The sequence below is a fragment of the Miniopterus natalensis genome, chromosome X (genome assembly GCF_054644295.1).
Source record: "Miniopterus natalensis isolate mMinNat1 chromosome X, mMinNat1.hap1, whole genome shotgun sequence".
Taxonomy (NCBI): Eukaryota; Metazoa; Chordata; class Mammalia; order Chiroptera; family Miniopteridae; genus Miniopterus; species Miniopterus natalensis.
The window spans coordinates 69,869,644-70,013,822 of record NC_142103.1 but is presented as its reverse complement, the minus strand read 5'-3'; the positions used below and the strand labels follow the sequence as shown (position 1 = coordinate 70,013,822).

General features: G+C 37.9%; 3 protein-coding genes and 1 pseudogene across 4 annotated transcripts; all 4 read left to right on the top strand.

Moving 5' to 3' along the window:
- Window positions 1-24,547: 24,547 nt before the first annotated feature.
- FAAH2 (fatty acid amide hydrolase 2) lies at window positions 24,548-109,218 on the top strand. Of its 2 annotated transcripts, none has more exons than XM_016213265.2 (11): window positions 24,548-24,845; window positions 37,642-37,724; window positions 62,214-62,350; window positions 63,067-63,276; window positions 66,118-66,237; window positions 80,940-81,075; window positions 82,669-82,786; window positions 93,528-93,647; window positions 95,705-95,816; window positions 99,188-99,382; window positions 99,621-100,457. In XM_016213265.2, the coding sequence occupies exons 1-11, from the start codon at window positions 24,654-24,656 to the stop codon at window positions 99,644-99,646; spliced, it is 1,449 nt and encodes a 482-aa protein (XP_016068751.1). In that variant the 5' UTR covers window positions 24,548-24,653; the 3' UTR covers window positions 99,647-100,457. The 2 variants fall into 2 exon arrangements, with proteins under 2 accessions (XP_016068751.1, XP_016068749.1); XM_016213263.2 differs by lacking the exon at window positions 99,621-100,457 and adding an exon at window positions 108,816-109,218 and having other exon boundaries at window positions 24,550-24,845.
- Window positions 109,219-119,444: 10,226 nt separating this feature from the next.
- Window positions 119,445-120,944, top strand: LOC107537270 (germ cell-less protein-like 2). Its single transcript, XM_016213248.2, has one exon. It carries the CDS (start codon window positions 119,445-119,447, stop codon window positions 120,942-120,944), a length of 1,500 nt encoding a protein of 499 aa, XP_016068734.2.
- Window positions 120,945-126,669: 5,725 nt separating this feature from the next.
- Window positions 126,670-131,402, top strand: LOC107537283 (zinc finger X-linked protein ZXDB). Its single transcript, XM_016213267.2, has one exon. It carries the CDS (start codon window positions 126,702-126,704, stop codon window positions 129,183-129,185), a length of 2,484 nt encoding a protein of 827 aa, XP_016068753.2. The 5' UTR covers window positions 126,670-126,701; the 3' UTR covers window positions 129,186-131,402.
- An 11,008-nt stretch (window positions 131,403-142,410) lies between these two features.
- On the top strand, window positions 142,411-142,719 carry LOC107537263 (small ribosomal subunit protein uS2 pseudogene; annotated as a pseudogene).
- The last annotated feature ends 1,460 nt before the right edge of the window (window positions 142,720-144,179 follow it).

The following is a 144,179-nucleotide window of genomic DNA, read 5'->3' as shown; positions in this document are numbered from 1 at the left end:
TGGCCTAACAAGTGATTTATCCTGGAGATTGTTCCAGGTATACTTGAGAAGAATGTGTATTCTGTTGTTTTTGGATTGAATGTTTTGTATATATCTGTTAATTCATATGGTCTAATATGTCCTTCAAGTCCAATATTTCCTTATTGATCTTGTCTGGATAATCTATATTCATGTAAGTTGGATATTAATGTTCCCTACTATTGTATTGTTGTCTATTTCTCCCTGTCTCAATAATTGCTTTATATACTTAGGTGCTCCTATATTAGGTGGATAAATATTTAGAAATGGTATATCCTCTTGTTGGATTGACCCTTTTATCATTATATAATGATCTTTTTGTCTCATACTACAGACATCTATTTTGCTTTATGTAAAGTTTAGCTACCTCAGCTTTCTTTTTGCTTTCCATTTGTAATGAATATTTTCCCATCCCTTTATTTTCAGTCTTTCTGTGTCCTTACATCTGAAGGAAGTCTCTTTTAGGCAGCATGTATTTGGGTCTTATTTGTTTTTTATCCATTCAGCCACTTTGTCTTTTGATTGGAGAATTTAGTCCACCTCGTTAAAGTAATTATGGGTAGTAATGTACTTATTGCCATTGTGTTAATTGTTTTTAGCTTTTTTTTTCTTTTTCTTTTTTTTAGCTTCTCTATTCCTTTTGCCTCTCTCTTCCTAAGTAATTTGATGATTTTTGTAGTGATATACTTAGATTACTTTCCCTTTATCTTTTGTATCTACTAAAGTTTTTGTTTTGTGGTTACAATGAGGCTTACAGAAACAATATTATAACCATCTTTTATGTTGATAAAACTTGTTTGAACACATTTTAAAGCTCAAGTTTTTACTCTCTTCATGTTTTATGTTTTTTATGTTACAATTTAAATTCTTATCTTGTTTCTCCATTAACAACATGTTGTATTTACAGTCATTTTTACTATATTTGTCTTACTTTAATACTAGCTTTATAAGTGTTTTGCTCACCACCTTTACACCAGTAGATTATTTTGAATTTTACTATTTTCTTTTACTCTTCACTGAGGATATATTTTACTGATTTTAGAGAAAGGGAAGGGAGGGAGAGTAAGAGAGAGAAACATCGATGTGAGAGAGAAATGTTGATCAGTTGCCTCCCATATGCACCCTGACCAGGGGTCCAACACGCAACCTAAGTATTGCCCTGGCCAGGAATTGAACCCACAAACTTTTTGGTGTATGGGACAATGGATGCTCCATTCAACTTAGCCACCTGGCCAGGATTGGATTTTACTATATTTTTACGTTTACTAGTTTTATTTATACTTCCAAATGTTTTCCTTTTTATTTCAGCTGAAAAAAGATACTTTATTATTTTTGTAAGTTCACATTAGTGGTGATGAACTCCTTTGGTTAGCTTGTTTGGAAAACAAGCTTGTTTGGACAACAAGTTTTCTGGGTAGATTATTCTTGGTTGGAATTTTCCCCACCATTTTCAATATATTGTGCCACTCCTTTCTGGCCTGTAAAATTTCTGATGAAAAAAATCTTCTGATAGTCTTATGAAGGTTCCTTTGTACGTAGCAAGTTGTTTTTTCTCTTTTTTTTTAATTTTAAGAGTCTCTTCTTGTCTTTAACTTACACACTTTAATTATAATGTATCTTGGTGTAAGTCCCATTGATTCATTGCATTTGATACTGTCTGGCCTTTTGTGATCTGGATGTCTCTTTTCTTCCTCAGGTTAAAAACTTTGCAGCCATTATTTTTTCAAATACGTTTTTGTCCCTTTCTCTCAATTTTCTCTCTCTGGGATCCCGATGATGTGGATGTTGGTTTACTTTTTATTGTTCCATGAGTCCCTTAAGCTACCTTTCACTCTACCTCATTTTTTATTCTGCTCTTGATTGAGTTCCACTGTATTTGAGTTCACTGATTCTTTCTTCTCCTTCATCTAGTATGCTACTGAACTCCTCCATTATATTTTTCAGTTCAGTTACTGAATTCTTTATCTTTGTGACTTCCAGTTGGTACTTTCTTATATTTTCTCTGTTGAAATTTTCACTTTGTTCTTCTATTCTGTTTCTGAGCTCAGTGTGTATCCTTTGGGACATTATTTTGAACTCTTTGTCAGGTAAATCACTTATCTTCTTTCCAAAAAGTCCTTTCATGAGGATTTAATTTGTTATTTTGTTTGGAATATATTCCTTTGTTTCTTCATTTAACTTGTATCTCCATTTGGTTTCTATGCATGAATAAAATAGCCCCCTCTCCCAGTCTTGAAGAAGTGGCCACGTGTAGGAGATAAACCTAATTGTTCAACTTTGCTCTAACTCTTAGTTGTATCTCAAATGTTTTTGACTGTTCCAGCCACCTACTTTATTGTTAGTGGTTCCCAGTAGTTCATAGTGTGCTAAGACTTATCAGTGTTTCAAAAGAAAGGATCTCAGTCAGCACTCAGATTCAGGCTGATTGGGAGCAAGATGCCCAGGCAAGACATTTTATACTATTTAAATATACTACTTTGAGAGGAAGACTGATAGTTGTTTTTTTTTTCCCCTGTCTGCTTCTCCTGTCCCTAGTCTTATGATAATAGACAGTGAAATTGTTTCTTTCTTTGCTACTGTCCCATTGAGCGTATAAAAACAATCTGTTTTCCATTAGAGACAAGCTGTGAAGAATGGCAAACACAACAGCTAAAGCACCAGATATGCACACAAACTCCTTTATGGGAGACCCTAGTGACCTTGACTGAGGCACAAATGAGAACACAAAGATGGTGACACCAGATGTTCTCCCTATGGGGTTCTTTGTCTCAAGGAGTGGAAGACAAATTCATAGACAATGGAAGAGTACAGGAAAGAATACAAAGGTTTATTGTGTAAAGAAAGCAAAGCTCTCTGCATATGAGAGGGGTCTCAAAAAGGGTTGCCACTGAAACTCACTAGTATAGGGATTTATATTTCCTATATTTGTTCTTCATTGGCTCATTCCAAGAATTTTTACTTAGTAACAGCCAATCCCTCTTTGTTTTTAGTTTCCTACTTCAGTGGTCTGGTGTAGGGCAAACTTGTTTTTCTCTGTAGGGAAAACTTATTTTTCTCTTACCCTGTTTTCCCAGAACATTTCACCTTTGCATGGTTCCCTTTTCTTCAGGGTCTCCAACCCTAAACTGCCTGGCCATTTCTAACTCATCAGTGGCACCCACCAGACTTCTTGGTCTCTTCAGAAAATTAGTTAGTTAAACCCTAGATATGTGTTTAATTAGAATCCTGCATTTCTGGTTACAGCTATGAAGATAAAGTTTTAGACTTCATTTACAAATACCAGTAACCCAGAGCAAGAGAGAAAAAGAGCACTAAGATGTTTTCCACTGGCTTCCATCCAGAGAGCACCTCAGTGGACTGCTAATATGTGCCAATCCAGAAACCTTCCCAGCCCAAACCTCCAAGGTAAGCCTCTTTCACAGAGAAACCAGGGGTGTTTTAAATCTCTTCCTTGGAGATGATAGCTGGTCATAAACTTTCTGTTTGTTACAGTCCATCGGGACCCATGAACACACAAGCCCCCTTAGCCAAATTAGTCAGTGAGTCTCAAGGGGCACATTTTGGTCGACAAGCATGAAAACCAGGGCACCAAATGCTTGTATAAAATGGGGTACCAGGTGCATGTAGAGGCTCTCCTCTGGGAGATGCCAACACTCTGGAGCACCTCAGATGAAGAGTATGAATGTAACACCTGCTCTCCAAAGTCTCTGCAGAAGGTTGCAGTCAATCCTTAAGTGTGTATTTAATTAGAAGGATACCTCCCAGGCTGCAGCTATGAAGATAAGCTAAAAAATATCTTTTACAAACTAAGTACCTTAGTCTGTTGCCTCTAGCTGTGCCCTGGGATTGTTAGCCAGTGAAAAATTATTTCTCTGTTAGAGTTCTGTGGTAACTGTAAGCATAAGCCCCTCTCGCCATTTAGTCAAGCAGTCTAGTAGTTTAGAAGTATCCTCAGCAGCAGATGCAAAATTTGGGCCACCAGATGAGTGTACAAGTTCCTTTACGGGATTAATATCAGTGACTTAGAGTGAGGTAAAGGGAGAGTGCAAAGATGGAATCTGCTGACTTCCATCTTTGGAGGGTATTTTAGTAGATAACTGGATGTGTGTTGAATTAGATGCTTGCCCTTTAGACCAATGTTTTAAGTTAAGCAAATAAATCTCTTTGACAGAAAGTCTGGGTGTTTTTCAGTTGGCAGCCTCTGTGCTGAGCTTTGGGCCCCAGACTGTGTTAGTTTTCATGTGAGCCTCTCAAGAACTGTTTCTAAATTTGCCATAAGCTTTTGAGTCTTGTGGACATAAACCCTTTGGCTTTCAAAACTAGCTGTTTTAGGGATGTCTCTCCTAGGTGAAAGTCTTAAAAGTTGGGATGCCAGATGTGGGATTCAAAGCTTTGGCTCCCCAGGGAGAGTTTGGGGTTGTGAGTTTCCTCCTGATTGTGAGTTGCTGTACTGGGGGTGGGGGTTTAGAGTGATACTTTGTTTCAGCATCTCTTACATACTTTGACTTGGGTTTTTCCTGTTTGTCCAATGTGTAACAGTAGTTCAGCTAGTTTTTTGTTTTGTTTTGCTTTTCAGAAGAAATTGTTCCTTATGTAGCCGTAGATTTGGTATGTCCATGGAAAGAGATGAGGTCAGGATCCTCCTACATTGCTCTCTTGAATTGGAATTCACAATAAGGTTTTATACTTAACTTGTACCATTAGACTTGATAAGTTATATACCTATAATGTAATACTTAAAGCAAACACTAAAAATAAAAACTATACAAAGATGTATACTCAAAATTTATAGAACACTTCACCCCCAAAACAATAGAATGTCCACTTTTCAAGTCCATATAGAACAACCTGGGCCACAAAACCTCAACATATTAAAAAAGTTGGAATCATGTGGAGTGTATCTTCTGACTGCAATGAAACCAAAATAGAAACCAATAACAGAGAGATAATCAGAAGTTCTCCAAACACTTAGAATATAAACAGCACATTTCTACATAATCCATGCATCAAAGAGGAAGTCACAAGGGAAATAAATCCATTGAAATGAATGAAAATCACATTACAACATATCAAGATTTGTGGGACACAGGTAAAATCAGTGCTGAGAGGGACTTTCATAGCACTAAATGTTTACATTAGAAAGGAGGAAAAGTCTCACATCTATAATCTAATCTTTCTCCTCAAGAACTTAGAAAAAGGAAAGAAAAATAAAGCAAAGCAAGTGTAAAAAACACATGAAAGAAAATAAAGATTAGTGCAAAAATCCATGAAATAAAAAACAGAAAGATAATAGAGAAAATCAATGAAACAAAGAGCTTGTTCTTTGAAAATAAGTCTTATAAAGAAGAGAGAGAGCCCGGCCGGGAGTTGGCTCAGCGGTTGAACATCAACCTGGAATGCAGGCGATCCGGGTTAGATTCCAGGTCAGGGCACATGCCCGGGTTGCAGGCTCGATCAATGACTCTCTCATCATTGATGTTTCTATCTCTCTCTCTCCCTCTCCTTTCCTCTCTCTGAAATCAATAAAAATATATTAAAAAAAAAAAAGAAGAGAGAGAAAACAAATTGCTAATATTAGAAGTGATATCACTACAGAAACTGCAGCCCTCAAAAGGATAATAAGGGAGTATTATGAACAAGCGTAAATACCTATTTTTGACAAATAGGTGAAATGGAACACTTACTCAAAAAAACACAATTTACCACAGCTTACCCAAATAGGTAATTTAAATAACCTATAGTTTAATAGTTTGTTGAATTCATAATTCAAAAATCCCCTCAAAAGAAATATCCAGACCCACTTGGTTTAAATGGAGAATTACAGCAAGTGTTTAAAGAGCAATTAACACCAGTTCCATAGAGTCTTTTCTAGAAAATAGGAAGCAAGACTTCCTAATTAATTTTATAAAGGTATTATTACTCTGATACTAAATCCAAATAAAGACAGACTAATGAAAAAAACTACAGACCAATATCTCTCTGGATATAGATGCAAATGTCCTTAATAAAATATTAGTAAATAGAATTCAGTAATATCTAAAAATAATTGTATACCATGTTTGTAAGGTTTATTCTGGAGATACAAAGCTAGTTAAATATTTGACATCAACAAATCCACTGTGTTGATAGCCTAAGGAATAAAATTCATATGACCATCTCAATCAATGTAGAAAAAAACACTTGACAAAATTCGACACCCATTCATGATAAAAATGTTCAGAAAAATCAGAATACAGGGGAACTTCTACATCATGACAAAGACCATCTAAAAAACCTTCAGGTAACATTATACACAATGGTGAAAGTCTGAGTGCTTTTCCCCTAAGGTCAGAAAGAAGATTAGAATTTTTATTCTCACCATTCATATTCAGTATAGTGCCAGAAGTTCTAGCTGATGAATAAGGGAAGGTTGGAAGCTCTAGCCGATGAATAAGGCATGGTTAAAGAAAATTCACACAGATCAGAAAGGAAGTTGCAGTTGATATGATTGTTTATATAGAAAGTCTATATAGAATCTATAAAAAACAACTTTTAATAAAAGTGATTCATCAAGGTTGCTTGTATTTGTATATGCTAGCAATGGACACAAGGCCACCAAAATTAAATATACAATACCATTTATGATCACTCAAAAAATAAAACATTTAGTTGTAAATATAAAGAAATGTACTGGACTTGTTTCTGAAAACTGCACAATGCTGATGAAAGAACTTAAGGATGATCTAAATAAATGGAGTGATAAACTGCATTCACTGATTGGAAGAGTCAACATAATAAAGATGTGGATTCCCTCCAAATGAATGTACAGATTTCACAAAATTATTATCAAAATTCCAGCAAGAATGTGTATAGATATAGATAATAATAATCTAAAATTTACATGGAAAGTCAAAAAAGTAAGAATAGTTTACAAGTTTCTGAAAAGTAAAAGTAAAACATGAGGAATGTTAATCCAACATCAAGACATTATGTAGCTCTTATAATTAAGGCTGTGCATGGTATTAGTGGAAAGGCATACAATTAGAAAAATGGAACTGAACAGAAGATCCAGAAATAGACACACTCAAATATGCCAAGTTGATTTTTTTTTTAAAGATGTACAAACAATTCAAAGGAGAAGATATGCTTTTCTTCAAATGGTGCCGGAGCAGTTGGATTTATAGGCAGCAAAATGAATCTATACCTGAATCTAACTCTTAAAAATTAACTCAAACTGGGTCATAAAGTTAAATATAAAATTATGAAATTTTAGAAAAAAATAGAAGAAAATGTTAAAGCCCTAAAGTTTGGTAAATAATTCTGGAATTGACACCAAAAACATGCTCCTTAAAGAGAAAAATTGATGAATTGGATCAAACCAACATTAAAGCCTTTTGTTCTGTGAAAAAATTGGTAAAGAGGATGAAAAGACAAGCTACAGATATCACACGTCTGACAAAGGACTAGTGTCTGGGTTATATATAGAAATCTTAAAACTCAACAGTTAAGAAAATCCAATTAGAAAATAGACAAAAGAAATGAAGAGAATTTTCACTGAAAAGAATATACAGATGGCATATAAGCACATGAAACATCATTAGCCATTAGGGAAAAGCAAATTTAAACCACAGTGAAGTATCACTACACATCAATCAGAATGGCTAAAGTAAAAAAGAAAAAAATAGTGGCAATAACAATTGCTGGTGAGGATATTAAGAAACTGGATCACTTACACATCACTGATAGGAAATATCAAATTGTACAGACACTCTGAAAAACAGTTTGTAAGTTTCATTAAAAGTTACAAAAGAAACCCACGATATCTACCACATGACTTAGCAGTTGCACTCATGGACATTTATCACAGAAAAATTAAGACTTACGTTCCTACAAAAACCTTTACATGAATGTTTATAGCACCTTTATTCATAATAACCCCAAATTGTATACAACCCAGATCCAGATATCCTTCAATAAGAAACTGATTAAACAAACTGTGGCACATCAGTACCATGGAATGCCACTCAATAATAAAAAGGAATAAATTATTTATATACTCAAACTGTATGAATGTACAGTGAATTATGCTAAATGAAAGTAGTCAATCTCAATTAGTTACAATACTACATGAGTTATTTTATATAATATTTATGAAATAACAATTATAAAACTGAAAAACAGATTAATGGTTGCCATGTAGATCAATGGAACAGAACAGAGACCCCAGAAATAGACCCAGGCCATTATGGTCAGTTAATATTTGACAAAGGAGGCAAGAGTATCCAATGGAGTAAAGACAGTCTCTTCAATAAGTGGTGCTGGGAAAATTGGACAGATACATGCAAAAAAATGAAACTAGGCCACCAACTTTCACCATACACAAAAATAAACTCAAAATAGATAAAAGACTTAAATGTAAGTCACAAAACCATAAAAATCCTGGAAGAAATCATAGGCAGTAAAGTCACAGACATCCCATGTAGTGGAATTTTCACTGATACATCTCCTAGGGCAAGAGAAACAAAAGAAAAAATAAACATATGGGACTACATCCAACTAAAAAGCTTTTGCACAGCAAAAGAAAACAGCCTCAAAATACAAAGGAACCCCACAGTCTGGGAAAACATATTTGCCAAGGATGCATCTGATAAGGAGCTAATTTCCAAAGTGTACAAAGAACTCATATTACTCAACAAGAGGAAGACAAACAACCCAATTAAGAAATGGGCAAAGGACCTGAATAGACACTTCTCCAAAGAGGACATACAGATGGCCAAGAGACACATGAGAAAATGCTCAACCTTGCTAATCATCAGAGAGATGCAAATTAAAACCACAATGAGGTATCACTTCACACCTGTCAGAATGGCTACCATCAACAAATCAACAAACAACTCCTGCTGGCAAGGGTGTGGAGAAAGGGGAACCCTGGTACACTGCTGGTGGGAATGCAGACTGGGGCAGCCACTATGGAAAACAGTATGGAGGTTCCTCTAAACTTTAAAAGTGGAGCTGCCTTTTGACCCAGTGATTCCACTCCTAGGAATGTATCGTAAGAATCCTGAAACATTAATCAGAAAGAATATATGCACCCCTATGTTCATAGCAACAGTTTACAATAGCTAAGATCTGGAAACAATCAGTAAATGAGTAGATAAAAAAACTGTGGGACATTTACACCATGGAATACTATGCCGCTGTAAAGAAGAAGGACCTCGTACCCTTTGGGACAGTATGGATGGACCTGGAGAACATTATGCTAAGTGAAATAAGCCAGGCAGAGAAAGACAAACATCACATGATCTCGCTTATACGTGGAATCTAAAGAACTTAATAAACTGATGAACAGAATAGATTCATTGACGTGGAAGCATAGATGAGACTGACGAATGTCAGAGGGATGGAGGAGGGCGGGTGGGTGGAGGGGGAGAGAGTAACCAAAGAATTTATATGCAGACATGCACAACCCAAGGACACAATGGTGGGGAGAGGGACTGGGGAGGGGGATGGGATGGGGTGGAATGGGTTATTGGGGAGAAAAAGGGACATCTGTAATATTTTAAACAAAAATAAAATAAAATAAAAAGGGAACTGGGCAACATGAAAATGGGTGAGGACAACATGAGAGATCCTTGTGGTGGTAGAAATGTTCTGTATCAATGCCAATGTTCTCATTATGACTTCTTACTATAGTTTGGAAGATGTTATTATTGGGGAAAACTGGGAAAATGATATTTGGAATTTCTCTATGTTACCTCTTACAACTGCATGTGAATCTGAAATTATCTCAAAATAAGCAGAGCACCTCCACACCTTAGGTCTGTAACTGAGTTGACAGAGTCAGAGTTGGCACCTAACCTCTTTCCTTAGCCTGCATGGGTCTGATCTGGGTTGCCATCTTGGTTGCAGGCATCCACAGGCTCTGAGCCTGTACAACTATTTCGAAAATCAAGAATGTGGATTTCCAAGACAAAAAAGTGATTGAACTGGGCACCGGTCCAGGCATCACACGAATCTTGGCAATGATATAGGGCAGAGAGCTGGCTGCATGAACAAGCCCAGAAGGAGGGCTGGAGCAAAGCTGCCAGGCTGCATAGGAGGTAGACTAAAGAAAGCCTGACTGGGCTGCTGAAGGAAAGAAACATGACTGTGTTAGTTCAGGTAAACTGTGAGACAGATTTTGTTTCAAGAAATATAAAATATCAACAGTTGGTCCAGTAAGTAGCCCTTGGAACCATGTTGCATTGTCAGAGACTAAAGGATCAACTCTCCACATGCAATAAAGGCTTCTTGAATTCTTCCAAGCTCTCTGAACTTCCTGCTGGGCCAGAGAGAGAAGGCTCTCTCAAGGATCAGCTGGCCTTAGCAATTGTCAAGGAAATGACTTGAATCTCAAGGAATAGCCAGTGAGGAAGGAAGAAAGAAAAGGCACCTGAGTGAGCCAAGCCCCATGACCAGGCTTGAAGTAGAGGAGAGAGTGGCAGGACTGAAAAGAGCCTTACCTTCAGGTGCTCCCCACTGTTGCTTTTTGGACCATTCCATTGGATGGTGACCTTCCCAACGTACAAAAAGAAGTAATCATCTCAGTTAAAACTGTTCCAACGCATTTCTACCTGCAGATGAGAGGTAGATATTATTCAGGAAGAATTGTTAAGTATCAGGTAGAGAGGCCCCGGGCCCAGGGCGGTGGCCCTGATGTTTCTCTTACCCTTCACATGTAACAACCGCTTTAGGTCATAGGTGTTGGTTTCCATGTGCTTCACCCGAGAGACCACACTACCCTTCTTGTAGTTGAGGGAACATTCATTAAGTTATTTATTGAGCACCTACTATATGCTGGGTAGGAAGGAAACAGTGGTGAATTACACAGATGCACTCTCTGCCCATGTGGGTGACGACAGTAAATAGCAAGGTAAATCTAGATGGTGGTAACCACAGACATAGTAATTGACTTTTTGACAGAGTGGTCAGGGCATTCTTCTCAGAAGGAGTGACATTCCAGCTGAGCTATTAAGAGCAGTAGGAACCAACAGCCAGGTAACTAGTGGAGAGAATATCAGTGATAAAGACCCCTCAACATGGAAGAGCTTGTTTTGTTCTAGGAACTGTGTGAATATCAGTGTGGGGTGGGGAGAGGGGCACAAGCTGGGCAGCAGCAGAAACATTAATGACACCATGACCTTAAGACCAACCCACTCCAGGAATCAGTTCTCCCACCCCTGGCATTCACCCCAAACCAGCGTCCATCTCAGGTGTCCCCCACTGTGAAGGGTATGCAGAAAGCCGCCCTGGAGGAGAGAAGCTTTGTCTTTGGTTTCCCTGGTGACTCAGTTTGGTGCCTTGTGCCCAGCAAGTCCTCAAATAAGTGAAGACTGCAGATCTGCAAGAAAGGCCTTAGACCAGCCTCAGAATTCTTGAGCTCACTGGAATTTCTCTTTTTATTTTCAATCTTGAGTGCAAAGTTTTGAGTTAATTAAACTCCTAAGTTCATGGAACAGCATCATCACTGGGTTTACCAAACCAATCTCTTCTTTTGAGTATTTATGTATTCTCTTTTATCTGCATACTCTGCTCCCAGTCCTCTCTGTGCCATAGGCAACCATTCTAACAGTTTTAAGGTCTTTTTATTTTCATCTGGTAAAACATGGTCTTTTGTTTTGTGTGCTTGTGTTTTTTTAAAACTGAAGTTGACATCCTGTTACATAAAAAAATCTCAAAGTCAAGTTTTATTTAAAAATATAAACATGTAAAATGTATTTAAATAAATTAAAGCTATATAAATTTTATTTACTGATTTTTAAAACTTTTATTAAATTATTGGGGTGACACTGGTTAATAAAATTAGTATAGGTTTCAGCTTTACAGTTCTATAATACATCACCTGTATATTGTATTGTGTGTTCACCATCCAAAGTCAAGGCTCTTTCAGTGGCCATTTATCCCCCCTTTACCCTCTTCTACCTCCCCCACGCCCCCCTCTCTCTCTGGTAGTCACCATACTGTTGCCTGTGTCTTTGAGGTTGTTTTTTTAATAAACATTCCATTAACAAAAAATATCTCGAGGGAAGATGGTGGCACTCGGACAAGAAGCAGAGCATCATTGCTCCTGGCGATGGACTGAAGTTACCGCTAAAATACTGCGTAATCAGCTTGGAGAAATGGAAAATATACCTGAGTGGACATATTTTCAGTAAGGAACACTGAAGAAACATCATAGGGTCTGGCCACTGAAACTGCCCATACAGAAAAGGCAACAGACTGAATGCAATCTGAAACTACAGCAGCCCATTGGGGAGCAATACCCTCAGCTCATGTATGGGGAACTAGAACTGGAGGATATGGTAGAGACTGAGGAGTTGGCTTTGAAGTAGAGATTAACTTCCTCACAGTAAGTGCCTGACAGCGAAACCTCTAAGGAAGGGGGGCAATATCCCCAGGTACACTAGCCGACCTGCACCCTAAAGACTCTTCAGAAGACTCTGAAGTAAACCAGGTAACCACAAGGGGGGAGGCAAAATAGCTGACAAGTGGAAGTGGTCCACAGAGAGCCTCAGACGAGCCAACTGCCTAATGACACCAGAGCCAAACTTAGACAGCTCCTGACATTGGCTGGCACACAAGTACCTTCCAGGAGACCCAAAATCAGCATAAAAAACGGTGAGCCTCAGACAACAAAAGCTGCCCAGATAATATTCACCTAATTGACTTTTTTTTTTTAGGAAAAACAAAAATTTTCAAAATTTTTAATTGTTTTTAATTTTTTTAATAGCTTTTTTTAAAAAAATATATCTTTATTGATTTCAGAGAGAGGAAAGGAGAGGGAGAAAGAGAGGTAAAAACATCAATGATGAGAGTCATTGATTGGCTGCCTCCTGCATGCCTCCGACTGGGGATGGAGCCCACAACCTGGGCATGTGCCCTGAACAGGAATCGAACCCCTATCCGACGCTCAACCACTGAGGTATGCCCAGCCAGGCTGTTTTTAATTTTTTAATTAATTTTTATAAAATTTGTTTTGTCTTGCTTTGCTTGTTTTTTTTTGTTTGTTTTTTTTGCTTTGTTTTGTTTTTTGTTATATTATCAAGATTTTCTTGATATCCTCTGTTTTATTGCTGGGATACAGAGGATATCATCACTATAACCAATAAGTTTATTGCTTTTCTCTAATGTTTCTCCCATATCTCTTATTGGCCTCATTCTCTGCCCTTGCTTTCCCTCACTCTTCTTGTTCCACTGGCATAACTTTCTTCTTTTTAAAAATCTTTTCTTTTTCTCCCCTTTTATTCTGTCTCTTTGTTTGCTTGTGTTTCTCTAATTTTATTTATTTTTTTTCTTTTTCAAACATTTTCCTATTTCTACTCTCTACCCTTAATTTTTTTCTCGCCTTTCTTTCCTTTTAGAATCTTTTCTTTGCCTCTTTTATCTCCCAGTAGCTTCTCTATTTTTTATTTTTTATTTCATTATTTTTATTTATTTATTTTTTACTATTAGCAATAATATCCTTCTCTCTCTTTTTTGCTTTACTATTTGTGTTCTCACCTCACTCTCTCAATTCTGTTTTGTCTTAGGATGTTTTCTTGTGATTGTCAGGATATTTTGTAAGTTACTGTTCATTCCCAGAAGTTTGGTTGTATTTTGTTTTACCCCATTATCACCTGTACAACAGCTCACAAGACATGGTTGTGGCTGAGCCTCACAGTTAGCCAACCTGAGAGGAAGGTTCACCCATGAATGGTTGAACAACAGTCTAGACCCAATCACAACAGGAGAGCCTAAAGAACCCTTAGAGCATCGGATAAGGGTTCAATTCCTGGTCAGGGCACATGCCCAGGTTGTGGGCTCCATCCCCAGTCGGAGGCATGCAGGAGGCAGCCAATCAATGACTCTCTCATCCACAAAAGGGGCATGCTTAGAGCAAATAGCTCAAAGTATAAGGGAAATACACTGGGTCTCATTGGACATAAACTACAAAATCCCACCCCACAAGAGTAGGGGAGAACAAATATATCTAATATACAGATACAAACACTAAGAGTCACTTAAATGGGGAGAAAAAGAAACAACCCCCAAATTAAAGAAAAGGAAACATTGCCAGAAAAAGACTGATGAGATGGAGTTAAGCAAGTTATCAGAAAAAGAGTTCAGAGTATTGATTATAAAGATGTTCAAGGAAATTAATGAGAATAACAAGGCACTAGATGGTAAGACAGAAATTTAGTGAAAACATGAAAAAAGAGATACATAACATAAACAAAAATCAGACAAAAATAAAGAATGCTGTATCTGATATCAAGAATACACTGGAAGGAATTAAAAGCAGGCTCAATGAAGCAGAGGATAGAATAAGTGACTTAGAAGACAAAGTAGAAAAAATCACTCAATCAGAGCAGCAAAAAGAAAAAACACTTAAAAAGCATGAGTACAGTTTAAGGGAGCTTTGGGACAACATGATGTGAAACAACATTTGCATTATAGGAGTCCCCAGAGGGAGAGGAAAGAGAGCAAGGGATAGAGAACTTAGTGGAGGAAATAATAACAGAAAACTTCCCTATGATGGCGAAGGAGAAAGCTACACAAGTTCAGGAAGCACAAAGGATTCTAAGCAAGAAGAACCCAGAGAGACCCACTCCAAGAGACATGATTAAAATGGCAAATATCAAGGACAAAGAGAATATTAAGGGCTGCAAGAGAGAGATAAGCAGTGACCTACAAGGGAACCCCCATTAGGCTGACATTGGATCTCTCAACAGAAATTCTACAGGCATGAAGTTCTAAATGTAATGAAAAGCAAGAACATGCAACCAAGATTGCTTTATCCAGAATGGATAACATTTAAAATTGAAGGTGAAATAAAGAGCTTCCCAGACAAAAAAAAAGCTAAAGGAGATCAGTACCACTAAACCAGCATTGCAGGAACTGCTAAAAGGACTGCTCTAAGAAAAAGAAAGAATATTGAGAGAAAGGTACATCAGCATAAAGGGGAAAAATGGTATTAAACAAGTATATATTGATAATAACTTTAAATGTAAATGGAATAAAGGGTCCAATCAATAGACATAGATTAGCTAAATGGATAAGAAAACCGGACCCAAATATATGCTGTCTACAAGAGACCCACCTGAGAGCAAAAGATTCACACAGGCTAAAAGTGAAGGGATGGAAAAAAATATTCCATGCAAATGGAAACAAAAAAAATCTGGAGTAGCAATACTTATTTATGACAAAATAGACTTCAAAATAAAGATCATAAGAAAAGACAAAGATGGTAACTACATAATCCAACAGGAGGAAATAACTCATAAACATTTATTCACCCAATATAGGAGCACCGAAATATATAAAAAATTTCTTGGGGGACTTTAGGGAGGTGATTGACAGCAACACAATCATAGTGAGGGATTTTAACACCCCACTGTCAGCATTGCACAGATTATCAAGACAAAAAATCAACAGGGAAAGAAAGACCTTAAATAACTCACTAGACCTAATGGATTTAATTGATGTTTACAGAACATTTCACCCCAAAGCAGCAGAATATACATTCTTCTCAAGTGCACATGGACCATTCTCAAAAATAGACAACATGTTAGGGCACAGAGCAAGTCTCTACAAATTCAAGAAGATTGAAATCATATCAAGCATTTTCTTGGATCACAATGCCATAAAACTAGAAATCAACCACTGTAAAAAAACTCAAAGATATTCAAACACATGGAGGCTTTAGCATGCTATTAAACAATGAATGGGCTACCAATGGGATCAAGGGAGAAATCAAACACTTCATGGAAAAAAACACAAAAATGAACAGACAACAACCCAAAATCTATGGGACACAGCAAAAGCAGCCCTGAGAGGAAAATTCATAGCGTTACAGGCCTATTTCAAGAAATGAGAAAAAGCTCTAATGAACCATCTAATAAACAACTAAAAGAACTAGAATGAGAACAGCAAGAAAAGCCCCGAGGAAGTAGAAGGAAGGAAATAATAAAGATCAGAGCAGGGGCCCGGCCGGGCGTGGCTCAGCGGTTGAGGGTCGAGCTAGAATCCAGGCGATGGTTCGATTCCCGATCAGGGCACATGCCCAGTTGCGGGCTTTACCAATGACTCTCTCATCATTGATGTTTCTATCTCTCTCTCTCCTTCTCTTTTCCTCTCTCTGAAATCAATAAAGATATATATTTAAAAAAAAAAAAAAAAGATCAGAGCAGAAATTAATTACGTAGAGACTAAAAAAACAATACAAAAAAATCAATGAAACAAAGAACTGATTCTTTGAAAAGATAAATAAGATTGATTCACCTTTAGCCAGACTCACCAAGAAAGAAAGAGAGAGGACCCAAATAAATAAAATTAGAAATGAAAGAGGCGATATAACAACCGACCCAACAGAAATACAAAGGATTGTAAGAAAGTACTATGAGCAACTATATGCCAACAATTTGGACAACATGGGGGAAATGGACAAATTCCTAGAAGCATACAACTTTCCAAAGCTGAATCAAGAAGAGGTAGAAAATCTGAATAGGCCAGTAACAACTAATGAAATTGAAGTAATAATCAAAATTCTCCCAGCAAACAAAAGTCCTGCACCAGATGGATTTACAGGCAAGTATTACCAAACATTCAAAGAAGAATTAACACCTATTCTACTAAAACTATTCAAGAAAACTCAAGAGGAGAGAAAACTCCCAAACTCTTTTTATGAGGCCAGCATCATCCTAATCCCAAAACCAGATAAAGACACTACAAAGAAAGAAAATTTTAAGCCAATATCCCTGATGAACATAGATGCTAAAATCCTCACTAAAATACTAGCAAACCGGATCCAGCAATACATTAAAAAGATCATACACCACGACCAAGTGGGATTTATTCTGGGAATGGAAGGCTGGTATAACATCCACAAATCAATAAATGTGATACATCGCATAAACAAAATGAAGGACAAAAATCATATGATCATGTCAATAGATGCAGAAAAAGCATTAGACAAAATTCAGCACCCATTTTTGATAAAAACTCTCAGCAAAGTGTGAATAGAGGGATCATACTTCAACATAATAAAGGCCATATACAACAAACCTACAGCCAACATCATACTCAATGGTCAAAAACTAAAACCATTTCCCCTAAAAACAGGGACAAGTCAGGGTTGTTCGCTTTCATCACTCTTATTCAACAAAGTACTGGAAGTCCTTGCCATAGACATCAGAAAGGAAGAAAACATATAAGGTATCCAAATTGGAAAAGAGGAAGTAAAATTGTCATTGTTTGCAGATGACATGATATTGTACATAGAAAACCTTAAAGATTCCACCAAAGTACTACTATATTTTTAAAAAAATATATCTTTATTGATTTCAGAGAGGGGGAGAGAGAGATAAAAACATCGATAAGAGAGTTGTCATTGATCTGCTGCCCCCCACACACCCCTGCCTGGAGATCAAGCCCACAACCCAGGCATGTGTTCTGACTGGCAATCAAACTGCGATCTCCTGGATCCCTAGGTTGATGCTCAAATGCTGAGCTTCACCCAGCTAAGTACTAATAGATTTGATAAATGAATTCTGCAAGGTAGCTGGATACAAAATTAACACCTGAAAATCAACGGTATTTTTATACACCAACAGTGAACTTTCATAAAGGGAAACTAAAAAGAAAATACCATTTACCATTGCAGTAAAAAAAATAAGTTATCTAGGAATAAACTTAACCAAGGATGTAAAAGACCTGTACTTGGAAAACTACAGGACACTGAAAAAAGAAATAGAGGAAGATATAAACAAGTGGAAGTATATACCATGTTCATGGATTGGAAGAATTAATACCATTAAAATGTCCATACTACCCAAAGCAATCTCTAGATTCAGTGCAATTCCTATTAAAATACCAACAGCATATTTCACAGAGCTAGAACAAATATTTCAAAAATTTATATGGAACCAAAAAGATCCCAAATAGCCACAGCAATCTTGAGAAAGAAGAACAGAGTTGGAGGGATCATTTTATCAGACAGCAAACTATACTACAAAGCCGTTGTAATCAAAACAGCCCAGTATTGGTACAACAACAGACATATAAATCAATGGAACAGAACAGAGACCCCAGAAATAGAACCACGCCATTATGGTCTGTTAATATTTGACAAAGGAAGCAAGAGCATACAATGGAGTAAAGATAGTCTCTTCCATAAATGATGTTGGGAAAATTGGACAGATACATGCAAAAAAATTAAACTAGATGACCAACTTATTCCTTACACAAGAATAAATTCAAAATGAATAAAAGACTTAAATGTAAGTCTTGAAACCATAAAAATCCTGGAAGAAAACATAGCCAGTAACATCACAGACATCTCATACAGTGGAATTTTCACTGCTACATCTCCTAGGACAAGAGAAACTAACTAACTAAATAAATAAATGGGACTACATCAAACTAAAATGCTTCTCCACAGTAAAAGAAATCAGCCTCAAAATACAAAGGAACACCATGGTATGGGAAAACATATTTGCCAAGGATGAATCTGATAAGGGGCTAATTTCCAAAGTTTACAAAGAACTCATACAAGTCAACAAGAGAAAGACAAACAATCCAATTAAAAAATGGGCAAAGAACCAGAATAGACACTTCTCCAAAGAGGACATACAGACTGCCAAGAGGCAAGCGAGAAAATGCTCAATCAACATCACTAAGCTTCAGAGAGATGCAAATTAAAACCACAATGAGGTATCACTTCACACCTGTCAGAATGGCTACCATCAACAAATCAACAAGTGACCTGCAGCACAATTTACAATAGCTAAGATTTGAAATAGCTCAAGTGCCCATCAGTAGATCAGTGGATAAAAAATCTGTGGGACATTTACACCATGGAATACTATGCAGCTGTAAAAAAGAAGGTTCTCATACCCTTCGGGACAGCATGGATGGACCTGGAGAATATTATGCTAAGTGAAATGAGCCAGGCAGAGAAAGACAAACATCACATGATCTCACTTATATGTAGAATCTAAAGAACTTAGCATGCCTGAGCGTGGCTCAGTGGTTGAGCATCGACCTAGGATCCAGGCGATCGGGCTTCGATTGCCTGTCAGGGCACATGGCCGGGTTGTGGGCTCAATCCCCAGTCGGGGGAGTGCAGGAGGCAGCCGATCAATGACTCTCTCATCATTGATGTTTCTATCTCTCTCTCTTCCTCTCCTTTCTTCTCTCTGAAATCAATAAAGATATATTTTTATTTTTTTAAAAAAAGAACTTAATAAACTGATGAACAAAATAGATTCAGTGACATGGAAGCATAGATGAGACTGACCAATCTCAGAGGGATGGAGGGGGGAGGTGGGTGGATGGGGGCGATTAAGCAAAGAATTTATATGCATATATACATAACCCATGGACACAGAGAATAGTGCGGTGAAGGCCTAGGGAGGGGAGTGGGTGCTGTGTTGAAGGTGTCAATGGGGAAAAAAGGGGATATGTGTAATATTTTGAACAATAAAAAAAAATCTCAAAGTTTAAATTAAAAATATAAAAATATAAAATGTATTTAAATAAATTAAAATATATAAAACATATTTTAAAAAGAAATTTTTTTGGTGGAAGGTGTGTGTGCATTTAGAATCCTATCATTTTTTATTAATTTACTTATTTTGTTACCATTTATCAAGCCACACGACCTTTGCCTACCCTAACCTGATATTTTTGGCTACTGAGGCATATGTTTGTTTTTATATTAGCACTTGTAAAAGGGTAGCAGGAATGATTTTTTTCATAGCTATGATTGTGTGCATGTGATCCATGTGTCAATGTTTCATATTTTTATTACAAGTATGTGTTTATTGAAATGAGTGTATATTTCCATATGCATCTATGACTGTGTTTATGTTGGTGGTGGTAGTGGGTTGAGTATTTTGTTTGTATGTCAGAGGGCACTCTGTTAGGAGTTCTCAAACAAAATTATGATAGTTCCGTTTACTCATCCAGTTAGTAAATCAACACTCTTTGAGTGCCCATCCTGTTCCAGTCTCTGGTGATAGAGAGATGACTAAGATAGGGTCCTTACCATTGGGAATCTCCACTCTTTGGGGAAGATGGACATTTAATTGCAGCACAGTGTACTGAGTGCTGTGATAGGCAACATATGGTGTGTTGCGGAAACACAAAGGAAGAGTCATATCTAATCAAACTGGGTATGGTAGTGGGAAGAAAAAGCTTTCTGAAAGGTACAGTGTCTTGAGTCTTAAAGTTTAAATAGTTGTATACGATTCAGGGGTTCAAGAAGAAGGCTGCTGAAAGCAGACACCAGCTAAAGGACTGTTATATAGCATATGCAGTTTAGGTCAGAATCTTCATTGGGGGGGCGGGGTGTGAACAATACCTCTAGGAGTTCACAGGTTAATAAATCGGAGTGTGTGGAAATAATAAGACTTTAAAATATCCTATACTTCAATTTATTTATTTACTTATTTGTGTTCTATAATGTGCATTTTATATTTGTCCATAAGATACATTCTTAATATATGTATTAGCACAGTTCAGTATAGTCTATATGTAAATATATACATATATATGTATTAGGGAGCATGCTAATGATTTTAAATAGCAGTTGCAGTTTGTAGACCATTGTTTTAGGGAATTGTAAGTAGTTTGGTATAGTTGGAGCATCGGATGTATGTGTGAGGAATTGGCAAGAAGTAGAATTAAGAAAGCTAGCAATCACCCTACCCTTAATGGTCTCAACTCCATACTAGGATTTATTTGCAGAGTAGAAAAAACTTTTCTATAAAAAGAAATCCAGAAAGAGGGACAACAGGTGAATTGTTAATTGTTAACCGTTGAGAAAGGATACTAAGGATATTATTGGAGAATGTAATCATGATGGGAAAGTTCAGCAGACTTGTTTGCACAGTATTTAAATTACCTTTATGTTTTAAAGTAACTTTTAATAATATTAAATGAAAACTCACTGAGGAAAATATTATAAGCATATAAGATATATACAAGATTAATGCCCTCACCAAATTAAGAACCCTTACAATAAGTTTTTTAAAAGATAACTTAATAGAATCTGGCAGGGGACATGAACCGGCAGGGAATTAACAATAGAAGAGTTGCAGATGACCCATAATCATATAAAAAAAGGTGTTCATCATTATTCTAAATCAAATAAATATAAATTTGAGAAACACTGAAAAACAATTGTTCACCTATAAAACTGTAAAAATTATATTTTCATAAGGATATGAAAAACAGGCCAAATGTATACAGCATAAATACAAACATAAATTACTTCATCAGGAAAAAAAATGAAATTTAAGTGTAATAAATGGTTTTTAAAAAGGACAGATTGAAGGCAGCATAGCACCAGTTAACAAACTGTCACATAATTCAGGTAGTAGCAGTATAAATGAAGAGTAGAGAACACACTGCAGACAAGCTAAGATGTAAGATCTATAGTGGAAACTGAAATTTAGGAGTCAGGGATAACTCCTGAGCCTCCACCACTGATTGCTAAATGGATTGTGGAATTACATATCCTCCCGGACTTTAATAGGGAGATTACAATCCCCTACAAACACACAAATATTATTTCTCATTCTTTTTCATCTTTGGGACAAAACGTAATTTCTCCTATCTCTTTTTCTTAAACTGTGTTTCTTTGCCCAGTACAAACAAATACAAAGAGTTAGGAATGCAGACTTATGCAGCCACTGTGTAAAACAGTATGGAGTTACCTCAAAAAATTAAAAATGGAACTGCCTATCATCCAGTGATTCTACTTCTGGGAATTTATCAGAAGAAACCTGAAACACTGATTTGAAAGTATATATGCAACCCTATGTTCATTGCCATATTATTTACCATAACCAAGATTTGGAAGCAGCCGAAGTATATGAATAGATGAGTGGATGAAACAGCCATGGTACATTTACATGATGGAACACTACTACTGGGCTGTAAAAACAGAAGGGAATCTTACCTTTTTTCACAGCATAGATGGACCTGGAGAGCATTATGCTAAGGGAAATAAGCCAGTCAGAGAAAGACAAGTACAATATGATTTCACTTATATGTGGAAGCTAATGAACAAAATAAACTAACACAAAATAGAAACAGACTCAGGGAACAGACTGACAGCTGTCAGAGGGGAGGGGCTTTGTGGGGATAGGTGAAAAACATGCCCGGATTAAGAAAAAAACAACTTCATAGAGACAGACAACAGTATGGTGATTACCAGAGGGAAAGGGGGTGGGGGGAGGTAGAAGAGGGCATCGGGGGCAAAAATGGTGTTCGAAGAAGACTAAACTTGGGTTGGTGAACACACAATACAATATACAGATGATGTCTTACTGTACACCTGAAACCTGTATAATTTTATTAATGTCACCCCAATAAATTCAATAAAGAAAAAAAGAGCTGTGACACATTGGGAAGGCATTGTAGAATCTTTACATACATAGTTGATTTACCTTTCATAACATCATGAGGTAGCTGTTATTCTTTTTTTACAGATGAACAAACATACTCAAGGACATGTGTATGAGGCAGGTTGAGGATTTAGACTATAGGATTTGAATCCAGATCTATTGTACCCTAGACTCAGATAATGGTCATTTACAATGTAGATAAAGTATCAAAAGTGAGGCAAAGGAAAGACTTTTCCTTTGACAAAGACTCCCTGGTAAAGATGGATTCAGCTACAGATTTTGTTCAAAACTGTAATGGAGCCCAGACTCTGACAGTCTACTCTGTCAGCTGTGGTTGGTGCATCTGTCAGATATTCCTATCATGATTAGCTGCATTCCACTGGGTGCTTCCAGCTAGGCTAGAATTCCTGTGATGACACCTTTCAGAATCCAACTTAGTCATTCAAATGAAAAAACAGTTCAAGGGATGGCCTTTACATTTCACCTACTCAAGGCCTTAAATGTCAAGCTCAAGGCTTATCTTCAGCATTCATTCTTTCATAAATTCATATCTTCAGTTTACAAACTTGTACTGACTGCATGACAATCCCTGTGTTGGGTGCTGACTATTCAAAGATAAATTAGAGTAATCCTGTTCACATCTAGATGAGGAGTAGACAGAAAAACCTAACATGGAAATAGAGGGTTATAAGTGTTATGATGTTGTTGATCTGTGGAGTGTGGTGTTACAAAAGAGTAGTATGAAACCTAGTTTGGTGTTCAGGGAAGATTTCTTAGAGGAGGAGCTACTTGTCCTGAGTCAGGTGGAGGGAAACTGTGGGGAAAGCATATGCAAATATATGGAGAGGAAAGAAACCCTTTGGATTGTTTAGTTTGGCAGGAGCATAGCACATGAGGAACAGAATGGTCTAGTGATGAGGTACGAAGGTTTTCAGACACCGAGCTATTCGAATATCAAAGTAAATGGGGCTTGAACCTGAAGAAAGTGGGTGATCATTGTAGAGTCATTGGCAGGGAAGTAACATGGTCACATTTGTATATTATGAAGAACACACCAAACGAAGGCAGAAGTTCACAGATACATTAGTGAGATCTAGGGCTGAGTCAGGAGGGAAAATTATTGACTGAACTTGGTGACTATTCATGAGGATGAGAGAAAAGGAAGGATCTGAGATGATTCCCAGATTTTTGACATGGCTGACTGGATGGATGAAAATGCCACTTATGAACCTGCAGGAGCAGCAGGTTTTCGGAAGATGATGAATTTTGTACATGTTAAATATCAAGACTCTGTGAGACATTCATGTGGAGATGTCAAACAGGCATTGAATTCAAGTATCTGGAGTTTGGAGAGAGATGTGGGCTAGGTATTTTTATATATTTATTTATTTTTAAATGTGTTTTTATTGATTTTTTAGAGAGAGAGAGAGAGGAAGGGAGAGATAGAGAGAAACATTGATGATAGAGAAACATCAATAGACTGCCTCCTGCACACCCCTTACTGGGGATCCAGCCCACAACCCCGGCATGTCCTTAACTGGAATCGAACTAGTAACTCTTGATGCCTGAGACCACGCTCAATCCACCGAGCCACACCGGCCAGGCATATATTTTTTATTTTAATTTTATCAATACTACCTGTTTGTGATTTCACAAGGATTAAATAATATGCATATAGATAATATGTATATGCTTGTTATTTAGTTGTTGAATATGCTGAATATTTACATGCAAAGGCATACTTACAACATTTTTTTCACAGGTAAAACAAATTATAACAACTGCCATTTGTACTATTTGCCATGAATTGTGCTGTTTAATTATCTAGTGTTTACCATAACTCTTTGATGTAAGAGTAATTATTCCCAGTTTTCATTTGAACTGAGTACCGGAAACATAGTGTAAATTGGCCAAGATCAGTAAGTGGCAGAACTGGCAACTCCAAAGCCAGTGTTCCTTTATCTCACTTTCTGGGTAGGGCTACAACAGCACTAACGACGGATTGCGTTATACACAGGCAATTTGCTGGGAAGACTTTACTCCGCCCCCATCTCTGGTCCAGAACCCAGCAGGTGATGACAAACAAGCTCCTGTGGAATTGTGGGTAGATATCCGGCTTGCAAATGAAAGGATTCCTAAGCACCTTCTTGCTTAGTCTTTTCTCCTCATTTTGCCCAGGGTGCACGCAACCCTGAAGCACTAGGACCGTGCGGAATCCAGGCCACTATGGCGCCTCTGTTCACCGCCAGAATCCAGTTGCTGCTTCTGCAGGCGATGGGCTTTCTCATTGGCCTAATAGGCCAAGCAGCTCGAGCCTTCGGCGGCCCCAAGTTTGGCTCAAGGACCACACCGCCTGTGACTGAACCATTACTGCTGCTTTCGGGGGTGCAGCTGGCCAAGCTGATCCGACAGAGGAAGGTAAGAGTGCCAGGCGGGCTGATTCAAAAGAGGATGGAGAAACAAGGTCTTTTGGGGTAACTAAATTCCAGGACATTTTGTGGCGGTGGTGGTGGTGGTAACGAGGTTGGGTTTGGTGGAAATCAATTTCCTTTCCACCCTCTGCTAGGACGGCAGAGGGAAGGCGGCATTCATTGGGGGTAAGAAGAGACTTCTGGGAGTTGTAGTACGCTTATACCCAGAGCATTTACAGTAGACATCAGTTGGATTATTTGGCACCTCTCATATTTCTTCTTGTCCATTTGTCCTGTTTGTACATAATAATTGTACGGGGATAAATCAGGTGCTGTTAACAAAGTGCTTCTAAGGGAAATTCATTCCCTCTTGAGCTCCCCGCCCCCGCCCTATCTTCTGCTTCTCATTCAACGGATGTTTTTTAAAATCCTCACCGGAGGGGAGATTATGCGCGCGCGCGCGCGCACACACACGTACTTAAAATTAATTTTAGAAAGAGGAAGGGAGAGAGAGATGTGAGAGAAACAGCCATCGGTTGCCTCCTGTATTCGCCTGGACCAGGGCGGGGATGGGGGTGGGGGTGGGGGGGATGGTACTGGCGACGTAGATGTGTGCCCTGACCCGGAATCAAACCGGCAACCTTTTTGATGTACAGACGACGCTCCAACCAAGCCCCCCCCCCCCCCGGCGGGGAAGGGGTGCTCAAGGGATTTTTGTATTTAAAATTGTGTACTTGCCCAGCCGGGCGTGGCTCAGCCGTTGAGTGTCGACCTAGGATCCAGGCGGTCGGGGTTCCATTCCCGGTCAGGGCACATGCCCGGGTTGCGGGCTGCAGCTGATCAATGACTCTCATCATTGATGTTTCTCTGTCTCTTTCTCCCTCTCCGTTCCTCTCTCTGAAGTCAATAAAGATATATTTAAAAAAAAAATTGTGTACTTGGTGTAGGTATACCTGCCATAGGTTAATAATAGCTGTGGCTACCATATATTTAGTGCATAGTACATATCAAATGCCCTGCAGGGTACTTAAGCATATTCTGTCTCACTAATGCAGTTCTTTAGGTAATATTCCTGCTTTACACATGAGGAAACTGAGGTAGAACGATTTGCACAAATACACAAAAATTGGTGGAAATTCTTAATCCAAACATTTAAGCAACTCAAACATTTGTTCTCTCTAGAGTTGTGCAAGCAGGACCATTATTTCTGTACCATATGAATAGTTAGTTTCCTAAAAATCTTGGCTTGTAGTTTAGTATTCTTTATTGCCCTCTTGTCTTTATCCCTGTTGTTTCATTTGTTTTTCTTCATTGCTTTATTGCTATAACCTAGAATGCCTTTTTTTTACACTCCTGATAACCTTTCAGTGACACTTCCTGCCTTTTTCCTGTGTCCTTTCCCAGCCTTTTGTCCCCCATGCATGTTTTTCTAACAATTGGGGAGTGAGGTGTAGTGGAAAGACTGTAGGTTTCAGATTTTGGACTGTCTCTTCATAGCTCTATGACCCTGGGCAAGGGTTGCCATGACAATTGCAAATAATGCATGTCAAGCACCTGGCACATAAGTAGACCATGTAGCATAGTGATTAGAAGGATGAACTCTGGAGCCAGACTGCCTGGGTTGAGAAGTCCTGGCTCTCCTACTATTTAGCTATGCAATCTTGGAAACATCCCATAAGCTTTTTGTGCCTCTGATACCTTGCAAGAAAAATAGACTTGATAATAGAATCTACCTTAAAGACTTGTGAGGGTTAAGTTCATATATGTAAAACTCTTAAAAACACCACCTGGTGATGAACAAAAGAGATCCGGAGACATAGAAGCATGGAACAGACTGAGGGACCTCAGAGGGAAGGTGAGGGTTGGGGAGTGGATGGGGAGAGGTTAATCAAAGAACCTAGATGCTTATATACATAACCTATGGACACAGACATTGGTATGGAGAAGGTCTGGGGGTGGGGTGGAGGGGATCAATGGGGAAAAAAGGAGACATCTGTAGTACTTTCAAGAATAAAGATAAATTAAAAAAACAAAAAAAATCCACCCCAATTCTGATGCTAATAAGAGAAAGAATAATAAAAAAACCCACCTGGCATAATAGTCCTATATGTCTTACTATTATTACTATCATCAGATTTTTAGAAGTGGTAGCCATTATTAATATGTTATGCTTACCTATGAGAAGAGATTGTCTACATATATTTTATATAAAAGTGTTCTGAAGGTAAAAAGTGGAGAGGAAACAGCCTTATTTGTCCTAGTGCTCCCTCAGTCCCACCAAGCCTCTACCTCTGTCAATGTACATATTAACAACTTCTGCCCTTTCTTTCTTTGATATTTCCTTCCTTTCTCTAGAGCAGTGGTTCTCAGCTGGGGGCTGTTTTTTCCTCCAGGGGACATGTAACAATGTCTGTTGACATTTTTGGTTGTCATAACTGGGTGGAGGTGCTTTTGCATTGAGTGAGTAGAGGCCATGAATGCTGCTATATATACTACAATGCACAAGATAGTCCACTGCATAACAAATAATTAACTGTCCCAAAATGTCATTACTACCAAGAGTGAGAAACACTGCCCTGGACCATTTAATGTTTGAGAAAGCTGGCTTACCTTCAGTCCTACTGCTAAGGACTAGGAGGAAACCATTAAAATAAATTAATGATGACTTGACCTATTTTTTATGTGAGATTGGGTCAGTTTTAGGTGCATTTTTGGTCAAGTCTAGAGTTCCAGATGGAATAATAGTAGCTGTCATTTATAGAGTACCTACTGTGTACTAGGAACTTTATGTATGTTATCTCCAATTCTCATATTAAACAGCAATAAGTTACTCTAAGATCAAGATGGAAGTGTATATACTTACTCAGATGTACCCACATGCATTCAGATACTATCTTTTGGTGACAGGTACATGAATGAGTAAATTCTATACACTGGGTGAAGGAAAGTTCTAAAGTTCTGGTATTTTCAGTTTGCCTTGAGACCTTCTCAGAAAATTCAAGTATCTTCCTGTTTTTTTTTTTTTTTACTTACCCTGGCTTTGCTATCAGGATGGCAATTAGTCTTTATACTAATTTAGTCTTTATACTAATACTGCAGATTTGAAAAGGCCATTAAGTCACTAGTCTGTTTTCCTTATGTCTCTGAAAGCCAAAGGTTTGCCTTTTATTTTTCTCCCAACTACCAGGACTTGGGTACCTGACTTAACTAACCTCTTTGAGCTTAAGATTCCTTACATGTAAAATGGTTACAAAATACTGCTTACTTCATAAAGTTTTCTGAATACTTTAATAGAATAATGGTTATGAAACAACACATGCTCAATAAAAGTTAGCTAATATTGTAGGCTTTAGTCTTATCTTTCAATAGGAAATGGAAATACAATCATGGATGCTAGCTTTTATTGGGGGATATTTTTGTTTTGTTTTGTTTTCTTGGCCCTGCCACTTTATTTTGGTTTTATCAAACCCATTCTCATTATCTACATTCATGCTGCTAAGACAAATATTTTGCTTAGACGTTTAAAAATTGTATTCACATAAAAACCTTTTGAGATAGCATAATTATCACCATCTTACAAATGAGGAAAACAAAGGTTAGAGCTCTCTAGTAACTTGCCCAGTGCCATACAGATAGGAAGTGACAGAGCCAGTCAGTTTGATTCCGCTGTTGTGTTACTTCATGAGAGAGTTACACTTCCTGCTAATCAGCTCTCTGAACTGTCAGTTTCCTGTGAGTCAGTGTTAACTCTGTATGTACTTTGCCTTTGGATTCCTAACTAGTCTCTGTTTCATTATTCAGAATTCAGGCTTCCACTATTTCAACTTCCACAACCTCAGGTGGCCTCCAAGATTAGACCAGACAAAAGGACATCAACTTATCATTGTCACCATCATCCATTGTCTTTGTACATTTGGAAGTTTGACTTTGTTGGTGATCCCAAAGATGATGAGGTTTAAAGACATAAGTCTAAGTCAGAAGTCACCCAATGACATGTAATTGAGGATATCCTCATGTTATTTTTAATAGCAAATGCTTGTAAAAGCAAATTAGGGTTCTGATTAAATTTGTTATAGTATATATACATATTTGAAAATTATATAACAAATAAAAAAGAATAAAGTGACTCTTTATGTCCAAGATATGGAATGAATTCCATAATATATTTTTGAATTAAAAAACAAAACAAAACAAAGTATGCAAAGTGTGGAACAATTTATGTAATATGCTGTCATTTGTATAAAAAAAATCTTTTGTGCCTCTTCCTCTCTCTCTCCCTGGAAAAATGCACAAAAACTGATAGAGTAGTTGACTGTAGGGAGAACTATGGGGGAATGTCAGGAGACGAGTGGAAACGGACTTTGTTGTATACTCTTTTTTGCCTTTAGATTTTTGAAACAGGTGCTTATATTATCTATTTACATTAATATAATCAATACTTAAGAGAGAAATTAGACATTTTTTAATTTTTTACCTAAGTATCAGCCATAAGAAAGGATGAAATACTGCCATTTGTGATAATGTGGATGGATCTTGAGAGTATCATGCTAAGTAAGACTGAATAGGTCAGACTGGAAAGGACAAGAACCTTATGATTTCACTCATATGTGGGATGTAAAACAGAAAGTAAAACACAAACAAGACAAACAAAAATTCATAGACAGGCAACAGAAGGATGAAAGGGAAAATGGGTTCAAATGTGACAGAGGAAAGAGTACACTTTGTGTGGTGAGCACACAATGCAACATACAGATGATGTATTATAGAATTGTACACTTGAAACTTTTATAATGTTATTAACCAATGTCACCCTAATAAACGTAATTTTCAAAGAATATGGTGCAGCCATTAACAAGAGTGAAGGAGATCTAAAGGAATTGATATGGAAATAGTTCTAAATTATGTTAAATGGTAAAATATGCATAATAGTGAATACAATATGATTCCTCTGTATAAGAGAGGTTGAGAGAGAAGGAGAGAGGGAAGGAGGGAGAGGAGAGAGAATGGCTTTCAATTTTCATTTGTACCTTTCTGTAGTGATTTAATTTTCTAATCATCTACATATTCCTCATTTTTCTTATGCCAACAGGGTTCATTTAACCTCAGTTAGTCTCAGTGGCCTCATCTGTAAAATGGGGATAATATTACATGTGTTGATAGGAGGATTTCATGACATTAACAGATATAAAATGTATGGCACATAATAATTGCTCAGCAAACGGAAGTTATTGTATTACCTTCTACCTCTAATGCCCATTTGTTGTTGTTTTTTGGCTGGGTCATACTTTCCATGCTACAAGTTCAATTAGAGTTGTAGTTGGAACTTTTGAAGAAAATCTGAGGTGTGGTATATTTTGGTGGAGTGCCCAGGCTTAAAGCCTCAGCTTGACATCTAGGCCCTCAACTCTATAGCTGTTTGCACACTAGACTAGAGTAGCGTCTTTCAACCTTTTTCATCTTATGGCATACATAAACTAATTACTGAAGTTCTGACCCCCCAAAATAGGTATCATTTTGATTCATTCACACCAGACGGCTGTTGTTGTGTTGCCTGTTGTCATTTTTTATTTAACAGTCTAAGGGAAAAGAGGTCAGTGCTCCCGGCTAAATAGTCAGATATTGCATGTTTTAAAAATTCTTGCGGCACACCAGTTGAAAATCGCTGGACTAGAGGATTGATTTATGAAAGATTTCAAAAATATTTAGTAGAAACTACTAGGTATATAATTCTAAAGCACAAGTAGGAATGTAACCAAAAATCCGTGTTCTGCTGCCTGCCTCAAGAAAGCCAAACTCATGAGACAGGTGCTGGTAAAAGGAAGGAAGTTTATTTGAGAACCTGGATCTTGAGAAGATGGGTGACTTTTCCCAGTCCTCAAAAACCCAACCTGCACTAAGATCTCAGTGCAGGCAGAGGTTTTTATAAGGAGGGAGAGGGAAAGTAGAACAAAAAGACCAAGGGGATGGGTGTGGGCAATCCATCTTTTCCAGGGGTAAAGAGAAGGGATGGAGGGCTGAGGCAGTGTCTATTCCCAAGGTTTTCTCTCTGCATTCTCTCTCTTCAAACAGGAATTTGTAGTTTTACTGCAGACACCTGTGGATTCTTCTAGGCTGGCTCCAGGCTCCCATTCCCTTCTCGCCCCAAAACAACCTTCATTTAAATTGTAAAAAAAAAAAGGGGGGGGGGTTAGATAAGAAAGAATAACACAGAGTTTTATTTACATACTCTTAAGATACCAGAAGGTCAGCTGCAACCTTAAAACAGACAGAATGCATAGCCTTTTTAACGCTTAATTGGAATGTTAATTTGTGGTTACAGGAATTAAACCAATAGAAAAGATACTGATAACATTTTTCTTATTTTTTCAATCTCCCCTGTATCTATTGTTACATCTTCCTTGTCATGCTTAATATTTACTCATTTTGCTCTGTCTCTGTCCTCTATCTCAGTTATGCTTATCTGGATCTTTCTGTTTTATAGGTTTTTAAAATTTGGTTTTTACTCATCCTTTTATTTATTTATTTTTTAAAAATTTATCTTTATTGATGAAAATACTACATATGTCCCCTTTTCCTACCCATTGATCCCCTCCACCCCATATCCCTCCCCCTAGGCCTTCGCCCCACTGTTGTCTGTGTCCAAGGGTTATGCATATATGCATATAGATTCTTATGTTAATTTCTCCCCACCCACTCACTCACACCATCCTTCCCTCTGAGATTCCTCAGTCTGTTCCATGCATCTGAGTCTCTGGATCTATTTTGTTCATCAGTTTATTTTGCTTATTAGATTCCACATATGAGTAAGATCATGTGACACTTGTCTTTCTCTGACTGGCTTATTTCACTTAGCATAATACTCTCCAGGTCCTACCATGCTGACTCAAAGGGTAAAGGATCCTTCGTTTTTATAGCTGCATAGTATTCCATTGTATAAGTGTCCGAGATGATGCTTGATATGATTTCAATCTTCTTGAACTTGTAGAGACTTGTTTTGTGTCTTAACATGTGGTCTGTTTTTGAGAATGCCTATTTTGCAGCTTTGGAGTGGAATGTTCTGTAAATGTCAATTAAATCATCTGATCTAGTGTGTCATTTAGAGTCACTATTTTCTTGTTGATTTTTTGTCTAGAAGATCTATCCAGTAAAATCAGTGGGGTGTTCAAGTCCCCTACTATGACTATATTACTGTTGATCTCCCTGAAGTCCTCCAGAAACTTTTGTGGGTTTTTTTTTCCTGGCCTATTTGAGTCTTTTATTCTGAGGTGGGTCTCTTATAGACAGCATATATTTGGGTCTTGTTTTCTTATCCATTCAGCTACCCAATGTCTTTTAATTGGGACATTTACTCCATTTATATTTAAGGTTATTATCAATAGGTACTTGTCTATTGCCATTTTATTTTTTAAGTCTATGTTTCTCATTCTCTCTATTTCAGCTTCTTATTACAGCAGTCCCTTTAACATTTCTTGCAATGCTAGTTTGGCACTGATAAACGCTTTGCCTCCCCCCCCCCCCCTTTTTTTTTTATCTAGGAAGCTCTTTATTTCACCATCTATTTCGAATGAATGCCTTACTACAGATTGCTTTTCTCTTGCTGCCTTTAAGATTCTCTTTTTGTTTTGGATTTTTGGCATTTTAATTATGATGTGTATGGGAGTGGACATCTTTGGGTTCTTCTTGCTTGGGACTCTGCCTCCTGAACTTGTAAGACTTTTTCCTTCACCAGGTTAGGATAGCTTTCTGCCATTATTTCTTCAAACATGTTCTCTAACTCTTGCTTACTTTTTATCTCTTCTGGCACTCCTATGATGCGAATATTGTTACATTTCATGTTGTCCCACAGCTCCCTTAGACTGCTCTCCTGTTTTTTAATTGTTTTTTCTTTTTCTGATTGAGTGATTTTTTTACCTGTCTTCTAATTCACTGATCTGATCCTCAGCTTCCTCTAATCTGTTGTTCCTTCCAATTTTTAAAATTTTTACTGTGTTATTTTTAGTTTCCTTCATAGTTTGTATCTCCTTTTTCATGCTGTTGAGCATCTTTATGATCAATATTCTGAACTCTATATCTGATAGATTGTGTATCTCCATTTGATTAAGCTCTTCTTGTGGAGAATTCTTTTGTTCCTTCATCTGGGGCTTGTTTTTTTGTCTCCCCATTTTGGCTGCCTGTTTGGATTTGTTTCTGTGTATTAGGTCGATCATCTAAGACTACCAGTCTTTTAGATGGTCTCTGGTGCTGGCCAATGTCAGATGCTGTTTATGACCGGCCTTGAGTACTCTTTTTGGAGTTTTCCACATTCCACATATTCTGGTTTCCTCTGCTGCAGCTGTGTGTGTTTGAACAGGACCAAGATGTGCATGAAGGTCTGCTTTCCAAGTCCTAGGTCCAGAAGCAAATCAAGCAAAGACTCACAGCGCCGAGAGGCTGTTATTCAGTCTCTTGATGAGCCTCAGGCTGTAGAAACTCCACGGTGTGAGGCCAGAGGTTTTCCAACAGGGTAGGGTAATTGCTTCCACCCCAAGCAAAAGCTGCTTGGAAGGTAAATGTCTGCCTGAGAAAGACGTCCTCTGCAGTGTGGGGAAATGACTCAGTACCAGGGTTCAGATGGGTGCCCTCTGAGATCTGTTCCCCCAGCCAGTCCTCCTGGATTCTCCTCATACTGCTGTAGTCCACTCTGCCTTCTTTCCACTAGAACCCAACGTGAGTGGCTGCACATGAAACTTTGTGCATTGGGCCTTTAAGGGGGTGCCTACATTTCCCCCCGTCTCTCCTTGGAAGATAGAAACCTTGCTGCTTTTTACAGCCAGATGTTATATGGGCACCTTTCTCAGTTCTGGTGCTCTGGACTGGGAAGCCCACCTTGGGGTTTAGACTGCAGAGTTCTCAGTCGGAACCACCCACAGCTGAGATATCCCTCAGGACCTTTAGCTGCTGCCTTTGGGAGCCCAGCCAGCCTTCTCACACCTCCGTACTTCCTACCACTCTCTTTGGGGTCTCAACTTTTCATCCTCAGTTATGAAGATGTCCCCCAGCTAGTCTTCAGTTGCAGTTGATTATTCAGGATGTTTTTTTATATTTAAGTTGTAATTCCAGTTTGGTTCTAGGAGAGTGTCAGTGTAGCTTCCACTCAATCTGCCACCATCTTGGATCTCCCAACAGTTTGCTTTTATATAGCAGAATATCTGAAAAGCAGGGCTGGGAACTGACCCCAGCCCAGTCTCCGGAATCCTGCGGGTCTCCCAGGGTTTCGAGGGAGGCAGCGGCTGGGACACCATCTCCTCTGTCTCCACTCCACTGTGTCTGAGCGCTCTTACTCATCCTTTTAAACTGGATTCATTGTTGTTACTTTACCATTTTCTGTCATTAATTTTTATCTTTATTTCCTCATACCTTTTTAAATTTTTTAATTTTTCATCTCATTTTTTGAAATTTTCATTTTTATTTACTTTATTGCCCTATTATTTTAAGTTTCATAGCTTATATTGTCCTTGTTAGAACAGCTTTAGCTGTATTCCATAGGTTTTGATAAGAAATGTTCCTCTTTTTGTGAACTTCTGGATAATTTTCAGTTTTAATTTTGTTTACCTCTTAAACCCATTGGTTATGTGGAAAGGTGTTTTTTGAAATAGTTAAGCCTTCTTAAAATGATCCTTTTCTTACTTTGGTTTTCTAGAATTACTGGTTTATGATGATTGACCTAATTGATATGAACTGTTAGTACCTTTTGTGATTTATGGTTTTCTTTGTGATTAATAAATACATTATCATTTTCTGTTTATGATTCATGAACAAAAAGAGTATTTTTCTTGATGAAATAAAAGTTCTCTGTATGTCCTTGAACATACTGGCTGTATTATTAAATTCCTGGATATAACTTATTTTTGATTACTTAATTTATCAATGTCTGAAAGAGTTATATTGTCTGTTACTATATTTGTATTTCTGGTCAAGTTCTCTTTATATTCTTAGGAGTTAATGCTGTATATATTTGCCTGCTTTTTAAATACAAAAACAAAAAGCATATGTCTGTTACATTATTTTAATGGATTGTAACATTTCATGTTGAAACCTGACACAGTGGGTCCAGTCTGCCTCTCACCACTTGAGCCAGTTAAGCAGAGAAAAGGTTGAATTATATATGTTTATTCCAGTAATGCCAGCAATATGAGGAGAGCAGAAGGATTTGTCTACATAAAATCTGCTCTCTTCTCCCCTTACTAGCTGGCCAATTTTATAGGGGTAAGGAAGAAAGGCTACATGTAAGGGGGAATGGGAGAGTGAGGAGGAGGATGGCTGCAGGGTGTGTGGTCCATGTGTCTCCTTCCAGGATCTTGAAGTCTGATAACAAGGTAGTTAATTTTCAGTGGTGTTAAAAAACAGCTCCTGGGACCTGAGAATGGTCAGCATTCCTGAGACAAACACCCAGAGTGGGTCAGGCTCCATGCATAGCAGCAAATCAAAGTGTATCCTGTCCTTTGTGTGTTCTCAAAATGCATTTTCTTTTCTGAGCAATGAACCCATCCAAGCCCCAACGTGTCTCATCTTTTTACAGCTCTGTTTTTCTTCTTGCAGCACATCTTCCAGTTTTCCAGGGTCTGTAAGAAAACTTCTTATCTATAGTTAGTAAAATGAATAATCATTAAACACCTATGGTCCTGTTCCTATTAGGGGCCGTCTCCGCTTTCACAATCACAGCCAACAGAGCATGATCAACATTTCTGCCCCCAATGTTTCAGTCTTGAAATTTGTTTTGTTTGATATTAATGGTATCACAAGTGCTTTTTTATTGTTTGCATTTAGTTCATATATCTTTGCCCATTCTTTTATTTTTACCCTTTCATTATCTCTTTGTATCAGGTGAATGTCTTGTAAACAATGTATAGCTGAGCTGAGCTTTTTTTTTAAACCAAATTTGATGTCTGCCCTCTGGTAGAGGAATTCAGTTCTTACTTATTATGATATAATTTTTTTAATTCCTTCCATTTTGAAAAGTCAAGGTCAGTGGTGTGGAGGTATGCTAAATAGCCATCTCAGATGGTGAATAAAGAAAAATTAAATTTACTTAAGGAGGAGATGGGGGTATCCAAAGGGAAGGGCTACACAGCACTGAGTCAAAGGGTATTGGGTCTATGATGGCAGCAAAAATATACTTAGAACAGTGAAATAAGAAAGGTGCATAGAGGAAATAATAGGAGAGCCTTGGCTGGACTGCTTTGGCTCACTGAGAAGTCAGAGAGAAAAGAGGGCCATGGAGACAGGTTTGGGAGCTAAGCCTAGGATGAGCTGCCACTGCCCATTTTGCTCCTCTGGTTTCAACTCTTGTGGGGTCCTTTGGAGGGAAGAAAGGGGAAGGAGATGGCGTTGATGTGCTCCCCTGGTGGGGAGCATGCACAGAGTCCTTTGTTCTGAGCATATTTATCTCTTCTTGCAGGTCGGAATCTTAGGGGAGGTCTCAGGGAAGTATCTCAATAGAATATTCATCAGCTTTCTAGGTGTGCTCTTTCAAGGTCGTGGTCTCCACTGATTGGTCGTTGCCAGGGCAGGGAATCATTAGTCAATGTAGCTGGTCATGAGGCAGCCAGGGAGCCACTTGTCTGGTTTTGCTGCTTTCCTGGGCCTGGAGCTGAAATACAACTGAGGGCTAGATGTTATCTTTAGGGAGGAAACGCTCTGGAGGCCTAAACTGCATGACCAGCAATAAGGTAGGGGAGGCGAGGTTCCCCTAGGGACAAAATTCTTGTTTTCCCAGTTTGCCTCTTGCTTGGCATCTGGGGCTTTCTGCCCTGGTAACACATTTGATACAATGTTTACAATTTATTATACTTACTTTCTCATTTCCCTTCCCTTACTTTTTTCTGGCTTGATCTAGTTTCTTTTCATTTCCTTTTTCTTGCCTTTATATTTGGGTGTTTTACTTTGCTTTTTAATTTCCTATTGCTTATTGTCCCGTGTATAAGAATTATCATTAAAACTATAATTGTGTATAATAAATAAATTTTAACCCTTAACACCCTCCCAGGTGTTTTACTTGTCTTACCCCTTCTCACATTCTTAAACTAAGACCCTTGGCTGGCCTAGGGTTGCCAGATTTAGAAAAAAAGAATACAGGACACCAAGTTTAATTTTAATTTCAGATAAGCAATGAATGATTTTTAGTAAAATTATCCCCATGCAATATTTGGGACCCACTTATACTAAAATTTTTCATTATTCATCTGAAATTATAATTTAATTTGGTGTCCTTTATTTGATCTGGAAACTGTGCCTTAATGTCCTTTGTCTCCACTCCTCGACTCCTGGATTTTGCAAAGATGATGTATAATGTTAAGTTGCAGGGTATTATTATAAAATGGTATCTGCCATTATACTAGTTATTTACTAGAAAAATATTTGGGGAGAGGGACTGGGGCAGGGGATGGGATGGGGTGGAACGGGTCATTGGGGAGAAAAAGGGACATCTGTAATATTTTAAACAAAAATAAAATTAAAAAAATATTTACTATTTGAGTATATATAAGTAATATTTCTGGACTCCAATTTCTATTTACTTGGAGGGGAGTTTATGTCTTTTCTCTCTACCCATTGTTCAGAGCCTTCTAATACTGGTATATTTATGACTTTTTAGCTCCAAAGTAGACATATTTTACCTCCTCACAGTGGAGTGCACTGGATAATTCATTGAAGATGTCCTAAGTAAAAAGTGATTAATGCACATAGGAGGTTTTTGTTAAATACTTGTTGAATGGAAAAATAGTTCTTCACTAAATACTTCCTAAATAAATTATTGCATTTTTCAGGTGAAATGCATAGACGTTATTCAGGCTTATATCAACAGAATTGTGGATGTGAACCCACTGATCAATGGAATTGTCAAGTACAGGTGAGCATTTTTACTCTGTCATGTTTTTGTTCTATTTCTGTGGCCATGCCATCTTGACATATTTCCTGGACTCCTCTTCCTCTGTGTCCTTCATTTGGTTTCTCACTGGGACCTGCCCTGACTTATAATTCAGCATTTCCTGCCTTTGGTTGAGCTTTTATGTTTCTGTGTCTGCTTCCTCCCATCTCCAATTGACTTTAAGATCTTTGATGGCAAGGAATACATTGCGTTGGTTTTTACATATTCAACATCCAGAACAAGGCCTGAAACTTGGTAGGCATCATTGAATGCTTATTGAAATAATGGGTTTTTGGTAAGCAACTCTAACAAGAGAACCTTCCATTACTACCACACTTTCCAATGTGGATTTAGTATAGTAGATGGTATTTTAAAAAGATATTATATATGTTATTTCTATGTCTCATTTACCAAGTAAACCCTTCCAGGGAGCTGTGAGGTATTACAGGGACAAAATTTGGATTTGTTTTTCTGTGGCATCCTGCATGGTACAGTTCTTATCATAGCATAATATAGAGTGGCACTTTCCACATCTGAGTCATTCATATGGCACCTTTAGGATTCTTGGCTTGTTTGCACTGCAACTCTGTTGCTCGTTAATATAGTTATTAAAATTGAATCACTTGCTTTAACTTAAGTAATTATTTTTAATTGAAAGTTTATATTACTACAAAAAATTGAAAAGTAGTATCACTTGACATAGACTGTTACTGTATATGTAAATAAAATGAAAAATAACCATATTATTAAATTATAAACATTTAAAGTACTTTTATGAAATACAAATACTACATAAAATGGATTGTGCTTTATAATTACTTTATGCACTTTTCATTTAATCTTCAAAAACTTTTCCATAAAATATTACATTTCTTTTGTTATAGATGTGAAAAATGTGATCCAGAGAATTTAAGTTGCTTGCCTAGTGTCACACAGGTAGTATGTGACAGAGCCATGATCCAAATATATAGACATCTGGTGCCAAAGCTCACAGAAACAGAAGTACAGAGAGAGTGCTTATGTTCCAGGAGTTCTCCATTGTCCCTTTCTGTTTTCTATGGACCACCTCTACACGGGTACCATACTCCAACACTTTCAGCAGCTCCTCATCCCGGAGATGTTTCCCCAGATTCTGCACTGGGTTTTTCCTTGAAATATAGTTTGTGGTTAATTTATTGACAGAGTATTTCTTTAAAGATTTGAGAAAGAAGAGGAAATTCTTTTACTTTTATTTTTATATTGTATTTTAAGGAGTGTGAGTCCTAAAGAGGGAGGTCTTATGTTTAGAATTTATTTCTGTGTGTGAGGACACGAATAAAGATTTGAGAGAGACTAAATTTCCATCCTTTTTGAAGATGATGAGTGGGCCTACACATAGGAAACTGGGAAGGCTGCTGGTCGGGGGTGGGGTGGGGGGTGGGGCAGGGAGCAGCTGTCAAGGGATTGAAGATTTAGAGAGAGAAGATGTGGATTGGTCTAGGGTAGAAGTTCAGAAATAATTTTATGAAGTTTATTCATGCTATGTGTAACATCAGTGGTTTTCCTGCCTCCCTTAAAGTGTACCAAAATGCTAATTATGTTTCTGTTGTGTTTGTAATTAAAGAACTTAATAAACTGATGAACCGAATAGATTCAATGACATGGAAGCATAAATGAGACTGACGAATGTCATAGGGATGGAGGAGGGCGGGTGTGTGGAGGGGGAGAGAGTAACCAAAGAATTTATATGCATATATGCACAACCCAAGGACATGGACAATGGTGGGGAGTGGGACTGGGGAGGGGAGTGGGATGGGGTGGAATGGGTCATTGGGGAGATAAAGGGACACTTGTAATATTTTAAATAAAAATAAAAATTTTTTAAAAATGAAAAATATATGTAAAGTATGCAGCACAGGTTCTTAAATCAATAAATCAGTGTTAGCTATTGTTATTGTTATAGTTGTTATTACAACAGCAGCTCAATAACTGTAACTATCCTCATGATTATACACAGTTCTACTGTATTGCTGTCCTCCTGATTACTTGACACTAAACCAACTCTCAAGACAGTTCAGTGATTAAAGTCACACAACTACAAAATACAGTAGCAGCAGAAAATATGGTCTCTAAGACTGCTGGTTCCTAGCTTTCTCTTTCCACTCTTGATAGATTGATCAGAAAATGTTTATCACTTAATCAACTTCTTCCCAAACTTGTTCTTCCACCCAGTCACATGAGCATGACACCTGGGTGTAACCCTGGGCTCCACCTTTTCCCCTCCTTTTCAAAGACTATCTATCTCCCAACCTCATTTAGTCAAGGAGTTTTAATGGCTCTTCTTCCTTATTTCTTGTGTTGCCCACATTTTCTGTTCCTTTATATCCTGTTCTCAAGCATACTGACCCATTTCCCCTGACCCATTGTGTTCTCTCTTATCTCCCTAACTTTGCATATGTTGTTCCTTCTTCCTGGAATACCTTCCCTCTCCTCATCTCTTCTATATTTGGCTGAATTATTTTTCAGGACTCAGCTCACGTCTCATTTCACGTTATTTAATCATCTCAGCTTTTGTGATGAGTCTGCCTCTGAGCTCCCAGAGCACAATGTGCTTTTGTCACTTTTGTTTCACACAGGGTACAGAACCAAACTATTTTGAAAAATATATTATACAGAATTGTTGAAATAGGTTTTTAAGGAATGAAAAAAACAAAACAAAAGTGTAGCACTGGAGCAACACTGAGATAATGAATACGGGAAGCAGCTACTACCCCTAGATTTGAGAGGACAAAGGGAAAAAATTGGGATTATCAGAATTAAGAAGGTCAAAAAAGATTCCTGCAGAGCTGGGGCCTAGACACATGTGAAGAGGGTGCTGCCTGGTTGCTGCTACCTCAGAAACTTAAAGAGGAAACGTCATAGAGCTATGATTGAGACCTCTGAGGAGCAGTTGCCAGCTGCTTGATAGTGATATTTTTGAGGGGGTATAGTGAGACTTATTCTAGAGTGTGGAAAGAAATAAGAAGCTTGAACCAACTATGTTTGCATAAATGAAAGGCCATTGTTGGGACAGTATTATCAGGAACAACAAACAAATTGGAAGAAGCAAATCCCTTCACCTCTTTCCTTGCCTTTCAGTCTATAGCATCCTGTATTTGAAGGCTCTAAGAGGGCACTAGTTGGCAAAAAAAAACACCCTGAGTTTTCTGAGTTCCATCATAGAGTGGGCATATAGAATGCTTGGTTTGGAGTTGCATTGCCATTGTGACCTTAATTGTCTCACCCACCAGACATTTGTTTAATGTCTACCATGTGCCTGAGACTGTGGAAGGTATTGGAAGGTACAGTGGTGAACAAAACACAGACCCTGGCCTCTTTTACCTCCCAGTTTAGTGGTTGAAACATAGAAATAGCTATTGTTTACAGCACAGTCAATTAAGGTTTTGTAAGAAGAGAATACTGTGAGTAGAGGAGGTGTACCTAACCAGGCCTGGGGAGGTGTCAGGCAAGGCTTTCTGAAGGAAGTGATGTACAAACAAAACTGAAATACAAATAAGAGGAAACCATATGATGATAGCAGCCTGTATAGCTTCTGCTATAGAGGTGAGGAGGCTGTATAACTTTTCACCAGAGCATGGGGGTGGAATCTTCCTTGGATTTTGCTCTCCTGCACCCTGCTGTAGTGAGACCACTGGGAGGATGCAGGATATACAGTATAAAAGGATATACAGTATAAAAAAAGGCCTCTCAGCCCGGATTGAGTGTGGTCCCATGCACCAAGAGGTCCCTGGTTGATCCCCAGACAGGGCATCAACATGCCCAAGTTGCGGGCTCAATCTCCAGTAGCAGGTGTGCAGTAGGCAGCCGATCGATGTTTCTCTCCTATTGATGTTCTCTCTCTCCCTCCCCCTTCCCCTATCTCTAAAAATCAATAAAAACATATATTTTTTAAAAAAGGCCTCTCAGACCTCAGCTAAGTCTCTCACTCACCGCACACTGTCTAGCCTATGTATCATTCCGGTGTCTCGGCCTCCCTTAGGATGTATTTTTTGTCTGTCACCATAGAGGCCTGGGTGAGGGTTCTTCTCTGGGGTGCCTGCTTTTAGATAGGCTGAAATTACAGGGGTTTCTTTGGTGTCAGAGGTTTAGTGCTGCCTGTGGCACTGAGCCATGTGTAACGAACGGTAGCTAGTTTCCTTTATGCTCATAACAACTTTCTCTTAGAGTTCTCTGCATTTGCTGATTATGTGTGGCGCAAGTTTGGGTAATGTTAAGGAAGGTGCTTTTAAGACCTTTGGAAAGTGCCCTAGCCTCAAAGGAATAGGACTTGAGAATCTGACTGGCTTGTGCTAACTGCCTGGGAAATTCCTAGGTGTCAAGTGTCGCAGGAACCCCACCAACAAATAGGCTACCAGGAAATGGTAATGATAATATCATACTAGTAAGACATGTTGAAGAAGTACCTGCAGCAGTTCTTCTCATTGTTTTGTTTTTGTTTTTTTGATACAGAGGCTTGGAGCCTATTTCCTAAGTTTTACGTTGCCAATTCTCTGAGCTCTGTGATTTGGGCAGTTTGGCTTTGACTTAGTCTGCTAAAACCCTAATCCTTTGATTTTCCTGAGAGATTTTGTTGAATGTCAGGAGAACTTGATGTTATTAGTAATGATGATTGTAACAGACACCTTTTATTGAGTGGCTCCTGAGTGCTCAGTACTGTATTTTATGCATTGACAAAGCATGTAGGTCTTATTGTTTAATAGATGCTGAAATGGAGGTTTAAGAAGTTGTTACTTACAAGGTAGCATAGCCATCCCAGATAAGTCTGTATCCAAAGCTTGGACCCTGACCACTCTAATACAGTGCCTTCGAGTGGCCAGATTCTGTGTATTTTCAGGAGCCAGATTATAATATTTTAAGATGAGTATCTTGCTGTACTTACCTGGTTATCACAATGCTCTCATTCTTCTGACATAAGCAAGCTTCTGCAAAACGTACTCAACAATTATTTTCTCTGAATCTCTACCTTCTGTTTACACTGAAACTCACTGAAATTTAGCTTCTGTCCCTACCACTCAATTAAAATTTCCCTGCCAGCTCTATCAATTTAGATGCTTTTCATTGAAAATAACAGAAAACCCAGCTAAAAATGACTGAAAACAATAAGGAAAATATATTATCCCATAAAACAGGAAGTCCTTAGGTAGATTAGCCACATAATTAATTCAGCAGCTGAAAAATGTTATCAATAATTTATGGATGGAGATTAAAGATGGTGGCAGACTCAGTGGAAGCTACACTGACACTCTACTGGGACCAAACTGGAATTATAACTAAAATATAAAAAACCATCCTGAATAATCAACTGCAACTAAAGACGAGCTGGAGAGCACCCTCATAACCAAGAAGGAAAAGTGGAGACCACACAGAGACTGGTAGGAAGTACAGAGGAGTGAGAAGGCTGGCCAGGATCCCACAGTCAGCAGCTGAACGTCCTGAAGGATATTTCACCTGTGAGGGGTTCCCACTGAGAACTCTGGGGCCTAAACCTCAGGCTGGGCTTCCCAGCCCAGAGCCCCAGAACTGAGAAAGGTGCCCACATAACATCTGGCTGTGAAAAGCAGCCGGGTTTCTGTCTGCCAGGGAGAGACTGCTGGAAATGCAGCTACCCTCTTAAAGAGCACAAAGTTTCGTGTGTAGCCGCTCACCTTGGGCTCCAGCAGAGGGAGGGCAGAGTGGACTGGGAGCTGTGTGAGGAGAATCTAGGGTTGTGGGCTCTGGAGATAGAGCTCAAAGGGCACCACTCTGGATTCCAGTGCCGAGTCATTCGTCCATACTGCAGAGGTAGACAGTGACCTTCCAAGCAGCTTTTGCCTGAGAGGAAAGCAAGTACCCTGCCCTGCTGGAAAACCTCTCACCCTACCCTATGAAGTTTCTCCAGCCTGAGGCTCATTAAGAGAATCAGATTAACCAGCCTGCATCAGAGGTAGACTTCAGAGCGTTTTGAGTCTTTGCCTGATCTGCTTCTGGACCTGGGCCTTGGAATAGCAGACTTTGGTGTGCATCTTGGTCCTGTCCAAATGCACCCAGCCCTAACAGACCATACTTAAAGCTGAATATTGTTGACAGCTCCAAAAAGGGTGCTCAAGGCCAGTCACAAGCAGCGTCTGACATTGCCCTGCACCAGAGACTGTCCAAAAAGACTGAGAGTCCTAGAAGGCCTACCTAATACATAGAAACAAACCCAAGTAGGCAGCCTCAATGGGGAAACAAAACAACAAGTCCCAAATGAAAGAACAAGAGAAGTCTCCAGAAAAAACTAAATGAAATGGTAATAAGCAATTTATCAGATATAAAGTTCAGAATACTGATTGTAAGGATGCTCAACAGCATGACAAAAGATGTGGAAACTGTGGAGGAAATTAAGAATGACATAGCAGAAATAAAGAATACATTGCAAGGAATAAACGGCAGATGAAAGGAAACTGAGGACTGGATCAGCGAATTAGAAGACAGGGTAGAAAAAATCACTCAAAAAGAAGAGGACAATTTCAGGGAGCTGTGGGACAACATGAAATGTAACAATATTCGCATCAAAGGAGTGCCAGAAGAGGTCGAAAGTAAGCAAGGGTTAGAGAACCTGTTTGAAGAAATAATGGCAGAAAACTTCCCTACCCTGGTGAAGGAAAAAGTCACACAAGTTCAAGAGACACAGAGAGTCCCAAGCAAGAAGAATCCACAGAGGCCCACGCCCAGACATATCATAATTAAAATGCCAAGAATTCAAGACAGAGAATTTTTTAAAAAATATATATCTTTATTGATTTCAGAGAGAGGAAAGGAGAGGGAGAAAGAGAGATAGAAACATCAATGATGAGAGAGCCATTGATCGAGCCCACAACCGGGCATGTGCCCTGACTGGGACTCGAACACCAATCGCCTGGATTGTAGGTCGACGCTCAACCGCTGAGCCACCCCCGGCTGGGAAAGACAAAGAGAGAAGCTTAAGGGCAGCAAGGGAAAGGTAATCTGTTATCTACAAAGTAGCTCCCATAAGGTTGTCAGCTGACTTCTCATCAGAAACTCTACAGGCCAGGCCCAGCCGGGCGTGGCTTAGCAGTTGAGCGTCGACCTGGAATCCAGGCTATCAGGGTTCGATTCCCGGTCAGGGCACATGCCCGGTTGTGGGCTTGATCGATGACTCTCTCATCATTGATGTTTCTGTCTCTCTCTCTCCCTCTCCTTTCCTCTCTCTGAAATCAATAAAGATATATTTTAAAAAAAAAAGAAACTCTACAGGCCAGAAGGGAATGGCATGAAGTATTCAAAGCAAGAATCTGAAACCAAGACTTCTCTATCCAGCAAGGCTATCATTCAAAATAGATGGTGAAATAAAGAGCTTTCCAGACAAAGGCTCAAGGAGTTTATCATCACCAAACCAGCAATGCAGGAAATGTTAAAGGGACTGCTGTAATTAGAAGTAGAGAGAGAGAGAAACATAGGCATAAGGAATTAAAATGACAATAAATAAGGACCTAGCAATAATAACCTTAAGGACTTTAATGGAGAGATCAACAGCAATACAGTCATAGTCGTGGACTTTAACACCCCACTTACTTCACTGGATAGACCTTCCAGACAAAAAGTCAACACAGAAACAGTAACTCTAAATGGCACACTAGATCAGATGGATTTAATTGATATTTACAGAACATTTCACCCCAAAGCTGCAGAATATACATTCCTCTCAAGTGCACATGGGTCAGGCTCAAAGATAGACCACATGTTAGGACGCAAAATCAGTCTCTACAAGTTCAAGAAAATTGAAATCATATCAAGCATCTCAGTTCACAAAATTAAATTAGTAATCAACTACAGTAAAAATACTCAAAAACATTCAAGCACATGGAGGCTAAATAGCATGTTATTAAACAATGAATGGGTTACCAATAAAATCAAGAAAGAAATCTAAGACTTCCTATGGGACACAGTGAAAGCAGTCCTAAGAGAGAAGTTCATAGCACTACAGGCCTACCTCAAAAAGCAAGAAAAATTTTTAGTGAACTATTTAACCCTACAACTTAAAGAATTAGAAAGCTCCCCTGTGAAGCCATCTGGACCAGGGCTTTTGTTTGCTTGGAGGTTTTAATTTTTATTTTTTATTACTGCTTCAATTTCATCAGTTATTATCCTGTTCAGGTTTTCTGATTCTTCCTGTTTCGTTTTTACATGATCTCACTCACATGTGGAATCTAATAAAGAAAATAGAGTGAGGAACAAAATAGATGCAGAGACATAGAAGCATGGAACAGACTGACCAATCTCAGAGGGAAGGTGGAGGTGAGGGATTGGGTGGGGAGAGATTAATCAAAGAATTTATAGACATATATGTATAACCCTTGGACACAGACAATAGTGTGGTGAAGTTCTGGGGGGGTGGATGCCAGGTGGAGGGAATCAGTGGAGATAAAAGGGGGGATATCTGTGATACTTTCAACAATAAAGATAAATTTTAATAAAATATATAAAAATAAATAAATAAAATGGTACTGTAGCCTTCAAAAGAAAATAAATAACTTACGTATTCAGTCTTTTGCTTTGCACATCCTAGATTGTCAGACTTCATTTCAGTCTAGATCTTCTTATTGTTATAAGATGGTTGCCATATTTCATGTCTCAAAGGCCAAAATTGTGGCCAGATGCCTATAGGTAAACCTGTATCTGGCAAGTTGAATAGCCTATATGTGGCTGCGTTAAATAAATAAGAAACCACACCCTTAAGGCTAGGGATTGGACCTACTCCCCTCTATGGCAGGTAAGAAAGGTAATTGTCTAAAAAAACTGAGGTTCTGTTAATACTTGGGCAAAGTGGATCTTAGGTAGCAGCCAACAATATTTGCAACACATCAAAATATTGCCTCAGTTTACTCTTCAGTATAATGGGGCAGATGTTACATATCTCTGAGATTGTTGTGAGGACTGAGTTAATGAATATAAAATACAATCATTGACATATGAAGTGCATCAGCAAATGTTAACATGTTTCTATTATTATCATAATTATAATTGCTCTAGTCTTGAAATAATCTTTTCCTTTGGCTTCTACAATAGCTCTCTTTTTGTAATATTTTAATTTTTTACACCTTTATTGAGATAAAACTGACAAATAAAACTATATATATTTAAAGTGCACTGCATGGTTATTTAATATATGTATACTTTGTGAAATGGCAATTTAACATATGTATATTTTATGAAATGATTACCACTATAAAGTTAATTATCATCTATCACCGAACAAAGTTACTTTTTTTTTTTTTGGTGAGAATACTCAAGATCTACTCTCTTATAAATTTCAAGTATACAAAACCTTGTAAATAACTATAGTCACTATGCTATGCATTAGATCTTCAAATATATTCATCTTATAACTGAAGGTTTGTACCCTTTGACCGACATCTCCCCATTTCTCTCTCCCTCAGCCGTGGCACCTACCATTCTAATCTCTGTTTCTATGAATTTAATTTAATTTTATTATTTTTAGATCTCACATGAAACCGACCCCTACAATGTTTGTCTTTCTCTCTCTGGCTTATTTCACTCAGCATAATTCCCTGAAGGTTTATCCATGTTATCACAAATGACATTATTTCCTTCTTTTTATGTCTAAATAATATTCTATTTTCTTTTATACATTCATCCATATGCAGACACTTAGGTTATTTATATAGTATATTGGCTATTATGAAAAATGCTGTAATGAACACAAAAGTCCAGATATCTCTTCAAAATACTGATTTCATTTCTGGAAATGAAATGCTGGATCATATGGTAGTTCTATTCTTTTGAGAAATCTGCATACTTTATTCCCTACTGATTATACTGATGTACAATCCCACCATCAGTGTATAAGGATTCTCTTTTCTTGATGTTCTTGACAACACTTGATATCTTTTGTCTATTTGATAAAAGTAAATTTAACAGATGTGAGATGATATATCATTGTGGTTTTGATTTGCAGTTCACCAGTGATTAGTGATCTTAAGCACCTTATACCTGTTGGCCATTTGGATGTCTTTTGGAAAAATGTCTTTTCAGGTCTTTTGCCCAATTTGTAAATAAAATTATTTGTTTTCATTATTGAGTTGTATGAGATCCTTAAATATTTAGATATTAACCACTTATCAGACATATGGTTTGCAAATATTTTCTTCCATTCTATAGGTTACCTTTTCATTTTGTTGATTGTTTCCTATGCTGTGCAGAAGTTTTTTGTCTTGACATAATCTCACTTGTTTATTTTTGGTATTGTTGCCTGTGATTTAGTGTCACATCTAAAACTACATAGTAAACTGTCATCAAGAAGTTTTCTACTTATGTTTTCTTCCAAGGGATTTATGGTTTCAAATCTTATATTTAATATTTAATCCATTTCAAGGTAATTTTTGTGAAGATTGTAAGACGGTGGTCCATTTCATTTTTTTTGCATGTGGATATCTAGTTTTCCGAACACCACTTACTAAAAAGACTTTCCCCATTACGTGTTCTTGGCACCCGTATCAAAGATTAGTTGACCATATATACATGGATTTATTTCTGACATTCTATTATATTCATTGGTCTATGTGTCTGGGTTTTTGTTGTTGTTGTTTTTTTAAATATGTCTTTATTGATTTCAGAGAGAGAAAGGGAGAGGGAGAGAGAGAAAGAAACATCGATGATGAGAGAGTCATTGATTGGCTGCCTCCTGCACGCCCCCTGCTGGGGATCGAGCCTGCAACCTGGGCATGTGCCCTGACTGGGAATCGAACCTCGATCTCCTGGATCCTAGGCTGATGGTCAACTGCTAAGCCACGCCAGCTGGGCTATGAGTTTGTTCTTATGCCAGTACCATACTGTTTTGATTACTATAGCTTTGTAATACAATTTGAAACAAGAAAATATCATGCTTCCAACTTTATCTTCTTGTTCATAATTGCTTTAATTATTCTGGGTCTTTTGTTGCACTGTACAAAATTTAGGACACTTTTTCTGTGTCTGTCAAAAATGCCATTGTAATTTTGATTGTGATTTCCCTGAATCTATAGATTTGGGTAATATGGACATTTAAACTATATTAATTCTGACAATTCAAGAATAGGGGATGTCTTTCCATTTATTTGAGCCTTCTTCAATGTTTTCATCAGTGTCTCATTGCTTTCACTATATAGATTTTTCATTTCCTTGGTTACATTAAATCCTAAATATTTTATAATTTTGATGCTATTGTAATTTGGAATTGCATTCTTAATTATCCTTCAAGTAGTTTGTTTTTAGTTTATAGAAGCACAACTGGCTTTTTTTATTGTTGATTTTGTATCCTGTAACTGTACTTATTTGTTTACTACTACTAACAGTATTTGAGTGGAGTCCTTAGGATTTTCTATAAATAAGATAATGTCTTCTGCAAACAGAGATAATTTTACTTGTTTTCTTTTTTTTTTTTTAATCCTCACCTGAGAATATTTTTTCCATTGCTTTTCAGTGAGAGTAGGAGGAAGGGAGGGAGGGAAAGATAGCCTTAGTCGGCTTGGTTCAGTGGTTAGAGCGTCAGCCTGTGGACTGAAGGGTCCCGGGTTCAATATCGGCCAAGGGCACATACCTCAGTTGCAGGCTCAATCCCTGGCCCTGGGCAGGAGGCAACCAATCAATGTGTCTCTGTCATATCGATGTTTCTCTCTCTTTTTTTTTTTGAGAGTGGAATTGGGGTGAGAGAGAGAGATAGGAACATCGATGTGAGAGAGACACATTGATTGGTTGCCTCCTGCCCAGGGCCAGAGATTGAGCCTGCATCCAAGGTTCATGCCCTTGGCCAGAATTGAACCCAAGACCCTTCTGTCCACAGACCAAGGCTCCACCCACTGAGCCAAATGGCCAGGCCTTTACTTGTTTTCTGATTGAATGCCTTTTATTTCATTTCCTTGTCTAATTTCTCTGACTAGTACTTCCAGTACCATGTTGAATAAAATTTTCATGAGTGTGCATCCTTGTTTTTTTTCCTGAATTTAGAGGAAAAGCCTCTGTAGCTTTTCATTGTTGAGTATGGTATTAGCTATGGGATTGCCATATACAGTATTTAATATGTTGAGGGAAATTTCTTCTACATTTAATTTGTTGACAGTTTCTTACGGTGAAAGGATATGAAACTTTGTCAAATTTTTTCTTTATCAATTGAGATGATTGTATGACTTTTGTCTTTCATTTTCTTAACATGGCATATCACTTTTATTGATTTACATACATTGAACCATCCATGTATCCCAGGGAAGAATCTCATTTGATAATAGTGTGTGATCCTTTTAAAATACTGTTAAATATGCTAAGGGGACTAAGTGAAATAATGGGTGTAAAGCGCTTAAGCACAGTGACTGAAATATAGTAGATGCTCACCTAATGTTATGAACTGCATTCTATTGTTAATACAAGAGACACATTTCTTTGAAAAATATAAAATGCTATTGAGTTTTGTTTGCTAGTATTTTGCTGAGGATTTTTTGCATCAATATTCAGCAGGGATTGGCCTGTAATTTTGTTTACTTTCAGTTTTCTTATCTGACTTTGGTATCAGTATAATGCTATCATGTGAAATGCTTTTGGAAGTGCCACCTCCTCTTCAATTTTTTGGAAGAGTTTGATACAGATAGGTGTTAATTTTTCTTTAATATTTGGTAAAACTCACCAGTGATGACATGTGGTCCTGGACTTTAGTTTGTTGGGAGATTTTTATTACTGATGGAATTTCCCTCATAGTTATATGTCTGTTCAGATTTTCTATTTCTTCGTGATTTAGTCTTGGTAGATTATATGTTTCTAGGAATTTATCCATTTCTTCTAGGTTATCCAATTTGTTGGCATATAGTTGTTTATGCTAGCCTCTTATGGTCCTCCATATTTCTGTGTTATCCATTGTAATGTCTCCTCTAATTTTTGAATTTATTTAGTCTTCTCTTTTTTTAGTTCAGCTAAGGTTTTAAGTTTTATGTTTATTATGTTTTCAAAAAAACAGGAAAAACTTTTAAAAATTTATCTTTTCAAAAAAACAGCTCTTGTTTTCATTGATCCTAAATATTATTTTAAAGTCTCTGTTTCACTTATTGCTGCTATGATCTTTGTTGTTTTGTTCCTTCTCCTAAACTTGGGCTTACTTGTTCTTTTTCTCTACTTTCATGATGTTTAGGTTGTATTTTTGAGATCTCTTGTTTTTCTTAATGTAGGCATTTATTGCTATAAAATTTTCTCTTAACTACTTTTTATACTTTCCATAAGTTTTGGTATATTGTGTTCCATTTTCATTTATCTCAAAATATATTTTTTAAATTTTTCCTTGACCTATTGGTTGTTCAGGAATGTGTTGTTTTTCCACATTTGAAAAATTTCCAGCTTTCCTCTTCTTATCGATTTTCAGTTTCATACCATTGTGATTGGAAAAGATACTTCATATGATTTCAGTCTTCTTAAATTTGTTAAGACTTATTTTATGACCTAACATATGATCACTTATGAATGATGATTTGTTTGGACATGAGAAGAATGTGTGCTTTATTTCCTTTCTCTTTCTCTTTTGTGTATATGTTATTTAGGTGCTCCAGAGTTGATTCATATACATTTACAATTATTATATCTTCTTTATGAAAAATGATTTGTCTGTTACACGTGTTTATGTAAATTATATTTTATCTGATTTAAGTATAGTTACTTATGCTCTCTTTTGTTTCCATTTGTATGAAGTATCTTTTTCCTTCCCTTCACTTTTAGTCTATATGTGTCCTTAAGCTAATAAAAATCTCTTGTAGGCACCATATATTTGAATTTTGTTGTGTGGGGTTTTTTTCATTTCATTCCCTCTATATGTTTTGATTAAATATATATATATATTTAAATATATCTTTATTGATTTCAGAGAGAGGAAAGGAGGGGGAGAGAGAGATAGAAACATCAATGATGAGAGAGTCATTGATCGAGCCCGCAACCTGGGCATGTGCCCTGACCGGAAATCGAACCCCGATCGCCTGGATCCCAGGTCGACGCTCAACCGCTGAGCCACGCCCAGCCGGGCATTGATTAAATAATTTAATCCACTTACATCTAAGGTAGTTATTGATAGTTAAGGATTTGCTATTTGCATCTTGTTAATTTTTTATAACTGTTTTGTATTTCCTTTGTTCCTTTCTTCTTCTCTTGCCATCTTCCTCTATTATATAGTGATATACTTTAGTAGTATCCTTCGTTTCCTTTCTCTTTTATCTTTTGTCTATGTACTATAGATTTTTGCTTCATGGTTACCATGAGGCTTACATAAAACAGTTTGTAGTTGTTCACAGTCTATTTTAAGTTGATAGTATTTTTATACATCTTTAAACCTTATTTTTATTATTGAAACTATTACAAATGTCCCCATTCCCCACCCTCCACTTTGCCCATCTCCACCCAGCCCCTGCACCCCCTTCCCTCTGGCCATCACCACAGAGTTGATAATATTTTTGATCATATACAAAACTCATCCTTTCCCGACTCCTTCCACATTTTATGTTTTCCCTGTCTCAACTTATATCCTTTTATAATGCATATGCATTAGAAATTATTTTAGCTATAGTTATTTTTAACACCTTTGCCTTTTAAACTTTATACTACGGTTAAGTGATTGATACATCACCATTATATTTCTAGAGTATTCTGAATTTGCTATATATGTACCTTTACCAGTGAGTTATATACTTTCATATTTTTTCATGTTACTAATTAGCGTCCTTTTATTTAAGCTTCAAGAACTCTCTTTAGCATTTTTAATATTGAAGTTACTTTTATTTTTATTAAATTTATTGGGGTGACATTGGTTAATAAAATTATATAGGTCTCAAGTGTACAATTCTATGATACATCATCTGCATGCCTGCTATCCAATGTCACATCTCCTTCAGTCACCATGTATTTGACCCCCTCTACCCTTCACTATCCTCCCCAAGCTCCTTTCCCTCTGGTAACCACCATACTGTTTTCTGTGTCTATGAGTTTCTGTTTGTTTTTCTTGTTTGTTCATTTGTTGCTTTTAGTTTTATATCCCACATGTGAGTGAAATCATACGGTTCTTGACTTCTCCTGTCTGACTTATTTCACTTAGCATGATATTTTCAAGGTTCATCCATGTAGAATTCCACCTTTTTTTATGGCTGACTTTAGCATTTTTTCTAAGGCAAGTCTAGTGGTTATGAACTCCCTCAGTTTTTCTTTGTCTGGGAAAGTCTTTATATGTCCTTCATTTCTGATGGACAGCTTTTTCAGGTAAAGTATTTTTGCTTGGTAGTTATTTTGTCTGTGTTTTAGAAACCACTTTCTATTTATTATCCTACAGTCTTTGGGCCACTGAAGGCTTCTTCTGAAAATGTACTGACAGCCTTATGGTAGTTCCCTTATATGATATGAGATGTTTTGTTTTTTCTCTAGCCTTTTTCAAAATTTTTAATTTTTTAAAATTTTCTACAATTTTACTATAATATGTCTCTGAGGTTGTTTTTGCATTCAGTCTGTAAGGAAATCTATGAGTTTCAGATATGGTGATGTCCATATCTCTACTCAGATTTGGGAAGTTTTCAGCTATTACCTTTAAAATTATTTACTTATCTATTTATTATTAATTAATTTATTTATTTATATTGTTGACACTATTTCAGATGTCCCTATTTCCCCCTCTTTGTCTCCCTCTACCCAGCCCTAGCGCCCCTTTCTTCTGCTATTTTAAAATTATTTTTCTGCCTTTTTCTGTCTCTCTATTCCTCCTGGGAATTTTATGATGTGGATATAATTTTATTTGATGAGTCCCTTAATATATTAAGGTTTTCTTCACTCTTTTCATTCTTTTTCTTCATTGACTGTATAGTAATTTCAAATGACCCATGTTCAAGTTTACAGATTATTTCTCCTGATTGATTGAGTCTGGTATTGATGTGCTCTATTTCATTTTTCATTTCATTTAATATATTTTCAACTTCATAAGTTCTGTTGGTTCTTTTTCATGATTATTCCTTCGTTGAACCTCTCATTTTGTTTATGCATTGTTTTCCTGATTTTGTCAAATTGTCGATCAGTGTTTTCTTGTTGCTCACTGATATTTTTAAAACAAATTGTTTATTTATTTTTCAGGAAATTCAAAGATCTTCATTTCTATTGAAGATCTGGTCGGTTGCTAGAAAGTTACTGTGTTCATTTTGTGGTGTCATGCTTTTAAAAAATTATTTTTCTTGTAACCTGTGTTTACATGTGCACATCTGATGGTGTGGTTACCTCTTTTAGACTTTATGAACTGCTTTTTATGGGTCAATACCTTGACCTATGGGTGGGCTCAAGGGAACCAGAAGGGTGGAGTGTGGTGATTTCTGGCTTTGGTGTAACCCCAGTGGCAGGGTTAGAAGCTAGCTGTTAGGTGAGATCAGTGTAGGGATACTCAGTGGCCAAAGCTGCAAGTGTCTGCACTGGAGAGACATCTGATTTCTTTATCTCTCTTGAACGATGTCGTAGCTGAAGAGATCCTTCTTTGCACTGGTACTGGATCTCAAGCTATTTCACTCTGTTGTGGCATTGATTTTTGATGTAGGGTCATCTGTGAAACAGCCACAGAGCCAGTGTCTGGACTGTGTGTTTTTAAAGAGTGATAACAACTCTGGGGTCTGGGGCACTGGTTAGCTTGCAGTGATGATGGCACTGGTGCCTGAAATACAGGCATACATGGAGCCAAAATAGAGTTAGATTCTCAATCACAGATGCTTGTGGAGGGCAAAGTTTCAGGGGCCTGTGTCACTGGGACTTCGCAGTAGCAAAACTCTAGTACCTGACATGTGGGCTCATACAGAGTTGCCATGGAGCCTGGTCTGGAGTTGGTACATGTGGACAGACAGTATTTCTGAGGTCCCAGTCTCTGGCTAGCCTGCAGCAGTGGTGGCTCCAGTGCTTGAGACATAGGAGCTGACGTATCAGGATTTGGAAGTGGTTGCAGAGCTGAGATCTGGATCACAGGTGTGTGTGGAGTGGCCATGGAGCTGGTGTCTGAAATGCAGGTGCCCAGGGAGCAGCCATCGCTCTGGGGTATGAGACGTGTGTGCAGTTGGGCATCTGACAGCCTTGATTGCAGGGTGGTACAATAGAATCTCTTTTTGGAGTTAATGCAGTAGTGTTTCCCTCTCTGGAGGGTTCATGTCGGTGATGGCTGTTGGTTCCCTCAGTGGCAAAGGCCCCTTGTGTTCATGCAGGGCAGCCTGTTGGGGTCTGCACGGATGAACACTACATGATTCTATGCTGTGAAAGCTTCAGGAAGTTTATGATTGTTGTGGGGGCTGCTGAATCCTCAGCAGAAAGAGCTGCTGAAGCCTTCCACAGAACAGGCCATTGGGGACCACCATGGCATCCCCCACATGGCTGATACAGATACCCTCTCCCCTTTTTTTGTTCCTAGCTGTCTTCAAACATCTCCACTAAGGTGTTCTCTCCAGCAATCCTTTCTGCATGCTTATTTTTTCTTAACTGGAATCTCGAGTCCTCCCAGGGCTATTTTGTTTCATAGATATGCCTAATTATTTTTTTAGGAGGAGGAAGGTTGGTATTTCCTATTCTGCCATCTTGCTTATGTAACTACTCGAGAATTGCTTTCTTCTCTTATTTTATTATTTACCTCATCGGTGTCAAAATACATTTTATTGTTTCATAAAATTTGATTCCAGGATTTTATGTATATATTTACTTATTTTGGTACATATAAAAGTATAAATAATATATAGCCCCTGTGTTCATGACTTCAAATACTGTTTGGAGAATGGTAACTCCCAGGCCTTCTCTCTAAGCTCCATTCCCTTATATACATCTGCTTACTTGATATCTCAACCTAGATATCCTTTAGTTCCCACAAAATGACAATAATTAAAACAAAACTAGTAACCTTCCCTCTTTCTATATTTTTTACCTCAGTGAATGCTACCATGATCTACCAAGTCATCAAAGCCAGGAAACTAAAAACAAAACAAAAATTGGTTTCTCCTTCTTCTTTATCCCTCATATCCTAATTTTCTTATATTCTCTATGAATTCTACCTTCTAAATATCTATTTCAATATATACTATATAAATAGCTGTCCACTTTTCTCCATCCCAACTCCTGAAGCTTTAGTCCCAACAGCTGTTATCTTTGCTTACTGAAGTAGTCTTTGTGCTTCCAGTTTTGCCCCCTTTTATATTCTTTACTTTGTAAAAGCCAAAAGATATTTAAATCACAAAATACATCATGTCATTTTCCTGCTTTTGACATTTCAATCTCCAAACGCCTAAGTATTCCATGTAAGGACCCTCCACGATCTGGTACTTTTTAGTTTTTCAGCATCATCTTATGCCTTCTTCCCATACCTATCTGCTTGTGACTCCACTGGGGTCATTTTTTTTTTTTAAAGCTTTTAAAAAATATATATCTTTATTGATTTCAGATAGAGGAAGAGAAAAGGAGAGAGAGAGAGAAACATCAATGATGAGAGTCATTGATCTGCTGCCTCCTGCACGTCCCCCCACTGGGGGTCGAGCCTGCAACCCGGGCATGTGCCCTGACTGGGAATTGAACAGTGATCTCCTGGATCATAGGTCAATGCTCAACTGCTGAGCCATGCCAACCAGGCACCACTGGGGTCTTTTTGCTATCACCTGAAGGATCCCTTCTAGTTGAGGACCAGTTTCCTGAGTTATTTTCACCTCCTAGTCACAAAACTTTTCCTTTAGCTAGTGCCTCCTTCTAGTGTCTATCTCTGTCTGGATCCTCCTTTTTCCAGACTGGGACATTTTTCCTCAAGGTCCTCTTTCCTAATCTCAGGCCCTTTTCCTGACCTACAGACCCTTCTCCTTTGGATAGTGATTCACACCCAGGGAAGCTTTCAGGAAATATCACCCTTAGGTATGTGGGTGCTTTCCTGGAGTTACAGTTTTCTGAATTGGTAACTTAAAACCCTATTTCCAGAGAATGGCAGTCCCCAGCTTTGCATCCTTCTGATCTGCTTTACGTACAATCAAAATGTGAGGGATGAGATATAGACAAAGCAGAAAGTGCCCCCTTTTTCTCAGGTAGACAGCAAGGTCCCTGGAATGCACAACATCCAGGATATTGGGCTTTGCTTGACAAATGCTAATGAATTTACCTTGTACCTGGCTCTAGATATGCAGAGACATCTATAGTTTTTAAATGGTTATGCTATTTAAGATTACTTTGGTTAAAATAGACTCTGACTATAACTAGCTTAAGAGAAAAAAAGTAGTAGTGGGGTTGGTAATCATAAGTATCCTAGCAATTTTACAGAATTTAAGAGATTTCAATAAGCAGAACCTGTGAAGGACAGGTATGAGGCATCTCTGGAGCTCTGAAAATTAGATGTGTGGGCCTTCTTTTTAGTTTCCTGCCATTAATTCTTCATTTCAGAAACAAATCTTAGCTCTAAACAACCCAGGTACCTATTTTTTGTTGTTGTTGTTGAATCTAGAGAGAGAGACAGAGGTAGAGAGAGACAGAGACAGAGAGAATTTTATTTGTTTCACTTGGATCAGGTGCCCAACACACTGAGAATAGCAGCATTCTGCAGTATAGATCTTACAGCAGGGTTTGCACCCTTGTCGATGAGCAAGTAGTTCTCTGTAAACACAGGATAGAGAAATACTTTAATAGATTCTCATGAAAATAGGCCATGTTTTCTCATTGCATCACTTTTTATTCCCTATGCTTGGGGTTCCCTTTCTCTTTAATAAGAAGCATTAATAATACCAGTAATAATATTTCAGTGTTTAAGATGTTTCAGGCACTGCTGTATTTACAAATGTGTTAACTCATTAAATTATGTCAACAATTCTGTGAGATAAATATTATTAGTTTCATTATTTATATGAGGAAACTGAAATATAGAAAGGTTAAGTAACACTCCTAAGAAGACACAGCAAATAGTGGAGCTGGGATACAAATTTATGTATTTTTACTGTAGACCAGTACTGTGCAATAGAAATAAAATGTGCGTTACATATAATTTTGAATATTCTACTAGCCAAATTAAAAAAATAAAAAGAAACAAGTGCAATTAATTTTAATAATATAGATTACTTAACTATGTCAAAAATATTATAATTTTGACATATTGCAGTAGTCAGTTTTCAAATACTCAGTAGAAACATGGCTTATGGCTACTGGCTCCTGTATTGGATAGCTCACATCTAGATTTTGTGTTCTTAGGCTTCAGAACCACCTAAACCTTGGTTTTGTCATTTATTAAATGTGTAATCCTGGACACAATTCTTAATGTCCCAGAGCCTAACTTTCCTGTGTGTAAATTGTGTATAATAATTGTACCTTCTTCACATGATTGTTAAGGTTGAGCGATTGTACAGTGTTTAGAGCAGTGCCTGGCACATACCAATGAATGTGGGGACATTCATTACTGGAGGACATGCTTGGGGGGCGAGAGACAGAGAGGGAGGCATTAATGTGAGAGAAAAACATTGATCTTTCTGTACATTCTCTGACTGGGGATCAAACCTGAAACCCAGGTGTGTGCCCTGACCTAGAATCGAACTGGCAACCGTTCAGTGCATGGGAGGATGCTTACCCAACTGAGCCACTCCGGCTGGGCTCAATGATTGTTAACTATCATCCATCATCATCATCATCATCATCATTTATTGTTGTGGCATACTGTAGAACTCATGATTCTTCCATTTCTGGAATATTGTCTTATACACCTGGCAGTGATAAATTCTCCTTACTCCACAGACCCCCAACTGTATTTGCATCCATTTTCTCACTGCATCTTCACAGCCACCCTGCTAGGTAGATATCCCAAATTTATAATCGAAGCAACTGAAATCCAGCAAGGTAAAAGAACTTATATAGATCACAGAAGTAGGAAATGATAGCTCCAGAAGTAATTGTTCATTTCGAAGGCATAGACTTTATTATACTTGTTTTTGTTTAAATACTTTGAATATTTGTTTAAGCAATTAGCGAACATCATTACTACCTCCATTGAGCCCAACAATTCTTTTTTTTTTAAATTTTATTATTGTTTAAAGTATTACAGATGTCCCTTTTTCTCCCCAATGACCCATTCCACCCCATCCCTTCCCCCTCCCTAGTCCCTCTCCCCACCATTGTCCCTGTCCTTGGGTTGTGCATATATGCATATAAATTCTTTGGTTATTCTCTCCCCCTCCACCCACCCGCCCTCCTCCGTCCCTCTGACATTCGTCAGTCTGATCTATGCTTCCATGTCATTGAATCTATTCTGTTCATCAGTTTATTAAGTTCTTTAGATTCCACGTATAAGCGAGATCATGTGATGTTTGTCTTTCTCTGCCTGGCTTATTTCACTTCGCATAATGTTCTCCAGGTCCATCCATACTGTCCCAAAGGGTACGAGATTCTTCTTCTTTACAGCTGCGTAGTATTCCATGGTGTAAATGTCCCACAGCTTTTTCATCCGCTCATCTACTGATGGGCACTTGGGCTGTTTCCAGGTCTTAGCTATTGTAAACTGTGCTGCTATGAACATCGGGGTACATATATTCTTTCTGATGAATGTTTCAGGATTCTTAGGATACATTCCTAGGAGTGGAATCACTGGGTCAAAAGGCAGCTCCATTTTTAATTTTTTGAGGAACCTCCACACTGTTTTCCATAGTGGTTGCACCAGCCTGCATTCCCACCAGCAGTGTGCTAGGGTTCCCCTTTCTCCACACCCTCCCCAGCACATGTTGTTTGTTGATCTGTTGATGGCAGCCATTCTGACAGGTGTGAAGTGATACCTCATTGTGGTTTTAATTTGCATCTCTCTGATGATTAGCAAGGTTGAGCATTTTCTCATGTGTCTCTTGGCCATCTGTATGTCCTCTTTGGAGACGTGTCTATTCAGGTCCTTTGCCCATTTCTTAATTGGGTTGTTTGTCTTCCTCTTGCTGAGTGCTATGAGTCCTTTGTACACTTTGGAAATTAACCCTTTATCAGATTCATCCTTGGCAAATATGTTTTCCCAGACCGTGGGGCTCCTTTGTATTTTGAGGCTGTTTTCTTTTGCTGTGCAGAAGCTTTTTAGTTTGATGTAGTCCCATAGGCTTATTTTTTCTTTTGTTTCTCTTGCCCTAGGAGATGTATCAGTGAAAAGTCCACTACGTGGCATGTCTGTGACTTTATTGCCTATGATTTCTTCCAGGATTTTTATGGTTTCGTGACTTACATTTAAGTCTTTTATCCATTTTGAGTTTATTTTTGTATATGGTGAAAGTTGGTGGTCTAGTTTCATTCTTTTGCATATGTCTGTCCAATTTTCCCAGCACCACTTATTGAAGAGACTGTCCTTACTCCATTATTGAAGTTATTTTTAAAGTCACATGACAGTTTATTTAGAGGATTTAAGAATTGAAGAATTACTGTTTTGAAGAATTACTGTTTGTGATACTGAGAAATCCTATTGGCATCATATAATTTAGGGACTGTATTACCACATATACTCAAACTGTGTTATTTTAGGCATATTGATTTAATTCTGTGCTTTTGAGCATTCTTGTAATATATCCTTATTTTAGAGCATTTGCAAAAGACAGAAAATAATAAAATAATTTGCTGATAATCTTAGCACCAAAAAGTGGTTATGCATTGTTAACATTTGGTTTGCTTTCAAATATATGTATATTTTTCACATTACTGAGATTAGAAACATAACATTGTAACCTCTTTTCTTTTAAATTAAACAGTTTACATCATAAGAATTTCCAAAAAACAATAAAAACTTTTAGAAAACATCACTGTTTTTTACTACAGTTTTCCATAATAGATACCTACAATAATTTATTTGGTGATTGGTTACTTTCACATTTTTTCTAATACAAATAACGATTCACTGACCATCTTTCTGTTTGTATTTTGTTAGTACGTGGGATCACTGTACTTTAGATGAATTTCTAAAAGAAGAATTACTGGCTCAAAGGGTCAACTTTATAAGTATCTTGACAAGTATATTTATTTCAACATGTCAACCCTCGTTCTTTTAATAAATTTGGGTAGATGGCTATTTTATGTGGTTTGTCAACCAACGGTCAGTGACACCAATTCAACGCCAATAGGGATCCCGAGTTTGGGGTACAGTGAAGAGGAAAACTTTATTCAGTGCAAACAGCTCAGTTGTGATACAGTATGGCTGTGAGAACATCATGGCTGTGGAGCAGCTCGATAGTATGTTACAGCTCAGTTATGAAGCAGGACAGTATGGCTGTGAGGCAGCCCTGGGACCAGGCACCTCTCTGGCTTGACAGCTCTGCTCTGGTCCGGTCTGGTCTGCTCTATTCCAGTGTGGTCCAGTCTGGTTTCACTCTGCCCTGTTTTGGTCTGCTCTGCTATGCTTCTACACTGGTCTGCTGTGTTCTGCTGCGGTGAGATATACAGGATGTCCCCAAAGAATGTATTCACACTTTAACAGCTCATTAATGTTTTAATCTCGATTTGTTTTTATATCTTGCACCTGACAACCATTTCTTCTTTTCCTAGTTTTGGCTTCTCCATATATTGAACTGACTATCTCCAGAAAAATTTCAACTACTTTTGTTCTATCTTTGGACATATCTCACCATTTAAGTATTGTATTCATAAAGGGTATTGATCTGTAATTGTCTTTTTTTGGAATGGCTTTGCCAGGTCTTGATATTCAGACAATACTGACCTCAGAAAATGAGTTTAGAAGTGTTACCTTCTTCACTCTTCTCCAATAAAGTTTGTGTAAGATTAGTGTTTTCTTTGCTCAAATTTCTAAAAAGAAGAAAGAAAATGCAACGTATTTTAATAAACACCGCTTTTATAATTATTCAAAGTGTGTGTGTACATTTTTTTGGGACACACTGTATTTGGTGTTCCATCTTTGGTGTTTCAGCTGCAGCCAATGAAATACAGTCTTCAGTTTTCAGTGGAAAGGAAAAGTGTGCTTCAAGAGCTAGAGAGAAGCTGACTTAAACAGTCAGTAGTGCCCATTCCTGGTCCTTATACAAATGAAGACTCCAAATCCTTGCAGTTTGATTGGTCCAAAAAAGCACTACCTTCATTGGTCAGAATGGAGCCTCTGTGATTAGTCAGTGAAAATGCTGATAAGGATATAGCTGCTGGGCTCTGATTGCATGGGGATAGTCTCTGTCCTATTGGTTGAAGTAGGATTCCAGGAACTCCTCTGCAAGGGCTGGCTCAGATGTCAGAAACACAGTTCAGTAAAACAGTTTAGTCAGGTAGCACTGAGGCAGGTAGTTCAGTGCAGGTTTATCTGTAAAGTAGAGTTTGTGTGAGAGGTCCCTGTGCAGAAATGGCTGCTAAGCTCTGTTTTTAAATTTTGAGCTCAGTTAGCAACCAGGAGCCCTTCTTAGAAGGTATCTTCTTTCTCACTGTCCACAGCTTTATGTAGCTCTGTTTCACTTTTCCTAGGTTTGAGGTAGCTAAGAAGGAGGCTCATGCTGTAGATAAAAAGCTTGCAGAGAAGCAGGAAGATGATGCCACCCTGGAAAAGAAATGGCCCTTCCTTGGGGTTCCTTTGACAGTCAAAGAAGCTTTCCAGCTACAAGGTACTGTTCTTTGTATTTACTTTCTTTAGATGCATGGGTTGAACTCACAAATGGCATATATTTGCTGAAGTTATAAACAGAAAAAATATATTACCAAAGTAGATGACTAATGTAAGGTTTTTCTTCAGTTTTGAATTGATGGGAAATACTCTGCAAGTTTCATTGGGAAGAGAGACAATAATGACCATCATCTCTTAGAACTATATGGCATATAAGGAGCTATGCTCAGTGCCCATTAATCCTCAAAGCAGACTATAAGAATAGTATTATCTCATTTTTCAAGTAAAAATTTGAAGCTCATGACACTAAAGTAGCTTGACTAAAACTAATCTAGGACTCTAATAAAAGCCTGTACTTTCTCTGTAATACAATTCTTAACAGTTAGGGTTATTGAGTGGCAGAATTTGTAATAATTACTTTTATTTACTAAATATGTTTACATACTTTACATTCAATATCTCATTTATTCCTATAAAAACTGAGAATCAGAAAAGTTAAGTGATTTTCCCAAAGTCCGTAGAATTGGTAAGGTACAGAAATGTGATTTGAACTTAGTTATGATTCCAAAGCCTGTACACTTTCCAATAAGTCGTACCACCTATCAGTACTAAGAAAATCATACACAATAACTGGGTTGGTTCATTGAAGGTACTCAGTAAATTGTTCCCATTTTTATTTAATAACATCTTAATTTCCTTTTCTTGTGGACTTTACAGGAATGCCTAATTCTTCTGGCCTTGTGAATCGTCGGAATGCCATTTCCAAAACAGATGCCACTGTAGTGGCATTTCTTAAGGAAGCTGGTGCCATTCCTCTTGGCATAACCAACTGTAGTGAGCTGTGCATGTGGTATGAATCCAGTAACAAGATCTATGGCCGATCCAACAACCCATATGATTTACGGCATATTGTAGGTGGAAGTTCTGGTGAGTTTAACATTTCAGTTAGTGAGTCACTGCAAGGAGGGGGTACAAATACTATTGCACAAATCTCTTGGAAAGTCATAATTAGGTGTTTATGGTTAAGGCAATTGCAAAATTTGTCATAGATTGGTGAAGAGCATTGTAGACAATGAGCATCGATACTCTTGGTCCCCGTGTGTGTGTGTGTGTGTGTGTGTGTGTGTGTGTGTGCATGCACTCAAGGAGAAGGGAAGAGGGAGGGAGGGAGGGAGAGAGAGAGAGAGAGAGAGAATGTGAGAGAGTGAAAGTGGTTTAGCTGAACACTTATATCTTCTTGAGACAAAGGTGATAAAATAATGTAAGGACACTGAGCTCTGATAACTGCGATGTACTAGAAACTGTGCTAATGCAGGAATATAGCAGATATGGTCATGGAAATCCTCTCTAAGAAGGTGGTATTTATGATGAAATCCAAAGGACCAGAGACAGCTAACCACTCAGTGGGTGTGGGGGTAGTGGGTCAAGCAGAAAGCATTCTAGTTAGAGAATACAGAAAATGCAAAAGCCTGAGGTGGGAACATGCTTAGTGTGTTCAGTGAACTGAAAAAAACCCAGTGTAGTGAGTAAGACAGAGAGGAGTTAGTGATGAAATTAAAAAGTTTTGTCCAGGTCACATAATGTAGAGGAACAAAAGCTGAAGCAAATAGAGAAATTAGAAGTCTATTTTGGTTGTCCAAGAGATAAATGATAGTGACTTCAACTAGTGTTTGTGTAGATGAAGAAAAATAGATGGGACACAAGATATATCTTAAAGGTAGACTGGAACATGACTTGATGATAGGTTGGTAATGGAGAGGTGGGTGTAAAGATAAAAAGAGAAGTAAAAATTCACAGGGTTTCTGACTCGAAAGATGTACAGTCATTCATTCAGATGGAGAAAACGGGAAGGGGAGGGATAAACGGGGGGACAGCATGATTTAGGAATACCACTTTGAACATGTTACGTTTAAGATATTTGTAAGACACCCATTGGTGTTGGCCTATATGAGTTAGAGTAATAACCTGGGTTTAAAATAATTTAGAAGTTGTCATCATAAACGTGGTACAGTATCTAATCTATAACCTGTAAGAATGGATGGGAAAAAAAACAAATGTGTGTGTGCGTTGATGGAGATGAACTGGGGCTCATGACAGAGCTTTGTCATTTTCAAGGTTAAAAAGAGAAGACATATCTAACAAAGGAAATTAAGAATGAGCAACAAGTGATATAGGAGGAAAACATCAGAGAGTATATTAGAGACTAGAATTTACATGACTTTTATCTATCCTTAAGGCATATATATGTGGGTTAGCAAAATATGGTGTTTAAGATTGTGGTTGCTAGAGCCAAAGAGAACATTGACAGTTTTTTGCTATGTGACGTTGGTAACATAATGAAGGGAGTCAGGGAGTCAGTGTCCTCAACTTGTAAAATGTTGCCTAGCTGGCATGGCTCAGTGGTTGAGCATAGACCCATAAACCAAAGAGGTCACAGTTTGATTCCTGTTTAGGGCACATGCCAGGGTCTTGGGCTCGATCCCTGGTAGGGGGCGTGCAGGAGACAGCCGATTGATGATGTTTCTCTCTTATCAATGTTTCTCTCTTTCCATCCCTCTCCATTCCTCTCTAAAAACCAATAAAGACATATTTTTAAAAAATGTTTTAATGTAGTGAAAGGGCAGGACACTAGAGAGTAACTCAAAGCCCTGTGACTATAAAGATCTGTGGTAAAGGTAAATATATAAGCAAATATAACCAGTATTAATTTAATTTTGGTTTGAAAATCAACTTTTTATTTTATACAATATTTAAAAGACATGTATAAAAATAATGATAAGTCTCAATATATATGGAATTGGTTAAAGTAAGTGGAGGAGAGGGAGGTGCATAAAAACATAGTTTTAGTATGCAATTGAAGTTGAGTTGGCATATATTTATAATAGATTGTTGCAACTTTAGGATGTTGTTTTGTATTCTTTTATGAGATGGTCAGTCACATGCAGCCACAAGACCAGGGTGTTCAGGAGGCAGAAGACAGGAGCAGGGGGAATTCTTAAGCCACGGTCTCTATTGGGTTTCTGCAGGAAAGGAAAGGCAGGCCAGGGTAAACAATTTAGGATTGACTAGTTTGAATAAATTCAGAGGGCTTTGGACTATAGGAGTGATCTCTATTTGCCTTGTACCTGGCCCTGAGATGATAGAGGTAGAGGAGTAATACCTCCTGTGGTGCCTCAAGGTAGAGGCTGTATGGCTCCGGATTGGTTATTTTGCATAAAAGGCATGCTTATGGACAGGCCATTTGCTATCTTTAAGAATTGACTAGCCCAGGGAGGGACAATCTTTGATCAGAATGTTTTTTAAGATGGCAAAACATCATAATATACAGACTAGATAGATAGATATAACAGATGGTATTTGTAATTCCATGTTACCTACAAAGAAAACATCTGTAAAATATACAAACTAGGGAATGGGAAGAGAAACATAAAGTGTCCTTACAAAAGTGAACTACACACAAAGGAAGTCAGTAATGAAGACAACAAAGGACCAAAAACTAAGACATACAAAAAATAAAACCCAAAAAGTTATAAGTAAGACCTTCCTGCTTTTATGTTACATCTAATATAAAAGGATTAATCTCCTGAATCAAAAGACATAGATTGGCATAATGGATTAAAGTCATGATTCAAATATATACTGTCTATAAGAGACTCACTTTCAATCTAAAGACTCAGAAAGGTTAAAAATCAAAGAGGATAAAATATATTCCATGAAAATAGTAGTTTAATTTGTTTATTATAAAGGAATATTTTGCATTTCCTATAGGTGGTGAAGGTTGTACCCTGGCAGCAGCATGCTCCGTGATTGGTGTGGGCTCTGATATTGGTGGCAGCATTCGAATGCCTGCATTCTTCAATGGCATATTTGGACATAAACCTTCCCCAGGTAATATTAATATGGTGACAAGGGTTGTTCTATTTTTATGAGTCTTAGCAATACTGAAATTTGATCCCTGCCAGAATAATCTTACCTATAAGCACGGTTATGCATATTCACTAACATTCTTAAGAAAATAACCAGCTCTGTCTCAGGAACTCTACAAGTTGTCTGCCCTAATTCTATTTAATCTCCACAGTAAACCTTTCAGGAAAAAATTGTACCCATTTGGTAGGTGACAAATTCAAAATTCAGAAATGTTAGGTAAACCTGCACATAATGTATGTACACGTCTTTTCAAATTATTGGGGTTTTTTTCCCATAATGGCTGTACCAGTTTGCAATTCATCCAGGAGTGTACGGGGGAACTCCTTGCCAACACTTATTTATTTTTTATAACAGCCAATCTGACAGGTGTGAGGTAATATTTCACTGTGGTTTTGATTTGATTAGTGATGTTGAGTATCTTTTCATGTATCTGATGGCTATCTATGTCTTTTTTGGAAGAATGTCTATTCAGATCCTCTGTTCATTTTTAATTAGATTGGTGTTTTTTTTATGTTGAATTTTATGAGTTCTTAATATATATTTTTATACTAACTCTTTACTGAGTATATTATTTGCAAATATTTTCTCCCATTCAGTGGGTTGACTTTTCATTTTGTCAATGCTTTCCTTCATTGTGCAAAACCTTGTTAGTTTTATATAATGCATATTTTTGCTTTTGTTGTTTTTGACTGGGGAGACATATCTAAGAAAATATTACATAGGCCAGTGTAAAAGAGTTTATTGCCTGTGTTTTCTTCTTGAAATTTTATGGTGTATGGTCTACTATTAATACATTTTAAATTTATTATTTATATAGTATAAGAAAGTGGTCTAGTTTCATTTTTTTGCAAGTTGCTGCCCAGTTTTCTCAACACTATTTATTGAAGAGATTCTTTTCCCCACTGTATATTCTTGCTTCCTTTGTCATAGATTAATTGACTATATAAGCCTGGGTTTATTTCTGGGATCTATATACTGTTCCAGTCATCTATGTGTTTGTTTTTGTGCCAGTACCACATTATTTTGATTACTCTAGTTTTGTAGTATACTTTGAAGTGAGGAAGCATGATACCTCCAGCTTTGTTCTTTTTTCAAGATTTCTTTGGATATTTGTAGTCTTTTGGGGTTCCATATTAATTTAAGGTTATTTTTTCAAGTACTTTGAAAAGGTCCATTGATATTTTCATAGGAATTGTATAGAATCTGTATATCACTTTGAGCAGTATAGAAATTTTAACAATATTAATTCTTCCAGTCCATGAACACGGAATATTCTTGCATTTATTTGTGTTGACTTCATTTTTTGTGTGAATATCTTAGAGTGTTTTGAGTACAGGCCTTTTACCTTCTTGATTAAGTTAATCTTTAGGTACTTGATTTTTTTGATGCAGTTGTAAATGGATTTTTTCTTCATTTATCTAATAGTTCATATATTAATATACAGGGGTGGGCAAAAGTAGGTTTACAGTTCCATTAGTGACATTCTTTTGAGTTAATAAAGTTATTGTAATAATCATAACCTACATGTCTTTTTCCATACAAACAACTATAAACCTACTTTTGCAAACCCCTGTATAAAAACAACAAATTTTGGTATATTAATTTTGTATCCTGCAATGTTACTGAATTTATTTATTAGTTCTAATAGTTTTTTTGTGGAGTCTATAGGGTTTTATATATAGAATATCATAATATCTATAAATAGTGACAGTTTTACTTATTTTTTTCCAATTTGAATGCCTTTTATTTCTTTTTCTTATCAGATTGCTGTGGCTTGGACTTCTTTTTTTTAGTTTTCAATTACACTTTACATTCAACTTTATTTTGCATTAGTTTCAGGTGTACAGCATTGTGGTTAGACAATCATATAGTTTACAAAGTGTTCCCCCAATAAGACTTATAATAGTATATTGAATAAAGGTGGTGACAGTGGGCATCTTGTCTTGTTCTTTTTTTAAAAAAATTTATCTTTATTATTGGAAGTATTGCAGATTTCCCCCTTTTTCCCCCATTGATCCCCTCCATTCCGCATCCACCCCATCTCCAGGCCTTCCCCATACCAATGTTTGTGCCCGTGGGTTATTTATTTTTATAAGCATATTAAGTTCTTTGATTAATCTCTCCCCATCCACTCCCTCAACCCCACCTTTCCTCTGATATCCCTCAGTCTGTTCCATGCTTCTATGTCTCTGGATCTATTTTGTTCATCAGTTTATTTTGTTTATTACAATACACATATGAGTGAGACCATGTGGTACTTGTCTTTCTCTGACTGGCTTGTTTCGCTAAGCATAATACTCTCCAGTTCTCTCCATGCCGTCCCAAAGGATAAGAGATCCTTCTTTTTTACAGCTGCATAGTATTCCATGGTGTAAATGTACCATAGCTTTTTTCTCTACTTATCTCCTGATGTGAACTTGAGAAGAATGTATATTCTGCAGCTTTGGGGTGGAATGTTCTGTTAATGTCAATTAAATCTATCTGATCTAGTGTGTCATTTAGAGTCACTGTTTCTTTGTTGATTTGTTGTCTAGAAGTCCTATCCAGTGAAATCAGTGGGATGTTAAAGTCCCCTAGTATGACTGTACTGCTGTTGATCACTCCCTCAAAGTCCTATAGAAGTTTTTTTATAAATTTAGGTGCTCTTATATTGAGTGGATATATGTTTATCAGGGTTATATCCCCTTGTTGGATTGAACCCTTTAGTATTATGTAGTGACCTTTCTTGTCTCTCGTTATGATCTTCATTTTGAAATCTATTTTGTCTGATATGAGTATTGCTACCCCAGCTTTTTTTTTCATTTCCACTGGGATAGAAAATTTTTTCCATCCCTTTACTCTCACCCTGTGTGAATCTTTTGTTTTGAGGTGGGTCTCTTGTAGACAGCATATATTTGGGTCATGTTTTCTTATCCATTCAGCGACCCTATGTGTTTTTTTTACTGGAGCATTTAATCTATTTACATTTAAGGTTATTATTGATAGATACTTATCTATTGCTATTTTAATTCTTTATACCCATGTTTCTCTTTCTCTCTACTTCTACTAATTACACCAAGTCCTTTAACAGTTCTTGCAATGCTGGTTTGGTGGTGATAAACTCCTGTAGCCTTTTATTTTTGGCTGGGAAGCTCTTTATTCCATCATCTATCTTGAATGATAGTCTTGCTGGATAGAGCAGTCTTGGTTTTAGATCCTTGCTTTGCATTACCTTGAATACTTCGTGCCATTCCCTTCTGGCCTGTAGAGTTTCTGGTGAGATCAGCTGACAGCCTTCTGGGAGCTCCTTTGTAGGTAACAGATTGCTTTTCTCTTGCTGCCTTTAAAATTCTCTCTTTGTCTTGAATTTTTGACATTTTAATTATGATATGTCTGGGTGTAGGCTTCTTTGGATTCTTCTTGCTTGAGACTCTCTGTGCCTCCTGAACTTGTGTGACTTTTTCCTTCACCAGGCTAGGGAATTTTTCTGCCATCATTTCTTCAAACAAATTCTCTATCCCTTGTGTATTCTCTTCCCCTTCTGGTGTTCCTATAGTGCAAATATTATGTTTCATGTTGTCCCACAGCTCTCTTACCCTGTCCTCCTGTTTTTTAATTGTTTTTTTTTTGGGGGGGGCTCTCTGATTGAGTGATTTTTTCTACCCTATCTTCTAATTCACTGATCTGACCCTCAGTTTCCTCTAATCTGTTGTTTATTCCTTCCAATGCACTCTTTATTTCTGCTATGTCATTCATAGTTTCCGTCCTAGTTTCCATATTTTTATTCATGCTGTTGAGCATCCTTACAATCAGTATTCTGAACTCTATATCTGATAGATTGCTTATCTCCATTTCATTTAGCTTTTTTTCTGGAGACTTCTCTTGTTCTTTCATTTGGGGCTTGTTTTTTTGTCTCCCCATTTTGTCTGCCTGTTTGGGTTTGTTTCTTTGTATTAGGTAGATCTGCTAAGACTCTCAGTCTTTGAAGAGACCACAATTCTTCTCACGCAGCTCCAGTCCACTCTGCCTTTCCTCTGCTGGTGCCCAAGGTGAGTGACTGCACATGAAACTTTGTGTATTGGCTTTTTAAGAAGGTGCCTGCATTTCCAGCAGTCTCTCCCTGGCAGACAGAAACCCTGCTGCTTTTCACAGCCAGATGTTTTGTGGGCAACTTTCTTAGTCTGGTGCTCTTGGCCAGGAAGCCCAGCCTGAGGTTTATACCCCAGAGTCTTCAGTGGGAATCTCCCACAGCTGAGATATCCCTCCGGACCTTCAGCTGCTGCCTGTGGAAGCCTGTCCAGCCAACCCTCTTGCGCCTCCACACTTCCTGCTAGTGTCTATGCGGTCACAGCTTTAGATCCTTGGTTCTGAAGGTGATCTCCAGCCCATCTTAAGTTACAGTTGATTATTGAAGATGGTTTTTCTATATTTTAGTTGTAATTCTAGTTTGGTCCCGGGAGAATGTCAGTGTACCTTCCACTCAGTCTGGTGCTGTTTTAATCTCCCATCCTGTCTTGCTCTGGATCTGAGAACAAGTCCTTTCAGATTTTAACTATTGAGTATGATGTTAACTGTGTTTTTGTCATATATAGTCTTTCTTGTTTTGAAGTATGTTCCTTCTGTGCACACTGTGTTGAGAGCTTCTTATCATAAATGGATGTTTAGTTTTGTTAAATTCTTTCCTGCATCTGTTGAGATCAATATATCATTTTATTCTCTGTTTTGTTGATGTAGTGTAGCATGGTGACTGATTTGTGAATATTGAACCACTCTTGCATGCCTGGAATACATCCCACTCGATTGTGGTGTGTGATCTTTTCACTGTATTTTTTAACTTGGTTTCCTAATATTTTGTTGAGAACTTTTGCATCTATATTCATCAGAGATTTTGGTCTATCATTTTCTTGTATTCTAATCTGGTTTTGGAATTAGGGTAATGCTAGCCTCATAGAATGAGTTTGAATGTGTTCTCTACTCTTCAAATTTTTGGATGAGTTTGGAAAGTATTGGCAGTAATTTTTAAGTATCTGATAAAACTCACCAGTGAAGCCATATTGTCCTTGGGTTCTCTGTGTTGGAAGGTCTCCTTACTTGTTATTGGGCTATACATATTTTTATTTCTGCCTGATACAATCATGGTATGTTGTGTGCTTCTAGAAATTTATCCTTTCTTCTAGGTTATCCAATTTGTTGGCATATAATTGTTCACAGAAGTCTCTCATGATCCTATGTATTGTAGCAACAGTTGTAATGGCTCCTCTTTTATTTGTGATATTATTTATTTCCTCTCAGTTTAGATAAAACTTTGTCAATTTTGTTTCTATCAAAATATCAACTCTTAGTTGTGTTGATTATTTTCTATTTTTGGTTACTACTTTATTATTTTCTGGTCTTTGTACTTACTTCCGTTATCATTTGAGCCTATTTTGTTCTTTGTTTTCTAGTTACTACCGGTATAAAATTTGGTTATTTAGCTCTTTCTTTTTGTAATATAAGCATTTATCACTATAAATTTTCCTTAAAGAACTGCTTTTCCAATATCTCATAAGTTTTCATGTGCTGTTTTTCCATTTTTTAAATAAACACTTCTTATTTTTATTTATTCATTTGTTTTTTTAATCCTCACCAGAGGATATTTTTCCCACTGCTTTTCAGAGAGAGTGGAAGGGAGAGAGTGAGAGAAACAACAATGTGAAAGAGACACATCAATTGGTTGCCTCCCATACGTGCCCCAAATGAGCCTTCAACCAAGGTACATGCTCTTGGCTGGAATCGAACCTGGGACCCTTCAGCCCGCAGGTCGATGCTCTAACCACTCAGCAAAACCAGCTAGGGCTGTATTTCCATTTTTAAGAGATCTTTTTGATTACACATTTGATTTAATTTTATTTGACCCATTGGTTGTTTAGAAGTCTATTGTTTAGTTTTCACATACTTTAAAATTTTCTAGCTCTCCTATTATTGGTGATTTCTAGTTTAATACCATCTAGTTTATTTTCATCGTCTTAAATTTGCTAAGACTTGTTTTGCATTCTGTCATATTGTCTGTCCTGGAGAATGATCTGTGTGTAATTGAGAGGAATGTGGATTCTGCTGTTGGATAGAAAATTATATAAATGTCTATTAGGTCCAGTAGGTGTAATATATATTTTATGTTCATCATTTCCTTGCTGATTTCAGTATGGGTGATCTATCCATTATTCAAAAGTGGGGTGTTGAAGCCTCCTAATATTATTATACTGTTGTCAATTTCTCTCTTCAGATCTAAGTATTTCATTAATGTATTTAGGTGAACTGATATTGGTTGTCTTTATATTCATGATTGTTAATCTTTGTGATGAATTGACCACTTTATCATTATATAATGATCTTTATTTCTTGTTACTGTTTTTGGCTCAAGGTCTATTTTTGTCTGATATAAGTATAGTTACCCTCACTTGCATACTTTCTTTTGGTTTCCACTTGCTTGGAATATCTTTTTTTATCCCTTCATTTCAAACCTGTTATGTCTTAAAGCTGAAGTGAGTCTCTTGTGGGCAACATGTAGTTGGGTTTTGGTTTTGTTAGGTTTTTTAAAATTTTTTACATATCCAGCCACTCTGTGCCTTTTGAATGAAGAATTTAATTCATTTACATTTAAAGTTTTATTGAAATATGAGGATTTAATACTGCCATCTTATTATTTTAATTGCTGTGTGAGGGGTTTGGGTTGTCTTGAAGTTGAGCAGATACCAGGGAGGTTGTCTTGAAAAAAATAACACTTTGTTTGCTTTCCAGGAGAGAGTCCAGCAGATGTCCTAGGGAGGTGTCTTATCAGTATATTTCCTAAGCCTGTAAAACATGCTTAGAGCAAAAGTTATAAAGAGTTCAAAAGAGGCTTGTTTGAAGGAGGGGCAGGACTCTCTCCTAACTGGAAACTCCTTGGTGTGAATTATCCCTGAGTTGTGGGAACGGCAGGGAGGAGGAGGATGCAAGAATGTAGCCTTGAGAGTAGCTTATCTTGTCTACAGTTTGAATAGCGGTGTTGTTTGAATCAGAAGAGCCAAAAATCTTGGTGTTTAATTACCAGGTGCTTCTCATAAATTGTGAAAGACCACAGCAAAGAAAAAGAAAGGCCTTTTTCCTGTCCTTACAATATGGTTTATATTATTGATTAGTGTTTTTATTAACTCAGCTTGAAAATCTTCTTTTAGCATTTCTTGCAAGTCAGATGTAGGTTTTTCTAAATTTATCTTTAAAAAATTATTTTTACTGATTTCTGGGAGAGGGAGAGAGATAGAAACATCAGTGATGCGGGAGAACCATCGATCAGCTGCCTCCTACATGCCTGCCACTGGAGATCTAACCCACAACCCAGGCATGTGCCCTCACTGGGAATCAAACCATGACCTCCAGATTCATGGTTCAGTGCTCAACCACTAAACCACACTGGCAAGATTAATTTATCTTTATTGTTGAAAGTATTACAGATTTCCCCCCCCCTTTGACCCCCTCCTCCCCACTCCCGCCACCTCCCCAGGTAGTCACCACACTATTGTCTGTGTCCATGGGTTATGGTTATATGCATAAAAGTTCTTTGGTTAATCTCTTCCCACTCCCCCCCTTCCCTCTGAGAATCCAGATATAGTTTTAATAACTCCCTCAGCTCTTGTTTGTATAGGGAAATTTTTTATTTCTCTTTCACACTTTAAGGTGGATTGTGTTAAATTTATAGATGGCTTTAGTAATATGGATATTTTAACAAAATAATTCTTCTGATCCATGAATATGGATTTCCATTTGTTTGTGTCTTCTGCAATTTTTACAATCAAAGTCTCTTTTACAGTTTCATGGTACAAATCTTTTACTTCCTTGGTTAAATTTATTTCTAGATATTTTATTGTTTTTGATGTTACTGTGAATGAGAGTTTTATTTATTTCTTTTTCACGATATTTCACTATTAGTGTACAGAAATACAGCAGATTTCTGTCTGTTGATATTATATTTTGCAACCTTACTGAAATTGTTAATTAGTTCCAACGTTGTTTTTTTTTTTGTTATTTGGAATTTTAAGTATACAAAATTATATCATCAGCTAATAGTGACAATTTTTTTCTTCCTTTCAGATCAGATAAGTTTTTATTTATTTATCTTGCATAATTGCTCTAGCTAGTACTATACTAATGAGAGTGCTGATTGTTGGCAACCTCATGTTATTTCTTTTTTAAAAAATTTATCTTTTTTGTTAAAAGTATTACAGATGACCTCCTTTTCCCCCCCATTGCTGCCCTCCACCCTGTTCCTGCCCCCTCCCTGGGCCTTCCACACACTATTGTCTGGCCATGGGCTATGCCCATGTGCATATAAGTGCTTTGGTTAATCTCTTCCCGCCCCTCCTTCCCTCTGAAATATGTCAGTCTGTTGCATGTTTCAGTGTCTCTGGACCTATTTTGTTCCTCAGTTTATTTTCATTAGATTCCACATATAAGTGAGATCATGTGATATTTGTCTTTCTCTGACTGGCTTATTTTGCTTAGCATAATACTCTCCAGGTCCTTCCATGCTGTCTCAAAGGGTAAAAGATTCTTCATTTTTACAGCTGTGTAGTATCCCATGGTGTAAATGTCCCACAGCTTTTTCATCCACTCATCTACTGATGGGCACTTGGGCTGTTTCCAGATCTTAGCTATTGTAAATAACACTGATATGAACATAAGGGTGCATAAATTCTTTCTGATTAGTTTTTCGGGTTTCTTAGGATAAAGTCCTAGAAGTGGGATCACTGGGTCAATTTGCAGTTACATTTTGAATTTTTTGAGGGAACTCCACACTTTTTTCCATAAAGCAAAAACTTTTCGTTTTTTGTTTTTGTTTTTTTTTAGCATCAAGTATAATGTTATGTGTAGGTTTGTTGTATATGGATTTTATTAAGTTGAGGTATGTTCTTTCTATACCAGATCTCTTCAGGGTTTTTATCGTGTATTTTGTCAAATGCTTTTTCTGTATCTATTGAGAAGATCATGTGTTTTTTGTCTTTAATTTTGTTACTGTCATGTATTGCATTTATTGATTTGTACATGTTGAACCATTTTTGCATCCCAGGCATAACCCACGTGTTTATGGTGTATAATCCTTTTAATGTGTTCCTGAATTCATTCAGTTTGCTTATATTTTGTTGAGAGTTTTTACATGTGTAACCATCAGGAATATTGGTCTATAGTTTTCTTTTCTTGTAGTTTCCATATTTGGCTTTGTTATTAGGGTAATGCTGGTTTTATAAAATTAGTTTTATGGAAGAGTTTGAGAAGGATTGGCATTAATTCTTATTAAAGTGTTTAGTAGAGTTCACCAGTGTAGCCATCTGATCTTTAAGTAGAATTCACCATTGATGCCATCTGGTGTTTTTTTTGTGTGTGTGTGTTAGGAGGTTATTGATTACTAATTACTTTTTTTATTCATTGTTGGTCTGTGAAGGTTTTCTACTTCTTACTAATTCAGTCTTGGCAAATTGTGTTTCTAGGAATTTATCCATTTCTTCTAGGTTATGTAATTTGTTGGCATATAATTATTCATGGTAGTATCTTATGATCCTGTGCATTTCTGTAATATTTGTTGTAATGTCTCCTGTTTTCATTTCTAGTATTTATTTATTTGAGTCATTATTTATTTGAGTTTTCTCTCTTTTTCTTATTTAGTTTAGCTAATTTTCACCAATTTTTTATCTTTTTGAAAAACATTACTCAGCTTCATTAATCCTTTCTATTGTATTTCTGCTCTATTACGTATTTCTTCTTTGGTCTTTTTTATTTTAATCCTTCTGTTAACTTTGAGATTATTATTTTTGTTTTTTTCTAGTTTCTTGAGGATTAAAGTTAGGTTGTTTATTTGAGACCTTTCTAATTTCTTAATGATTGTATTTATTACTATAAACTTTTCTCTTAGAACTGTTTTTGCAGCATCTCATTTGAATTAGTATATTCGGCTTCCATTTTAATTACTTTGAGATAATTTTTTATTCCCCTTTTGATTTCTATTTCGACCCGTTGGTTGTTCAGAAGTATATTGTTTAGTTTTCACATATGTGTAGATTTTCCAGCTTTCCTCTTGTTGTTGAGTTCTAGTTTCATGCCATGTGGTGAAAAAGATAGTTGGTATGATTTAAATCTTAAATTTGCTAAGATTTGTTTTGTGTCCTATCATATGATCTATCCTGGAGAATATTCCATGTGTACCTGAGAACAATTTGCATTCTGCTTCTGTTAAATGGAATCTTCTATATATGTATTTTAAGTCTGTTGGCTCTAATGTGTTGTTTATTTGCAATGTGGGTTTTTTTGGGTTTTAGTTTTGCATTTTAGCTTGAAAATCTCCTTTTTTGCAAGACAAGTGTAATAGTGGTTAACTTCCCTAATCTATTGTTTGACTGAGAAACTGATAAAGTATTTATATCTCTTTCAATTCTGAAGGATAACTTTGCTGAATATATTATTTTTCCTGGGAATTTTAAATTTTCAGCACTCTGAATATGTCATTTCACTCTTTCCTGTCCTTAGAATTTCTGCTGAGGAATCCACTACTAGCCTAATTGGGGCTCCTTTGTAGGTTACTTTTCCGTCACCTGCCTATAATACTCTTGTTGTTACTGATTTTTGACAGTTTTATTATAATGTTCTTGAAGAAGGTCTTTTTGCATTGAGATAATAGGCTGTTCTATTAGCATTGTGGACTTTTATATGCAATTCCTTCCCCAGATTTGGGAAGTTCTCATCTATTATTTATTTAAGTAAACTTTCTGCCAACTTTTCCTTCTCTTCTCCTGGAACCCCAGTTATCAAATATCTGCCTTTCTCAATGAAAACAATAGCTCTCATAGGTTTTCTTTGCTTTTTTAAAATCTTCGTTCCTTCTCCTAATCAAACTTTGTTATTTCTATATTTCAAGTCATTCATTCTTTTTTAAATCTGGTCTGCCCAGCTACAGATGCTCTCTTTTTCATTCTTCATCTCATTTATTGAATTGTTCAGGTACAGATTTTTTCTTTGGTCCTTTTTTATAATTTCAATCTCTTTGGTAAAGAAAGCCTTCCGTTCATTAATTGTATTCCTGGTTTTGTTGAATTGTTTCTCTGAGTTTTCTGTAGCTTGTTGAATTTTTTTCATACCAGCTATTTTGAATTCTTTGTTAATTAGATTACAATATTTTAGGCCTTTAAATTGGTCCCTGGATAATAATAATTATTTTTCTTGATTTTTTAATACTTTCTATGTATGCACTTCTGCTTTCTCATTCTAAGTAGCAGATACCAACTTAACTAAGTTTTAGGGATCTTTTTTTCCCTTATAATTCACCAGGTTGTTTTTTTGGAACCTTTCCTTTGTATTCCAGAAGGTGCTGCTATGGATAAGTTTGAGGTTTCTTTCTTGCCCATTGACTTTGGCCTGTTTTCTGAGCATGCTCCTGTTCTACTGGTGCTTGTTCTTGCAGAAGCACTTGGAAGCACACACAAGGAACCAGCAGCAAAATGGAGTTAGGTGTTGGTTTACCACTTGGGGCTTTGGTGGTGCCTATGGACTCTGTGGATAGATCTCCAGGTGGGTACTCCCAGAGGCTTGTGTTTGGACTTCCTGCTGAAATCTTGAAGCAGACAATAGAAACTGTGCTCCTTTAATTCCCTTTGCTATTCGTACCAGATTCCTTCCCTTTCTCGTCCATCTTCCCTGTCATGGAGGTCCTTCCTCAGAAATGAGGGTGCTGCAGGACAGAAATGGGTTTTTCCAGCCACATCCTCACATTTTGGGTAACAAGGCAGTCATTCACCACTTTTACTTTCTATAATCTTTGTGGATGAGGTCACAGCATTCCACTTCCTCTATTGGAGTGGTCACATCTGCTGCAGTCAAGCCCACCTTCTTTGCAGTGTTGCCTTGGGGAGAGGGATTGCCTCAGTATGCATCCAACCTTGTCTCTATCCTGCATCAGTTGCATACTGGGATTTCACCTCAGCCTGGCTGGACTTCTACAAATTCTGTCTTGCCAGTGGGCATCTTCCCAGGTTTGCACTCTCTAGGTTTTTCCCTCATAACAATGAATTGGAGTGGGGCATCCTCATTGACTCTCTTGGGTCCACAGCCCTTACCAAATTCTTATTTGCTTATTTTGGATGAAAAGGTGGGCTAGAAACCTTCCATGTCCTTTGGTGTCATGTGCAGTGGTGATTTTATTCCATTAAGCAATATCTAATTAGTTGTATTAAAAAGTATGAGAAAATAAAAACAACTTAAGCCACCATGATGCTGCTGTCCTATTTGATATTTCTTAATCTTTTCTGGTTTTAACAACCACCCTATGAACACCAAAAATTCATGTCACCACAGGGATAAGTAAGAAAAGCAAGGTAAGAGATGTGCATGCAGCCTGGCTGGTGTGGTTCAGCGGTTGAGCGTTGACCTATGATCTGGGAGATCGCAGCTCCATTCCCGGTCAGGGCACATGTCCAAGTTGCGGGCTCGATCCCCAGTAGGGGGCGTGCAGGAGGCAGCCGATCAATGGCTCTCTCATCATTGATGTTTCTCTCTTTCTCTCCCTCTCCCTTCCTCTCTCTGAAATTGATAAAGGCATATTTTTAAATAGTGCATGTAGGAGGCTGCTATTTGCATCTTCAAACAGTTCAGTCTGCATTTATATATTTAATATGTTCATGACCTTTTTCATTACTTTTTCTTTCTTTTTTTTCAATCCCAGTTTACATTCAATATTATTTTGTATTAGTTTCAGGTGTACAGCATAGTGGTCAGACGATCATATACTTCACAATGTAGTCCACCCAATATTTCAAGTACCCACCTGGCCCCATACCTAGTTATTACAGTATTATTGACTATATTCCCTGTGCTGTACTTTACATCCTTGTTACTATTCTGTAACTACCAAGTTGTTCTTCTTGATCTCTTCACCTTTCTCACCCAGCCCCCCAATCACCCTCCCCTCTGGCAACCATCAGTCATTTCTTCTTATGAATAAAAAATTTCCTAAATACTTTTTAAAATACATATAACAGATTCATTTGTCTATCTCTTTTTGTTATCTCTTTGGATTGTGCTTTTACTCATGCATTTTAAGAGCCTTATACAAACAGAAATTAGAAATTTGGAAAACCTACATTTACCACCATGAACTTAACAGCCTTGCAATAATAATTAAGGACTTTTCTTAGAGATCAGTGGTGATGTGAATGAATTTTTGATACTGTAAAATGAACATAATACGTAATAGATATTGTAGTGAACTAATATTTTTCAAATCATTGGTGAATGATTTGTGTTACAAAATTATGAATTGGAAAATGATTGAATCAGAGTAAGATATATACTGATGGATTTTAGTATGACAGAGTAAGAAAATCATTGATTAAATTTCAGATTTCTTATTGTAAATATCCTATCAGAAACAGGATTTATCCTGATTTGATATAATATGAACAGAGAATATGAAAAATTATGTTAAGATTTTAAAAATACTTCTGCTTTTTCAAATCAATATCTGTATGAGATTGCTTATCTTTATATATTTCAAAAAAAATTACGTATTGCAAAACGTAGAATGCAGAAGCAGATATGAGAATTAAGGTTTTTTCTTTTAAACAAAACACTGTATAGATTTGCAAAAATGTAAAAGTATGACCTGTTCACTAACTATAATTTTGTGTTAGAAAATATAGTTTTTATAAAAGATGTTTGTGCTAAGGTATAATGGGTTTACTTTTATTTTTAAACAAATTAACACATAAATATTTTAATATCTTTTCACTTTTAATATTGATATGTTTAACTTGTGTAAACAAAAATTCTTTAGGGTCCTCTATAATTCTGAAGAGTATAAAAGGATCCTGAAGCCAAAAGTTTAGAGTCACTGTTTTAGTGATCAATAACAGTCTGGGGCGCTAGATTTCAGGTATTCTGTCACTTAGTAACTATGTAATATTAGGCAAGCTACTTAATGCCTGCCTCAGTTGTCTCATCTGTAAAATGGGTATAGCCAAAATACCTACTTCATAAGGTTGTTATGAGAATTAAATGAGTTAATGTTGTAAAGCTCCTAGAAGAGTATCTGTCACACAGTAAACACTTAAATTTTTTATATTAAAAAAGAGGGCTTATAGGAAAACACCCATAGTTACCATCATACTTATTGGTGAAAACTGAAAACTTTCCTCTGAAGATCAGAACAAGAAAAATACATCTGCTCTTGCTGCTTCTAGTAAATATTGTACTAGAAGTTCTACCCTCCAGGTTTAAGAGAGATTAAACAGGATGGCGAAATATACCATTCAGGGATCATGTCTTTTTTAATTAAATGTATTGAGGTGACATTGGTTAATAAGTTTATATAGGCTTCAAGTGTACATTTTTATGATACATGATGTGTATTGTATTGTATATTGTATTGTGTGCCCACAACCCAAAGTCAAATCATCTTCCATCACCTTTAATTTTACTTTTTACTCCCTACTCCCCCCACTCCCTTCCCTCTTGTAACCCTCTCATACTGTCGTGTATGAGTTTTACTTTTATGACATGGATGGGCCTTGAGAATATCATGCTGAGTGAAATACGTCCATCAGAAAAAGCTAAGAACCATATGATTTCACTCATATGAGGTATCATGTCTTATCTTGGACAGCTAACCCAGGTGTCTAACCTTTCAGGTGTGGTCTCCAACGAGGGTCAGTTTCCTGTGGCCAAGGGAGCCCAGGAGCTGTTTCAGTGCACTGGTCCAATGTGCCGCTATGCTGAAGACCTGGCCCCCATGCTGAGAGTCATGGCAGGACCTGGGATCAAAAAGTATGTCCACTTCTTTTCTTTATTTTCTCTCCCTTTGTTTATTAGAGACAAAGGTAAACTTTCAGTCCTCAACCAAAGACTTAGAGGGTGGTGGTGGGTTTTTGTTTGTTTGTTTGTTTGTTTTTTGAGAGAGAGAACTTTTGTATATGTAGATGTCTTGCTTCACAAACTGGGAAGATAGTTTGTAAAAATAATTTACTGTGTAAAAATATTATGCAAAAATAGGCCTATTTGGGATGAAAGCAGTGGATTATTGTTGTTCATTTGGCAATTTGAATATATAAACTTATCTCACTTTAAGCCTTTCTGGTGCTTCTGTCATTTGTCACCACACATGTTTTCCAAACTTACTGGGACATTGATACAGCCTAAAAAACTCTCTGTTTCCCTTCATAGATCTTTATTATGTTTTCAACAGCAGCAATTTTGAATTATTTTTATTTGCAGCAAAACTATGATATTCTCATCTAGTTTTTGCATTCAATAAATGATCCCACATTCTACTTCACCAAGAAAATGCAATCTGTGGAACTTTCTTCAGTTCCTTATATCAAACTTTCTAGTTCCCCAGCGATTAATTTCTCATTTCTCCTTTTAGAATGAAGCAAATGTCTTTCTTTTTGCTTTGGTATATAAGTGCTTTGACCTGTTCTGTGGATCTCATATTCTGGTACTCTCTCAGATCTTTGTTCCATTACTTGTTAAACATGCCTAAACTACATCCTGGTTTCCACCTCTCCACCACTAAAATTTTTTTGGTCAAGGTTTCTGATCTTGTAACTGGTGACCTTATTGACTATTCCTTCCTTCTTGAAACAATCCCTACCTTTGGATTTTGCAATTTGCATTCTCCTGATATAGCTCCTACATCTATGCCTTTTCCTTTTTATCTCTTGGTGGCTCATCCTTAAAATACTGGTACTCTAGAGAGTCTTGGCTCACTTCATTCTTCTCTCTTTCCCCAACTTCCCAGGATCACCCCCCTTACACCTACTACTTCAGTTACCTCCAGTACATAGAGAAGTCACAAATATATGTCTCCAGTTGCTTCTTTTCACCTTAGCTACAGGAGTGTGTATAAACCGACATACTGGGCATCCCAATGACCTGAAACTCAATGTGTCTAAAACTGATTTCATTCTTCTTCCAAACCCCACAAAACGGATTTGCTACTTTTATTCTTCCTCAATTCCAGTGACTGCACCATAATCAACCCAGTCACTAAAGCCCGATTCCCCACCTCTATCACTCCGTATGTGGAAACAATCTCCAATAAAGATGACCTCATAATTATTTCCTACATCATTACATTTCTATCACCATGGTTATAATCACCTGGACTACTACCAGAGCCTTCTGGCTTTTTACTCCATCTTCAATCTTGACCATTCTAAGCTGTTCTCTCTCATGTAAGCAGAGTAATACTCTTAAGTGGAAATCTGAATTCTAAAGGTTTATCGCTATTTCTGGCACAAAATTCTGAGGGGGGCGGGGAGGACGGACGCCACTAAAGCAAAATCTCAATTGTTAGAATTAAACTAGTGAGTATATATAAGTAATTTGTTCATATCAGTTTTTTTTATTCCTCCACAGATTAAAACTAGATGAAAAAGTGCAATTAAAGGATTTGAAATTTTACTGGATGGAACATGATGGTGGCTCATTTTTAATGTCCAAAGTGGACCAAGATCTCATTCTGGCTCAGAAAAAGGTAATTATAAATAGAACCTCTTTCATGGAATTCGTGTTTAGGTCAGTAGGTACCATTCTCACCCTATTCCTTTACTGTCTGCCGGATATTTCTGTGTTAGAATACAGAATTAAGATGATTACAATAGTTGTACTAAGTAATTTTTGGTTATACTTATTTTTTTATATTTTATTTTTTAATAATAAAAAGGAAGATTTTAAAAATAAAGTATAATACAGCAAAAAAAGAAATTGCTCAGAGGTAACTGCTATTACTATTTTGTCATATCTGTCCAATTATTCTTATATGCTTATGTGTAGAAGTAAATTTTATATAATTGAGATCACATTGCACATGCAACAATTCTAATCTGCTTTTTATTTTTTAAATACTTCTATAATCAAATGAAATAATGAAACAAATTTGTCTTTTTAAAAGCAAAAGCTTGTTCAAAGAATAATAATAAGAGGAAGAACCATGTCAAGTTTTAAAGACACTTTTTTAAAAACTGCAGTAAATCAACATGTGACACCATTAAAAATAGTACAGATCATTATTTGGAAAATAGGTAGTTTTGTATCTCTAACATCAAGAAAATTCATGTAAAAACTCTCACAGTAAGGTCAACAAGTGTCCTAATTAAAGTCATGTAATCCCTAAATCAGAATCATTCCAATATATCAGAAACAATTAATAAAAATGATTATACAGTACTTATGAATTAGTTAAAACATATATGTGAAACCTAAATGAAGACAATTATAAACTTAAGTGCTATAAAAGATTGCTTTAATATATGAAGACAGACACGGCAGCCCATTTTCTCCTGGCCTGAAAAGTTTCAGTTGAGAAATCCACTGATTGCCTCATATCTAACTTCTCTCTTTGCTTTCGCTAATCTTAAAATTCTTTCCTTCTCTTTAACTTTTGACAATTTAATTATAATGCATCTTGGTGTAACCCTATTTGTGTTCAACCTATTTGGGATCTTCTGGGCTTTGTGAGTATGGATTCATTTCTTTCTCCATGATTAAGAATTTTACTGCCATTATTGCTTTAAATATACTTTCTGTCCCTTTTTATTTCTCTTCTCCTTCTAGAAGTCCCATAATGTGAAATTTGGTTATTTTCATTGTGCCCCATAAACCCGTAGGCTTTTTTCACTTTTTTTTTTTTTTTTTTTTTATGCTACTCTGACTGGGTAATTTCTAATGTTCAGGCCACTGATTCTTTCTTCTGCATGGTTGAGTCTACTTTTGAAACTCTCTATTGAATTCTTCAGTTTGATTATTGTATTTTTTTATTTAGAATTTCTGGGGTTTGTCTTAATCTTCACCTGAAGATATTTTTTCCATTGCTTTTCAGAGAGAATGGCGGGGCAGTGGGGGGAGAAACAAAACGTTGATGTCAGCGAGACACATCAATTGGTTGCCTCCCGCACTCCCTCCAACCAGGGCCGGGGATGGAGCCTGCAACCTCGATACATGCCCTTGACCAGAATCGAACCCAAGCCCCTTTAGTCCATGGGCCAATGCTCTAACCACTAAGCAAAAACCAGCCAGGGCTAGAATTTCTGGGGGTTTTTGATGGTTGCTCTTTCTTTGTTGAACTTCTCATTTTGTTCATGTATTATTTTCCTAATTTTGTTTATTTATCTGTTTGGTGTTTTCTTGTAGTTCACAGAGCTTCCTTAAGACGATTATTCTGGATTTTTTGCCTGACAGTTTATTGGTCTCCAATTCTTTAGGTCAGTTATTAGAGCTTTATTTGTTTCCATTAGTGGTGTCACCTGATTTTTTGTTACCCTTGCTTTTTTACACTGGTATCTGTGCATTTGAGTAATCGGATGGAGACAGAACTTTACCGGCCAGCTCAGTTTTGTTTTCTGGGTATATCCTTCAGCAGGTGGGGCTGCTATTATGGTCTGTTTTTAGGTAAGGATACTTTTCAAGCTCTGAGGATAGGGATGGGGGTTCTGCCTCTGGCTGAGAACAATTGGATTAGACTGCTGATTTGGTTTTGCACAGAAGTGAGGATATAGGATTGGCTCTGTGGTTACCTGGATTCTCTGGTTACTCTTAGTAGATGCTCAGGACTGGGTATTACATTCAACTATAGATAGAGAAATGAATTAGTTTCCCTGCCCTGACAGGGCAGCAGGATGGAACTCAAGATCTGTATAACTCATTGTTTGGGTAACTGAATCAGGCCAGAGTATACACCGAATTCCATGGTCAGGTGAGGCCACTGGGTTTGCTTTTCAGGTGGGGGTAGTCACAGACTGTGAATGGGCCACACAGCTTCCTGTGTGCTATGGTTAGCTTCTCTGGTTGGACAGGCTGAAGTCTGTATTCAGTAATGTGTGAGGCTGCACATTAGATTCTGTGCCTGGCACAGTGCGAGGAGCATCTCTAAAGCTGGTACAGCTCTTTGTTGTCTTAATAAAGCCAACCTGCACCCTGAGTTACCTGGCCAAACAGGGCCCTGGCTTTGGTTTGCAAACTATTGACTCTACTTGCCTCCTCTAGGCTCCAGTACTTGTGGGCAGCACAGCTTCCAGAAATTGTCAACAGCTCTTTTGGTCAGATGGGGCCAGAAGATACTCTCAGCTACAGGTGGTACTAAGTCTTAGCTCCCTTGCCTAGGTGAAAGAGTGAGGGGCCACTAAAGCTTACTCTCAATTTTCCAAACAGACTTTCTTGTTGGGAGGGGCTAGGAGTTACCCTCAGCCTTGGCTATGATTTAATACCCTTGCCTGTGCATGATAAGGGAGCCATCCATGCCTGGTGCTAGCTTTCCTCTGGGGATGGTCAGTTCTGCCCTCTTGACTCTGGGCTGGGGTGCTGCACTCTGTGTGGAGTGCCCCACACCACACAGCTCCTAGGAGTTGTCACCTGTACTCTGCTCCAATAGGGCCTTAAGTCACCCTCCAGAATGGGTGGGGCTGTGAATTTGTTCCTTGTCTGGGCATTAGCAAATTGGGCTCTAGGGCCAGCAAAATTTCCCATTTGAGGATTCAGTCAGGCACATTTGCACCCTGCCAAGTTCTCTGGTCAGAACTTGCCCATAACTTTGTTCTCCAGATGAACAAAGCCCTTGGATGTGATTACTACTTGGGCATTGAAGGTATGCTCTTGGTCTGCTGAGGCCCAAGTGCTGGTTGTTTCAAGCCCCTCCCCCTCTCTCCATCACATGTTTGAAGTAGTTGAATTTCCCAGATTACCCTGCAATACCCATGGGGCAAGATCAGAGTAGTGGCTTGAAAAAATGAATTAGTACCAAGTGGGGGTGCTGATTGTTTCTCCTGGAGGAGCCTATGGCTCAGGGGTGACCTCATGCATGGTGGTGCTCTAGTCTGGGGGAAGAACAATACAGGCAACGGGTAGCCCCTTCTTTTACCTTTCTAATGTAGTCTTGCTCCTGTGGTGCAGGAGTTTGCTTTAGCCTCACCTCCATGTTCTAGGGTTCTCTCGGTGGTGTCTTGTCCTTGAATAGTTGTTAGTTTTTCTTGTGAAGAAGAGTGAAGTCAGGAATGTCCTATTTTGCCATCTTGGTGACATTACATCTCAGTTAATCCAACCTTCCTTCTATACCTAATTTTAAAAGAATTTTTATCACGAATGATTATTGAGTTTTGTCAAATGTTTTTTTTGCGTATTTCAAGATATGATTTTTTCTTTTATTTTGTTAATGAAACTTATCACATTGGTTGACTTGTATATATTGAATCATCCTTGCATCCAGGTGAAAATCCCAGTTGATCATGGTGACTGATCTTTTTAATGTGCTATTGAATTCAGTTTGCTATTGTTTTGTAAAGGGCATTTGCATCTGTGCTTATCAGGGCTATTAACATGTAGTTTTCTTTTCTGGTAGAGTCTTTTCCTAGCTTTGGTATCAGGGTAATTTTGGCCTACTAAAATGAGTTCAGGAGTATTCACTCTGTTGATTTTTTTAGGAGACTTTAAAAAGGATACCATTAATTCTTCCTTAACTGTTAGGTAAAATTCACATGTAAAGTCATCAGTCCTGAGATTTTCTTCACTGGGAGATTTTTATTTTTTAAAAAAATATATCTTTATTGATTTCAGAAAGAGGAAAGGAGGGGGAGAGAGAGAGATAGAAACATCAATGATGAGAGAGTCATTGATCGAGCCCTCAACCCGGGCATGTGCCCCAACCGGGAATTGAACCCTGATCGCCTGGATCCCAGGTCGACGCTCAACCGCTGAGCCACGCCCGGCCGGGCTGGGAGATTTTTTTTAATTGAGTTTATTTGGGTGACATTGGTTTACAAAACCATACAGATTTCACATGTGCAACTCAACAAAACATCATCTGCATACTGCGTTGTTAAACCATCACCCAAAGTAAAGTCTCTTTCCCTCCCCATTTGTACTCCTTTTGCCTACCCCCACCCTTTTTTCCCTCTGGCTGTCATAATACTGTTGTCTGTGTCTATATGTGTGTGTGTGTGTGTGTGTGTGTGTATGTATGTATGTGTATCCCTTCAGCTTTTTTTCACACAGACCCCCAACCCACCTCCCCTTGGACAGATTTCAGTCTGTTTTATGTATCTATGCTTCTCTTTCTATTTTGTTTGTTAAACTATTTGGTTCATTAGATTCCACATATAAGTGAGATCATATGGTACTTGTCTTTCTCTGACTGGCTTATTTCACTTAGAATAATGTTCTCTAAGTCCAACCATGCTGTCGCAAATGGTAAGATTTCCTTCTTTTTTACCGCCTAGTAGTATTCCATGGTGTAAATGTCCCACAGCTTTTTTATCCACTCATCTACTGATGGTCACTTGGGCTGTTTCCAAGCCTTGGTTATTGTAAGTAATGAGGCTATGAACATAGGGGTGCATCTATTCTTTCAAATTAGTGTTTCAGGATTCTTAATATATGTTCCCAGAAGTGGAATCACTGGGTCAAATGGCAGCTCCATTTTTAATTTTTTGAGGAACCTCCACACTGCTTTCCATAGTGGCTGCACCAGTCTGCATTCCCACCAGCAGTGTCCTAGGGTTCCCCTTTCTCCACACCCTCGCCAGCACGTGTCGTTTGTTGATTTGTTGATGGCAGCCATCCTGAGAGGGGTGAAGTGATACCTTATTGTGGTTTTAATTTGCATATCTCTGATGATTAGTGACAATGAGCATCTTTTCATATGTCTCTTGACCATCTATGTGTTCTCTTTGGAGAAGTGCCTATTCAGATCCTTTGCCCACTTTTTAATTGGATTGTTTGTCTTCTTGGTGCTGAATTGTATAAGTTCTTTATATATTTTGGATATTAACCCCTTATCAAATGTACCATTGGTGAATATGTTCTCCCATTCAGTAAGTTGCCTTTTCGTTTTGGTGATGGTTTCTTCTGATGTGCAAAGCCTTTTAGTTTGATGTAGTCTTGTGGGTTTTTTTCCTTTGTTTCCCTTGCCCGGGGAGATACATTGGCAAAAATATTGCTACACAAGAAATGTCTGAGATTTTACTGCCTATGTTTTTTTCTATGATTTTTATGGTTTTGTGACTTACATTTAAGTCTTTAATCCATTTTTAGTTTATTCTTGTGTATAGTGTAAGTTGGTGATCTAGTTTGTTGGGGTTTTTGCATGTATGTGTCCAATTTTCCCAGCACCATTTATTGAAGAGACAGTCTTTACCTCATTGTATGTTCTTGCCTCTTTTGTCAAATATTAATTGACCACAGTGGTGTGGGTCGATTTCTGGCTCTCTGTTGTGTTCCGTTGATCTATATGCCTAGTCTTATGCCAGTATCAGGCTGTTTTACTTACTATGGCTTTGTAGTATAGTTTGATATTAGATAGGGTGATACCTCCAACTTTGTACTTTCTCAAGATTGCTGAGGCTATTCAAGGTCTTTGTGATTTCATATCAATTTTTGGAGTATTTGTTCTAGATCTGTAAGTTATGCCATTGGTGTTTTAATAGGAATTGTGTTGAATCTATAGATTGCTTTAGGTAGCATGGACATTTTAATGATGTTAATTTTTCCTATCCATGAACACAGTAAATGTTTCCACTTATTTGTATCTTCCTCAGTTTGTCTTCAGGATCCTATAATTTTCAGACTGCAGGTTTTTTACCTTCTTGATTAATTTATTACTAGGTACCTTATCTTTTTTGTTGTAATAGTAAATGGGATTGTTTTTTTAATTTCTTTTTCTGATAGTTTATTATCGGTGTGTAAAAATGCCACTGATTTCTGAATATTAATTTTGTATCTTGCTACTTTACCAAATTCATTTATCAGTTCTAGTAGTTTTTGGTTGAGTGTTTAGGGGTTTCCATATACAGTATCATGTGTTCACCAAATAATGACAGTTATACTTCCTTCTTTCCAATTTGGATGCCTTTTATTTCTTCTTCTCATCTGATTGCTTGGATACAACTTCCAGCACTATGTTGAATAAATGGTGAAAGTGGACATCCCTGTCTTCTTCCCGATCTTAAGGGAAACGCTTTTGGTTTTTGTCCATGGAGTATAATGCTGGCTGTAGGTTTGTCATATATGGCCTTGATTATGTTGAGATATGATCCCTCTCTTCCCACTTTGCTGAGAGTTTTTATCAGAAATGGGTGCTGGATGATTCCTGGCCCCGATTGGGGCTCATGCAGGGGGCAACCAAATGATGTCTCTCTCTCATATCAATATTTCAATCTCTCTCTCCTCCCTCCCACCTCTCTCTCCTCCTCTCTTCTCTCCCCCTCCCTCCCCCTTCCCTTCCATTTTGTCTGAAATGCAATGGAAAAAATATCCTCTGGTGAGGATTAGAAGAAAAAGAAAAAAAAAGATAAATGGGTGCTGGACTTTATCAAATGCTTTTTCTGCATCTATTGACATGATCATCTGATTTTTGTCCTTCATTTTGTTTATGTGATGTATCACATTTATTGATTTGCGGATGTTATACCAGCCTTCCATCCCCAGAATAAATCCCACTTGATCGTGGTGTATGATCTTTTTAATGTATTGCTGGATCCATTTTGCATATATTTTGTTGAGGATTTTAGCATCTATATTCATCAGGGATAGTGGCATATAATTTTCTTTCTTTGTAGTGTCCTTATCTGATTTTGGAATTAGGATGATGCTAGCCTCATAAAAGGATCTTGGGAGTCTTCCCTCCTCTTGAATTTTTTGAAATAGTTAGAGAAGGATAGGTGTTAGTTCTTTGACTGTTTGGTAAAATTTGCCTGTAAAGCCATCTAGTCAAGGACTTTTGTTGGCTGGGAGTTTTTTTTATTACTGCTTCCATTTCATTAGTTGTAACTGGTCTATTTAGATTTTTCTGATCCTTCCAGATTCAGTTTTGGGAAATTGTGTGTTTCTAGAAATTAATCTTCTTTCCTCAGTTTGTCCAATTTGTTAGCATATACTTGTTCATAATATTGCTTACAATCCTTTGTATTTTGTGGTGTGTCTGGGAGATTTCTGACTGCCAGTTTAATCTCCTTACTAGCAATTAATCTGTTCATATTTTCTTTCTTCCTGATTTAGTCTTGGTAAATTGTATGTTTCTAATCTTTATTTCTTTCCTTTGCCTAACTTTGAGGTCAGTTTTTCCCCCCTTCTGATTATTTAAAGGTTATACTTAGGTTGTTTATGTTAGATCTTTTCTGTTTATTAATGTAGGTTTTAATTGCTATGAACTTACATTTTAGAATTTCTTTTGCTGCATTATAGAACTTCTTTTGCTCCCATTATATTTGTATGATATGTTTCCATTTTGTTTATCGCAAAGTATTTTTTATTTCCTCTTTAAATTTTTCTTTAATCTGCTCATTGTTAATTTCCATGTATTTGTGAGTTTTCTAGTTTTCCTTATGTTGTTTATTTCTAGTTTTAGAGCATAGTGGTCAGAGAAGATATTTGGCATGATTTTAAAGCTCTTGAATTTTCTAAGCCTTGTTTTGTAGTCTAACACATAGTCTATACTGGAAAATGTTCCATGTGCACTTGAAAAGAATGGGTATTCTGCTATTTTTAGAGATAATGTTCTGAAATTGTCTCTGGTTCTTTTGGTCTGTAGTGTTTAAACAGGCTTTGGCAGCATCCCATAGAATTTTGTATATTGTGTTTTATTTTTATTTATGTTGAGACCATTTTTATTTCCCTTTTAATTCCTTCTTTGATACATTCGTTGTTCACAAATGTGTTATTTAGTTTCTACATATCTGTAAATTTTCCCAGCTTTCTTCATGTTCTTGATTTCTAGCTTCATACCATTGTGGTCAGAAAAGATAATTATTATTTCAATCTTCTTAAATTTGCTAAGACCTGTTTTGTGTCTTATCATATGATCTATCCCAGAAAATGCCCCATGTGCACTTGAGAAGAATGTGTACTCTGCTGCTATTGGATGGAATGTATTATGTATGTCTGTTAAATGCATTTGATATAGACTATGGTTCAATTCCAATGTACCAGGGAGGTTACTATTGCTGCTGCCAAAAGTCTCACCACTTGTAGTGACACCCTGGGGAGGGGAAATGTCTTGGCAAATTCCTCCCTCTCCTCAGTTTCCTAACTTGTCTCTATCTGTCTCCAATGTCATGCTGGAATCTCCCTTCAGGCAGGCTGGCCTTACATGAATAATCTCACTCATGGGTATCTGTCCAGTTTTGCACTCTCCAGGTGTCTTCTTCCCAACGCCTGAGAGTGAGGATGTGACAACTTTGCTGACTTTCTTGGATCTGCAGGCCCCACCTAGGTTCCATTTGTTGTTTTTGAATGCACTCAGGATGCTGGAAACCTCTTGGGTCCCTTGGCGTAATGTGCAGAGGCACTTCCGTTCAGATATGGATGTCAAATTAGTTTTAAAAATAGAGAAAAAGAGCAATGACTTATGCTGCCATAATGCTGATGTCACTCATAGCCTTCATTTTTGAAGTACAGTTTTGCCATACATTTTCTTATTGATTCACAATTATTTATTTTAGCTTTTTTAAAAATAATTTTTTTATTAATTTCAGAGAGAGGAAGGGAGAGAAAGATAGAAACATCAGTGATGAGAGAGTCATTGATCCGCTGCCTCCTGCACACTCCTCACTGGGGATCGAGCCCGCAACCCGGGCATGTGCCCTGACCGGGAATTGGACCTCGATCTTCTGGATCATTGGTTGCTCAACCGCTGAGCCACGCCGGTCAGGCTTTCTTTTAGCTTTTTAGGATTTCTGCTAAGAAAACCACTGATCCCTATAAAGGCTCTCTTGTATATGATATGCCACTTTTTTCTTGCTGCCTTCAGGATTCTTTTTTTTGTGTGTTTGATTTTCAAGAGTTTGATAAAATGTAACTCACTATGGGATTCTTTGAGTTTATACTAATTAGAGTTTGTTGAACCTCTTGTATTTGTGTATCCATTTCTTTTTCCAAATTTGGGAAGTTTTTAGCCATTATTTCTTCAAATAATGTCTCTGTCCCCTTTTCACTCTCTTTTCCTAGTATTTCTATAATGTATATATTATTTCACTTGATGGCATCTTATGAATCCCTTGGTCTCTCTTCACATTTTTTTATTATTTCTTTTTGCTCCTCAGACCCAGTGATTTCAAATGATCTGTCTTCAAGTTTGTTTTGTTGATTTATTACTCAGTTTCAGTCTTCTGTGGAACCCTTTTAGTGAATTTTTCAGTTCGTTTATTGTGTTTTTTAATTCCAGAATTTGTGGTTGTTTCTTTATTTTAATTTATATCTGTGTATTTATATTGTAGTTTTGTTCATATCACTTTCCTGACTTTTGTTTGTTTGTCCATGATGTCCTTTAACCCACTGAACATTTTTAATACAGTTATTTTAAAGTCTTTGTCAAGTAAGCCAGAGATCTGTGTTTCTTTAGGGGTTGGTATCTAGAAATTTATTTTGTTCCTTTGAATGGGCTGTGTTTCCTTGTTTCTTTGTATGCCTTGTTATCTTTTTTTTTTTTAAATGAGTATTTAAAATAATATCTACCTCTCCTTGTCTTTGTGGACTGGCTTTGTGCAGAGGAAGTCCTCTACTGATTAACCTGGCCTAAAGATTTAATGTTCTCTCAAAACTTTTGGAGATGGGTCCTTTTTGGGCCTGCACATTTTTAAATTCCAGTTCCTCTGTACATATGACTACTTTTTAATGTCTTTATTTCCCTAAATGTCTCATCCTTGCTTCTTCTCAAGCCCTTAGTTATTTTATATTATTGCTCTGCCTGTAATATCTTATACCTAGACACCCACAGGCCTGCAGTGACCCTGCAACTCTTATGCCACAGCTCCAACCACTGCTTTTGACAGCTTCCAACATGATATACAAACTATGCCTCTATTCCCATCAGTGCTCCCGTCCAGGCAAAAGATAAACTGGTTGACCCAGGCTGCCCCTATACTAACCAGAACACTGCAAGCAAATTCCACTCTTTTTATTCAGTCTCAAAGTAGAAGTTAGTAGTTGGGTGGGTTCTTCCCTGTCTTTCTGCACTGTGCCAAGAACGGGATGGGGCAAGAATGTGCAAAGGTACCATGAGATTTCTGAGCATTTTGAGTGCAGCTTTCATTTTTTGGTCATTTGTTTTATTGCTGCAGTTTCTTAACTGGCCTCCAGAGATCTCACAGAGCTACTTTGGTCTGTATATTGGTGTTTCCATGAAGAAATGAGGACCTAAAACTTCCTTGTCAACCATCTTGCTTACATCACACTCCAGTGATATCTCTTTTTCCTAAACATGTTTGTCTATTGTTTTATCTTGATTTTTTTAGGTTGTGGATAACCTGGAAAATATGCTAGGAGCTTCAGTTCAACATGTTAAACTGAAGCAAATGAAGTATTCTTTTCAGTTATGGGTCACAATGATGTCAGAAAAGGGACATGATGGGACGGTATGTTCACTACTTTCCTTCCTTTCTTCTTTTTTTATAAATATTTATTGACCATATTAACATATGGGCCATATGTTATAGATATGGAGAAATGAAATTCATAAGCAAATAGGTGACATAGTTAAATAATGAAAGATTATGCAGTTCGGTGAGTGCTACACTGGTATAAGCATATATGGTTGTAGGATCAGAAAGGGCAATCCCATTTATATGTGGAAGTCAGGGAAAGCTTCCTGGTGGAGGAGTTTCTATCCACCAATACTTGAATATTTTGAAGTCCTTAACCAGTAAAGAAGTGATAAAAGGTGTTTCAAGCAGAGGTAACATTGTGGGCAAAGGCACGGGGCATGAGATTTATTCCATTATAGAGTGTGCTGGCTATCAGAGCATTTAGGCTTCAATAAAGCATAAAGTGATTAGATAACCCCTGTTGTCAAGATCCCACTTTGCCTCCCCCATCAGAGGTTTTTAAGGATGTGCACACAGTTATCTGCTTTTCTACCGTGTAATTTCAGCCTCCTGTTATTTGCTAAGTTTGGAAACTGATCTGGGTACTTGTGGAAGATGCTTTACTTATGATTTCTTCAGATTTATTGAAAAATTTAAATATGAATTCTTCAAGAGTAATAAGTTAAAGTCAACATTATGAAAAAATAGGAAAATTATTTTCAAGTCTTTGAACTTTTGTACATATGCTGGCCATTAGGAGTGTGACAGACTCAAATTCAAATCACAAGTCACTTTTTAGCTCTGTTTTCTTTTTGGTGGGGGAGTTCTTAATCTCTTCTTTACTCACCTGTGAAATGAAAGTATTATACCTGTGTTACAAGATTATTTTCTGGATTAAGAATATTTCTGGTAAAGTTTCTGACATTTAGTAACCCTTCAATAAGGGAGCACTTTCACGATCCCTTTCTACCTTAAGGAAAATAAATTATCAGTCACTATACTTGTGTTTCAGAAACAAATAAATTGTTTCTTTTATATAAGCACCTTGGAAATCGCTCAGAATAGGAAGTTCATGTAAATCCTCAAGCTTGGATGTTTGACTGACATGTAGGTTCGCAGAGTACGAACAAAACTAAGGCAAAGATCAGTAACAAAAATTTTATTCTGAGTTCACTTGCAGGAGATACTCTCTCATAACTTGGAGAAACTTATAACGTAGGTGCTGATTGTTAAAGTTGATCCTGATATTAAAAACCTGACATAAGACAAAAGGGCAAAAAACTGGTCTGCTCTCACCTCTGACTCAGAGCTGGTGTTCATAAGCACTCTACCGTGTTGCTCAGTAATGGCCCATCTCTTATGAGCAGGTGCGTTATATGGTTGATACTTGAAGCTTTTACTGTGGAAAAAGGATGTGGTCGTTTTCTCAACCATACTTGTTTATGGCCATTTTACCACTTTATTATAAGAGGTTTATTGAGTTACAATGTATACACCATGTAAAGCACTCTTTTAAAGCATACAATTAAATGATTTTTAAAACATATGCAGAATTGTGCAACTACCACTACAGTCAATTTTAGAACATTTTCATCACCATAAAAAGAGACTCATGCTCATTATCAGTCACCCCCTCCAAAATCCTCACTGCCCTATCCACAGCCTTAAGCAAAAACTAATCTACTTTCTGTATGTATAGATTTCCTTACCCTGGACATTTCGAATAAATGGAATCATACATTGTGTGGTGTTTTGTAACTGGCTTCTTTCACTTAGCGTAATGTTTTTTACATTTTATCCATGTTGTACCTTGTATCAGTACCTTATTTCTTTTATGGCTGGATAATATTCTGTTGAATTACTGCCTTTTGTTTCCCTATTCATCAACTGATTGGTATGTGGCTATTTTTCCTAGTGCTGCTATGACCATTCCTATTCATATTTTTTGTCTTAGCCATACTTTTTTTGAGAGAATACTTGCATTTCCTGTTTTAGCACTTTGATATGTTTATTTTCACATTTACATTTTAATCTCTTCCTTTCCCCATTCTTTTTTTTAATTAAATGTATTGGGGTGAATTGGTTAATAAAGTTTTCTTCACTGTCAGGAACCTGTGAAATTTGTGGATCTGCTTAGTGACCATGGGAAACCTATCAACCCTCTGTGGGAATTGATGAAATGGTGCTTAGGCCTATCAGTGCACACCATCCCAGCCATTGGTATGTAAATCATCTTTTCTCCAGTTTGATATCTTTAGGGGAGAGGAGAACATCTTACCACATCACAACACTGAGGAAAGCTGAAATATATGAATAATGAATTAGTATCCATCATCTGCTAACATATCACTATGTGCCAAGCGCTGTCCTGTGCATTTTATCCTATTGATTTGTAATGTATCTATTATAATGCCCATTTTAGGTTGAGAAACTTTAATTCATAAAGGTTAGATGGCTACTAAATTAAGGAGTACTCTTCAAATGTTTGCCTTACAAATTCAAATGCCTAAGATGCTTTTTCTGTATCATGTATTGTTTTTAAATATCTAAATGGAAATTTTGGACAATATATTTGACTTTGGGGAAAGGCCTATTCAGTAATATTTAGGTGAATTAACCTATCAAATGTTAATTATTGGTCATATACAGTAGTTGAAGCAGCTCACCAAAGAAATTAGTGCAGCTATGGACACTTGATGCAGAGTTGGTGATTGTTGTTATTGTAAACAAATGCTCATTGAGTACCTACTGCCAAATATTAGATTTTTGGTATCTTTTCATGTGTTATCCCTTTATTTATTTTGTTTTTGAAGATCTAACTGGCTTTATTAAACAATTCATGAATTGGGTAGCACCTCATTCAGCAAGCAGAGAGATACTCTGAGGAGTTATACAAAATGGGAGGCTTTTTTAAAAAAATCAAAGTTTTTAAAATTTATCTTTATTGTTGAAAGAATTACTGGTGTCCCCTTTTTTTCTCTATTGACCCCCTCTACCCCACCCCCATTCTCCCCCAGTCCCTCACCACATTATTATCTGTGTCCATGGGTTATGCATATGTGCATGTAAGTTTTTTAGTTAATATCTCCCCCCTCTCCCCACCTTCCCACCCCCCTTCCCTCTGAGATTCATCATTCAGTCGCTTATATTGTCAGTGATTCATCTTTATTATCTATAAAATGGAATTAATAAAAGTATATATTACCTACATAACTGAGTGGATTAAACAATATGTACTTCCTGGCATTGTTTTGCTAGTTAAATGAGATTATGAATCTAGAATATGTGAGATACAGCCTAATCATGCATATACTGGCAATTTCAAGTTTATAAAGATGAAGCCACAAATCTTGGAACATCATAAAGACTCAATAAATAGGAACTCTTTTTATCTTTGTCGTTATTATTACATAGCTCTACTAATGAGGTCTCTATCATCAGAAATTGCTCTATTTTTGGAAAAAGGCCCTAATATTCTGATATCATCAGGAAAATAATTTTAAGGACAATGACACTCAAAGTACTCACTTGCCAAATATTAGTCAGAGTTACTTTTCTTCAAAAGAATCTTGACAGTATTCTAGTCACCGATGTCCTCTTTCTTGTGCATAGCCATGAAAATTCAAGGACAGTGGTATACTGATATCAAGTCTCTAAGGAACTCTTGTGTTGTCTTATGCCAGCTCAATTCATGCAAAAGAAATCATATTTTTTCATCCTAGGTAATGTCAGGGGCTTAGCTGAGCTGTCCTGTGTTGAGATAGCTAATTAAAGCAACACGTCAAAATAAAAGTAACAGTGAAGCCTTTAGTTGCAGTGATCGTATAAGCAAGAGGCTAAACTGGAAAAACAACAACTCCTCCCTTTCCCATTTCCCCTATAAAAATTTGCACTAGTCAAGGGTCAAATGGATCAGCACAAGTGTGGAGATTTTTCTCACTGTTAAAGGAGCCCTGAACAAAAGGCTCCAGCAGTTTTACAGATCATGAGGTCAGGAACAAGATGAAGACTACGAGAGAGACTACGAGTGGAAAAGTCCTGAGTAGTAAGTCGGAGTGGGGAAAAATGTCTTCAAGGTTTCCTCTACCTTTCCCATAAAGAGGCCTCAGCAGAGACACCTGAAGAAGACTTCTGCCAAAGGCCTCAGATAAAGAGATCTAGGTGCCTTGGCTAAGAATGCAAATATGCACAAGAAAATCACAGGCTAGAGGAGCTTGAGTCCTTGACTGCAACAGCCTATAGACATTTCACTGCGTTGTCTGTACACCATATCTGGCTTGCAGAGAGGAGCTTTCCCCCTTGAGTATTTCCGGATAAATCTTTTTTAATTGCTAATGGTCATACCTGAAAAATCACACAGGGATTTTGGCCACAAGCTAGACTCTTCAGATAAAAATATTCCAAACCATACCCGGCCAGCATGGCTCCGTGGTTGAGCATCGACCTATGATCCAGGAGATCACAGTTTGATTCCCTGTCAGGGCACAGGCCCGGGTTGTGGGCTCTATCCCCAGCAGGGAGCATGCAGGAGGCAGCCGATCAATGACTCTCTCATCATTGATGTTTCTACCTCTCTCTCTTCCTCCCTTCCTCTCTCTGAAATCAGTAAAGACATAATTAAAAATATATATTCTAAACCATAGTAAAAAAATTGTTCATAGAGATGTGCATTGCAGCATGGTTTATAATAACAAAAAATTATAAGGATCCTAAATGTTTAACAGAGGAATAGGTAGTGAATTATGATTCATATATAGGATGAAGTTATATGCAGGCACTTACAGCCAAGTTTATAAAGCTATGTTGATAATGTGTATTTATGTATGTTAATGAGTGGAAAATTTTACAGTTGCATAGAAAAGTACATGAACTAAGTGTACTAACATATTCACAATTATTTTCCCTGGGTACTGTATTTCTTGGCAAGTTGTTTATTCTACTTTAATCTTTTTAATTTTTTCTTATTTTTTATTAGACTTATGTTTCTTTCATAATAGGAACAAAAACTTATTTTAAAAATAAGTAAACTATTTTAAAATAAATTAATATTAAATACTAAATATTATTTATTAAGCACTTATGATGTATACTTAACTAATGTGAAAATATGTATACATATGTATGTATTAAAAATCTTTTCATAAAATATAATTTAAAACTTGAAGATATATTAAATAGAATGCTCTAAAACTGTAATTCCATTATAAAGTTTTTCTAAGAGTTGCATGCATGATGTTTGTTGCAGCATTTAAATTTTGGAAAAAGTTTATATGCCCAACAATCATGGGCTAGTTAAAGAAAAACCTATGATACATTTCTACAATTAAAATATTATATAGTCATAAAAATCCTTACGATGTAACATTCTGTTGGAGAAGCTGGGACGTTGATATATAGCATCACCAAAAAAGACCAGGAGTTAATATTAAATGGTCAGCAGTGTTCATGTATGGGTGGCCAGGTTACAAGGTTTCTTTTTTATCACTTTTTAACTTTCTCAATGTTCTAGAATATGAAAAGATAAACTAAAGAAGGCTAGGATTTAAAATGAAGTTTCATACTTTAACTTGTTATATGTAATCATTCTGTAGGACTGGCCTTGTTGGAAGAAAAGCTGAAGTACAGCAGTGAGAAATACAAAAGGTACAAGGCGATGGCAGAGAGCCTGCATAAAGAACTGGTGGAGATGCTGGCTGATGATGGTATCTTCTTATATCCCTCCCATCCCACAGTGGCTCCCAAGCATCACGTTCCTCTGACAAGGCCTTTCAACTTTGCTTACACAGGTACCTAACTCTACTCCTTTACAATCTTTAATCTTAAAGGAATAGAGATATTTTCCAAGAGAAGTGTACTTTCCTTTTGCTGTTGGACAAGTTTTATACATGCATGTCCAAAAATGATGTTCAATTAAAAACAAATTGCAGAAAACAGTTGCTATTGTCATATGTGGAAGATAATTTCCTTAATACCTGCATTCTCCCCAAGAACCCTGCAAGTGAGTATGAGTATCATGTTTTACAGCACCGAGCTTCAGGGAGGTTCAGTGACTTGTCTCCAGTAACACCGCATGAACCGACTGAAGCCAAAGGCTGCCTTGGCTCTTCTGATAAATGGTAAAGCCAAGTCAGCTGTTTTCCCAGGATTTGTGGCTTCCCAGAAAATGCTAGTACAAAATATAATTCTCCAAGTTGATCATCTATTTGCCTAGCTATTATCACGTCTGAGTTTGATTCATTCTAGTATTCACCCAATTAATTTATTTCAGTTTCAACTGGTTTGGGAGCTGTGTCTGTACTATGGTTATGTGAGATCTAAAGGCCCCTGGAAATGTACCGGGTCAGTTTCTATGGTTTCTATAAGGTCTCTTCCAGGGAACCACACTATATGCTTCCCTACTCTAGAAACCTATGGTCCACTTTAACTTGGAATTTGGAGATTGGTTTCTTTGAGTTCAAATACTTGACTCTTACTAGTTTCTACCTGTGTTTCCTGGTGCAAGACATTGAATGTTTCTGAATCTATTTCCTCCTCTAGGAATTCAGGGTAATTGCACTGTTGCTGTCAAGAGTAAATTATATAATGCATGTATAGTACTTGGCATAGGGTTGTGGAGGATGAGGGGGAGAGGGTATCAAATAACAGTTTATATCCTTCATTTACTCATCTTTACTCTTAATTCTTGGCTTTGGTCACTCACTTCCAATTCCTTGAATCTTTGAAGTAACTTTCTGCCTAAATTTTTATCACCTACCTACTTAAGTTCTGAAGACAGGAAACATAATTTTCTATAGGAAAGAACCTAAAGAGGAAGTTACCAGTTACAGCTTTTTGATTTGGTTTTGTTCTACTTTTGTTTTTATTTTTTATTTAATTTAGTTTTATAAACATTTACATGTCATTTATTAGCTTGCTCCCTAATTATTAATTACTAACACAAGAGATTAGCCTAGTCTTATGTTCCCAGAGATTAAAAAGAGCAACTTAGCCTGAATTTTAGCCCAAGACCAACTCATTTTTGAAAACCTAGTTCGTATCTCAACTCTGACTACTCCCATACTCAGCCTACAGTGAAAGACCCTTCTTTTGAGATTCTCTACCACTTTTTATCAAAATCGCAACTTTGTTGGTTTCTGAGAATATTTCTTCTTGTTTTATCAGAGATCTTTTTAACTTTGTGTCTTAACTCTCTGTCTAGATGGCATTCCTTGAGGAAAGAGGTTACTTTGCAAGGCTATTTTTTTTTTTTTTTTTTTGTAGTTTGAGGTTTCTATGTGACATTCAGTTGGAGATGTCAAATATGAATTTGGTTATATAGGTCTGAAACGTGGGTCAGGTCATTTGCTCATAGGTGATAGCTGAAATCATGACTGGCCAAGATTCTCGAATAGATGTGTAATAGCATAACAACAGAAAAGGACAGACTTTGGCCACCCATATATTCCCCTCTCCCATATTTGCTCCTCCCAACAGCCTCAATAGGCAGGAGTCCCAGAAACCACCCACCCTTTTTTTTTTTTTAATATTTTAAATTTTATTTTTGTTTAAAATGTTACAAATGTCCCTTTTTCTCCCCAATGACCCGTTCCACCCCGTCTCTTCCCCCTCCCCAGTCCCTCTCCTCACCATTGTCCCTGTCTTTGGGTTGTGCATATCTGCATATAAATTCCTTGGATACTCTCTCCCTCTCCACCCAACCACCCTCCTCCATCCTTCTGACATTCATCAGTCTCATCTATGCTTCCATGTCATTGAATCTATTCTATTCATCAGTTTATTAAGTTCTTTAGATTCCACGTATAAGCGAGATCAAGTGATGTTTCTCTTTCCCTGCCTGGCTTATTTCACTTAGCATAATTTTCTCCAGGTCCATCCATACTGTCCCAGAGGGTACGAGATTATTCTTCTTTACAGCTGTGTAGTATTCCATGGTGTAAATGTCCCACAGCTTTTTTATCCACTCATCCACTTGGGCTGTTGGGCACTTGGGCTGTTTCCAGGTCTTAGCTATTATAAACTGTGCTGCTATGAACATCGGGGTGCATATATTCTTTCTGATTAGTGTTTCAGGATTCTTAGGATATATTCCTAGGAATGGAATCACTGGGTCAAACGGCAGCTCCATTTTTAATTTTTTGAGGAAGCTCCATACTGTTTTCCATAGTGGCTGCCCCAGTCTGCATTCCCACCAGCAGTGTACTAGGGTTCCCCTTTCTCCACACCCTCCCCAGCACATGTCGTTTGTTGATTTGTTGATGGCAGCCATTCTGACAGGTGTGAAGTGGTACCTCATTGTGGTTTTAATTTGCATCTCTCTGATGATTAGCAACGTTGAACGTTTTCTCATATGTCTCTTGGCCATCTGTATGTCCTCTTTGGAGACGTGTCTATTCAGGTCCTTTGCCCATTTCTTAACTGGGTTGTTTGTCTTCCTCTTGCTGAGTAATATGAGTTCTTTGTACACTTTGGAAATTAGCCCCTTATCAGATTCATCCTTGGCAAATATGTTTTCCCAGACTGTGGGGTTCCTTTGTATTTTGAGGCTGTTTTCTTTTGCTGTGCAGAAGATTTTTAGTTTGATGTAGTCCCATATGTTTATTTTTTCTTTTGTTTCTCTTGCCCTAGGAGATGTATCAGTGAAAAGTCCACTACGTGAGATGTCTGTGACTTTACTGCCTATGATTTCTTCCAGGATTTTTATGGTTTTGTGACTTACATTTAAGTCTTTTATCCATTTTGAGTTTATTTTTGTGTATGGTGAAAGTTGGTGGTCTGGTTTCATTTTTTTGCATGTATCTGTCCAATTTTCCCAGCACCACTTATTGAAGAGACTGTCTTTACTCCATTGGATACTCTTGCCTCCTTTGTCAAATATTAACTGACCATAATGGCGTGGGTCTGTTTCTGGGGTCTCTGTTCTGTTCCACAGATCTATATGCCTGTTGTACCACTACCAGGACATTTTGATTACAATGGCTTTGTAATAGTTTGAAATCCAGTAATGTGATCCTTCCCACTCTGTTCTTTTTTCTCAATATGGCTGCAGCTATTCGGGGTCTTTTTTGTTCCATATAAATTTTCGAAATGTTTCTTCTAGGTCTGTGAAATATGCTGTTGGTATTTTAATAGGAATTGCATTGAATTTATAAATTGCTTTGGGTGGTATGGTCATTTTAATGATATTAATTCTTCCAATCCATGAGCATGGTATATTCTTCCACCTGTTTAAATCTTCCTCTATTTCTTTTTTCAGTGTCACATAGTTTTCCAAGTACAGTCTTTTACATCCTTGGTTAAGTTTATTCCTAGGTATCTTATTTTTTTAGTTGCAATGGTAAATGGTTTTGTTTTTTAAGTTTCTCTCTCTGAAAGTTCGTTGTTGGTGTATAAGAATGCCACTGATTTCCAGATGTTGATTTTGTATCCAGCTACCTTGCTAAATTCGCTTATCAAATCTAGTAGTACTTTGATGGAGTCTTTAGGGTTTTCTATGTACAATATCATGTCATCTGCAAACAATGACAGTTTTACTTCCTCCTTTCCAGTTTGGATACCTTTTTATGTTTTCTTCCTGTCTGATGGCTATGGCGAGGACTTCCATTACTATGTTGAATAAGAGTGGTGAAAGTGGACATCCCTGTCTTGTTCCTGTTTTTAATGGAAATGGTTTTAGTTTTTGCCCATTGAGTATGATGTTGGCTGTAGGTCTGTCATATATGGCCTTTATTATGTTGAGGTATGATCCCTCTATTCCCACTTTGCTGAGAGTTTTTATCAGAAATGGGTGCTGGATCTTGTTGAATGCTTTTTCTGCATCTATTGATATGATCATATGATTTTTGTCCTTTGTTTTGCTTATGTTAAGTATCACACTTATTGATTTGTGGATGTTGTACCAGCCTTGCATCCCCGGAATAAATCCCACTTGGTCATGATGTATGATCTTTTTAATGTATTGCTGGATCCGGTTTGCTAGTATTTTAGTGAGGATTTTAGCATCTATGTTCATCAGGGATATTGGCCTGTAATTTTCTTTCTTTGTAGTGTCCTTATCTGGTTTGGGGATTAGTATGATTCTGGCCTCACAAAAAGAGTTTGGGAGTTTTCCCTCCTCTTGAAAACCTCCCACTCTTGACAGTGCAAATGGCCTTGCCTATTTAATCTCATTGGCCTCCCTATCAACAAAGACAGCTAAGGAGAGCTGGTGCTGCATAGTGTATCCCAGTCTTTTCCAATCATGTGCATTCATGATGTTACAAATGTTGGAGAAACAGTACATCCTACAGGACCTTTCAGAAGCAGGTAGCAAACCCCACTTGCTTACCTAAACACTTGCTCCCAGCCCTTCTGGCAAAATGTCCAAGAAGAAAATAAAGGGATGTGGGAGGAATGTGTTTTATTGATGAGGCACAGCAGCAGCCTGCTGTCCTTCTAATGATTATTTGTATTCATACATAGATCTGTTCAACTAAGGAATTCAAGCTCAGAAGGAACTCCTCTTTAATAATACACATCACAGTCCCACAAAGTGTATATACACACATACATAATAAGTGGAATAGAATTCAGAGTACAAACATATTTATGTTCAATTGATTTACATATTTATGTTCAAGACAATTTCATGGGGAAATAACAGGCTTTTCAATAAATAGTGCTGCAGTAACTGGATGTCTACATGCAAAAGAATTAAATCAGACCCATATCACACACCATTTACAAAAAATTTAAAGTGGATCACAGACCTAAATGTAAAAACTAAAACTATAATAGATTTTGAAGAAAACAGAAGAGTAAGTCTTTGTGACCCTGGGTTTGGGAAAGATTTCTTAGATTCAGCACCAAAAGTACTGGCAGTACAAGAAAAAACTGGTAAGTTGAACTTCATGAAAACTAAACACTTTTCTATTTAAAAGACACCTTCAAGAAAGTAAAAAATTCACAGACTAGGAGAAATTGTTTGCAAATTATACATCCACTAAGTGACTTACATTCCAAATACATGAAGAACCCCTGCAACTCAATAATGAGACTAAAGCTCAATTTAAATATGGACAGGAGATTTCAATAGGTATATTAACAAAGAAAACATTCAAATAGCCAAAAAGTGCATAAAAGATGCTCAACATTATTGGTCATTAAGGAAATGCATATTTATTTTTTGTTTTAAAAGTATTAAAAATGTCCCCTTTTCCCCTCCTCATTGATCCCCTCCACCCTGCCCCACCCCAGGCCTTCACCACACTATTGTCTGTGTCCATGGGTTATGCATATATGCATATAAGTTCTTAGGTTAATATCTCCCCATCCCCCCACCCCCTACCCACCCCTGCCTTCCCTCTGAGAGTCCTCAGTCTGGTCCATGCTTCTATGTCTCTGGATCCATTTTGTTCATCAGTTTATTTTGTTCCATTAGATTCCACATATGAGTGAGATCATGTGATACTTGTCTTCTTCTGACTGGCTTATTTTGCTTAGCATAATACTCTCCAAGTCCCACCATGCTGTCTCAAAGGGTAAGGGATCCTTTTTTATTCCATCGTGCAGATGTCTGAGAAGATGCTTAATATAATTTCAATCTACTTGACTTTGTAGAGACTTGTTTTTTGTCCTAACATGTGGTCTGATTTGAGAATGTCCCATGTGCACTTGAGGAGAATGTATATTCTGCAGCTTTGGGGTGAAATGTTCTGTAAATATATTTGATCTAGTGCATCATTTAGAGTCACTGTTTCCTTGTTGTTGATTTTTTTGTCTGGAATATCTGTCCAGTACATTCAGTGGGGTATTAAAGTCCCCTACTATGATTGAATTGCTGTCCATCTCTCCCTTAAAGTCCTCCAGAAGTGTTTTTTTCCCCCCAGCCTATGTGAGTCTTTTGTTCTGAGGAGTTTCACTTGTAGACAGCATATATTTGGGTCTTGTTTTCTTATCCATTCAGCTACTCTATGTCTTTTGATTGGATCATTTAATCCATTTATATTTAAGGTTATTATTGATAGATACTTATCTGTTGCCATTTTATTTCTCTATGCCTATGTTTCTCATCCTATTTCAACTTCTGGTTACAGCAGTCCCTTTAAGAGTTCTTGCAATGCTGGTTTGGTGGTGATAAACTCCATTAGCCTTTTTTTGTCTGGGAAGCTCTTTATTTCACCATCTATTTTGAATGATAGCCTTGCTGGATAGAGAAGTCTTGGTTTCAGATTCTTGCTTTGCATTACCTTGAATACTTCATGCCATTCCCTTCTGGCCTATAGAGTTTCTGGTGAGAAATCAGCTGACAGTCTTCTGGGAGCTCCTTTGTAGGTAACAGCTTGCTTTTCTCTTGTGGCCTTTAGAATCTCTCTTTGTCTTGAATTCTTGGCATTTTAATTATGATGTGTCTGGGTTTGAGCCTCTTTGGGTTCTTCTTGCTTGGGACTCTGTGTGTCTTCTGAATTTGTGCAACTTCTTCCATCACCAGGGTAGGGAAGTTTTCTGCCATTATTTCTTCCAACTGGTTCTCTAACTCTTGCTTACTTTCTATCTCTTCTGGCATTCCTATGATGTGAATATTGTTATGTTTCATTACCCCACAGCTCCCTTAGACTGTCCTCCTGTTTTTTAATTGTTTTCTCTTTTTGGCTCTCTGATTGAGTGTTTTTTTTCCTACCATGCCTTTTAATTCACTGATAGAATCCTCAGCTTACTGTAGTCTGCTGTTCATTCCTTCCAATGTTTTTTTATTTTATTTTTTCTACTATGTCGTTCTTAATTTCCTTCATAGTTTCCATTTCTCTTCTCATGCTGTTGAGCATCCTTATGATCAGTATTCTGAACTCTATATCTGATAGATTGCTTATCTCCATTTCATTTAGCTCTTGTTCTGGATAATTCTTTTGTTCTTTCACTTGGGTCTAGTTTTTTGTTTGTTTGTTTGTTTTTGTCTTCCCATTTTCGCTGCCTATTTGGCTTTGTTTCTATGTATTAGGTAGATCTGGTAGGACTCCCAGTCTTTTGTATGGTTTCTGGTGTAGGCCAATGTCAGACACTGTTTGTGACTGGCCTTGAGTGCCCTGATTGAAGCTTTCCACACTCCACAGCTTGTGGTTCCCTCTGCTGTGGCTGGGTGCATTTGGAAAGGACCAAGATATGCACCAAGGTCTGCTTTTCCAAGTCCTGGGTCCACAAGAAAATAAGGCAAAGACTCAAAGCACCCAGAGGCTGATTGTTATTCAGTATCTTAATGAGCTTCAGGTTGTAGAAATTCCACAGGGTGGGGCAACTGATTGTTATTCAGTCTCTTAATTAGCCTCATGCTGTAGAAACTCCACAGGGTGGGGCGAGAGGTTTTCCAGCAGGGTGGGGCAAATGCTTCCTCCCCTCCCCCCAGGCAAAAGCTGCTTGGACTGTAAATGTCTGCCAAAGAAAGATGTCCTCTGCAGTACTGGGGAATGACTCAGCACAGGAATCCAGAGGGGTGCCCTCTGTGCTCTATCTCCAGAGCCCACAACCCTAGATTCTCCTCACACAGCTCCACTCTGCCCTCCTTCTTCTGGAGCCCCAGGTGAGTGGCTGCACATGAAACTTTGTGCCTTGGCCCTTTAAGAGGGTGCCTGCATTTCCAGGCACCTCTCTCTGGCAGACAGAAACCCTGGTGCTTTTAACAGCCAGATGTTTTGTGGGCCCCTTTCTTAGTTCTGGTGCTCTGGGCTGAGAAGCCCAGCTTGGGGTTTAGACCCCAGAGTTCTCAGTGGGAACCCCCCCACACTGCTGTGATATCCCTCCAAACCTTCAGCTGCTGCCTGTGGGAGCCCATCCAGCCTTCTCACGTTTCCACACTTCCTACCAGTCTCTATGCAGTCTCCACTTTTCCTCCTTGGTTATGAGGGTGCTATCCAGGTAGTCTTCAGTTGATTATTCAAGATAATTTTTCTATATTTTAGTTGTAATTCCAGTTTGGTCCTGGGAGAGTGTCAGTATAGCTTCTACTCAATCTGCCGTCATCTTGGAATCTCAAGGAAATGCATCTTTAAAACCTCAACGAGATATATGCACACCCACTAGAAGAAGTATAATAAAAAATAATTGTTAATAAAGATGTGGAGAAATTGGAGCCTTAATACATTGCTGATGAACATATTACAAAAATGGTACAGCTTTTTTGGAAAACAGTTGGGCATTTCCCTTAAAATATTAAAAATTAATGTACCATATGACTCATGTCAATTTCACTACCAGGTAAATACTCAAAAATAAAAACATGTCCATACAGAGACTTGCCCAAAAATGCTTAACACAGCATAATTAATAATAGCCAAAAAGTATTAACCCAACTGGACATCAACTAGCGAAACCTGTAATCAAAATTTTATATACCCATTCAATAGACATATTCTTTGGCAATAAGAAAGAACCACTTAGATGAACCTTGAAAACATTATGCTAAGTAAAAGAAGGCCAGATACAAAAAGACTACATGTCATATGATTCTGTTCATAGTAAATGTCCAGAGTAGTCAATCCATAGAGATAAAACATAGATTACTGGTTTCTAGAGGATTAGGGAAAAGGGAATGGAGAGTAACTTCTAACTTTTATGTAGTTTCTCTTTGGGATGATGAAGATATTCTAAACACAGAATGTGGGGATGGCTACATAATTTTATAATTTATTACCATTAATTTATACATTTAAAACAGGAAATCTTATGCAAGTTATACTGCTGTAATGCTCTGTAAAAACATGAATGAGGTAATGATTTTCAATTTATAAATCTAAACTACCACAAAATTATATTACAAATGTTCATAAATTTTAAAAATTCATAATGCAAGAAGATATTGTCCCATATTAGCATTTACTCTAATTTTTCTGAAAATGGTACAGAGGGCAAGTTAGGAGTAGCATGCCAGAAAACAGCTCTAGCTCTTATTCACATTTTCTGGATACAGATCCTGATTTGAGCTTTTACTAGCCCAGTAATTGTAGGTATGTTATCTAACTTCTCTGTTCTTTCATTATTTTACCTGTAAAATAGGAATAATTTATAGTTTCTATCTCATGAATTTTGTTGTGATCATTCAAATGTTTCATTCACATCAAATCCCTAGATGAGTTCAGCAGATAGTAAACTCTATGTTTGTAACTATTATCATCGTTACACAATTGAGGGGAGAAAATAAGTTTTCTAGAACAGGTCTTGACTTCTCACATTATTCTTGTTTGTTTCATTCAGGTATCTTCAGTGCCCTGGGTTTGCCTGTGACCCAGTGCCCACTGGGTCTGAATGCCAAAGGACTTCCTCTAGGTATCCAGGTCGTGGCTGGACCCTTTAATGATCACCTGACGCTGGCTGTGGCTCAGTACTTAGAGAAAAGTTTTGGGGGCTGGGTCTGTCCTGGAAAGTTGTAGTATGAGTGTGTATGTGTGTTTCTACAGGTTCGGTGAGAGCAAGTACCAGCAAGCAAGTGAAGAAAAAACAATTGCAAAATTATCACTTGTTCAGTTATTCTTTCTCCTCTTCTTTCCTTCACTAACTGTTGACTTTAATAAAATGGTAATATTTGATTCCTGCCCTCAGTTTGCTGGAGAAGATGGGCATGTAAATGAATAAGTGCAATAAAGTGTTCTGTATGCTGTGATGGTGTCTTTTTTAAGTACAATAAGGTATCACAAAAGGGAATATACAGTTTTAATTAGGGAATCATAAGCAACTTCATAGAGGAGATGATTCTTAAACTAAGAATTGAAAGACAGTTATGTGTTTGCCAGGCAGACCATGAAGTAAGATAATTCCACTTAAGAGCTATAGTGACAAAGACAAGACATGGGAACTATTTAGTGAATTCATGTAAGTATAAGTTAGTATGAACAGTGAGGAGCTGGAGAAGAGTATGGAAGCAGATGAAAATGCAATAAGAAAAGCTCCTCCAATATCATCAAAAAAGTGTATGTCATAGTTCTGTCCACTAAGAGTCTAGAAACAAGGACAGCTTAGTACAAATAATCACATATAACCCATATCTTCATTTTCAAATACTTTTTCCAATAAAAAAGAACCAGGGCTTCTTGAAGAAAAAGCTGCTGATTCCAGGACAGAGAGAGAAACTGAAACATGATCCTGGAACAGATTGTTGTGCCAGAAAGTTACAAAGTGCTCAAAACTGAAGGAAAATATATCAAAATTACATAAGAACAATTTAAAGTCTCTCACTGGCCAAACATGGGACAATTTTAGTATCAAAATGAATGACTGGATGAATTATAACTCAAGTGGAGTGGAGATGAGGAAAAGTAGATATAGATCTGGATATTGACGTAGATATAGGTAATATTTTTTGATGGTTGCAAAATGATGACTTTCTAACAATATATGAAACAATAGAGTTATATATGTTTATAATTTATAAATATATATATAGTTATATGTATATATTTTATAGATATAGCAGATATAAATACGTATAAATAAGTGTATACAATGTACAAAGCTATATTTATATATAACAAAATAATGTAGGGTTAGAAATGCATAACAGTAAATTTAGAAAGTCATCATCTTGTGACTACCTAAATATTTAATTCAGACATGACTCATCAATGGATGCTAATACCATTGGATAAAAATTAGGGAACAGTTTTTAGGAAACTGAAAAGTTGTTTCAGTCTTAAAATATCTCTTGTAAATACTCATTAATTACAAGAGTGTGGGATACTGACTTTCAAATGGAGATATATGAAATGGAGATATATAACCATCTTAATCAAATGATTAAAATTAACAGGAATAGCCCTGGCCAGTGTGGCTTGATTGGAGTGTCTTCCCATGCACCAAAGGGTTGCAGATTCGATTTCCTCTCAGGGCACATACCCAGGTTGTGGGTTTGATCCCTGGTCAGGGCTAGTACCAGAGGGAACCAATCGATGTTTCTCTCTCTCTAAAATCAATGAAAGCATACCCTCAGGTGGGGATTTTAAAAAATTAGCACGACAAATTAATATCATGTGTCTTCTGATGAAATGCACCTAGAAGGATATATCATTACTTCTGTGATGCTCCTTCCAAAAATGTATCACTTGGGGGGAGGCTATGTATGTGTAAGGACGGGGTAAATGGGAAATCTCTGCACCTTCCCATCAGTTTTGCTGTGAGCCTAAAATTGCTCCAAAACAAACTAAAGTCTTAGCAAAATGAAAATTCAGGGTCAATGATTATTAAGGATTTTAAGATGGCAACAGCAGAGCATTAAACCAAGCAGGATGGTCTTCAGAGCACAGTTGCATGCCCATGAAGCCATCCCCATTGCCCACTGGATTCCTGAAAGTCACAGGGAGAAAACCAGAGAAGCTGAGTCATGTCCTCCACCCAGCTCCATGGAGATGCCCACTCATTTCCTCCACCAGATCACAAGGACTTCCCTGGTTGTCCTGTTCTCCAACTTTGCCTATAATTCTGTGAGCTCTCAGCTCCTTTCAATAAATTCCCTTTTGGTTTTGTAAACAAAAAATGAAAGAGAGGAAGATAGGAAGGAAATAAGGGAAGAAGAAAGGAAAGGAGAGACAAAACAAAATTTATGGACACTTTACAAAATAAAGGGCCCATATTCTTTAAAACAATTCAATGAATTAGAGCCAAGGACAGGCTGAGAAGCTGTTTCCAATTAAAGGTGACTAAAAGCACATGATAATGCAATGCGTGATCCTGGAAAAATAAAAAAGGACAACATTAGGACAACTGGCAAAATATGAATATGGGCTTTGTATCAGATAATGTGTGGTTGAAATTTCTGAATGTTATTGTTGCACTATAATTACGTAAAAGAATATCCTTATGAAGGGAGGAGCTGAGAGCTTAGTGAGGGGGGAGTTGCTGCATGGGTGAGACATTGTAGTAGGGTAAAAACTTGGAAATAGAGAATACAAATATATAACTGATTATGTTTTCTGTTACGAAGATACCTTTATAATAGTAATAAAGAGCTTGACAAACATTACTTTATTTAAAGCTTTTAAGAGGAACTCTGTGAAGTACAGGTATTGTTCTTACTTCACATGTGAGGAAACTGAGGCACAGAGAGGTTTAATTCTTTGTCCATGATGACACAGCTTGTAAGTGGCAGAGTGTCTAGCCTATGATCTAGAGAATAGCTGCCTCCCTCAGAAAAATCTACATTTATTGTGTCAGATAAGAAGCTTTTGGCTTTAAATAACAGAAAACCTTGATTCAAACTAACGTAATAACCTATGTAACAGGCATCCCAGTGGTAGGGTGAATTCCAGGCAAGTTGGTTATGATTGCTTCAGGGATGGTATCCAGGGCCCAGATCTCGTCTTTCTCCCTGCTCTGCCATCCTCAGTGTTAGCCTCCTCTTCAAGCTAGTCCCCAGATGGATGTCTCAGATCCAATCTTCATATCCAGATCAGGTAATGTTCAGGGACAGAAAGAACCATCTTTTTCTGGGTCTCTTTTTTGTTTTTAATTTAGCTTCATTGTTGAAAGTATTACAGATATCCCCCTTTTCTTCCCCATTGATCCCCTCCACCCCGCATCCACCTGCGCCCCCCCCCCCCAGGGCTTCACCACACTATTGTTTGTGTCCAAAAGTTATGCATATATGCATATAGATTCTTTGGTTAATCTTTGCCCACCTACCCCCCACCCCCGCCTTCCCACTGAAATTCATAAGTCTGTTCCATGCTTCGTGTCTCTGGATCCATTTTGTTCCTCAGTCTATTCTGTTTATTAGATTCCACATAGGAGTGAGGTCATGTAAAACTGAATCAGGAAGAATCAGAAAACCTGAATAGGCTAATAACAACTGATGAAATTGAAGCAGTAATAAAAAAACACTCCCAGCAAACAAAGGCCCTGGTCCAGACGGCTTCGAAGGGGAGCTTTCTAATTCTTTAAGTTGTAGGGTTAGTTTACTAAAAATTTTTCTTGCTTTTTGAGATAGCCCTGCAGTGCTATGAACTTCCCTCTTAGGACTGCTTTCACTGTGTCCCATAGATTTGGGGTGGTTGTGTGTTCATTTTCATTTGTTTCCAGGAAGTTTTTTATTTCTTCCTTGATCTTATTGGTAACCATTCATTGTTTAATAACATGCTATTTAGCCTCCATGTGTTTGAATGTTTTTGAGTATTTTTACTGTATTTGATTTCTAATTTCATGCTATTGTGATCTGAGATGCTTGATATGATTTCAGTCTTCTTGAACTTGTAGAGATTTATTTTGTGTCCTAACATGTGGTCTATCTTTGAGCATTATCCATGAGCACTTGACAGGAATGTATGTTCTGCAGCCTTGGGGTGAAATGTTCTGTAAATATCAATATCAATTAAATCCATCTCATCTATTGTGCCATTTAAAGTCACTGTTTCTGTGTTGACTTTTTGTCTGGAAAAACTGTCCAGTGAAGTCAGTGGGGTGGTAAAGTCGACAACTATGACTGTATTGCTGTTGATCTCTCCCTTAAAGTCCTAAGGTTATTATTGATAGGTCCTTATTTATTGCATTTTAATTCTTTATGCCTAAGTTTCTCTATTTCTTATTATTATTACAACAGTCCCTTTTAACACTTCTTGCAATGCTTCTATTTCTACTTCTAATTGCAACAGTCCCTTTAACATTTCTTGTAATGCTGGTTTGGTGGCAATAAGCTCCTTTAGCCTTTTTTGTCTGGGAAGCTCTTTATTTCACCATCTATTTTGAATGACAGCCTTGCTGAATAGAGTAGTCTTGGTTTCAGATACTTGTTTTGCATTACCTTGAATACTTCATGCCATTCCCTTCTGGACTGTAGAGTTTCTGATGAGAAGTCAGCTGACAACCTTATGGGAGCTCCTTTGTAAGTAACAGATTACTTTTCTCTTGCTGCCTTTAAGATTGTCTCTTTGTCTTGAATTCTTGGCATTTAAATTATGATGTGTCTGGGCATGGGCCTCTTTGGATTCTTCTTGCTTGGCACTCTCTGTGCCTCCTGAACTTGTGTGACTTTTTCCTTGACCAGGTTAGGGAAGTTTTCTGCCATTATTTCTTTAAACAGGTTCTCTAACCCCTGCTTATTTTCTAGATCTTTTGGCACTTCTATGATGTGAATATTGTTATGTTTCATGTTGTCCCACAGCTCCCTTAGACTGTCCTCCTGTTTTTTGTTTTTTCTTTTTGGCTCTCTGATTCATTGATTTTTTTTTATACCCTGTCTTCTAATTCGCTGATCTGATCCTCAGCTTCCTCTAACCTGCTGTTATTCCTTCCAATGCATTCTTTACTTCTGCTATGTCATTCTGCATTTCTGACTGGTTATTTTTCATAGTTTCCATATATTTTTTCATGCTGTTGAGCATCCTTGCCATCAGTATTCTGAACTCTATATCTGATAGATTGCTTATCTCCATTTCATTTAACTCTTTTTATGGAGACTTCTTTTGTTTTTTCATTTGGGGCTTGTTTGTCTCCCTATTTTTGCTGCCTATTTGGGTTTGTTTCTATGTATTAGGTAGGCCTGCTAGGATTCTCAGTCTTTTTGAATGGTCTCTGGTGCAGGCCAATGTCAGACACTGTTTGTGACTGGCCTTGAGTACCTTGTTTCCAGCTATCAACAACCCATGGCTTGAGTTCCCGTCTTTTGGGACTGGGTGCATTTGGACAGGACTGAGATGCACACCAAAGTTTGCTTTTCCAAGGCATGGGTCCAGAAGCAGATCAGGCACAGACTCAAAGCACTCTGAGGTCTATCTCTGCTTGCAGGCTGATTAATCTGTTTCTCTTAATGAGCCTCAGGCTGTAGAAATTGCACCTGGTAGGGTGTGAAATTTCCAGCAGGATGGGGCAATTGCTTTCCCCTCATGGAAAAGCTTCTTGGAAGGTAAATTTCTTCTGAAGAAAGATGTCCTCTGCAGTACCGGGGAATGACTCAGCACAGGAATCCAGAGGGGTGCCCTCTGTGCTCTATCTCCAGAGCCCACAACCCTAGATTCTCCTCACACAGCTCCACTCTGCCCTCCCTCTTCTGGAGCCCCAGGTGAGTGGCTGCACATGAAACTTTGTGCCTTGGCCCTTTAAGAGGGTGCCTGCATTTCCAGGCACCTCTCTCTGGCAGACAGAAACCCTGGTGCTTTTAACAGCCAGATGTTTTGTGGGCCCCTTTCTTAGTTCTGGTGCTCTGGGCTGGGAAGCCCAGCATGAGGTTTAGTGCCCAGAGTTCTCAGTGGGAAGCCTCCTCCACAGCTGAGATAGCCCTCCAGACCTTCTGGGGCTGCCTGTGGGAGCCCAGCCAGCCCCCTCAGGCCTCTATACTTCCTACCAGTCTCTATGTGGTTTCCACTTTTCCTCCTTTGTTATGAGAGTCCTCTCCAGCTTATCTTCAGTTTCAGTTGATTATTCAGTATGGTTTTTCTATATTTTAGTTTTAATTCCAGTTTGGTCCTGGGAGAGTGTCAGTGTAGCTTCTACTCAGTCCACTGCCATCTTTAATCTACTCTGGGTCTTTTTTTATGGGGAAGGAAACTGTTCCAACACCAACCCCTCCAGGAGATATCGCCCATCAGCACATTAGGCAGCAGTGGGTCACACACTCATTCTAGAACTGTTCTATGCTTGGGTCTTAATTTATAAAAGTGACTGACAACATGGAGAGGTCAGTGTCATTGAAAGAAAATTTTAATGTTACTCAGAGTTTCCCTGGAAACATGTGGCACTGCTCACCATACAGGACCACATGAGGAACTCCATATTTGGTCAAGAAAGCAGAAGGAACAAAGAGAGAGGCTAGGCCAAAAGCCTTTGTTGGGGTTTCTCAGGGAAAGGCAAGGCAGGGTAAAGTACAGAGTTTAAGACTGGCTAGTTTGAATAATTTCAGTGGGCTTTGGGTTATAGGGATGGTCCCTAGTTGCCTGACAACTGGCCCTGGGGTTGTTTAAGGAAGAGGGTTATATCCCTGGGGCATAAGGGCCAGATATAGGGGATATGGAAATTGATTGATTAGTTTGCATATCACAGGCATGCTCTAGGCTATCCTTTATTATTTCGAAAATTTGGCTAGCCCTGAGGGGACAAGTCTCTCTCCAGCCAAATGGCTTTTTAAGATGTCAAAACATCATAACATAAATTGTAAAAATCACACATGGGATTAATACATGAACCTGTCAATGACAATAGAAATGACGTTATCTTGACTTGTTTCAACAAATGACTTTGCAATAAAATGTACATGGCGATGTCAATCCCATTGTCCGCTGCACAGAACTGGGCACTAATGTGAGGAAATGTGTTGTGCAGTATTCGTGTGTGTATACAAAGGAGAGCTAATTTCTAGAGCCAGGCTAAAACAGTGAAAACATATTGTTGCATATAGTAACACAAAAAGGATGAGGGTGGGGAGAGCTAACATCTGGTTTACATGTAATTTCATGTTTAATGGCAGCAGGCTTAACCAGTGAAAGTACAAAGATTCAACATCCCTAGGCCTCTATTTACTTTTCCCTTGAAAGTGCTCTGGTTGAGTATTACCTAGGTTTCATTCCAGGGGTGACCAACCATCCTCCTTCAGACTGACAAATTCTGCCTGTAGCTTTCATAATACTTTTAGTCAAGATTAGGTTTTCTTCAGATGGGGTAAGCAGTCTTTTTTCTTTCTCTTTTTAAAATTAAATTTATTGGGGTGACATTGCATAATATGATCATATAGGTTTCAGGTGTAGGTTTCTATGTGAGAAGATGTGTATATTGCACTGTGTGCCTACCACCCAAAGTCATATATTCTCCCGGCACCATATATTAGGACTCCCTTCACCCGCCACCCCCTTCCCTCTGGCAACCACCACACTGCTGTTTGTGTCCATGAGTTTCAAGGGGTAAGCAGTCTTATTCCCTAAAATAATTTTACATATCTCTGCTCTGATATTGTAGCATAATCTTAGAGAGTAACCTAATTCCCTTTATTTCTGAGTTCTGGGTCATGACATCATCCCCCCCCCCTTCCCGTATTTAAACAATACATCTGCTTCTCGGTCTTTTCTATCGGGCTTCCACATTTATTAAGTGCTAGTAATAGATGTCCTTTACCTTTAACCTTACTACTATAGATCTCAAATATCAGGGCAGGATAATATTTTAACAAATTACAGAGATCTTGGGAATATTGTAACATTGTGAGGTACTGTTTAACAAGAGAGTTTTTGCTGCCTACTAATTAGCAGTTTAAAGATGGCTGATTCTGCCCTGCTGGTGTTGCTTGATGGTTGAGTGTCAACCCATGAACCTGGAGGTCATGGTTTGATTCCCAGTCATGGCCCAAGCCCAAGGTTGTGGGCTCAATCACCAGTAGGGGGCGTGCAGGAGGCAGTCGATTGATGATTCTCTCTCATCACTGATGGTTCTCTCTCTCTCTCTGAAATCAATAAAAAACATATATATTTTTTAAAAAGATAGCTGATTCTTTACAAGATGAGTAAACTGAGGACCAGAGAGCTTAAGAAATTTGCTCAAACTTCACTGCTGGGTAATGGTGGAATTAGTTTTCAATTCTAGGTCTGTTGGGTTTTATGCCATTATATGTTTTCATTGAAACCCATCAAAAATATTTATCTTACAATGGAAGTTTGTACCTTTTGACTTCTAGTTATAAATTAACTAAGTACTGGGAACGTAACATACACAACATGATGACTATAGTTAACACTGCTGTATTGTACATTTGAAAGTTGCTAAGAATGTAAATCTTAAAAGTTCTCATCACAAGGAAAAAATTAGTAACTATATGAGGCGATAGATGTTAACTAAACTTACTGTAGTAATCATTTTGCAATATATGTATGTCATTATTATTCTGTATACATTAAACTTGTCCATCATTTATGTCAATTATATCTTACTATGGCTTGAAGGAAAAAAACAAGCACTTGCCTCTCCTTGCTGAACAATTACTCCTACTCTTTGGAAGTTAAGACATTTGATCAAGAGACAGTTTCCAAAGAAATACTGCCGGAAGCCTCTTTGTATTTTCTTGGTACCTCCCAGCAGGTGGGCCCCAGAAGCGAATGTTCTTCCCAGCTGTAAGTGGTGCAGGGCTCAGAGGCAAGATTTTCATGCCCCATTTCCAAGTATCAGCTGTTTGGAGGGAGCTGGTAACTCTGAGGATTTGACCCTACTTAAAAGATAGGGGGAACTTCATATTTCTTGCACTGAAAACTAACTCATCTTCTCTGGAAAGGGCCTCAAGAGTTAATCCTTACAACTTCTTGATTCAGAAGATAAATCATGACAGTACACCTTAGGCTTAATGGTTTCAGCACATCTCTTCTGAGGTCTCATCCAAAGCATTGGGGAAAATACACATTCTCTGATTCCACAAATATTTAATAAGCATCTAGCAGACACTGTTCTAGTTGCTGGGGTTCTTACAGTGATTGAAACAGAAAAAAAATTCTGCAAAAATCATCTTGGACAGCCCTAGCCAGTTTGGCTCCGTGGTTAGAGCATTGGCCCACGTACTGAAGGGTCCCGGGTTCAATTCCAGACAAGGGCTCGTACCTTGGTTGCAGGCTTGATCCCCGGCCCCGGTCAGGGTACGTGTGGAAGGCAACCAATCAATGTGTCTCTCTCACATCGATCTTTCTCTCTTTCTCTCTCTCCCTCTCCCACTCTCTCTGAAAAAGTAATGGAAAAAATATCCTTGGGTGAGGATTAATAATAACAATAATATTGGACAATTCATTTTCTTTGTCCATGCATATTACTGCTACTCTTTGAAAGTGAGAGGAGTTGTCCTGCTTTGCGAAGAGGTAAAGGAGCTTGCACTAGATGACGAGAAAGCAAGACCCACACAAACTGCAGCTAAGAAGAATGGAGAATACCACGAAGCCAATCATTCACTGTTTATAGGCCCCACTGTACCTGCTGTGTGGGCTTCATTATGGTACTACACATAATTCCAAAATCCAAAGATAACGCATGGTGGACTCTTGTCTATTACTTGCAATATCTTCTCTATGCATGCATATACATATATGTGTATTTTTCTGTTTGTATTTGTCTATACTCTTGTATATTGCTTGTGCCACTTCAAATTGTAAGAACTTCCAAATGCTTTAAACTTTAATATCTAGATGTTAAAAATGATTAAATAATATTATGAAAGTTCAGCAAGGAAATACAGAACAATATTTATCTAATTTCAGATAAGGGAAGGCTTTCTAAGCAGAGATGCAAAAACCCATATTTGGAAAATCTGATTTGGCCTCTTAAGAATGCAAATGTCTTCACATAAAAGAACACCATAAAAATTAAAAGGTAAGTGAAAATTGTTAAAGGAAGCTTTTAGCAACCCATGGGACGAAAATATATGTAAACCTTTCAGAAGTCAGCAAAGAATATGCAGATGTAGCTTACTGGAAAATTTTGTAAATATCTTCCCCCCTAGTAATCAAAGGCAAATAAAATAATGAGATACCACAGTGTTCACCTGCAAGTTGTAGGTAAATGATTGTACTCAGTACTGCTGACATTGAATTCTCTCATACGCTGGCACTGGGAGTGTGTGAATGTGTTACAATCTTTAACACTGATCAAAAAGCCTTTGGTTCAGTCATTTCCCTTATAGAGAAACACTCTCAAGGAAAACCTGGAGGCGGGGGCCCTGGTAAGGTGCCAGGTTCCATGGAAGACAACAGAAGCAGGGGGCGGGGCCACAGGGATGGAGGGGCGGGGCGAACAATGAAGAATGCAGGGACTCCTCTGTGACGTTTGGAACTGTTTCTTAGGGTCTCAGTGACACTAGGGCGTAGGCAGAGGTGGCAGACGCAGCAATGCCATGGCAAGAAAGTTTGCAACAGTCTCCTTAGGGAGTCTGAAAAATCATCATCTATGGGGTCCTTGGGCAGCCGTATCCTGAGGCGCAGGGAATCAGGCATAGCTGATCTCCATCAGCCAGAAGCCCAGGAAGGCCCCAGTTATGTACCTGCCGGCTGTAAACGCAAGCGGAGCGGAATCTCTTTGGGCCCAGTGTCTGAGAACAGCCGCGGGTCTCTAGAGCAGGAAGAGAATCTACAGTATGTCATCACCACAAACAGCGGTAAAAAAATTAAGATCACATCTGAATATGCTTACCAAACTTTATTTCTGAATGGGAAAACCAGTGACATTAAAATCTGTGCTCTGGGCAAAGTGTGGTGTTTACACAAAATATTTTTATTTCAGTCAGGCTACTTTGCTACTATGTTTAGAGATTCTTGCGAAGAATCTGACAAAGATATTATCGACCTGGAGATTAAGGACCACAATATAGATGCAGAATCCCTGAACTTTGTACTGGGTTCCTTGTACAGGGATGAATATGAATTAAGGGAGCCCCTTCAAGTCCCAAGAGTTTTGGCAACAGCATGCCTGCTTCAAGTAGAGTACTTAATTCAGCAGTGTGAGGAAACCATGAAGGAAACAATTAATGTGAAAACTGCATGTGGCTATTATGCAGCAGCAGCAACCTATGGGTTAGATTCTGTAAAGACAGAGTGCTTTGACTGGCTTCTCCACAATCTGATGACACATCCAAGTGTTGAACTTTACAAAGAACTCAGTATAGATCTCATGAATCTGCTCATTTCTTCTGCTAATTTATTAGTAATACAAAAGGAAATAGATGTATATACCACACTTAAAGAGTGGATGTTCCTTCATCTTAATCCAGCTTGGAAAGGATCAATAAAACAGCTTTTAGTTAATGCAAACAACTGGTTTTCCAGTCACAGAGAGCATGTTAACCTTGCCTTCCTTGAAACCAAACGAGGTATACCATTTCAATCAGTGTTTAAAAATTTGAGGTTTCAGCATATCATCTGTGACCTGGCCTCCACAAGAGTTATTGAGCAAGATGCTTTAATACCTTCAGAATGGTTATCAAAAGTTTATAAACAACAATGGTTTACCTTGCTTAGAGCACAACAATGCAAGGAAATTGGTCCCCGATACACCAATGAAACAGAACTTGAAGAACATAGCATGAGATGCGGAAAAATGATTGTCAAGGATGGAAAATACTCCTGGAAGTGGTCAGGTTTCAACTTTGGCTTTCCTTTACATGTCATTTTCACCAGCGATTACATACTTTTCAAGCAAAATACCTTCACTCAGTCATGTGATGGTTCAGTTTGTTCACAATCTCTAAGAAATATTGCATTCAGGTTAACTTTGGTATATTTCGATTCCAGTGGAAAAATAAGTTTCATGAAAACAACTGGTTATAAAACCCTTACCTTTGAAAATGATGAGGAACAACTGGTAATGAAGTTGGATAGCACAGCTCTGAGCTTCCCTTTATATATATTCTGTAACTTCCTGTTTATATCATTAGAAAATTCAGGAAATTGATCATCTTGTCAATTAGGATATATCAGCATTTTGAGAACTTCTGATGTTTCATTTCATTGAATGGCTGTTAAACACAATAAAGATGATGAATAACAGTAATGAAAATCTTTCAAATGTGGAAACTATCATAAATGACCATCTTATTTCTGTGGATTTAAGAAGAAAAAGTTTAATTCAAAGAAAATATCTGTGAAACCAGTCTTTGATGCTGTCATCATTTGTTTTTTATTTACCATCAATAGATATGCTCCAAATGGAAATGAAAGACTACATTTCCAAGGAATAAAAATAAATTAACTAGTTAGACAAATTTACCCTAACTAATACTGATACAAAATATAGAATTCTCTTCCTTGCTGAAATTGTTGTGCAAATATGGCTTTTATTGCGGCAATATTACAGGAGAGAGTTAATCATCAGGTAAAATCTGAGATTAGGGACACTTTTGGACTCTAATATGTAGTTTTAAATAGCCAGACAATCTCAGATTTTTTAACATTACATACTATATAATTTAGTGTTATTTTACAGTTAATTTACCACATGGCCCATTTACTGTATGGTTTGGAGAACTCATATTGCTGTTTATCTGGAAAGAACTATATATATATTTTCCACACTTAAAGAGTGGAAAAATGGGTTAAAGAATATATACACATAATATATAATTATATAAGTATTATATATTATACAGTATATAAATATATATAAATGTGTATTATAAAAATATATAATTATAATTTTATAGCAACACATATAAATAATAATGTTAGGTGCAATTTTATAGATTACATATAAATAAATACATGCAAATAAATGTTTTTATTGCTTGTAAAGACCAAAGAAAAATAATTTTTTAAGTGGTTGAATAGGTACTGTAATCTAGAAGCAGCCAGTGTCCATCAGTAGATGAGTGGATAAAAAGCTGTGGGACATTTATACCATGGAATACTATGTGGCAGCAAAAAAAGAAGGAAATTTTATCCTTTGCAACAGCATGGATGGAGCTAGAGAGCATTATGCTAAATGAAATAAGCCAGAGAAAGACAAGTATCACACAATCTCACTCATATGTGGACTCTAATGAACATTAATTAACAAGCAAAATAGAGACAGACTCATAGAGAACAGGCTGACAGCTAGTGGGGGGCTGGGTGAAGAGGGTGAAGGGATTGAACAAAAAAGAAAAAAAAAGAGAAAGAACTCATGGACACGAACAACAGTGTGGTGATTGCAGGGGGAGGCGGGGGAGGGGAGGTGGAGGAGTGTACAGGGGGATAAATGGTGATGGAAGGAAAACTTGACTTGGGGTGGTGAACACACAATACAGTGTATAGATGATGTGTTGTAGAATTGTGCACCTGAAACCTGTATAATTTTGTTAACCAGCTGCGGCATGTCTACCCTGATATGCTCCAGAGGGTTGCTTCGCTTCCTGCTTACCTTTCAACTGTAGACCAGCTATGGTTCTGTAGTCAAGCTCTGGTGTGGACAAACCAGCAAACTTCTCTGCCATCCAGTGGCATCTTCTACACTTTCTCCAATGAGGAGGGAACTCCATCCTTGGGGAACAGCCCCCATTCCAAGTTTGTCTTTCCTTGGGTACTTTCCCTCAGCCCTAAAATATCTAATACAGAGTTTTCTTATATCCTATGTATTATACATTTGTCATAGTTTAATAATTATTTATGTTAAACTTCCCCTGCCCACTGTGTACTTTCTATCTCCTGCTTGGATCAAGATTACTACAGAGCAACCTGGCCAGGTGTGGTTCAGCCGTTGAGCATTGACCTAGGATCCAGGAGATCAGAGTTCGATTCCCGGTCAAGGCACATGCCTGGGTTGAGGGCTTGATCAATGACTCTCTCGTCATTGATGTTTCTGTCTCTCTCTCTCCCTCTCCTTTCCTCTCTCTGAAATCAATAAAGATATATTAAAAAAAAAAAAAAAAGATTACTACAGAGCACAACATCTATAACAAATATCATTCTTGGAATTACTAAAGTTTCTCTTTGAGAGCGCATCAAGTAAGGATGTCCACCATCACCCAGAGAGAGCAGCAAGGGAAAAAAAGAAACAAAATATTAGGAAATAATTAAGACTGGCATTATTTGCAAATGATATGATTGTGTACATTAAACTCTATAGGTATTTACAGACAAACTGTTGGGCTCATTAAAAGTATTCGGACACTTGAGGATAAAAAAAAATCAATATATAAAAGCCAATTGCATTCTATTTACCATACCAGCAACAAATTCAGAAAATAAAAATTTCAAAAAATAGTATTTTCAAAATATGAAGTACCTAGGGTAAAATGTCCTCTTATGGAAAAAATATAAAATATTATTGGGACACATTAAGTAAGTTCTAATTAAAAGGAGATATACGAATAGCCACGAATCAAACATTCAATATTGAAAATAAGTCAAATCTAAAAATTTAACACAAGTCTAAATAGAACTCCAAGCAAGCTTTTGGTTGACCCTTTTCTAATGGTTGGTAATTTAAATGGAGTCAAAAAGGCTGAAAATAACCAAGATAATTTGATGAACAAGGTAGAACTGATGGCCTTATCCAAATAATCAGGATTGATTAGAGATCTGTAGTAATTAATACTGATAACATGGTATTTCAAATAGATGAATCAAAGATAACCCATACATAGATAGATACTTGATTTATGATACATGTGGTGCTGCAAATAAGTTGGAAAAGTGCAGACTTATTAATAAATGATTCATTGAGAAAATGGGGTATCCACATGAAAAAAAACACAAAACCCCTCTCAACACCATATACAAACAACAGCTGCAAGTGGATTAAGACCTAATTGTGAAAGGCAAAATCATAAATGTTTTAGAAGACAATACAGAGAATATTTTCATGTCCTTAGGACTGCGACAGATATCTTAAAACAGAAAGCACTAATGGTAAGATTGATAAATTTGACTACAGTAGTCCTCCTTTATCTTCAGTGGATACATTCCAAGACCCCCAGGGTAAGCCTGGAAACTTGTATATATTACGTTTCTTCCTATACATACATATGATCAAGTTTAATTTATAAATTAGGCACAGTAAGAGGTTAACAACTGTAACTATTAATAGAATAATTATGACAATATACTGTAATAAAAGTTAAGTGACTTTGGTCTCTCTCCCCACTCCCCCCTTTCTCTCTCTCTGAAAATATCTTATTGTACTCTATGTACGGTGTTAATATCCTGGACAAAGGGATAGTTGACATCCTGGGCAGGAAGAAGTAGGGTCAGTATGAGATTTCATCACACTACTCCAAATGATGTGTAATTTAAAATTTATAAACTGTATATTTCTCGAATTTTCCATTTAATATTTTCGGATCATAGGTGACCATAGATAACTGAAAGCACAAAAAGCGAAACCACAGTTAGGATGTGATTATAACTGAGATTCTTCTGTTCATATGCACACCATAAAGCAACTGATAATACAAACAACAAAGCAAGGAAATATTTGGCCCAAACCTATAACCACCAATGGACTGGTATTTAAAACAAATAAAGAATCATTTAGTCAGAAGTACATGGTGAAAACAATAGAGAAATGGCTGAAAGCTGAATTTGAACAGGCCTTTCACAAAAGAGAAAAATCTAAAAGGCTAATAGACCTGAAAATATGCTATAGTTTAATAGTAATAGTAAAAAATGATATTAAATGTTGGCAATAGGTGTAGGTGAAGATGAGTGCCAGCAGGAACTCTCTGTGCTATCGGTAAGAGAGTAAATTGGTACAACTACAGAAAAAACAATTTGGCATCACCTTGAATAGCTGAAGATAAGCATAACCTATGGTCCAGTGATTCTTTTCTCAGACGAATACCCAAGAGATTTTTACAATGTGTCCCATGAGAAATGTCCAAGAAAGTTCATTGCAGCATTGTTCACTGCGCTAGTCAAACACTAAAAACAACCCTTAGTGTCCATCCCCTAGAGAATGGCACAATCAGATCATAATCACTAACGTCATACACTGGACTTCTAGTCCACAATGGAGACAAGGGTCTACGGCTGCTATGGATGACATGGACAAATCTCTCAAATTTGATGCAGAACGACAGAAGGGAGCAATAAAAGGAAGCATGCAGTAAAATCCAGTTTATGTAACTTCATATAAAGTGGTAAACCTATGAAGAAAAGCACTGAGATGATTATCACAAAGTCAGGATAATGACTATATCCATCGGGGAGGGAGTGGGTTGAGACTGGAAGGACTTCTGGAAGGCTGGCAATGGTCTATTTCTTGACCTTGGTGCTGGTTACATGGGCGTTGGCTTTCATCAAGTATCTAAATCTGGCAGATCTGTTTTATGCACTACTCTGTACCTCAGACTTGAAAAAGCCTCCCCCCCAAATGCAATACAAAGAAAAACACATGAAGTAGAAATTTTGATGAGATTTGAATTGTTACGGATGAAAAAGTTGACCTCCTAATCAAGAGATCAGCAAGTGTACATTATCATTACAAGAAGGGGAAGCAGGGATTCTTTAAACTATAGGTACCCCATAACCAAGTCATCTCTCTAAATCTCTGTCTCGCTAGATATTTCACTCTATATTTATATCAATCCCCAACTCACTGATGACAAGTTGGAGGGTCATCTGCCTCAATGATAAGATCATCAGGCATCACAGGCCAAATCCATTACAGTGAGTCTGGGCCACCACAACTAAATGCAAGCAGGTGCAGGGGGTGGGACAGGGGGGTGGGGGTGTATCTCACATGGCCATCTGTGCATTCTTCTGGGGAGACTTCACTGCAATGACTTAGGGTTTAACCTTATCACATTGAAGTGGTACTCCTGCCCAGAGAACTCCCTGTGCTGGAGAATCTAGAGTAAGCTGACGACTGTCCTCGTTGTGCGGTGAGACCGGACATAAAACTTACCACGGCATAACCAATGGCGGGAAGGGCAAGGAGTCGGTTTAGGTCGTGCACTGTACAGGGAGAACCCTGCATGGGTCGGGTTTTCCAGACTGCAGAGTAAACTGCTTCATCCTCCAGGCTTTGCATTTCTAGGCCAAACAGTGCTCGTCTGTTTTGCCCTCCCTCTCACCGGTTCTACTCTCCGCATGAGCAGAACAACAACAAAAGTATGGACCAAATTTTCCTGCTCAAGACAGTTCTGGATGTGGAAGTTGTGCAGGGAAAGCAAACCAAACAGAGACACCATTTTCAGTAGGAACTGCTAGCACTATGGTAGCTTAACGTTGACACATACTGTATCCTCTGAGGAATATTGTCTCATGTATTAATCCGGCCGGCCAGTAAACGGTTTTTCACACGTGAGAAGTACTAAGCACCATGCTTAGCACTGGGAGGGCCCGGGGGGTTGTTTCGGTGTGTACACAGCGAGGTCCGGGCTTCGGTTGCACTGAGCAGACAGACACCTAGGTATCCCAGCACCATTGACCAAACGAACTGTCATTTCCCCACTGCCTGGGAAGATCTGCCGGATTTCCTACTAATATTAACTGTGGAATGTATTTATGCATGGCAGGCTCTGCCTCTGGGCTTTCTGTTCTGTTCCAGGGACCCAGGACCACAATATTTAAATCACTGTGGCGTTAAACACGTTTTAATATCTGATAGGGCCAGTTTCTGCGCATTGCACATTTTTTTTTTCCTTTCAGGAACGTGTTCGGGCCCGCGGCAGGGGGCGGGGTCGCACCTCCTCCGCGGCTCTGGTTCCAGCGGAGCCTCACGGACGCCGAGATGGAAATCCCGAGGCTGCTCCCGGCTCGCGGGACGCGACAGGGCGGCGGCGCTGGCAGCCCCGCGGGCGGCGGCCGAGTCCACGGAGGCTCTGACCCGCGGGCTGGCCAGGCCCCCGCGCGCCGCCTCCTGCTGCTCCGGGGCCCCCAAGATGGCGGGCCCGGGCGGCGGCGCGAGGAGGCCCGCGCGGCCTCGCGGGGCCCGGGCCCGAGCCCTCTGGCGCCCAGACCCGATCAGGCTGGCGGCGGCGGCGGCGACGACTTCTTCCTGGTGCTGCTGGACCCGGTGGGTGGCGACGTGGAGACCGCGGGCGCCGGCCAGGCCGCAGGGCCCGTCTGGCGGGAGGAGGCCGAACCGGGCCCAGGGCTCCAGCGGGGCGAGAGCGGCGCGAACCCCGCGGGCCGCCCTGCGCCGGGCCCCCGCGGCCTGTCCGCTCTCCCGGCCCCGACCCCGGCCCCGACCCCGGCCCCGGCCCCGGCCCCGGCCCCGGCCCCGGCCCCGGCTCCGGTCCCCGGCCCGGCCCCGGCCCCCGGCCCGGGCCTGGGCCCCGCCGCGGCCTTCGCGGGCACCGTGACCATCCACAACCAAAACCTGCTGCTGCGCTTCGAGAACGGCGTCCTGACCCTGGCCACGCCCCCGCCGCCGGCCTGGGAGCCCGGGGTCGCGCCCGCCCCGCAGCCCGCGGGTCTGATCGCCCAGCCTGCGGGGGTCCCGCACGCCGCGCAGCCGGGCGACTGCCCCGAGCTGCCGCCGGACCTCCTGCTGGCCGAGCCGGCGGAGCCCGCGCCCGCCCCTGCGCCCGAGGAGGAGGCCGAGGGCCCGGCCGCCGCCGAGAGCCCGCGCGGGCCGCTGGGCCCGGGCTCGGGCATGGTGCTCTACCTGTGTCCAGAGGCGCAGTGCGGGCAGACCTTCGCCAAGAAGCACCAGCTGAAGGTGCACCTACTGACGCACAGCAGCAGCCAGGGCCAGAGGCCCTTCAAGTGCCCCCTGGGCGGCTGCGGCTGGACGTTCACCACCTCCTACAAGCTCAAGAGACACCTGCAGTCGCACGACAAACTGCGGCCCTTCGGCTGCCCGGCGGAGGGCTGTGGGAAGAGCTTCACCACCGTGTACAACCTCAAGGCGCACATGAAGGGCCACGAGCAGGAGAACTCGTTCAAGTGCGAGGTGTGCGAGGAGAGCTTCCCCACGCAGGCCAAGCTCAGCGCCCACCAGCGCAGCCACTTCGAGCCCGAGAGGCCCTACCAGTGCGCTTTTTCCGGCTGCAAGAAGACGTTCATCACGGTGAGTGCCCTCTTTTCCCATAACCGCGCCCACTTCAGGGAACAGGAGCTCTTCTCCTGCTCCTTCCCTGGCTGCAGCAAGCAGTACGACAAGGCTTGTCGTCTGAAAATTCACCTGCGGAGCCACACCGGCGAGAGACCTTTCCTGTGTGACTTCGACGGCTGTGGCTGGAACTTCACCAGCATGTCCAAACTGCTAAGGCACAAAAGGAAGCACGACGACGACCGGAGGTTCATGTGCCCCGTGGAAGGCTGTGGGAAATCGTTCACCAGGGCCGAGCACCTGAAAGGCCACAGCATAACCCACCTGGGCACGAAGCCTTTTGTGTGCCCCGTGGAAGGCTGCTCTGCCAGGTTCTCTGCTCGCAGCAGTCTCTACATTCACTCCAAGAAACACCTGCAGGACGTGGACACCTGGAAAAGCCGTTGCCCGGTCTCCACGTGTAACAAACTCTTCACATCCAAGCACAGCATGAAGACCCACATGGCCAAAAGGCACAACCTCGGCCAGAATCTCTTAGCTCAGCTAGAAGCTGCAAATTCCCTGACGCCCAGCAGCGAACTTACCAGCCAGGGACAGAGTGACCTCAGTGACGCAGAGCTGGTGTCTCTCTTCTCTGATGTGCCCGGCAGTAATAGTTCTGCTGCGGTGCTGGACACGGCATTGGTGAACTCTGGCATCTTGACCATTGATGTCGCTTCTGTGAGCTCAACTCTGGCCGGGAACCTCCCCGCTAGCAGTAGTGGTAATTCCTTAGGGCAGGCTCTGGACCCTCGGGCCTTGATGGCCACCACTGACCTTCCTCAAAGTCTGGATACCTCTCTCTTTTTTGGAACGACAGCCACCGGTTTTCAGCAGAGCCCCTTAGATATGGATGATGTCTCCAGTTCAGGTGCGGGGCCGTTGGGCTCCCTGGGCTCTTTGGCGATGAAAAACTCCAGTCAAGAGCCCCAGGCTTTGACCCCCAGCAGTAAGCTAACAGTGGACACAGATGCTCTGACTCCGTCAAGCACCCTCTGTGAAAACAGTGTCTCGGAACTACTGATGCCAACCAAAGCGGAATGGAACGTACACCCGGACTCGGACTTCTTCGGGCAGGAGGAGGAAACCCAGTTTGGCTTCTCCAATCCAGCAGGAAACCATGGTTGTCAGAAAGAAACAGATCTTATCACAGTGACTGGCAGCTCCTTTTTGGTATGAACTAACTCCATTCATTCCTCGCCACGTGGCTTACTTTTATTAATTACACTCAATGTTAAGGATATTCTGCACTAAATGTGTAACTGGTCAGTTTTTATAGGTTTGAAACAGAACAGAGCCCCGGGCTGCAAGTTTGGAGATTTAAATTCTGATCTTGAGTCTGGAACTGACAAGTTGTGTGACCCTGAGCAAGTCACTTAACTTATCTGAGCCTTAATGTCCTTATTTATAAAATGAGGTGGTTTCAATAGATTGTTTATAAGGTCCTTTAAGGTCTGTATTTTCATAATTTTGTGCTCTTTTTTGAAAAGTTTAGGAAATTTGTAATGATTAACTGTTGCATGAGCTTCTAATGTGATGAAAACTGCATTGAGAGTTAATAATCAGAAATCATGGAAATGCTGTTTAACTTTAAAAATAATGGAAATTTTACATAATGCCAAAGTATTTCTAAAACTTAGTGGTAGAGCTTGAAAATAGGAAGCTAAAAATATGGGCTGGTTCTTTTTGCCTGTTTATCTTTATAGCCTTTTTTTTTTTTTTTTTTTCAGTGTTAAGCCTGTGTTGTGGAATGTGCCAGCGCTTTGATATAACTCAGTCCCAGAAAAAATTTACTTGTGTTGAATAAGTGGCCTTAAATAAGTTATTTAGTCACACTAAGCCTCAGTTCCCTGGCTATAAAATGGTCATTGCAGTGTACATATACATGGTGCATCTTAGACTTCTTTTTCTATACCAGTAGTTAGTGTTGGAGGGAAAATATTATGTGTTTTGGCATGTTTTAGTGAATCTATCATGTTTCCTGCCTCTCTCATTCCTCCTTTTAAGAGGACAAATGGGCATAATTTAATATCACACTTGTGCAGTCAATAAAATTTTATGAAGGTTAAGGAGTAGGGAAGGAAATCTTTTTCCCACAGATTAAGAAGGATTTTTCTCCTCAAAATTCATTTATCACATTGTCCATTAGACCAAATTATAGTGTCTTTGCTTTGTATTCAAAGGCAGCCCTTAGAGTGACTATAAAGCCTGCAGTTCCAAGAAAATCTGGGAATGGACCAGAGTGAGATTTTCTCCCCTCTCTCTCGAGAGCTCATTGTGTGCCTTCTCCCAGAGTTGGAATGAGAGGTTTTGTTTGCATTTGGAGTAAATAGTGTCTGTCTCACATGAGTATAGCATTTTACAGTTTATATAAGTCTTTCAGAAATATTTGATTCTCACAATTTTGTGAGATAGTTGTGGCCAAGATTTCACAATAACTCATATTAAAATCTACCTAACTTACAATTGAATTTTGCTTAGTAACACACACACACACATATACACATATATCTATATATATATCATGCCCCCATTCTACTCTTCTGAATTTCATGATCTCTTTTGTTTTTAACCACTTGTTCTGGTACACTTAAATTGATGTCTGTTACCTTCTGTCAGCTCTGCTCCCTCCATGACCTATTCTCTAGCATGTGCACACCAGCCCTTGCCATGATCTCTTTTTTAAAATTTTAATTGGGTTTTTTAATATTCATCATCTCTCAGCCTTTATCCTCATGGCCCATTTTTTGGTCACAAAATTTACCACAGGTCTGAGTGTGCACTAAGAAATTATTTTCTGGATTTAGATGTCATTGCATTTATATATGAATCAATAATGGGGATATTTTATGTAAGATTTTAGTGAGATATGTACTTCTTTTAGTTTCCTAATTTTTTTTGCCATATAGTTCTGCTAACAAACACTATTAGTTGCTCTGAAACATTCTAACCCAGTACTGCTTGCATGTAGATGTTTGTGTATAGTAGTTATCATAGCAGTTTGGCAGTGCACTTTAAAATTTGCCACTTTGAAATGCATCTGTACTGTCTTTCTAATTTTTAAATTGGTTGTACTCATTTCGTGAAAAAGGAAAAGTATACATAAATTTGTAATTCAAGCAAATGGTCAGAGTTTGATTGTTTCTAATCATTTCAAAATTCTCCCTCAGCAGTTTGGAAGTATTTTTAAGTCCATTTTGGAAATGTGTTGTCATTAATTTCTCTTAAATATATTACTCTTTTTTTCCTACAGAATGGAATGCAGAGGCCTGAGGTGAACATTCAGGTCATAAGCATCTGTTAAGATATGTAACCATAAAATATTTTAAAATCCATTCACTTTGTTTCCTTAATCCCTCATTCCTAGTTCCTCCCATTAAACACTACCAGAAAATACACTTTTGTTATATTGTGTGGAATTTCCAAAGGACAAATTTTACTTTTCTTGAAGATAATCTTGTAATTGTTTGTGGTTTCACATGGTTTCTTTCAGTCAGTTTGTATTTGTTCAAAAGATTTCTCTTTTAATACCATTTTCTCATCTGGGTGATGAAAATGGCATGAAATTATAGTCAGACCTGTGACTACAAATTAATGGTTACATTTCTCTTGGTGTTGGCACAAATTTTCCCTTTAAAAAATAATGGGATGTGATTTAATGTTAATTATCTCATTTGCCTATTGTGCCTCTTTAGTCTTTGTTTTATTAAAATGTTGACAATTGAAAACATGCTTTTGCAGGAAGGTTTGTGTCCAGGGGACTGTTGGACATTTTCATCATAGTTAAAATATGTTCATCTTGACATTTTTACCATTATCTCATTATAGTATTACACAATTGAAAGCCTTGAGTAGTAGATGTAAAACTGGATAGACTATGAGGATCATTTTTCTTCGTGGATTAAATGCTTTCTATTCCCATCCAAGAAAAATACGAGAAGGCTTCGGTAATAACAGGGTATTTATGACTTCCTTGATTCCAGGTAAAGCATTGATTAACTCCCTGTTTGGGAATACTCATAATCCCTTAGTAATTATTGATATCAAAAAGATTCACCTGATGATTTGTTAATAAAACCTAATTTATATACAGCTCACTCAAAATATGGGCTAATTGAAATATAAGGCTGAAATGAAATGTATGTATGTATTCCTTTTGAACAAAATATTTGCTTAGCAATTTTTTAAAAGTGAAATGTGTATTGGGGATTTAGAGAACAGATTATCTAAGCACTTTGACAGAACACAGCTACATATAAAAAGCAAATCACCCATTACAAATGAATTTTTTTTATTTCTCAAATTTGAGTTGATTTTTAAGCTAGGGACCTTATTGTATATTTTAAGTTAACTTACTGACTACATGCGAAATATAAGGTGTAGTACTAGGGATATTGATAAGAGGAGGAAAATGTGGAGCCCAGCCGGGCTGGCGTGGCTCAGCAGTTGAGCACTGACCCATGAACCAGGAGATCGCAGTTTGATTCCCGGTCAGGGCACATGCCCGGGTTACGGGCTATGTCTCCCTCTCCCTTCCTCTTGTTGAAATCAATAAAAATATTTTTTTAAAAAATGTGGAGCTGAATCTTCTCTTTAGAGAGGACATAGGAATTCATATATTAAACACTGCACAGCTAAATAATTGCAGCAAACATGTTTTCCGACACCAAATTAATGGTTTGGAGGAAAAAGCAGAGCAGTAGCAATGTTTTAATGGGTGGTTGTATGTAGTTATGTAGAGAAGAGGGTAGATGAATTCCAGCCAAGGAGAGAAGCACAGAATTTGAAATGGAATTGACCATACAACACTGGTAAAGACAACCTAGCTCAAATACAGAGCTCATGTTTTGTAAGCGCTGGGTGTTAGGGTTGGACTTTCAGTATGGAAGCAAACTCCGGAGAGCTGTAAAAACTAGTCACAGTGGACAGGACTTTTTTCTGGACATGATTAAGAGCCAGTGGAGATACGTAAGAAGGAAGTCAAATGATGAATATTTGTATAGAAAGTTTAATACAGTAGACATGTACAATGTGTATTTAATTGAGGAGGTAGGAAAATCATTTAGAAGTCTATTGTAATAATTTCAGGACGTGATGATGAAGGCTGGGACTGGAGTTGTGTCAGGGAATGACACATATTGGAGATGTTTCCAAACTGAGGAAACAAACTGGGGGACTCATTGAATATATGGGGCATCCATCAGAAAAAGAAAGATCAAAAAGGACCTCTAAGGATTCCTTAGAGACTGTAAATAACATTTCATTAACATGAACAATAAGTTTGAGGATTGAAGTTTTTCAGAAATATATATGGAAAAAAGATGAGGGCATGTTTAATTCATTGGGAAATGATAAGTCTTGGTTATCGCTAAATGAACTGTAAGTCTTGTTGTATTACACGCCCTATTATACAGCAGAGACCATTTCACCTCCCTTGGCCCCTCACGTTCTCCGGTTCACATTTCATGTTTGTGCTCTTGTTTGCCTCTTAGTATTCACAGGCTTCTTCAACCACACACGGTGCCCTCCGGAACTCTACCTCCAAACGAGCTCTGCCACCTCTGTCTGACCCTTCTTTCTGCTGCTGCTCCCTTCCCTCCTAAGGATATTCAGTGGGTATTTTATGTGGCACTTAATAATATAATAAATCATTTCTCCATAAGTTGGGAGATGCTGTTTAGTCATTAATCTCAGTAGTTCCTCAGTATTAACTTTATTAGATTGAGTTTTACCCGTATTTTTCTTAGAATAGAAGAGACAGGGCTAGGATTGCCCGAAACTTTCATGTGGTCCTTGGGGCTTCTTACTTATAATCCCGGCCACTAATTAGCACGGTATGGGAACTCAGTCACAGGAACCATATCCTGTTAGCTACATACATATTATTACCATATGTATGTATTTTCTCTTAACACATTTTCTCTTTTTCATTGTTACCCTTACCAATAATGGTGATCACTCAGAAGGAATGGAGTCCAAAGAAAAAGTGAGAGTAAGTAAGCAGCATAAATGACTATGCAGCAATTACATTTTGTTTGATGGTGAGTTTGCTGCCCTGCCTTGTCAACGGCACACTCCATCTCACAGTAGTTTACCACTGATATTTATGGACCTAAAAACGCATTGCCTGTCACTTAGCTACAGAAAATAATTCAGTATTTTAAACAAAGCAGACAATGATTCCTAAGAGTACTAATAAGGTGTGAATCCCTTAGGAATATCTCTTATTGTTACCAGCTTGTTAAGCAGCTGGTAATTATTGAGTCCTACTCTGTGTGAGGCACTATGAGGTTTAACACAAAAGTATATTTCATCAATTCATTCAAACAAACATTTTTTTCCTTTTTGAACAATTTTCAAAATTAAATGTATTGGGGCGACATTGGTTAATAAGATTATACAGGTTTCAAGTGTACATTTCTATGATACATGATCTGCATATTGATTGCATTGTGTGTCCACCACCCAGAGTCAAATCATCTTCCATGACCATATGTTTGGCCCCCTTTACCCTTTACAACCCCTCCAACCCCCTTCGCTCTGATAATCATCAGACTGTTATCTGTGTTTATGACCATTTTTGAGCATATATTTGACAAGTTTTGTCCTTGTACTCACATCCATTATGATCGAGACAGAGAAACAAAAATCAAGCAATGAGCTCGGCTGGCGTGGCTCAGCAGCCGAGTGTCGACCTAGGATCAAGAGATGGTGGTTCGATTCCCAGTCAGGGCATGTGCCCGGGTTGTGGGCTCCATCCCCAGCAGGGGGCGTGCAGGAGGCAGCCGATCAATGACTCATCATTGATGTTTCTGTCTGTCTCTCCCTTTCTCTTCCTCTCTCTGAAATCAATAAAGATACATTTTTTTTAAAAAAAAAAGCAATGAAAAATAATATATAATATATAATCAAGTTTTAAATAATTACATTTTGGAACAATATAGATTTAAATAGAATAGCAGTTCTCAGAGTATGGACTAAACATTGTGATGAGGAAAATTCAATGCATAGATTATCAAAAGCTATTTAAAAAATTCTAAGAATCTAAAATTTAATTTGGGATACAGCAAATAGAGTCAACTCTCCTATTAAACTAGAAACAGAATTTTGGGTGGTAGCTTAAATAATTATAGCAAAATCCATTGGGAGATACATTTTAAATTACGTTTTCTCTTATTTATTCTAGATGGGAATACTGGATGTAACAAGTGTTATATCTGTTAGTGATCTTTTGGAAATGATATAAGACAAATAGGTTATTTTCAAACAAGGAAACTATAGTACTTAAATAAATGGTATTAAGCTAAATAAAATTCCCTCATATTATGCACAAAAACAATATTTAATTTTCTGAAACAAAAAACAAGGACCTTAATTAAAAAGTAATTATTTCATATAGCTACATAGTTGAAAAGAAGGGGATATAAATTTCATGTGCTATTTAGGACTGAGAACTGAAATTTAGAGAATTTCTAGAGAATCCTGAGAATTCACCAATCTTGGTGAGAGTCAGGGTAATCATCAAGCAAGTATTTAAGATTCTGAATAAAATTTAAGTAGCTTAACCCATTTGGAAAGGGGAACAAAGTCCACCATAATGAAACAAAACTCTCTTTAGTGACAAGCAACACTAGGTCTCCAAGATGTAAAACAGTTTAAAAATGGTAGCAAAAACAAAGACATTTCAACTGTCAGACATTTTCACTCTGGAATAAAGCCAAGAAATCAATCTTTATCAGGATCTATTTCCCTTTCCTGTTTACACATACAGTGGAGAGATATAACTGCAGTATGAGACTGTATTATGTTGGATGTGGAAGAAGGAAGCTGGGTCACATGTCTGTTTGTGGGGAAATCAGCCAAAACAAAGAGCTGAAATGGAAATTTCACAGGCAAATGACTCAGGGAACAGAGCAGCAGTTCATTCCAGGCTAGTTCCAATTTTAGAGTATTTGCTGCTGGTAGCAGTGAGTACTTCTTTCCCTGCTCATTCACGTTGGCATTGGTTAGGAATGCTAAACTTAGCACTTGGTGTTTCTAAGGAAATGCAACATTTCCCCCCTTAAATCACTTATTTTCCTGTGCTGCTTAGAGCCAATTATTATTGTCAGTTACAACTTGTTAGTTACCAATAATAGCAATAATAATTGTATCAGATGCCATGACAGATTAAAGGACCAAAGAGTTTTATTTTTGCCTCACGTTTTAAAATGTCATTAAGTACAATTTGTTTCTCTTTTTTTTAATTTGAGGACTCACTTTCTCACTTGGAAATGCCACTGTCTTTTATGTACTTAGAAAGAAATAGAACTTGGGAGCAATGTTAAAGTAAGTGTTTGCAATGATAACTTTAGAAATTTGGCTGCTTTGAAAATGGAGAAGCCTAGGTTAGCTGCACGACTTTACTGGAGAACTGAGAAGGCTTACAGAACAGAATGAGGACAAATTCTTTGGGAAAAAAAGATTCATTTTTGATATTAAATCAAATTTTGTATTTATCAAACTTGCTGATTAATCTCATATATTTTATACCATATCATAGTCCATTTTTAGCACTGAGTCCTTAAAAATTTGGCAGACTTGTATTATATTTAATTTTGATTATAGACATTAGATGGATAGTTCTTTTTCACTGCCAAATCTATGTACCAAATATACTGAATAGTGTAAAAACTCACTGCAGAGATCTTGTTTACAAAGTGATTCTGGTTGTCCTTCACCTTAGATTCTTTTGGGGGGAAAAAGTTCCTCAAAGATAAAATGTTACCTGGATTTGCAAAAATTACTGAAGATTGTTCCCAAAAACATAAATGAGAAAATAAAATTTAAACAGCAAAAAAGGAGGTTAAGTGTGCCCTATGGTCAAGTGTTTTGGCTTTTCCTAAGTGTCTTTGGTCAACATCTGGGTACACACACGATGGCAATTTTGAAATATGCCCAATATTTTCCAGTTACAATTACCAATATGAAAATCTTCAAATAGATGTTATTGCAGCATTGGTCATCTGTCTGTCTAAGACCATCTGGCTTTCAGAAGTAAGAAGTGAAGAGAAAAGTTTGCCAAATTTAGGCCCTGCCTGTGAAATGCCAATATATGGTCAAATTAGATGCTGTTGATTGTTCTACATATAAGACACATGATCTTAGTAGTTAGTGCTTTTAATTACTTCTACTCCAAATAGTCTTTAAAGTATTTTTAAACTAAATGTGAGTATTTGATCCATGCCATTAAAGTTGCTAATTCATTTTTTATTTGATTTTCCTTTTTAACATCAATGCATTATTCAATTCAATAAGCATTTAGATAATCTATAGGTTATCAGTCTTGAAGCTGTATTGTATATTTTAATTGTTCCTTGCATTATTTTTAAGCTACTATATACTGCAACATTTCATTTGTAGAACTTTTTATAATTTTAAAAAATGAACCATAATCATAAGGGTATATCTCCATGAATTTTTAACCACTAAGCAGAGCAAGAAATAGAACACTACAGGAACCTGAAAGCTCCTGCCTGTCCTCTTCCAGTCGCTACTATCCTGAACCAAAAGTAAATATCACCTCTACTTCTAAAACTACAGATTAAGGATTTTGTTTGTTTGGTTTTCATCATATTTTTATTATTGAGATAAAATTCACATAACATAAAACATACTATTTTGACCATTTTAAAGTGGACAGGTCAGTGGTTTTTAGTATATACACAGTGTTGTGGAACTATCACGACTAATTCCAGAACATATTCATCATCCTAAAAAGAGACCCTAGTACACAGTAATCAGCCTCCCCTCATTCCTTTTATCCCCTGGAAATCACCAGTTTACTTTCTATATCTATGGACTTGCCTATTCTTCATTTTTCATATGAATGGAATGATACAATATGAGATCTTCGTGTCTGGCTTTTTTTAAGTTAACTTGATATAATGTTTTCAGTGCTCATCCATTCTGCAGCATGTATCAGGGCTCCATTCTTTGTATGGCTGAATAATATTCCTTTGCATGGATGCACCACATTTGTTTATTCATTCATCAGTTGATGGACATCTGGGTTGTTTCCACTTTTTGATTATTATGAATAATGCTGCTATAAATAGTATGTACATTTTTTTGTATGCATATATAACCATAGGTTAGTTTTTCTTGTTTTTAAGCTTTATGGTGTGTAGTCTTTTGTGTTTGACTTATTTTACTCAGTATTTTGTTTGTAAGCTTCAGTCATGCTTTCGCACGTAAAATAGTTTATTCATTCTTGCTGTACAGAGTTCTATTGTATGCCTATATCACAATTATTTTTATATGGGCATTTATGTTGTTTCAGTTTGGGCAAGTATTAATTACTCTATCAACATTCAAATATACTTTTTTGGTGAGTACATATATTTATTTCTGTAGGTTACATACGTCTAATTTTAGTAACTACCGTCATACAGTTTTTCAAGGTTATTATACTAATTTACATTCCCACCAGCAGTTACGAAAATTCTAGTTACTCAAAATCTTCACCAACACCTGGCAATGTTTAGCTTTGTTAAAATTTAAATTTATTGGGGTGACATTGGTTAATAAAATTATATAGGTTTCAATTCTACAATACATGATCTGTATATTACATTGTGTGTCCACCACCCAAAATCAAATCTTCCATCACCATTTATTTGACCCCCTTTGCCCTTTACCACCTCCACTCCCTTCCCTCTGGTAACCACCATACTGTTGTCTGTGTCTATAAGTTGTTGTTTTTCTTGTTTGTTCATTTGTGGTTTTTAGTTTTATATCCCACATGAGTGAAATCACATGGTTCTTGACTTTTTCCTGACTGACTTATTTCACTTAACATGATATTCTCAAGATCCATCCATGTTGTCGCAAATGGCAGTATTTCATCTTTTCTTGTGGCTGAGTAGTATTCCATTACATGTATGTATATGGACATTTTGGTTTTCTCCATGTATCGACCATGGTGAATAATGCTGCAATGAACACAGGGGTGCATATATCTTTGTGAATAAATGTTTTCAAATTTTTCAGGTAGGTGCCCAAAAGAGGGGTTGCTGGGTCACATGATAACTCTATTATTAATTTTTTGAGGAACCTCCATACTCTTTTCCATAGTAGCTGTACCAGTCTGCATTCCCACCAGCAGTGAATGACAGTTGCTTTCACATCAATGTGAGAGAGAAACATCTATTTGTTGCCTGTCATATGCACCCTGGCCAGGAATCGAACCCACAACCTAGGTATGTGAACTGACTGGGAGTTGAACTCGTGACCTTTTTGGTGTACAGGGACAATGCTCCACCAACTGAGCCACCCAGCAGGGCAGTTGCTTTTTCTCCACAACCTCTCCAACTCTTGTTATTACTTGTTTTGTTGATAAAAGCCATTCTAACAAGTATGAGAGTGTATCTCATTGTAGTTTTTTTCTCATCCCCATTTCTATGCCTCTTTCACCTCCACCCCCCCTCCTGCAATCACCATGCTGTTGTCCATGTCCATGAGTTCTCTTTTTTTCTTTTTTACTTAATCCCTCCCCCCTCCCCCCAACAGCCCCCCAATACCAGAGCTGTCTGCCTGCTCTCTATGAGTCTGTCTCTATTTTGCTTGGTAGTTCAGTTTGTTCATTAGATTCCACATATAAGTGAGATCATATGGTACTTGTCTTTCTCTGACTGGCTTATTTCACTGAGCATAATGCTCTCTAGGTCCATCCAGCTGTCCCAAAGGGTGAAATTTTCTTCTTTTTTATGGCGTAAATGTATCACAGCTTTTTTGATTTGCATTTTCCTAATAGCTAGTGAAGTTGAGCATTCTTTAATATATCTGTTGGCCATTTGTATGTATTCTTGGGAGAAGTGTCTGTCTGTTCAGGTCCTCTGCCTATTTTTTGTTGTTGTTAATCTTCACCCAAGGATATTTTTCCCATTGCTTTTTAGAGAGAGTGGAAGGAAGGGAGGGAGGGGGAGAAGGGGTGAGAGAGAGAGAAGGAGAGAGAGAGAGAGAGAGAGAGAGAGAAACGTCCATGTGAGAGAGGCACACCGATTGGTTACCTCCTGCACATGCCACGACTGTGGCTAGGGATTGAACCTGCAACCCAGGTACATTCCCTTGACTGGTAATCGAACCTGCAACCTTTTGTTGCTCTGGCTGACACTCCAGCTACTGAGCCACACCAGCCATGGCTGCCCATTTTTTAATTGGATTGTTTGGTGTTGAGTTGCATGAGTGCTTTATATATTTTCGATATTAATCCCTTGTTGGAGCTATTGTTTGCATATATCTTCTCCCATTTGGTTGGTGGCCTTTTTGTTCTGTTGGCCCAGTCTTATGCTGTACAGAAGCTTTTCAGTTTGATATAGTCCCATTCATTAATTTTGCTTTTACTTGCCTTTGGTGTCCAATTCATGAAGTCTTCTCTAACACAAAAGTCTATAATTTAGTAATTTATTGTTACAGGTCTTATATTAGGTCTTTGATCCATTTTTAGTTAATTTTTGTATATGGGGCAAACAGTAGTGTAGTTTCAGTCTTTTGCATGTGGCTTTTCAGTTTTCCCATTCATTTAGCCATTCTGTTAGGTGGTTACTGGAATCTCACTGTAGATTTAACTTATATTTCTCAACTAAAATCAGGAATTGTTCCATAGATATTTATAGAAGAAAACTTGAAGCTTGTGAAAATATTTAAATGTAACAATTTACTTGAAAGCTGCTTTATAGTGAATTTTCTAGAAATTTCTGTGTTTGAGGGGTATATAGTAGAAGGCTAAAGAAATACATATTAATGTGCTTTTAGTAATTAATAATCACATTAATTGACATACTGATGTTTTAACTGTATTTCTATATAGTGCCGTTCTCTATTCATATTGGTAAAGGTTTTAAAAATAGCTAATTGCAAATTTGTTGGAGATAAAATTGAATTTGGCTTGTGGTTTTAAGTTTCCTTTGTAAAATTAAGAGAAAAACAGCAATTTTATATGGGGTGGATGAAATATCGTGCACATGAGGCACACGTTTCTATGTGATAGAAATATATCCATATTAGTATACAGCACATAGTTTGCCTGAAAATGTGTCTCTGCCTTCTCCATGCCATCTATGGATGAAGAGCCTTAAAAACACAGCAAGGTAGAAACCCAGTGCTGTCAGAAATTGTAAGACGAATGTGAAAACTTTGCAAAGAATACTGTATGTTTCAAACCAAAGTTTCAAAAGAGTTCCATAATTTAAGATTAATTCCTAAGTAAATAGAGGAATACAACAATGGAGACATTCCCTTGATAGCAGTGATTATATCTTAAAGGAAGGAAATAGTTTAGAAATTGACTTTATTGAAAGTGCATCTTTTCAATTCAATTTATTATTATATTCATTTTGGAAACTAGTTTGCATTGTAGAGACCTAGACCAGTCTAACTTAATCACATTTATAACAAGGCCTTAGGAATTGCATGATGTGAGTTCAAATCCTAGCTCTGCTTCTTACACATAATGGGACATTGAGCAAATCATTTCACCTTTCTAAGCCTCTATTTCCCTACGTGTGAAACTAGGTAATAAAACCTGACTTTTCAGGGTCACTAAGGGTTGGATGCATATAAAAGTCATTGAATATTGTGAGGTGGTACACAGATGTAAAGGAAAACCTAAAACTAAAAAATTCTTAAATCTACTTTTAGAATAAATAAACTTTGCAAAGCATTAATTTAGAAAGAAAGCAAGCAGCAAAATTTCAATCTAAATAGAATAAAAGGCCAGGTTATATTAGAATCAAGGTTAGAAAAAAAATATGATTCAGATTGGGGTTACAATAAGACAGTTATTAAGATGAGACTTTAAAAATAATATATTATTTATCCATATTTTATGAATATTTGTAGCAATATATGTAGTACAAATACATACATACACCTTAGTACAAATCTATCTATACGTATATATATATGGACTGACATATTTATTTAACACTCAGGAGAACTTAAAGAACTTAATATACACAATAAACTTTTACCTAATGATAATTGTTTCATGTAGATAAGACAAATATGACTGTTCCTAATTAACAGATGAAGGAACTGAGACAAGGAGAGATGCAAGGATAAGAATGAGTTTACGTTTTCATGAGGGGCACAAGGGTCTCTGGCCCAGTGAGTGGAGTTTAATAGTAATTCTTGCTACAACTGTGATTTCAATGTATGAGAACTTTAAGGAGAGATGAAAACACTTGAAAAATGGTCTGTTTTCTTCTGCTTTTCTCCATATTTCTTGTTTTACTTGGGTCTCTCAGGCATTACTTGGTCTTTCTGTTTTCAGACCAACTTGATGAATCCTGTTATAAGATCCTGAAAAGGGGGCTCATTCAGTGGGTCTGATGTGGTGGATGCTGTCCCTGAAGTTCTGCACATGCACGGCACAGTCTTCCATGAACACCCAAGGGAGGTCATGCTTGACCTATGCTTTTACAGAGATCCTGAAAAGATTGAAAAGGAAGAGAAGGCTATTGCTGAAAAGGCTGTGACCAAGGGGGAATTTCAGCTCCTGAGTTCACTGCTGCTCAACCTGAAATCGCAGACTGGTCTGAAGGCGCAGGTGCTCTCCGTGCCGGTACAGCAGTTTCCGACTGAAGACTGGAGTGTGTGGCCTGCCACTGAAGACTGGTCTGCAGTCCCCACTGCCCAGGCCATTGAATGGGTAGGAACAACCACTGATTGACCTTAAGCTGTTCATGCACAAACTCTTTTAAAAAGTGGAAATAAGGTTGACGGAAAATAAAGTTTCTTTAAAAAAATGAGTACACATAATTACAGAACAAGAGTGCAATATCAGGCTCTCCAACTTCCTGTTATATGATATTATTATTAACGCTCTGCACCCTGCAACCACTTAAGCGCTTAAGCACACTTAATATCCATGGAGCCAGGCAATGCCTACTGCTACTGTTTCCAAGTTAAAAAAATAGCCCTAGCCGGTGTGGCTCAGTGGTTAGAGTGTCATCCCATACACCAAAAGGTAGTGGGTTCAATTCCCAGTCAGGGCACATACCTCACTTGTGCGTTCAATCCCCAGTTGGGTCATGTGTGGGAGGCCACCAATCAATGTTACTCTCTCACATTGATGTTTCTCTCTCTCTTCTCTTTGTAAAATCAATTAAAAATTTAAAATATATACAGGGTGTCCCCCAAAATGTATACACACTTTAAATAATCATTAATTCCAATGGATTAAATTTGAAAAGAAACATCAGTTGAGCTATCACAAAATGTGTGATGTATGTGTATACATTTTTCAGACACCCTATATATATACAGAAAATAAAGAGAGATGTATATGTATATATGTATATGTGTATATATTTTGCATAAAAACCAATGCACACACACAAAAACCCAATAGTTTTATGAAACAATGGTTAACTTTTCTAAAAGCCATGTACTCTGAAAAGTTCTATTCTATCCTATTCAATTATATTCATTTGTTTAAAAGAAGTGCTGGGCATGACTCCATCAATTGATTTTATGACTATGTTAATTTCTGTCAACAAGAGTTTGCTGACATCGATCTAATGTCAACAAAAGTCCCAAGTCAGGGATTTGGAAAGAGGAAAAACTTTATTCAAGAGAACAGTTTGCAAACTGGGGGAACAAAGCCTCCTGGTGGAAATTGAAAGCGTGCTGCACTGAGACAAAGGGGAGGCCGCCCTTTTTAAATAAATAAATAAATAAATCCTCACCATTGCACTTTGTGTACATCCTTATTGAAGGTAATAAGTAATTATTTCATATATCATGGTTATAAATATATCTGTGTCACTCATTAGCTGCAGCTACCTGAGGGCAGAGATGTCATCTCTTCATTTTTGGTGTTCCCAGAACCTAGTTCAGTGCTAAACATATAATAGATGGTGAGTACATTTTTTTTTTTATTGTTTCCCATTGCTTTTCAGAGACAGTGGAAGGCAGAGAGAAAAAGAAACATCAAAGTGAGAGAGACACATGGATTGGTTGCCTCCCACACTTGCCCCTACTAGGGCCAGGGAGGTACATGCCCTTGGCTTGGAATCAAACCCCGAGACCCTTCAGTCTGCAGATTGACACGCTAACCACTGAGCCAAACCAGCTATGGCTGGGGGAGGCCACCTTTTGAAAAGAAAGTTCCCATCCTGGTTCCTAATT

Excerpts from the sequence above, each read along its gene's own strand:
- LOC107537270 (XM_016213248.2), top strand. The coding sequence starts at position 119,445 with ATGGGGTCCTTGGGCAGCCGTATCCTGAGGCGCAGGGAATCAGGCATA.
- LOC107537283 (XM_016213267.2), top strand. The coding sequence starts at position 126,702 with ATGGAAATCCCGAGGCTGCTCCCGGCTCGCGGGACGCGACAGGGCGGC.
- FAAH2 (XM_016213263.2), top strand. The coding sequence starts at position 24,654 with ATGGCGCCTCTGTTCACCGCCAGAATCCAGTTGCTGCTTCTGCAGGCG. Across the intron at positions 37,725-62,213 it reads AATGGAATTGTCAAGTACAG|GTTTGAGGTAGCTAAGAAGG; the intron begins GTGAGCATTTTT and ends CACTTTTCCTAG. Across the intron at positions 95,817-99,187 it reads GCACACCATCCCAGCCATTG|GACTGGCCTTGTTGGAAGAA; the intron begins GTATGTAAATCA and ends ATCATTCTGTAG.